The 126,474-nt window shown below is 42.0% G+C and overlaps 6 protein-coding genes across 6 annotated transcripts; all 6 read left to right on the forward strand.

The window, feature by feature from the left end:
- Nucleotides 1-33,189: 33,189 nt before the first annotated feature.
- LOC311097252 (olfactory receptor 8G17-like) lies at nt 33,190-34,137 on the forward strand (the record flags this gene model as incomplete). Its single annotated transcript, XM_084136806.1, has 1 exon — nt 33,190-34,137. Exon 1 carries the CDS (start codon nt 33,196-33,198, stop codon nt 34,135-34,137), a length of 942 nt encoding a protein of 313 aa, XP_083992932.1. The 5' UTR covers nt 33,190-33,195.
- Nucleotides 34,138-41,478: 7,341 nt separating this feature from the next.
- LOC311097677 (olfactory receptor 8G17-like) lies at nt 41,479-43,762 on the forward strand. The gene is made up of 2 exons (XM_084137519.1): nt 41,479-41,888; nt 43,188-43,762. Exons 1-2 carry the CDS (start codon nt 41,485-41,487, stop codon nt 43,744-43,746), a joined length of 963 nt encoding a protein of 320 aa, XP_083993645.1. The 5' UTR covers nt 41,479-41,484; the 3' UTR covers nt 43,747-43,762.
- Nucleotides 43,763-63,528: 19,766 nt separating this feature from the next.
- Nucleotides 63,529-64,470, forward strand: LOC311097676 (olfactory receptor 52D1-like; the record flags this gene model as incomplete). Its single annotated transcript, XM_084137518.1, has 1 exon — nt 63,529-64,470. One exon carries the CDS (start codon nt 63,529-63,531, stop codon nt 64,468-64,470), a length of 942 nt encoding a protein of 313 aa, XP_083993644.1.
- A 6,622-nt stretch (nt 64,471-71,092) lies between these two features.
- LOC311097678 (olfactory receptor 8G17-like) lies at nt 71,093-72,158 on the forward strand. The gene has a single exon (XM_084137520.1). The coding sequence runs from the start codon at nt 71,099-71,101 to the stop codon at nt 72,038-72,040; it is 942 nt and encodes a 313-aa protein (XP_083993646.1). The 5' UTR covers nt 71,093-71,098; the 3' UTR covers nt 72,041-72,158.
- A 9,830-nt stretch (nt 72,159-81,988) lies between these two features.
- LOC311097981 (olfactory receptor 8G17-like) lies at nt 81,989-82,927 on the forward strand (the record flags this gene model as incomplete). Its single annotated transcript, XM_084137986.1, has 1 exon — nt 81,989-82,927. One exon carries the CDS (start codon nt 81,989-81,991, stop codon nt 82,925-82,927), a length of 939 nt encoding a protein of 312 aa, XP_083994112.1.
- A 13,235-nt stretch (nt 82,928-96,162) lies between these two features.
- Nucleotides 96,163-97,206, forward strand: LOC311096989 (olfactory receptor 8G17-like; the record flags this gene model as incomplete). The annotated part of the gene is made up of 1 exon (XM_084136457.1): nt 96,163-97,206. The coding sequence occupies exon 1, from the start codon at nt 96,265-96,267 to the stop codon at nt 97,204-97,206; it is 942 nt and encodes a 313-aa protein (XP_083992583.1). The 5' UTR covers nt 96,163-96,264.
- Nucleotides 97,207-126,474: the final 29,268 nt, after the last annotated feature.

Here is a 126,474-nt window from a genome sequence, read left to right on the forward strand (position 1 = left end):
GAAATTTGGGCAAGGGAATAAAATGGGCCGCCTTCGAGAACCGGTCCACCACGGTCAAAACTACCGTGTTACCCCGAGAGGGTGGGAGGGCGGTGATAAAATCTAGCGAAATATGGGACCAGGGTCTCGAAGGGACAGGCAGCGGTTGGAGTAACCCATCTGGGGAACGATTGGAAGTCTTACCAGTGGCGCAAACTGAGCAAGCCAAAACAAAACTGTGAACATCACGAGCCATGAGTGGCCACCAGAATCGTTGCTTGACCAAAAACTTGGTACGATTAACTCCTGGATGACAAGCCACATTGGAACAATGCCCCCACTGAATAACGTCGGACCGTAATTCCTCCGGTACAAATAAGCGGTTCGGTGGGCAACCGGCCGGGGGCGTTACCCCTTCTAAGGCTCTCTTGACCTTCGATTCGACCTCCCATACGAGTGTGGAGACAAATAGATTCTCGGGTAAAATGCACTCGGGAGTAGACGGGCGTTCGGAACGATCAAAAATTCGCGATAAAGAATCGGGTTTGATGTTTTTGGAACCCGGGCGGTACGAGAGTGTAAAATCAAAACGTCCGAAAAAAAGTGCCCACCGAGCCTGCCTGGAGTTCAATCTTTTGGCAGTCTTAATGTATTCCAAATTCTTATGGTCTGTCCAGACGATAAAAGGTACCCCCGACCCTTCTAACCAGTGACGCCATTCTTCCAATGCTAACTTGACCGCCAACAATTCTCTGTTACCAATGTCATAATTGCATTCGGCAGGAGACAAACGATGGGACAAAAACGCGCATGGGTGCATTCTATCGTCTGAGGGAGAACGCTGAGAGATCACTGCACCTACCCCCACCTCTGACGCATCAACCTCCACCACGAACTGACGTGATGGATCAGGGGTAATCAAGATGGGAGCCGAAACAAAGCGACTCTTGAGTTTGGCAAACGCAGCCTTAGCTGCGTCTGACCACCTGAACGTAGTTCTGGGGGAGGTCAAGGCAGTCAGAGGCGAGGCTAGTTGGCTGAAGTTGCGAATGAACCGCCGGTAGAAATTGGCAAACCCCAGAAACCGCTGTAGGGCCTTACGGGAATCTGGAGTTGGCCATTCCACCACAGCCTTAACCTTCTCCGGATCCATCCGAATTCCCTCAGCCGACACAATGTACCCTAGAAAAGAAACAGACTGTGCATGAAAATCGCATTTCTCCGCCTTGACAAAAAGCCCATTCTCTAACAACCTCTGAAGCACTCGTCGAACGTGCTGCACGTGTTCCTGGAGAGAAGATGAAAAAATCAATATGTCATCCAGGTAGACATATAGAAACTGGTCGACCATATCTCGCAGCACGTCATTGACGAGTGCTTGGAAGACTGCTGGGGAGTTGGACAGCCCGAAGGGCATGACCAAGTATTCAAAGTGCCCCCTGGGGGTGTTAAAAGCAGTCTTCCACTCATCCCCCTTCCTGATGCGGACCAAATGATAAGCATTACGTAAGTCCAATTTAGTGAAGACGGACGCTCCCTGCAACCTCTCGAAGGCTGAAGACATCAACGGCAAAGGATAGGTATTCTTTACCGTGATGCTGTTCAGCCCTCGGTAATCAATGCAAGGTCGCAGAGAACCATCCTTCTTCCCCACAAAAAAGAACCCCGCCCCCGCTGGAGAAGAGGAAGGACGGATGAACCCCGTTGCTAGAGAATCAGAAATATATTTCTCCATGGCCCCCCTCTCTGGAACAGAAAGCGAATATAACTTGCCCTTAGGCGGAGATTTACCTGGCAGTAAGTCTATTGCACAGTCATAGGGACGGTGCGGAGGAAGAGAAGCAGCCCGAGACTTACTGAACACTTCCTTCAGGTCCAGGTACTCCGTGGGCACGTTAGATAAATCCCCTGCCTCCTCCTGAAACACAGAGACAGAAACAGACGGACAGGCAGAGACAAGACAGGACTCATGACACTTAGTACTCCATTCAAACACCGTGCACTGCTGCCAGTCTATTTTGGGGTTGTGTTCGATGAGCCAGGGATGTCCTAGGACTATGGGTGCGAGAGGGGAGTCCAGTATGTAAAATGACAGGGTCTCAGTGTGGTTGCCAGATGTGATGAGCGTGACGGGTCCGGTGGTGAGTGAAATGTTAGGTAGATCTTGGCCATTGAGTGCGCGGACTTCAATCTTGCGGGTGAGTGGTAAGAGAGGAATTTGAAATCTGTGTGCAAACGTGTAGTCCATAAAATTACCCTCGGCCCCGGAATCCACCAGTGCTTGTCCGTCGTGCTCGTGAGCTGACCATCTCAGTCTTACTGGGAGGAGCGTCGATGTTGATGAGGTCTTCTCGGCGGAGATCCCACCCGACAGTCGCCTCAGAATTACTGCCGGGCCTGCCCCTTTAACTGGACAGCCGAAAGCGAAGTGTCCTGATGCCCCGCAGTACAGGCAGAGTCCTTGGGATCTCCGCCTTTCCTTCTCCTCCCGAGTAAGCCGAGCCCGCCCAACCTGCATGGGCTCGTGATCGTAGACGGGGCTGACCGCATCCCCACCGCTGGACCGTTGAACCCCGGCTCTTTCCGCCATTCGACCAGGCAACCTCCGTCGTTCAACACGGGATAAACGAGCATCTACTCGAAGTGCCAGTTCAATAAGTCCATTAAGGGATGTGGGCAGGTCCAGGGGGTAGATTTCCTTCTGGATGCGGTCAGCCAGCCCATGCAGGAACATGTCCCACTGCGCCTCCTCGTTCCAATGACACTCTACCGCCAGGGTTCTGAACTCAATCGAATAGTCAGAGACTGACCTCTCTCCTTGCTTGAGCTCTGCTAGGATGCGGGCCGCCTCTCTCCCGGTGCTGGCGCGGTCGAAGACCCTCTTCATTTCGGCGGAGAGTGTCTGGAACGAGGTGCAGCATGGATCTTGATTCTCCCACACCGCCGTTCCCCAGAGTGCTGCCTTCCCAGTCAAGAGCGTGAGAGCGAAAGCCACCTTGGCCGATTCGCTGGAGAATGTTCTTGGCTGCAGGGAGAAATGCATCGAACAGCGAGTCAAAAACGCTCTGCAAAAACTAGGCTCACCTGCATAGGTCTCAGGTACGGGAAGGCGTGGCTCAGACTGGAAAGCATTCTCCGGTGGTGTGGGGGGAACGGACGGTGTGGGTGGCGCAGTGGGATTTCGCAGGAGTAGTAATTGCTGGGTGAGCTCGGACACCTGTGTCACCAGCGCTTGAACTGCTCGAGCTGTGTCGTTGATATTCCTCTCCTGATGATCCATACGTTGTATACTGGTGTTGACAAAAGTCTCGAATGAAGATGGTTTACCTGCTGCTTCCATAGCATGGTCAGATCGTTCTGTCATGGTGAACAAAAGACAGAAGCAAATATGCAGGTAACTCAGTTTATTCTTATACATGTAAGTGAAAGTCCGGTGATGAGTGAGTAGCTGGTGACACAGGGACTGGATGGTCAGCAAGATGTCCGTGGTGAAGTGCTGAAACCGTGAAACCCAGGTGAAGACGAAATCCGAAGAACGAGGAACAGGAACTGGAACATGAAACAGGAACGTCGACAAAACTGGGATAACACACGGGAGACATCAACCAACGATCTGACAATGAGAGAAAAGTGCGGTGAGGTTTTATAGGTGTTAGAATGAGCTGCAGCTGGAGTGTTGAATGAGATCAGCTGGATCGCTGATCATCCGGAATGAGTGCCACGCCCACTCACACACACACACACACACACACAGAACAACAGTTACACGAGACAAGAAGGAAACAATGAATTTATGAACCGTGACAAAACCTGGTTCAATGGCCATGGTATCACTGTGTAATTACTGTGTGATTTCATGTAATATTCTAATTTTTTGAAATCCTGTTTTCGTGGGTTTTATGAGCTGGAAGCCCAAATTATGTACAAATAAACAACTAAATACTTGAAATCGTTGTGGGCCCTGAATCTATAATCTATGGGAGTTTAACGTTTTGAATGGAATTATGGAAATAAATAAACTTTTCCATGATATTCTAATTTTTTGGAAAGGGTCTGTATATAGCCAACTGTAGACAAATGTCGCGGTTCAGCTTGTGGCGATAATCGGTGATTAGTGCAGTCTCATTCCATCCACTGTTAGCGGCCAGAGTATGGAACTTCAGGGCGTACTTTGTAAGAGAAGAATCTCCTTGCCGAAGGTGAAATAATTGATCGTGGACAGAGAGAGCGTTAGGTACTTGAGCAAACACTACACGAAAATGACCAAGGAAATTGTTGAGTGTTTGTGTTACAGTACCGTTAGCGTCCCAGAGCGCATGTGCCCAGAGCAGGGCGCGTCCGGTGAGCAGAGAAATGATGAAAGCAATTTTCGCCCTTTCAGTATTGTTTATTGTTTATTGTAAAAAGGATCCCCATTAGCTGTCACCAAAGTGAAACGAGCTAGTCTTCCTGGGGTCCACGACAAAAATTGAAATCACATAACAATGTTAACATAAAAACAGTATAGCACTATAACATTATATACATCAATACCACATCATCATAAATTAGTCTGAATAAATGATTACAGTATTACATTCATAAAATAAATATGTCCTTTCCTTTTTAAATATTTTAATAATTTAAATAGTGCATTCTCAGATGGTACCTAAAAGAGTCTTTGCCATTCATTTTACGTATATTCAATGGGCAATTATTCCAATGATTGATGGCACGATAAATAACAGTTTTCTTTAAAGCATTTGATTTTGGGCGTGGTAACATCATCAGGCCATCATCTGCAGACCTAGTCACATGAGAATGTACCTGATCACACCTAACAATTTGGTTATAGAAAAAAACTGGTTGAGAAGAATAGACAATGTTTCTAAAAAACTTAGTTGTATTAAAAACCAGCCTTTTCTCCACCGTTAACCATGAGAGCTGACAGTGCATACTAATAGTGTTTGTTTTAATGGGACAATGTAATACTAACATGGCAGCTCTGTTTTGGGTCATTTGTAATTTCTTTAGTTGACCTTTAGATATAGATGACCATACAGGGGCACAATAATCCAAATAACATAAAATTAAAGATTTAGCCACCTGCTCCACAATGTGTGTAGGGACATAAGAAAGACATTTCCTCACCATAGAGATACCACTACCCATCTACTTGGCTATGATATCAATATGTTCTACCCATGACAGCTTACTATCCACTATTGTGCCCAGTAATTTTACTTTATCTACCTGTTCTATAGGTTCCCCAGACAAGTTCAAACTCATCTTTGGTATTCAATTATCCCAAGATAATTGATTTGGTTTTTGAGATATTCAGCACCAACTTATTTTGTTTTATCTAATCAGAAACCATATTTAACTCAGCTGATAAAACATAATCCAGTTCACTGACGGTTTTTGCAGCATAATACAATGTGGAATCATCAGCATACATTTGTACAGTTGCTTTACACAAAACAGATGGTAAATCATTTGTGAAGATGGCGTATAAAAGTGGTCCCAGGCAGCTCCCCTACGGGACCCCACAGTCCAAGACCTTAGAGTGAGACCAGCTGCCAGTGTAATAAACCCGTTGTGTCCTACATGTGAGATAACTCTTCATAAAATCTATGGCAGTTGGACTAAATCCATAACATTCTAGTTTACCAATGAGTAGATTGTGATCTATGACATCAAATGCCGCACTAAAATCAAGTAATACAGCACCAGTCATCTTTAAATTATCCATTTCCTTAAGCCAGTCACCTGTCATTACTGTAAGGGCAGAACAAGTTGAATGGTTATGTCTATAAGCATGTTGGAAATCTGTGTTCAAACCATTCGATTCAAAGTATTCCTTTACTTGTGAGTGAACTATTCTCTCCATCAGCTTACTAAGAACTGGGAGAATAGTAATAGGTCTGCTGTTCTTCCCAGTAAGTGCTAGTCTGCCATCTTTAGGTAAGGGAATAATTTTACCTTCTTTCCAAATAGTGGGAAAAACATCTTTCATTAAGCATGCATTTAATATTTGACATAACGGACCACAAACATAGTCAACTGCCAGACTAAGTACTTTACTGTCCAGCATGTCAGTACCTACTGAGCTGTGTTCGGGCAGAGACTTCAACAACTTTCTTACTTCCGGCTCATCTACATTATTAAACTGGAAAGTGCAACTCTTATCTAACATCACATCTTTTTTTTTTAAGCTTTAGGTAATTAGAATCAGTATTGTCCATATTCTGCCTTAGTGTATGAACCTTATTTATGTAGAAATCATTAAAATAATTCGCTATATCAGATGGTTTGGTCAAAAACTTGCCTTCTGACTCCACAAAGGAATCCCCTCCAGATGTCCGCCTCCCCATTGTTTCATTAAGGGTTTTCCAGAGCTCTTTACCATCTTGCTTTACAGCATTTATTCTCTGCATGTAATATTCTTTTTTCATCGATCTATTCAGTTTAGTAACCTGATTTCTCAGTTGACAGTACATGAATCTGTCCTTGTCACGGTTCATGAATCGGCTGTCTCATTTCTGATGTGTGTGTGTGTGTGTGTCTGTATGTGGGTGTGGTTACTCATTGTAGTGATTAGTGTCGCCAGCTGTGATCAATCCCCGTTCCCTTTTTATGTGCAGTAATTCCCATCTCATGTTGTCAGATCGTTGTGGTTTTCCCCGGTGTCGTGTCCTGTTCCCGTGTGGCTCTCTGTTTCCCTGCTGTGGATTTCGTCGTGTGGATTCGTTGTGTTTTGTCACTTCGTCTGGATGTTCCACTGGTTCCTGGTTTTCCCGAGCACGCTGATCACTTCACCACCACCGGATGCCATCGAAGTCCCTGTGCCACAACCGTCATCTGAGTGTGTTTTCCCCGACCTGTGTTTGTGCGTTTCTGACCAACTAATAAACGCCTTTTTACTTGCAATTGTATCCGTTCTGATTTCCTCACAGTCCTTCACCAATCCAGTCTTTACTAATATAGATTTGGCTTTGTCTCTTTCCTTCATGAGGCTCTTTATACTCTCATTCAGTCATGGGGCTGGTCTCCCTTTTACAATACACTTTCTCATAGGGGCATGCCTATCAACAATCTTCATAAATCTTTCCATAAAGATATTTAAGGCGGCCTCAGACTCCTCAGCAGCATACACATCAGTCCAATCAATACCACCAACATCTGCCAAAAAACTCTACGGAATAAATTTCTTAAACATCCTTTTATGTACTATATTAACCTTACATTTTGGAATTTTAGTTTTTCTGGTAATTGCTATGATATTATGGTCACTAAAACACACAGATCGAGAAACTAGTTTAGTGCAGCATTCAGGTATATTTCAGTGTTATTCGGCGGACGTGAGAGGACGCTGGCGCTGTTTATCCGCCGCTTCTCTGTCTGCTATTCTTCATTGTGTTCCTATTTGTTTGTGTTCGCTGTACCCCTACCTCTGGACAGCCTTTCTCCCTCTGGACAGCCTTCAAGCTGGTTCCTGAAGCCGCTTGGGCACCTTCTCTGGACTGTATCCTCATAGATTAGCCGCTAGCTGGCTGCCCCCGTTCACCTAACTTCTGTCTGCTTCGCTGTGACTCCTGCTGCCGCGAGCCGTGACCGCGACTTTCATCTTCTCTGTCATGCCGTGGATCATTTTGGCTCTCACATCAGTCATCCATCTCTATGTCCCTATTTCATTGCTAACTGCAACCACGGAGCTCTCCGTCCCACCGCTCGGCATCATGTTCAAATACTCAACTCTGCAACTGGTCGAACTAATCAACTATTCCATTCCATCCTGCATCACAGTCATAAAACAGCTCGGACTTCTACGTCGATCCCGTTACATTCACAGAAGCTTTCGCCGCAAGTTTGTTTACTTCCACCACGGACTATCCATTCCATCCATCTGGTCACCTGCACGCTCCGTCGCACCTCTCCCACGTCATCGGAATGCTTCCCCCGCTGGATTACATAGTGCTGAGCGCACCGACAGGCTGCATAGAAAACCCGGACTGGAATACAGTGCTTTTCGCACAGATATTCTCCAATCATACGCAAATAAACTCAATGTCCATCCTCAACTGCATTACCATCACACACGCACTGTTAACTGGGACAACCTTAGATCTTTTCAGCCTGCACCCATCTCTCCACCCTCTCACTATGCCAACTTTGCCCTACTCAACACCCGATCGCTTAACAATAAAGCCCCTGCTCTACATGAATTAATCCTTGACAACACATTGGATTTCCTTCTGCTCACTGAAACCTGGCAACAACCCAATGACTACTTCTCCCTCAACCAAGCATCCCCCACTGGCTACAATTACATCTGCAAACCCCACCCCTCCCGCCGTGGAGGTGGTCTTGCTGTTATTTTCAATCAGAACTTCCGGATCACTGAACTCACTCTCCCCTCAGTATCATCATTTGAATATCTCGCCTTCAAAGCTCTTTCATCCATGACAGTTATCCTCATTTACCGGCCACCGAAACCAAATCCCTCCTTCCTCTCTGATTTTACTGAACTCCTCACACTAGCCTCATCTCTCTCTCCACGTCTGCTGCTACTCGGTGACTTAAACATCCACATAGACTCTCCCATCTGCAAGCTGTCATCGGAATTCAACATTTTACTGGACAACTTCACTCTCACTCAACATGTCACATTCCCCACCCATGAAAAAGGACACATCCTCGATCTGGTCTGCTCCACTAACCAACCAGTGCTCAACCTCCATCCTTGCCTCTTTCCCCTCTCTGATCATAAACTGATATGGTTCACCATTCCTTCTCCAACTCCACGCCCCCGCCTCCTCAGAGAAATCACCTTCCGTAACCTTAAATCTATTGATTCCCTTCATCTCTCTGACTTTATCTCCACCACTCTCCACCTGGACCCAACCCTCACCTCACCAGATTATCTCGCAAACCACCTCAACTCTGCTTTGTGTACCTCCCTTAACACTCTGGCCCCCCTCAAAACAAAAACCGTCACTTTTAACACTTCTTCACCCTGGTACACACCTGCACTCCGAAAAATGAAACAAACTGGTCGCCAACTCGAACGTTTGACAAAAAAATCAGCTCTTACAGATCACCATGAAGTCTATAAACTCCACCTCACTTCCTACAAAGACGCCCTCATTCTTGCCAAATCTGCCTACCTCTCCAGCATCCTCACCAACCCCTGTCAAAACCCTAGAACCCTCTTCTCCATATTGAACAACCTCATCAAGCCTCGGACCATCACCCTCCCTACCTCTGCTCCTGATCTGTGCAACTCATTCCTTCACTTTTTCGCTGAAAAAATCAACATAATTGATCAGTCTCTATCCTCTGCAAACGACCTCCCAGTAACTACTCCAGCATCGGACATGGCCGCCCTTCCCCACCTCCCTCCTGACTTTACTCACCCTCCTCCACACTGCCTCCTCTCCCAGTTTAACTTGGTCACCACTCCTGAAATCTACAAACTCATCAGATCCTCCAAACCTACTACATGCTCACTTGACTACCTCCCTACTCCACTCCTAAAGTCCTGCCTCCCCGTCCTTTGCCCTTACCTCACTAACCTCTTCAACTCCTCACTGTCCCTTGGATCCGTCCCCTCTGCTTTCAAAACTGCCGCTGTCACCCCAATCCTCAAGAAACCTGGTCTTGATCCCTCTTCACTCAACAACTACCGCCCAATATCCAACCTCCCCTTTCTGTCTAAAACCCTGGAACGCATAGTCGCCTCACAACTACAAACCCATCTTCATGCCAATAATCAATATGAACCCCTCCAATCTGGTTTTCGCCCCCTCCACAGTACAGAAACCGCTCTCCTCAAAGTCCTCAATGACCTCCTCACCTCTGCTGACACTGGTTCCCTCAACATTCTTATCCTTCTCGACCTGAGTGCAGCTTTCGATACCGTGTGCCATAACACTCTGCTCACCAGACTTAAAAACCTCGGTATCAAAGGCACTGCACTCAGCTGGCTACGTTCCTACCTCTGCAACAGATCCCACTTCATCTCTCTCCATAACCACACCTCTGCCACAGCCACAGTCACCCAAGGCGTTCCCCAAGGCTCTGTACTCGGCCCCCTCCTCTTCATCATCTACATCCTTCCCCTTGGTCAGATATTTCGCCATTTCAACCTGAATTATCACTGCTATGCCGATGACACCCAGATCTACCTCAGCACTAAGTCCCCCCACAATCCTCCCCTCTCCCACATCAACTCCTGTCTGTCAGCTACTAAAATCTGGATGCAACAGAACTTCCTCAAACTCAACAGCAATAAAACAGAATTCCTCATCATTGGCTCCAAATCCACACTCTGCAAAACCAATAACCCCACTCTCACCATTGTCTCCCCATCTCCCCAGGCACGCAACCTTGGCGTGATTTTTGATTCAACGCTCTCCCTTGAGCCCCACATCCGTCAGGTCATTAAAACATCCTTCTTTCACCTCCGCAATGTTGCTAAAATCAGACCCTCACTCACACCCCCTGCTGCTGAAAGACTCATCCACGCCTTCATCTCCTCACGACTGGACTACTGCAACTCACTACTCCTTGGTATAAGCTCAACTTACATAAAAAGACTACAACTGGTCCAAAACGCAGCCGCCCGACTCATCACCCGCTCCAAATCCTGGCACCACATCACTCCAGTTTTAAAACAACTGCACTGGCTTCCCATTTCCCACCGGATCAAATACAAAATTCTGGTTCTTACCTACAAAGCCATCCACCACCTGGCCCCATCATACCTCACTGACCTCCTCTCCCCCTACCAACCCTCACGGTCCCTCAGATCCACCTCAGCCGGTCTCCTATTCATCCCCAAGTCCAAACTCTGCAGTTTTGGGGACAGAGCTTTCTCGAGGGCAGCTCCAAGGCTCTGGAACTCCCTTCCCCTTGAGATCCGCACCTCTGAGTCCCTTACCATCTTTCAGTCCCGCCTCAAGACCCATCTCTTCACCTCTGCCTATCCATATTAGCACCAGCTTTAAGTGAGGAAGATGCACTTTAACCCATAACGATTCTAAACCATCTGAGATAAACTCAGAGCACAGTGTTGCCGGAAAGTTATCTCTGATATATAATGCTATGCCACCCCCTTGTTTATTCCTGTCCCTTCTAAAAATATTATAGCCATCAATGGAAGTCTCTGTGTCAAGAAAAGTAGCATCCAGATGGGTCTCCAATACTGCCAAAATATGAATGGTGTTTTCTGTAATCAGATAATTAAGTTCAAATACCTTATTTCTGATGCTGCAGACATTCAAATGAGCCATAACAAGACCCTTTGAAACAGAAAGGAGATGCTTATCATCAATAGGCCTACTATCCATAATTATTATTTTTCTTTAATATCAGTTCAGTCTATATGAGCTCAAGTTAAGGAAACCAGAGAACTAGTCTCTCACTCCAGCTCTTGGCTCCAACTCCTGGCTGTTGGTACCTTTCCTATCCTTATGCTTTCGGGCAGGGGGATGAACAATAAGCTTGTCAGGTCGGATGTAGGCTATGTCACCTCTTTCTCTGGCAGCTTTCATGGCTGGAATGAGTTCCTTACGCTTTTGCCTGACGGCTTCAGTGTAGTCCTCATTCACATAGATGTTGGTGCCTTTCAAATCCTTAGTCTTTCCTAGAACAGTCATTTTATCTTTGTATCTGAGGAATTTGACCATGATAGGCCTAGGTCTCTTTCCAGAATATCCAGATGGATTGCCAGTCCTATATGTGCACGTTCAATCACCATCTGACTACTGTCCAGGTGAAGTTTCTCGATTTATCACATACTTGACTTTGTCCTCAGTCTCCTTCCAGCTTTCATTCTGGGCCTCAGGAATGCCATCCACAACAAGGTTATTCCTTCTTGTTTGACCCTCCAAGTAATCCGCTTTCTCAGTCATCTCTGCCAATTTCCCCTGCATTATTTTGGTTTCAGCACAAGCAATTGTTCTTTCCGACTCAGTTTTATCATTTTTTTTTTATTAGATCATCAATAAAGTAGAGAACCGTGATGCATTCATCTCCATATAAAGCTCGCACTGAAGTAAAAATCCACTGCACTCCCCCTCCTCGCCGGAGAAGGTCGCTGGCCGGGCCATGGGACTTACAGAAGCAAACGAGGAAGCAGAGGTTCCAGGTGGTTGAAGTGCTTGGCGTATCTCGTGTAACACATCGTGAATGGGAACTGGTTGCACTGGCGGTGAAGCGGCATCTTCTGCCAGATCCAATGGCTCTTGCATGTTGGTCCGGTCTTCTGTCAGGGAAGCGCAGGACACAGACAGGTAATGCACAATAGACTTTATTAAGAGCACGTAGTGGATAAGGCAGATGATAAACTGGAAGTAGTAGTGTAGGATTCGTAAAGTTCACTGATGGTCTTATCTGTATTGCGTGGTGGATGATGAACCGGTGAGCCAGGAACCGGACAGACGAGACGAGACACAGGATGAGACCAGGACCAGACGGGAACAGGAACAAGGATCGTAGATAGCTGAGAAGTGAGTGTGGATCTTAAGAGTGCTGGAGATGACTGAGTACAGGTGATGAGGGCAGGTGATGACAATTAGAAATCCGAGGATAGTGAGCAAGTGGGTGGAGTGAATGTGTCTGGAACTGGTGCTGACGAGGGTGTGTCCGTGACAGTTGCAAGCTCGCAACTATTAAACAAATTACACCTTTGTTATGAGTCAGCAGTGAGCGGCCGCTTAGGGTAAAATAGTTGCACTGCATCCTCTGACTGTTTCAGAACTGGTTAGTTTGTGATCATTCGCGACGTGACGTCTCAAAGCGGCACTGGGTCCTTAACCCCCAGAGGTCGACGGTATCGCCGGCGATACCAGCTCGCTTTTTTTTTATCAGTGTAAATGATACTCATAAATACTCTGTTGACTTTGATTTTCCATAGGAGTTCCATACATCAATCGATTCTGTTAAATGTGTATTATTTTTGTGTATACTCACAATAAAAACATAGTGTTGTGCTTTTCGACAAATAAAGAAAAATAAACACGAAGCGAGTTCTGCCTTCTCTCTGTCCGTGTAGTCCATTCTGAAACGCGTCCGAAAATGAACCATAACTCAGTGAATACTTCTCACACATACACGTGATATATGTCTTTATGAAGCTTGAAATCTCTTCTTTTAAATGAAGTAATTTATATATAAAAAAAATATTCTCATCTTGTGAAATCTGTATTAAAAGAGAGCGATTCCAGTCGACCTCATTAGAGCTAATTCAAATGTAATGTGACTCCGCCCACGGAGAGCGCACGCTATTCAAACGCAAATGGCTGAGGTAATCCGCGCAATCCTGTGAACGCCCCCCGTATCAGCTCGAGAAAACCAAAACACAAGTTTATTCAGAACATTACTTGCTTACACCGTCTCGCAGCGCTGTGAGGAATAATGAGGAATACGAGGAATACGAGCTGAGGAATACTAGTAAGTTTTTCCTTCTCGGGTTTCTGTTTATGAATGAATGAACGGCATAGATGCGCGCTGTTTACCACAGCTGGCAAAAAACAATATTACGTGACAGTTCTCCATTATGGACAAGCTCTAAAAAAAAAAACACTAAAAGACTTTCAAACTTTCACAGAGACCTCAAAACAGAAAGTACAAATCCTTTCTTTAAAACGAATTTCGTTTTGTATCAATTGTATCTTAATTTTAATAATTTTTTCATTAACAAATTTCCTGGATTTAAAGTAAATAAGCCTATCGTCAACGAATGATGATGTTTTAGCAAACTGTATTGCTATACTGAGCTATTTGTATAAGCAACGTAAACTGCAAATTAACATTAATATGCCCTAATATTTCATGAAAACAACTTTACAGTCAGGCGAAATATGAAAGACAACATTTTGTTTAGTAGATTTGGGTACAGTTTTTACTGTAGAATATACTGCCTCGTCAAATAAGCTTTTGTTTAGCAATTTCTATATATAAAATAGCCTAATATTTTTGTCAAAAATAAAGTCATCAACTAAGATGTTAGCTGTTCCAATGTTGGCTATATTCAAAGTAATGAATACATAGATAAAATGTAGGCCTATAATCTTTTATTTTTTTTTTACAAAGAAAGAGTACACTTGAAATATTGTTGAAATTGTAATTATTGTTGTAACTGTAACCTTTTTAATAAAATAGCAAAACATATGTACAAGATAGATGTAAGCAAAATCTTAAATGGTCAATATAAGTCTTCTTCTAAATATCTTTTGTCCTTGCATTGTGGCTCAGCCAGTTTCACACCTGTGTGAATGGCTCATCATTATGCAGAGTGGGTGGTAATTCAGGTGTAAACCACTCCTCGTTCACGCCCCCTCGCATATTGGCTTTCCAAGCAAAACCTGTTTTACATCAATTTAAATCAATGTATGGTTTTATTTGAACGATAAAGCAAGACTATTTTCACATAATTTTGAAGAAAAAACTATAGGCGACGACATCCATTGGTCAAAAGTCTTATTGACACATATTTACTATGTGTTTTGTGGCCTTATTTCAGAAATTTTAGTTTTTAGTTTTTTCAATATCCACGCATAAACATTATTCTCTCAAAAATGAAAACATGTACATACACGTGGCTCACATATTATGGTAGCCCTGTTTGTGCTTTATAGAGTGAATTTACACCTTTGCCATTAATATGTTTATAAGCAACTGAAAAAAGCACAAATGTCAGGGCATGTCAGAACATCTCAAGGGCCCAGAAAACCGCTCAGACTCCAGAGGGTTAATGAACAAATATTTGATGAAGGATGAATACAACCCCAAGAACACCATCCCAACCGTGAAGCATGGAGGTGGAAACATCAGTCTTTGGGGATGCTTTTCTGCAAAGGGGACAGGACTACTGCACCGTATTGAGGAGAGGATGGATGTGGCCATGTATCGCGAGATCTTGGCCAACAACCTCCTTCCCTCAGTAAGAGCATTGAAGATGGGTCGTGGCTGGGTCTTCCAGCATGACAACGACCCGAAACACACAGCCAGGGCAACTAAGGAGTGGCTCCGGAAGAAGCATCTCAAGGTCCTGGAGTGGCCTAGCCAGTCTCCAGACCTGAACCCAATAGAAAATCTTTGGAGGGAGCTGAAAGTCCGTATTGCCCAGCGACAGCCCCGAAACCTGAAGGATCTGGAGAAGGTCTGTATGGAGGAGTGGGCCAAAATCCCTGCTGCAGTTTGTGCAAACCTGGTTAAGAACTACAAGAAACGCATGATCTCTGTAATTGCAAACAAAGGTTTCTGTACCAAATATTAAGTTCTGCTTTTCTGATGTATCAAATACTTAAGTCATGCAATAAAATGCAAATTAATTACTTAAAAATCATACAATGGGATTTTCTGGATTTTTGTTTTAGATTCCGTCACTTACAGTTGAAGAGTACCTATGATAAAAATTACAGACTTCTACATGCTTTGTAAGGGGGAAAACCTGCAAAATCGGCAGTGTATCAAATACTTGTTCTCCCCACTGTATATATATATATATATATATATATATATATATATATATATATATACATATACTATATGAAAAACTCCTGCCTAGTTAACACTAAAGACAGACAAAAACGCTTGACAATGATTCACACACAGAGCGCTTGCTGAAGGCACAGAAGCTAGCGCGGTTATGATTCGGGGTGCTTTATAGTTTCCTGGTCGATGACTTCACCCTCCTATGACGTTTCGTCTCGCCATTGGACTGATTCCATACGTGCTTTATGACGCACTCACGCAGGGGCATTCCCGCAGCGTTTCGACGCAGCTCGAGTTCCCTTGAAAGGGAACTACAGGGAGACAGACGCACACTGAGGCCGATCAGAATTACCACCAGCACTACTGCAGAACTCCAGGCTCCTGCTGACAGTTTAACCATCGTTTTTTTTGCTCATTATAGTTGGGTATCGCAATGGATTGCAAATGGCCACATATCTGTCAAAGGCCATAATCATTAGAATAGTGTGGGATGCGGTTCCATATACATGTCCAAAAAAAAGCTTGCATAGCACACTCCACATATGTGATATAGCGCTCAGAGGGGTCTGTTAAGATATGACTCATCAAGTGTGGCAAAAAAACAGTTGCTCCTAATACATCATTCAGTGGCAAGTTGCAGTAAAGAATGTGCATAGGCTGATGTAACCTTTTATCCACTAAGATCTGAATCAAAATCCCAATGTTAGGTACTATAATAAATAAGTAAGCAAGCAAAAAAAGGATGAATGCAAGATGACTGGACAGATGTGTAACTTGTCCCTCCATTAAGAGTTCAGATGCAAAAGCCTCTAAGTGCCATCTGAAATTTTCTTCTAGAATGATCATTTTTATAAAGCTTGTATATTTAAGTTAAGTAATTTCACTTAAATGACAATTAATAGGTCATTTGCATTGCCTTTTCAAGTGAAATTACTGAACTTAAATATACAAGCTTGATAAAAATGATCATTCTAGAAGAAAATTTCAGATGGCACTTAGAGGCTTTTGCATCTGAACTCTTCATATATATGTATATATATATATATATATATATATATATATATATATATATATATATATATATATATATATATATATATATATATATTTATTTATTTTTTCATGCCAGTCATTCTTGGAATGCAGGTATGAAATATTTGATAGCTGTTGATAACGAAAAATAAATTCACCACTGAATTGTTTACCCCACTCATATATGTATACTTACCAAGATGACTAATAGATAAAAAGTTGTCACTTCAGTTTAATATACTGCATAGTGGCACACTACTGTTACATTCCCTTTAACTTGGTAATCATGAGATTCAAAAGTAAAACCATCATGTGTTTCAGAATAGTTGGCTTGACCATTTTATATGTGTGTCACACAAAAACTGTATTGTTGTCTTTCCCCAATAGTGTAAATCAATTCTTTTTTTGCTGTGATTGGTGGCTACTAATCAGGTTTGCTCGTACTATATTGTGCTATTAAAAATGTTAAGGGATCCAAGCACCGAAGGAGCTGGAATCCTATTTTGCTTGTACTGATTAATATCTTCTTCTTTATTTCTCTATCTTAAAAGAGTATGGGCATCAGAGAACATAAATCGTTTAGATTCCAAACGTTGCAGGATGGTCCCAAATGTGCACAGCTACATAGGCACACAGCCGTTCAACACTAGGTGGCTCTGTAATGGTTTGAAACAAAATTCTTTATTCTCCTAAAGTCAAGTCATATAGTATGTATTTATTTCCATGTACATTTTTTATCTTAAAAACCTATTTTCCGAATTCCTCCTATTGGCCAAGGGTGTCCAATCCTGCTCCTGGAGGGCCACTGTCCTACAAAGTTCTCTTTCGAAAGGGAACTCGCACTGCTTCAATTGATGCTAAGGGGAACGCCTCAGGTGTGACAGGTGTCTGAAATCACAATCAAATCACGGTAATCCTACTGACCAGCGACAGCCCATGAATCATTAACGTGTAATCTGGAAGTATATAAGGGCACCTTGCAAACATGATAATCATCTTTTCATCTTCAGGGACTGTTCTGTCTGTAAAGCGCTTGAGAATTATGGTAAGAAAAAATGAAATGCACTGAGAAGAAGCAAAGCTTATTTTTAAGATGAAAAAATGCGGTTTTACAGATACTAGACACGTGACTTTCAAATGAAAGATTGGTATCAAAGAGCACACCCAGGTTCCAAACCGACAACGAGGACTTGACAGGCAGCCATCAAGTGTTAGACAGTATTCTAGGTTATTACGTGAGGATGTTTTTTGTCCAATAATTAGAATGTCGATTTAGATGATTTAACGAGTTTAGAAAATTCTTCCTCTAGACGGTTGCATAGTTATAATTTTCTCCCTGATATTATGCTAGGTCTCACTGTATGCCTGTCTCGCTGCAGATCTAAAATTGAAAACCCTTTCTGTGTCAATGCCTCACTTTATAAATTGTCCTGTGAAAATGTGTTATTAATAACATATTTGGAATTGTTTATCAGTGACATTAATGTTTATAACATGTCAGAATTGTTGCTGTATGTATAATCAGCAAAAACAAAGCACTCAATAGTAAAGCCATAAAAACATGTAGCAGTCACATAGCTGTTTATTTAATAATGTGTGTTTCTTGTGCCATCATGATATTCTCCATCATTTCCTGAATTCTCTGAAAACAGGAACCTAGCTAGAATAATGTTCACACATTGTACCACCAGGACTAAATCCCATTGTATATGGTTTACAGACCAAATAAATAAGACCAGCAATAAATATTTCTTACCTTATGAAACTATTTTGCATTAATAATATTTATGAATATATATTTTTAAATATATTACTATATTAACTATCTATCACTTTGATTTTCATTATTTTGTTCGTTACATGCATTTGGTTGCTTAATGAGAGAATTTGTTTTTACATAACCATCACCACATGGAATTCTGGAGATAAGTGTCTGAAGGAAAAAAAATCCACAAAAGTAAAAGTTGCTTGAATTCACAATTGACATGTTGTAGCATATGCTTGTCTATTTGAAACGTTCACAAGGTCAAGGGTCAGACAATCATTCGTACAGTTCCATAAAAACAATGCATTATGTTGCATTTCCTTTTAAAGATATTGACCATTGGCTGCTTTATTTACCTTTAAATGCAGAATAAATGACATGGATAAATGACAACAATACCAAGCTGTACCTTATTAATGTGTCAGAGGTATGTTGTATCTATTGCTTAATTTAAAGAAAAAACTGCTATTTATCCTCCTGACACCCAGAATTTATTTTGTTTTTTGAAAATATATATTTAATTCATGTTATGCTATGTCCACTGTAGTGGACACCAGGACTCAGTTCTTAAAAAAAAAAAAATCAATTACAATAAATGATATCTATAGGCAAAAACGTAATCGGTTACTAACGTAAACTTGGTTCCCTGAGATAACAGGAACGAGTACTGTGTTGCTAGACACACTGGGAAAACAAATTTATATTCACAGGACCAAGTTAGTTGCGCAGCACAGCTCTATGAAAACAGCAGGGTTGGAGGTGGGGCGGTACTGTCCAAGGCATTTTCTTATAGCCCTTTTCCTCACCGCCGTCAATAGTGGGGAGGGCTGGAGGCTGAAGTGCGAATGCGCGCCGAGTAGGGGCGAGTAGCCCCACCCTTTTCGGTGGGCTTTAGCTCCATAGGTTCCTGCAGCTCCGCTGCACATCCATTGGTTCGTGCAACTCAGAATTACTGGATAAACAGGGCTTGAATAGACAGAGTTAACAAGGGTAATGACATACAGGTGTAAGTAATGAGACCATAATGAGTCCAGGTAATGGGTTATATAAAGTGTAGTTCATGATGGGAAACCCAAGAAGATGGGAGGAGTGCCCGTCTAGTGGAAATCCAACGTGATCTCATGAGAATACGTTTGTATTTTTACGTAAAGTGTAGTTCTACCATACGTACATGTATTTACGTTTTATACACACAGAAACGTATAATACTGACGTATTTACAGCACTAAAACGTATAATATTTACGTATTGACAGCACAAAAACGTAATTTATTTACGTATAAACAACTTTACCGACGTACAAATTTGTACGTATTCCTTAACTTATGCATATTAAAATCGTGGCATTAATGTTTTCACTCTATTGCATTCAATTGTCTTATCAATAAAATTTTCAGTTTCGGAGGATTAGCCTACATGGTGTTAAACAAGAATACACTTTAAAACCTTAAAATACCTTCTTCAATCGTTTAAACATTTTGTAATATTTGGTTTATTTACCGTGAGACACAAAAGGCGTTTTCTCCTATAGACCCATAATACACTAAAACACAGCATAAATTCACAAAAGACATCCATTTTATTAGTTTGATGTAATCCAAATAGATAGAATCCATACGTTTGCAAGAAACAGATCCAAATCCAGTGATCTTCATCTCCATTTCTCAGCAGAGACCGCAAACGTCAAATCCCGCGGGACCCGCGCTCGTAGTGAATTCAAATTCAAAAATTGCGCCCGAAGCGTTACTACATGTTTTACGGCAGTGATATCAAACGCTCATTGGCTCTCGCATGCTTCGTCACAGATTGCAACATGCCGTGTTTAAGTTGGTGTGCTACATTTGAAACAGAGAAGCGCGCGCGCCTTCACAGAGCGAACAGCGAACTGAAACCGGATTAACATTTTCATGGATTAATAAATTAAATTCTGCTCTGTAACGTTACCTCATACAAAACTATTATATACTGCCAGAGAGGACTGCGACATATCGTCATGTGAACGACTTTTGGTACCGGTTTTGACATTTTCTCAATAAATAAATTATTGTGATTATACGTGTCTGTCTGTTGTTTTTCTTTATAATTGTAACATTAGCCTAACGTTACGTAGTTTTAAGAAATTGTTAGGTTTAGGGGTAGGGGTAGGATTAGTGGCTCAAACTATCTTTTAATGCTATATTGTTAATAAAATGGGTATGTTTAGGTGTGGGAGTAGGGTTGAGGGATCATCTTACATTTATAATCTATAAAATGGTAAAAGGGAAATTATACAGATATCTTTATGATATGAAATATTCGTAAATAGTTTACGTTTTTTAGCTGAAAAAAACGTAATAATGTTACGTTTAAACGTTGCAGATACGTCCATATTATACGTTTCAGCATATATCAAAACGTACAAATAAGTACGTTTTCTATCTTTGAAAATTACGTATTAATACCTACGTATTAACAATGAGACCAGGCTGGGAAATCAAGTGTCATGCTGAAGTAAGAAGAAGATTCAATTGTGAGTAAACAATGAAGTTTATTTAACTCAAAATAGAGAGCGAGAAGAAACAGGGGGGTATTCCAGAAAGCAGGTTATGTGACATACCCGGGTAAGTTTAAGGGTAAGTTAGTGGATAACCTCAACTTTCGGTTCCAAAAACGGAGGTAACTTTCTGGGTATGTATGTAACCATAGGAACTTACTCTCTGAAGATAACCTGCTCGGTAGCAGGTTATGTTCCAGGGTTAGTTAGTTTCAGAAGGTTCCCTATCAAGGCTACGGAACTTCGACATTACGGATGTCGTATATGGGAACTCCTCTCATCCTTCACTTCCGCTGAAATCTTATAGGCTAACGCCAGCAGAGCTGGCCAATTGACGCAAAATATGCAAATACTGAACCCCGTTGCAGTATAAAGCAAGTGCAGCGTCAATTCCATTCAGAATCTCTCTCTTCACGCTCAAATCGTGTGCTAGAAAGCTGATACTACAACTCTTGGATTATTCGCCGTCGTCGAAGGTGCGCCAGAGATACTACACTGTCTCCTGCATCTGATGGCGACTGTTTGCAACCTGTGCAGGGGCTCCATCGTGCCCCCGGATACGCACCTGTTTTGTGTTGCGTGCATGGGGCTGGCCCACGCTGAGTCAGCCCTCAGAGATGAAGGGTCCTGCGACCACTGCGCAGACATGTCCCTGCGAGCTCTCAAGGCCAGGCAGGACGAAGCTCGCGCAGCAGCGGGGATTGGGCCTACCGCCGCCTCTGAGCCGCTGGTAGCCCCCCCCAACCGCGGAGTCGAGGTTCGACCTCCGGTGAGCTTCCCCGACCCCTCCTTTCACCCCCCCCGTGAGGTCGCTGACTTCGTGTCCTTCGGGGCGAGTGAGGAAGAGGACTCCATGTCTCTGTCTGCCTCCGAGAACGACTGGGGTGCGGAGCAGGCCGCACCGCTGGCGGCCGCGGAGCAAGAGACCCCGGCGGACCTGCAGAACGAGCTCTTTCGCATCCTCTCTAAGGCCGCCGAGGAATTGGAGCTCTCGTGGAAGGCTCCCGATGAGCCGTCGAAGAGCAAACTCGATGCGTGGTTCCTCCAATCGAGGGTTCGGACCGCAGCCTGCCGTCACGAGCTTGCAGATTCACGGCCCACCAAGCTAACAAAGCCTACGGTGCGGCGGGGGAGGCGGTATCTGCGCTACACGCAATGGCTGTGCTACAAGTGCTGCAGGCTAAGCAGCTGAAATCCCTGGATGGCGCCGCCTCTATCGACGCTGACGCCATTCAGGATCTTCGTTCGGCCACGGACCTCGCGCTCCTGGCCACGAAGCGTTCGGCCCAGGCAATTGGCCGTTCGATGGGGTTCTTGGTGGTCCTCCACAGACACCTGTGGCTCACCCTGTCGGACGTGCAGGAGGCTGACAGGAAAACGCTGTTGAACGCACCTATCTCCCCTGCAGGCCTGTTCGGAGACGCCGTCGAGAAGGTCACCAGTGGCAGGGAGCGGGTAGCAAGAGGACGGCTCGGAGGAGCCCGCGCAGAAAACCCGCCACGTAAAACCTTTCCACCGGTGAAAATTTTGCCCATGGTGTTGTGCAAAATCAGGGAGGAGAAGGCGGCGGTGACTCTGGTAGCCCCGTACTGGCCGAATCAGCCTTGGTTTGCGGATTTAATAGAGTTACTGGCAGGGCAGCCTTGGGAGATTCCGCTCAGGAAGGACTTGCTGTCTCAGGCGAGCGGATCGATCTGGCATCCCAGCCCCGGGCTGTGGAGCTTACATGTGTGGCCGCTGCAGGGTCGCTGAGCGGGCTGGATGCGCTGCATTCGCGAGCTTTGAATACCATCGCGGAAGCGCGAGCCCCGTCCACTAGGTGCCTGTATGCTCTGGAATGGGGTGTTTTCTCAAAATGGTGTCAGGATGTCGATATAGACCCAGCGAGCTGCTCTGTGTCGGATATTCTACGCTTCCTTCAGTACAGGTTGGATGAAGGGAGCCTACCATCCACTCTGAAGGTATATGTGGCCGCTATTGCCGCGTTTCACACCCCTGGTGCCAGGTTTTACAAATTGGATTTGCCCTCTGTAGCGTCTTGAGTGCTTTCAGTGAGTTGATTGCAGCTTTGAGAGAGCTGCTCTGCGCTTTGCTCATGAGTTGTTCTATGTGCTATTTGTGTGTGTTTTTAGACTGTGTCACCGCAATGCGTTGACCTTCTCTTACTGTTGTTGCCCTGTTGCTCAAAACAGTGCTAACTTTCCCCGGTTATACTGCTCGGGATATGCAAATTCTGGCAGTGTGTTGTGAGCTTGTGATTGGTTCCTTTGGACCTATCGGAGGTTAGAGGTTTGCCATTGGTCAATCTCGGCCTATCAGATGCTCGCATGCTAGGGGGGCGGTCTTGGTATTGGGTTCTGTTGTCAGTGGTTTGTTATGCTGCCACGGCGGGATTCTATACAGTTCCCATATACGACATCCGTAATGTCGAAGTTCCGTAGCCTTGATAGGGAACGTCTCCGGTTACTTTCGTAACCTCGGTTCCCTGAAAGGCAGCCGCCGTGTTCGCTTGATTTTAAGCGTTTTTTGTTCGATTCTGAATGGAATTGATGCTGCACTTGCTTTATACTGCAACGGGGTTCAGTATTTGCATATTTTGCGTCAATTGGATGAGAGGAGTTCCCATATACGACATCTGTAATGTCTCGTTCCTTGCCTTTCAGGGAACCGAGGTTACGAAAGTAACCGGAGACGTTACTGAGCATGGTGTGCCCTTTTGATGACGATCCTGTGGACGTGGAGGCACAAATTATATGAGGTTTTTTTCGCCGGGAGAGAGTTATAAGACCGCGAATTGATGTATTTTCATTTCCTAATGATTATTTGAAAGAGCGTTATCGATTTTCAAAAGATTCGTTAATTTATTTAACACATCTCTTGAGATCACATATTGCAAATGTCACAAACCGCGGGTCTGCGCTTAGAACAGAGAACATTCTGTGCATATCACTTCGGTTTTTCGCGTCAGGGCATTTTTTGTACAATGTGGGCGATGCAGAGCATGTGGGAAAGGCAAAACGTTTTGCAACTGTAGAGCCGTTCGCACAGTATGTCTGGCACTTAAACGATTCTTACACACGTTTGTACAGTTCCCTGGCCATAAACCTCTGCGTGTTTGTGGCAGGTTTGTCCTTTGTAGTAAAATCTATGACGCATATTAAATATGTAGTCATACAATTTATATCTATACATGTATTCATCCTGCACACACACACACACACACACTTTAAACTTCATATGACTTTCTATTTCAGGATTTCCAAATGTAATTGGGTGCATTGATGGCACACACATTCCTATTAAAGCTCCTTCAGTAAATGAGGGAGACTATGTTAATAGGAAATCTATTCATAGTATCAATGTGCAGGTAACAATTTCATTTTGTGTTCCTAATTTTTTGTCTTGTTAAAATCATTAAACTCATTACTTTTTCCCACTAACTATAGGTAATATGTGAGGCAACCCACATCATTACTAATGTGGAGGCAAAATGGCCAGGATCTGTGCATGATGCCAGAATTTTCCGCAAGTCATCATTATGTCAGTCATTTCAGGAGGGTATGGTTTGCTGTATACAATTTTCTTTTTTTTTCTTTTTTTTACTATATTTGTATTGTACACTTGAATCATTACAGGACAGTACAATGGTTACTTGCTGGGGGACAGAGGATACCCTTGTCTGCCCTATTTAATGACACCCTACCCTGAACCTGATCCCGGACCACAGACCCGCTTTAACCTGGCTCACAGCCGAACACGGGCCAAGGTGGAGATGACCATAGGGATCCTGAAGTCTAGGTTTCAGTGTCTGCGTGGGCTCCGGGTCAGTCCAGAGAGGGCATGCGACATCATAGTGGCTTGTGTTGTGCTTCACAACATTGCCACTATAAGAGGAGAGAGCCACCCTCCTTGGATTGAGGAAGATGGCCCAGAGGAACCCCAACAGGGTTCCCTTTCAAGGGAACTCGCGTTGCGTCGAGTTTGACGCTATGGGAACGCTTTGCGTGATGACGTCTTGAAGCACATGTAAAATCAGTCCAATGGTGTGGCGGAACGTCAGAGGCGGGTGACGTCACGTACCAGGAAGCTATAAAAGCCGGCCCGAAACAGAAAACGAAAGCTTTCTGAGTCTTCAGTTGCGCTCTGTGTGAAATCTGTCTGTATATTTGGTGTTGTCTGTCTATATCATATATATATATATTCAGTATGGCAAGCGAGCAGCAGTTTAGAGTGTGTGTCCATCCCTGCCCGCGTTATTTAACGGGAGGTGACACACACACTCTTTGTGTTGTTTGTTTGGGAGAGGAGCATGCCCAGTCAGCACTCGAGGGTGGTGACTGTGTGCATTGCTGTGCGCTTCCATTGCGTACGCTCCGATCCCGCTTGGCTCGGTTCAATCCCGACCACGCTCCCCAGGGCTCGGGTCCCGCCGCTGCCGAGGCACGGCGTCGATCTCAGACCTGGGGTTCACAGATGGATTTATCAGTGGATGTTGAGACGGGCTCTGCCTTATCTCAGCATCCGTCTGATAGATCCAGTGCCTCTTATCAGGGTGTGGAAGCACGCGCTGCGGTTTCTTTCCCCCCGATAGAGGTACCAGTACTGCAACTATCCAGCTCTGAGGAGTTGGATGTTGTGAGTATTGTAGCTGAGTCTGAGGATTCGCCACCTCAGTCTCATGCGTTTGAGGAACTGCTCGATGTCATTACTAGAGCTGTTGACAGACTGTCTATTGAGTGGCCAGAAGATAGGCAGGACGTTCGTTCGAAAAGTAAGCTCGACGAACGCTTCCTGCCATCTCGTGCGCAGCCCCAGCGCAGGAGCCTGCCGTTTTTCCCCGATCTCCACACCGAGGTGTCGAGATCGTGGGCGAAACCAGTGTCATATCGAGTGTATACTGCACAAACATCACACTATTCATCCATTCACAATTATAAAGAGCATGGTTATGGGGAGATGCCGAAGGTGGAAGAGACGCTCGCGAGCTATCTCTCTCCAGCAACGGCATCTTCTCTGAAGGCTCCTGCACTTCCATCCAAGCCAGTAAAAGTTACTTCTTCCCTGGTTCATAAAGCTTATGCCGCCGCCGGTCAAGCTGCAGCGTGTTTACATACAATGTCCATAATGCAGGCTTACCAGGCTGAGTTATTGGGTGATTTTGAGGAGGGCGGGGGTATTAGTGCTGATACGGTGTCTGAACTGCGTAGAGCCACGGATTTGTCTCTCAGGGCCACCAAGGAGACGGCTAAATCCATCGGCCGCTCTATGGCAGCCCTGGTGGCCACTGAGAGGCATCTGTGGCTCAACTTAAGTGACATAAAGGACAAAGAAAAACATGTTCTTTTAGATGCACCAGTATCCACGCAAGGGTTATTTGGAGACGCAGTTAATAGTGCTGTAGCGAAGTCACAAGAAGCTTCAAAACAGGCAGCTGCACTTCAGAAACTTCTGCCCCGCCGTTCTTTCTATGAGGCTGCTTAGCGGGAGCAGCCTCACTCCTCTAAAAAGAGCGCTGAGCACCGCGCCACTCAGAAACAGAGCATTTCCTCCCGTGCTCCCCCACAAAAATCTCGGGGACACGGAGGGCGCTCTCAAACCCAGCAGTCTTCGAGGGGTAAAACGGATCTGCGGACCGTTATTACCGCCAAGAAGGCTGCTGGGAAAAAGTCCTGATGTCTGAGGGCTCAGGACAAATGAGGGTAGTCCCCCCGAAGCAGAGCGGTTAACACCTCTTTTCACGGTGCCCGTCTCTCTTCGGTGCCCTCAGGGGACCGTTCTGCCAACCCTGCCGCCTCCGGCGTTACAGGGCGCAGCGGTCTCCGGCGAGCACATATCTCAAGGTCCACCCGGAAACGTAGTGGCCTCGGGATGCCCGCCCCCTCTGAGGAGGGTGCTAGAGCAGTCTGTTTGGTCGTTCCCTGCCGGTGCGCCGTTACAGGGCGACGAACCGACTGCTCAACAGCAGGAGAAAAATACGGTGCCGTCTCTCTTCGGTGCCCTCAGGGGACCGTTCTGCCAACCCTGCCGCCTCCGGTGTTACAGGGCGCAGCGGTCTCCGGCGAGCACATATCTCAAGGTCCACCCGGAAACGTAGTGGCCTCGGGATGCCCGCCCCCTCTGAGGAGGGTGCTAGAGCAGTCTGTTTGGTCGTTCCCTGCCAGCAGTCTGTTTGGTCGTTCCCTACTCAACAGCAACAAAATCCAGAAACCAGTCTCGAGAGACTGGTACCTCTAGTAGAATCTTTGACAGCGTGGAAGCTACTGTCAAATGTTTCTCGTTGGGTCCTGCAGACCGTGGAAAAAGGGTATTAGATACAATTCTAGTAACGCCCACCGCGGTTTATGGGGGTCCTGCCCACAATGGTGGGCCCCGAGCAGGTTCTGGTTATGGAACAGGAAGTAAACACTCTGTTAGAGAAAGGGGCCATAGAATATGTACCTCCCTCCAACAGGGAAACCGGGTTTTACAGCCGGTACTTCATAGTTCCAAAGTAGGACGGGGGATTGCGTCCCATTTTAGGTCTTCGAGTTGTCATGCAGCTCAAGTTCAAAATGTTAACATTGAGACAATCGTGCCACAGATTAGTCCGAGGACTGGTTTGTCACGATAGACCTCAAGGACGCATATTTCCATCCGTCCGTGTCATTGGAAGTTCCTGAGGTTTGCTTTCGGGGGCAAAGCATACCAATATCGAGTTCTTCCATTCGGCCTGGCTTTATCACCCCGCACTTTCACCAAATGCGTGGATGCAGCTCTGGCGCCTCTGCGCCTCCGGGGTATTCGCATCACGAACTACATCGACGATTGGTTGATTTTAGCTCAGTCGCATTAGATGGCGGTTCAACATCGAGATGTTGTTCTCGCCCATATGAAAGAGTTGGGGTTACGGCTGAACGCCAAGAAGAGTGTGCTTCTCTATTTTAGAGGACCACTTTTTTAGGCGTGGTTTGGGATTCAGTGTCGATGCAGGCGCGCCTGTCATCGCCACGCTTCGATCCTGGCAGCTGTGAGAAGTGTAAAGCTAGGCCAGCTACTCACTGTCAAACAGTTCCAGAGACTGTTGGGTCTCATGGCAGCAGCTTCCAACGGGATACCTTTTGGACTGCTGCACATGAGGCCCCTGCAGTGGTGGCTCAGGACCAGAGGGTTTTTCCCCGAGGGGCAACCCATTTCGCACAATCAAGGTCACGCGGTGATGCCTACGTGCCTTGGTTATGTGGAAGAAACCTTGGTTCCTGTCCCAGGGCCCAGTGCTGGGAGCTCCTTGTCGTCGCAAACTGCTAACGACGGATGCTTCCCTCACGGGTTGGGGAGCGATCCTGAGGGTCGCTCATCTCAAGGTCTGTGGGAAGACCATCATCGTTCCTGGCATTCTATAGCCTAGAGATGTTAGCTGTCTTCCGGGCTCTGAGGAGCTTTATCACAGGTCTCAGGGGACACCATGTGTAGTACATACGGACAACACGTCGGTAGTCGCCTATATCAAGGGGGTCTGCGCTGGCACGCCATATCCTCTTGTGGTCCCAGGGGAAGTTGCTGTCACTCAAGGCAGCCTACATCCCCGGGGTCCAGAATATAGGAGCAGACACTCTGTCGAGACAGGGGCCGAGGCCCGGGGAATGGTGGCTCCACCCCCGAGGTGGTGGAGCTGATATGGAAATTTTAAGTGGATCTGTTTGCGTCTCGAGAGACGTCTCACTGTCCACTTTGGTTCTCCCTCACGCATCCAGCTCCTCTGGGACTGGATGCTATGGTACAGACGTGGCCGAGGCTACGTCTGTACGCCTTTCCCCCAGTTGCTCTGCTCCCGGGAGTTCTGGAACCGGGTTTGCCTGCTTCTTATAGCCCCGCGCTGGCCGGGCAGAGTATGGTTTCCCGATCTTGTGTCCCTCCTCGACGGGCCTCCTCTGGAGCTACCCGTCAGGAGGGACCTTCTGTCCCAAGCAGGGGGCTCGATTTTTCACCCCCGACCAGAACTGTGGAACCTGTGGGCTTGGCCTCTGAGGGGGCCCAGCTCATAGAGTCAGGTCTCTCAACTGAGGTTGTTGAGACCATTCTACAGTCCAGAGCTCCCTCCATGAGGAAACTTTATGCCCTGAACTGGAGAGTATTCACCTCTTTGTGTAGTGACCGTCGGTTGGATCCAGTCAACTGCCCAATTGGTACAGTTCTGGAGTTCCTGCAAGAGCGGTTCACTGCAGGTCTGACCCCGTCCACTTTAAAGGTTTATGTGGCGGCCGTAGGTGCTTACCACAGTCCTTTGGGTGGAATGTCTGTGGGGAAAGACCCCTTTGGTATCTCGTTTCCCTCGTGGCACTTGGAGGTCCTCCTCCCTTTCGAAATCGGACCAGGAGGCGAATAATTTGCTTTGCCCTGTTCGGGCGTTAGACGCGTATGTCCACAGAGCTGCCCTGTGGCGTAAAAGTGACATTTGCTCCCCTAACAAGGGAGGTCCAGTGTCTAAGCAAAGGATGAGCAGTGGGTGGTTGAGACTATCTCACTTGCTTATGAGGCGGCTGGACAGCCTTCTCCTTTGGCTGTCCGGTCGCACTCTACGAGGAGTATGGCGGCCTCTAAGGCCCTTATATCAGGAGTTTCGTTACAGGACGTTTGTGATGCGGCAGGCTGGTCCTCACCGCACACTTTCGTCAGGTTCTACTCTCTGGATCTAGACTCTGCTCCAGGGTCTCATGTTTTGTCTTCCTAGTGCTGCTCACCAGATTTCACACAGGACAGACATTTGTAGCTATGGAGGCGTTGGTATAGACGTTCCCATAGCGTCAAACTCGACGCAACGCGAGTTCCCTTGAAAGGGAACGCCTCGGTTACGACTGTAACCTCGATTCCCTGAAGAGGGAACGAGCGTTGCGTCACCTTGCCATATCTCCTTCATGCCTGTCAACACGACTTCAGACTTTACGAAGCTTTCGTTTTCTGTTTCGGGCCGGCTTTTATAGCTTCCTGGTACGTGACGTCACCCGCCTCTGACGTTCCGCCACACCATTGGACTGATTTTACATGTGCTTCAAGACGTCATCACGCAAAGCGTTCCCATAGCGTCAAACTCGACGCAACGCTCGTTCCCTCTTCAGGGAACCGAGGTTACAGTCGTAACCGAGGCGTTTTGCACACAACAGAGATGGAAGACTATTGAGAGACAGGATTTGTCAAAATTACTTTTATTAAAATGTTTGCACTGGTCTGCTCTGCAGTTCATTTCTTGATTTCCTGCAAAACAATGAAAGTAAAAATGAAATAAAATGTTTGTTTTTTTTGTTTTTTTGTTTTACAATGCTTTATATACACAACACTTTTAACATGCAACAGATTAATCAGAAGTTCTCACCTTAAGGCGATGCTCCAGTAATTCAATTTCAAGTTTTGCTTTTTTAATTTGAAGCTGTATAAGGTCCATCTCCATGTCACTTTTTCTTATTTGTTTTTGAAGATGGACCTTATACAGCTTCTTTGCTGGCAACTAGGAAGGCAAAAAAAGTTAAATAAATGAGATTCTGTCAGACAATAAAAGTAAAATATGGACAACTGCACTCAAATTCTTACTCCGGTTAGATTGTGCATTGAGGTTGAAGGACCTTCATCTGTGGGCAAATCCCCAGGTATGTACTGTGAAAGGACAATGACAGTTTGTTACTCTAATGTAAAAAGGGGGCATGCATTATAATGGTGTGCATCATACCTCAGTGGATCTACCAGCATTGTCCACTTCTGTCACAGCAGATGTGGTCTCTTCATCGTCATCTTCATCCTTCAGTGGAAATATGCAAGTATACATTATCTGGCAAAAATAAACATAAAAAAATATCTAAAAGCAACTAAAGGTACCTGACAACAAAACACTTACAGCTGTGACAGACTATGTTCTTTCTGTAGGGTCCAATAATACAATCCCTCTGTCAGTATCTATAAGAAAATACAACCCATACAATTCTCAATATTATCAAAGAGAAACCAATAATGCAGGAAAAAATATCAAAGCAATATAACTAAGACCACAGTAGCCTATACATCATATGTAGTTAAATAAAGTAAGCCTGCATAAAAACCTTAAGCATGTTCAAAAAGCCTTTATAAGTGACAGAGAGTAATTTATTAAGTCATAATGAGAACAAATCACAGTGGCAAACTTACATTTCACCATGTTACTTGTGGTGCATGGTGTGTGTGATGAAGTGCCCCCTGGAATGCCAGCAACCACTGGTCGCCCTTTATTAAGGGACAGAGCCAGCTCCTCAGATGGGGTGAGGGGAGGTGGTGGTGGGCCCCTGCCAGTTAGACGGGCTTCAGCCTTCTTTCTATTAGCTACATGACAGAAAGAATATACTAAATTGTGTTTAATAAATAGTTCAGTAATTGTGTAATCAAATATTACCTTTTTGCAGAATGTTTTTGTGTTTCATTTTGACTTGGCTCAAAGTTCTTCTGGCTCCAGAAGGATTACACCTTATTAAATAAGAAACCATATATTCCTAGTCAATATACACTGGTATTTTAATCTAAAGAAATGAATGGCAGGAAAAGTAAATGCTTTCGTAGTGATTTAACAGTCAAAAGGATGCGGAAGGGGTGTTTAATTATTGTGCACTATAATAAAAGGGGAGGCAATATCAAATTTGCAATTTAATACACTCACGCATTTACTCTGTCCGTTATTTTTTGCCAAGCCAACTCTCTTTCTTTAGCCCATGCAGCCGTATTGCTTTTTTTCATTATTATTGGCTTGAATTCTTCGTATGCGTGCATTAAAACCTCCAACTCCGCCTCAGTAAAGTATGCCGCTCTCTTTTTTCGTTGTCATTTTCCATTTTGACTCGTGAAATCGGCGATCCATTGAAAACGCATTTATGCACGCGCATTAACTCTGGGTAACCAGTAGGAGGTTGATTAAACTAACTCTTAGGTGTTTTGGAACCGACATACTCATGGTATGCGGGTTTGGGGTAAATCAACCCAGAGGTTATGATTTACCAAATGGTAAGTTAACCAAGCTTTCTGGAATACCCCTCAGGTCAGATGTAGAAGGTACAGGTATAAGTCTTTCTAGGTAGCGCAGGGACGTAGAATGGGCAACCCAATCCTCTGTGGAAGGTGAAGGAGCGATCAGATCCACACAAATCCAGGCATGAAACTAAGGAAGCTCCAATAATCCAAAACTGAAACACAGGTAACTCAGAATAGCCAGGAGACAAGACACGACACCGGAAAACATCCACAACGATCTGACAAACACAAGACGAATGGCAATGAATATAATTAGGCACGCCTGATCGGTTGCAGCTGGCACTGATGATCAAAATCAGTAGTGATTAGCGGCCACACCCACAGTGAATTCACTGGGGAATTAATAGATATGAAACTATGGGATATATAATCCATTATAACTTAAGTGGATAAAATTATGTTCATTGTGTGTTATAAATCATCATACTTTTAATAGTTACAACTATTAAACTATTACAAATAGATAAGTATTATTATTGTTGTTATGATTATTCATGAGATACAACATATTATAAGGTTGTTTATAAGGCATTATGCATGCATTTTAATGCATCAAGAATACCCTTATGATGCATTACAAATGCAGGCTTCATCTGGTTTTATAATGCATTGTACTCTTACCACAAATAGGTAAGTATTATAATGTATTGTAACTGTTGTTATGATTATTTATCAGATGTAAGGCATTATGTAAGGAATAATGCATGTATTATAATGCATTAAGAATACCCTTGCATTATAAATGCATGCTTCATTGAAAGTGTTGCCAAAAAACACGCCCCCTACAGGTAACTAGAGCAAGGGCCATTTCAACATAACAATATCATCACAGTTTCAGTGGCTGTGTTCATGGCAACCAGTTGGTCATGTCACTCTTGGATGATGACAGTGTCACATTGAACCACGTATATAAAGGCAAAGGCTCGTAAGTATTCTTCAGAAAAAAGTCATTATTCATGTAACCCTAAATACTGAACTGACTGCTAATTAATTAGTTAACTTGACAACTTGAAGCAATCTGTAAAAATAACCAACTATCTTAGTATTAATTTATAGTAACAACAGACTGCAGGTTCTTTGATTTTAAATTTACTAGTGATTGTGTTACTATGATTGATTGTGTGATTTTAAAGGGGTGCTATTTAATATAGACCATGAAAACTGATCAGACAGCAAGCAATGTGATTTGCTTTATATAGACTTACATATGGATAATATATAGACTTACATATGGAAATATGTTATAATTAGATTTTACTGTTTACAACAACATATTTTTTTGTATATTCATCATTGTATATAGCAGGGGACATTGTATGTAGCAATTGTATGCTATTAATGGTGATTACAAGTCTGTGTGATGCTGTTTGCAGGTTTTGAGCAGCCAATGGACAACCTGACATTCACAAACAGCATTCTCCTCATGGAGGGACTGAAAGTTACACCTCAGTCTTCCTATTCTATTTTCATCCTGATTCTCTTGGTTTATATATTCACAATGGGATGTAACATTACACTTATAATCCTGATCTCAACTGAGAAGAATCTACATCATCCTATGCATTTTCTGTTCTGTAACCTTCCAGTGAATGATATACTAGGGACCTCTGTCATGTTGCCACGCTTATTGCAGGACATTTTAAGGGAAGCCTCAGAGCGTTACATTACATATGTGGAGTGTGTTGTTCAAGCATATTTTGGGCACATATTTGCAGCAGCATGCCACTATGTGCTGATGATCATGGCCTTTGACAGATATGTGGCTATATGTAATCCATTGAAATACACAACTATAATGACCAATAAAATGGTTATTAAACTATCAGCATCAGCCTGGGGGCTGTCAGTTTTCATGGTGTCTATTATGTTAGGTCTCACTATACGCCTGTCTCGCTGCAAGTCTATCATTGAAAACCCTTTCTGTGACAATGCCTCACTGTTTAAACTGTCCTGTGAAAATGTGGTCATAAATAATGTGTTTGGAATAATTTATACTGTTATTGTCTTTACCTTCTCACTTGGGTCGGTGTTTATAACATATACCAAGATTGCTTCTGTATGCATAACCAGCAAAAACAAAGCACTCAACACCAAAGCCATAAAAACATGTAGTACTCATATAGCTGTTTATATCATCATGTTTGTTTCTTGTGCCACTGTGGTTTTTCTCCATCGTTTTCCAGAATACTCTGACAGCAGGAAATTAGCTAGTATAATGGTTCACATTGTACCACCAGGACTAAATCCTTTAGTATATGGTCTACAAACCAAAGAAATAAGACAAAAGTTCGTAAAGTTTTGGTACAGAAATAAAGTTAATCTAAAGTAAATTAATTATAAAGAAAAAAAAATCCATTATAAAATGCCATTTTCTCTGGATGAAAATGAGAATATCAATAATATTGTAAAAGTGCTACTGTGAAAATGATTTAGCCCATACTTTTTCTCCACAAAATAATTATGATTAATAATCACCCCCAAAACTCTTTTGATAACTTCTAATCAGTCTGGTATAAAAAGATGATCTGAGCCAAATTTGGTGAAGATATTACGAATGTTGCAGAAAGACACAGTATATGTGAACAATTTGTGTCGTTGATGAAACATGTTCTGTTAAAATGAGTTATTGTCTGCTTCATATCTGTAAAATCAGCTTGAGTAGTTTGAACTGATGATTGTTTTTGATAATGCAAAACAACAAATTGTGTGTTTGATATGGAATAGTTTTCATCAGCACTCAGCATAAAGGAGAGCAGAATGAAAATCACTCACAGCACTTGACCAAATAGCTTTTGTAGCATATTTAGTTCATACAATGAAGAGTATGCCGTTTTTTTTGTTTACTTGTTTGTGTAATCGTGTGTGTGTGTGTGTGTGTGTGTGTGTGTGTGTGTTTTCTGTGTCAGAAGGGAGGCTGTGACTTTGAAAACTAGAGAGAGTGCAATTCACTCCAAGCACAAAAGGATGGAACAGAACGCTGCACCTGTTTCTTTTAAAACAGGATTTTTTTATAGTGCTGAACTAGATTCAAGCCACTCATGATGAAAATATATGCATGCTTGTTATGATAATTATGGTAATTTGCAAACAGTGCAAAAAATATGGGCATTCTAAGGTGTTTTTTAAAGAGGCTCTGTAATGCAAAATTTATATTTTTATTTTATTTTATTTTTTTATGTAGTTACAGGGTAAGTACAATAAAAATACATACACACATCTCATTTCACTGACTCGGAAAACTTTATTTGAAAAACAACTTTTTTGTAAAACAGATTTACAACACTTCTTTTTCGTTTAAAACTGCTTTTTTAAATCAACAATTCATTTCAAATGTTGAAGTCTTGACAGAAAGTAGCATGTTTTGTCCCCCCTTTTTTCTCTTGCTTAGCTTCTTCCTTTTGTTCCTATTCTTTTTCTTTCTTTCCACTGATTAATCTGAAAAATAAATCATGTCTCTTGCTATTCTGTATTATGTATTAAAAGAAAATGCAGTACTCCCAGAAATACATCCTCACCATTTACTCATCTTTTACCCTCATGCAATCCAAGATGTATACGACTTTTATTCTTCAGATTAACACAAATTAAGGTTTTTAGAAAAATAAAAAATACATCTCTGGGAATACATATCATGCAAGCTCATGTGTTCCTAAAAGTTGGAGCATCAAACTATTTTTTTTTCTCCAACTTTCAAAAAGTTAGTAAGAAAAATGACAAAATTGTAAACTTTTTAGACTGTAAACTATTGCTTCAGACCAACTGTAATAAGATGCTTTTCAAATAAAGGTTTCCGAGTCAGTGATATTAGATTGTGTATATGTATTTTTTTATTGTACTTACCCTGTAACTATGGAACAAGAGGGTAACAAGCACCACTTTAATTTACAGCCCGCAATGTCACACTTACCCTGTAACTACATGGAACAAGAGTATATTTACCAGTATAAAAAAAAATGCAATAGTTATAGCTTTACTTGCCTATACAGTATGTATTGGTACACCATTATTACAAAAAGCTATGCAGTGTATGTTCTCACTAAATTGTTTCCAAATGTAAGATTGTTGTATCATAATAGTAGAATAAGTACCCCATAGTTCTATAATACTTACAGTATAAATAATGTTTTAATTCTCTTGGTTGTTACAAACTTTACATATTGTTCCCTTATACTTACATGTAAGTACTTTATAGGTACATTATAATTACCGAAAGTTACGCTGTAAATTCGTCCCTAATTACGCAGTACTTTCCGGGCTGTAATCTAAAGCGTTACCGACATATCTCATGTCTGTGTGGCAAGTATTCGCTGAGTTTCAGATTTAATTTTTGTGACGTGTTTCAGAAAGATATGAAAGCTTTAGCGTAAGTTCTGCCAGGAAGACTCAATTGTTACGTCACTTATTACCTTCACATCTAACCAATCGTGTTCTAATACTTGTAGTATAAAAGATTGGTAGTTAAACATGTCTGAGTTTGCAGATGCTGACTCCAACATTCACCTCCATCCTCCCCACCACCACCAGGATGGTCCCTGACCATACCTCCCAGGGGATCGGCTGCGTCCCTGCCTTCGTCTTCAGGCAGGAAATGCAGATTCCGTTACCCTTGGATTGCGCGCTACGGACGGGGCCTACGCCAAAGAACGTCTCGGTTACACGTGTAACCCTTGTTCCCTGAGTAGGGAACAGAGACGTTATGTCAGTGACGACGAATGGGGTTTCGCTTAGAAAGCCTCTCACCTTCAAAAAAATAAAACGAACCAATGCCAAAGAAATGCCATGGGTCTGCGGAATTTGCATATCGTAACTCCGCCCCACCTCGTGGTTACATAAGAAAGTATGCTGGCAACATGCAAATATGTTTCTTCGCTGAGGAGCCAAGACTGAACTTAGGCGTTCCAGCGGTACAGCGGAAGTGGCAGGGAGATGCAACAAGGGTTACATACGTAACCGAGACGTTCCATTTCGTGGTCACTACAAGTTACGTCATGATGACGAATGGGGTTCCCAGTCTAATCACGCCACCTCGGATGTCTTCCAGTGCCCTGCGTAAGTCTGAGATCCCTGTCGTGAGACTAGCACGGACGAAGGACTCTTACTTAACACATGAATCCCAAGGTACACTGGGAAGCATATCTCAGTGGAAATATGCAATCAGTGCCTGCCTGAAGGAGGGGCTTACAGAATACACATATGACCCGGCAGGGGGCTGCATATGGAAAAACACTGGGGTGTCCAGCCCACAGGGTGGAATGTTTCAACCCCAGGGGTGGCAAGGTTGCCTTCCCAAGGAAAGACACATGCTCGAGAGAGGCTTACAGTGGAAATACACATGTGGGGGTCGCCCAGAGGGGGAACCGTGCACATGGAGCCACCTGGCCAACGCGAAAGCTGCCGGTGGCATAACTCTGGAGTTGACGTCAACAGCGCTGGAGGAACTCAGGGCTTCTCGGGGAAGCTAACCTGAGGATAATATCGAATATCGTGTCCAGTCCGCGGAGTGGAATGGCGAACAAGCGAAGACACCTGAGAAGATCCTAGTACCCGCTGGTTGAAGCGAGTACATGAGGGGACACTGGCTCCACTCGGAGATTGTAAAATCTCGCGAACGTGTTGGATGTCACCCAGCCTGCAGCTCTGCAGATGTCTGTTAGTGAGGCGCGAGGCGCCATGCGCTAGAGCCCAAGAGGGACAACCTTTGCTTGGAGAGAGCCTTTCCCTTCAGCTTCCCATTATAACAGACAAAGAGCTGGTCTGAGGTCCTGAAACACTGCATTCTGTCTACGTAAGCACGGAGGGCGCGTACTGGACAGAGTAGTGCCAAGGCTGGGTCTGCCTCCTCCAAGGGCAGCGCTTGCAGGTTCACCACCTGATCTCGAAAGGGAGTGGTGGGAACCTTGGGCATGTATCCAGGCCGGGGTCTCAGGATCACATGAGAATAGGCCGGCCCGAATTCCAGGCACGCTTCGTCAACCGAAAATGCCTGCAGGTCCCCTACCCTCTTGATGGAGGCCAATGCAACCAGGAGCGCTGTCTTCATTGACAGGAACTTAAGCTCCACTATAAGTAGGCGTCCTTCAAGTCAATTGCTGCAAACCAATCCTGTGGCCAAGCCTGTGAAGTGATCAGCGGCCACACTCACACCCACACCCACACACAGACACACAGAGAGAGAAAGAGTCAGTGAATTCATGAACTGTGACATCAAGGGCACTCCAGTTGGTGGATGTAACAATGATACTGTGCAGATCATAAGTACACTCTAAAAACTGCTGGGTTAAAAAATAACCCAACCTTAACCACACCGCTGGGTCACTATTGGACAGAACACGCGCTGGGTTGGTTTGACCCAAGTGTTGGGTTTTACCATTTAACCCATATTTCTGGGTCATTCATTTGACCCAACCAGTGGGTGAAATTAACCCTCTTGCTGGGTTAAGTCTTACTCATGTGCTGGGTTATTTCTTGTCTCATTGCCTTAATAAAATTAGAAACAAATATTTGTTATATTATGAATGTAAAATAATTATTATCTCTGTAATACAATAAACCAGAGAGGCCACTGTATGATTTCAATCTCATTTTTTTTATTTTATACATTTCTTTAATACTTTTCTTTATCGAATACAAATGTTAATCAATGTCAAAGGTCTGACATGTCCCCCTCATTTCATCTTTTCATGTGCAGCAATTCACCAGTCATCTCATTTTGTAAATATTCAACCATGTTGGTTCTCACCTGTTGATTACACAAGTCAAGTCAAGTCATCTTTATTTATATAGCGCTTTTTACAATACAGATTGTATCAAAGCAGCTTCACAGTGATACTGTAACATGAATATAATACAACAAAGTTTGTTTCTAGAAGAAAAATGCGTCTTCGTCCACCTTAAGTAAGGCAAATCAATAATATTGTTGAATATTAAATGTCTGGTTGGAAGTCGGAGTCATCACACCAGTATGGAGACGTGTTTTTTGAGGATCAGTCGTGTCGATGAGGCCTTCACATGGCTGATGAGGCTGGCACTTCAGGGATGCGTCATGGATGGGTCCAGGCACAGGTCCACCTTCTGATCTGGATACGGCCTGGATACGGCTAACTTCAGTAGACTTTAGAATGAACAGAAAGACAAACATTAGCATAGATGCCATTCTTCTTATTAAATAATGAGTAAATCAGGTGTTATAGGAAAGTGTCCCCGGTTCCGGCTGACCTATGTTAAATGTTGACCTATGTCAAGTTAAGCTTTTTTTGTGGAAGTATCAATTTATTATTGAATATGCAATTAAAATTATTGCAAACATTACCAAATGACCAAATGTGAAAAACAAACAAAATGTGTATTCAGTATTTGCAAACTGAATTATAGTAGGCTAATAGTAATAAAAGAGTAATTTGGACAAATATTATCAACATTAAGACATTAAAATAAAACATTATTTTATTAAAAGTAAAATATTACTGTAATGTTGATTGTGTCTTTAACATTAAAACTCACAAACCCACAAAGCTGCTCGTTAATCTCCTGACTGGCAGCGCTGATGATCGCCTCGTTTAGATGTTAACTTGCACGCACTAAAATGAAAGAAGACATGCATGGTGGTATGGTAGGCTATCATGTAAGTTTACATTTTTTAAATTTTAAATATTGACGATCATTCGTTCAACTAAACGGGTATACTTTTCTTCTCAAAACTGGCGCCTGTCCATTTATTTATCCTTTCCTCAGTCGATGTTTATAAAGATTGCAAGTCATACATTTACTAAAAAAAAAACTAGGCTATATCAAGCTCTTGAAAGCCTTTTTTTTTTTTTTGGCAGAAACGATTGTTCGAGACATTACAGAAAACACACGCAGACTGTGCTGGAACTTACCTCAGTCATTTCTTCTGACGAGTAACGTTATTTCTAAAACTACGCCAGCAGAATTTTCACTCACAACTCACTAGCTAGCCTACATTAGAGACTCATTTCCCGTTGATTTTACGTACGAGCCCTGTGAGGGAAACTGCGCGTATGGATTTCATACAAAACGCTTTTCTCACTTTTAAATACAACGTCCACAATGAATAGGCCTACGATAATTACATGATGAATTTAGAATTTAAACTGCATATTTCAAAAAGGCTGCATATAGCTGGTTTAATTTCAACTAAGGATTTAACGATGCGGCATTTTGTCAAAAAATTCTAACCGGCTAGCTGTGGCTAATTAATGTTTCACAGAATAAATACGTTACCCCTCACACTTCCATATCAAAGACTGTATGTTGAACAGTGAAATTATCTTGCTGCTACCACCACAACTTAGTAAAAAATATAGGTAAACATTCATATTAACTTACCATAAAACACTGCCTGCTCCGAGTGGCGTGCTCCTCGAGTCAGAAGTGAAGAATCCAGAAAGTTCCGCAAAGAATGAAAAAAGTAACCAGTTGCTGGGTCAAAATAACCCAACCAGCGGTTTATTTGTGAATGACCCTCTTACAACTCATTTGACCCAGCATGAGCAACCCAATAATGTGTTTACAGTACCCCAAACAACCCAACTTTTTGACCCAGCACAATCAACCCAACAATTTGTTTACAGAAACAACCCAGCATTTTTTTGAGTGTAAAGTAAACAATGTCAAGATATGAGACTTGGGGAATTAACAGATATGAAACTATGGGATATATAATCCATTATAACTTAAGTGGATAAAATTATGTTCATTGTGTGTTATAAATCATCATACTCTTAATAGTTACAACCGCAAATAGATAAGTATTATTATTGTTGTTACGATTATTCATGAGATACAACACATTATAAGGTTGTTTAATTTTAATGCATCAAGAATACCCTTATGATGCATTACAAATGCAGGCTTCATCTGGTTTTATAATGCATTGTACTCTTAAAAGATATAACCACAAATAGGTAAGTATTATAATGTATTGTAACTGTTGTTATGTTTATTTATCAGATGTAAGGCATTATGTAAGGAATAATGCATGTATTATAATGCATTAAGAATACCCTTGCATTATAAATGAATGCTTCATTGAAAGTGTTGCCAAAAAACACGCCCCCTACAGGTAACTAGAGCAAGGGCCATTTCAACATAACAATAACATCACAGTTTCAGTGGCTGTGTTCATGGCAACCAGTTGGTCATGTCACTCTTGGATGATGACAGTGTCACATTGAACCGCATATTTAAAGGCAAAGGCTCGTAAGTATTCTTCAGAAAAAAGTAAGTCATTATTCATGTAACCCTAAATACTAAATTGACTGCTAATTAGTTAACTTGACAACTTTAAGCAATCTGTAAAAATAATCAACTATCTTGGTATTAATGTATAGCAACAACAGACTGCAGGTTCTTTGATTTTAAATTTACTAGTGATTGTGTTACTATGATTGATTGTGTGATTTTAAAGGGGTGCTATTTAATATAGACCATGAAAACTTATCAGACAGCAAGCAATGTGATTTACAAATAATATATAGACTTACATATGGAAATATGTTATAATTAGATTTTACTGTTTACAACAACATATTTTTTGTATATTCTTCATATTCTTCTTATTCTTTGTATATAGTAGGGAACATTGTATGTAGCAATTGTATGCTATTAATGGTGATTACAAGTCTGTGTGATGCTGTTTGCAGGTTTTGAGCAGCCAATGGACAACCTGACGTTCACAAACAGCATTCTCCTTGTAGAGGGACTGAAAGTTACACCTCAGTCTTCCTATCCTATTTTCATCCTGATTCTCTTGGTTTATATATTCACAATGGGATGTAACATTACACTTATAATCCTGATCTCAACTGAGAAAAATCTACATCATCCTATGCATTTTCTGTTCTGTAACCTTCCAGTGAATGATATACTAGGGACCTCTGTTATGTTGCCACGCTTATTGCAGGACATTTTAAGGGAAGCCTCAGAGCGTTACATTACATATGTGGAGTGTGTTGTTCAAGCATATTTTGGGCACATATTTGCAGCTGCATGCCACTATGTGCTGATGATCATGGCCTTTGACAGATATGTGGCTATATGTAATTGTAACGAAGTTCAGATGTTACGGGAAGAAGGAGGCGGGAACCGGCGAACATTCAATATATTTTAATGACAAAAATAAACCAAATACAAAATGAAAGTAAAAGCCAGCAGCCCCTCACGGACGACTGCTGGCCACACAAAACAGAAACAAAACACAACATAAAATCAGGCCTGTCCTCTCTCCCTCTTCACTGTCGTCGCTCCTCCTTTATGCTTCCGCTCCTCCGTGAGAGATTCGAGACCGGTGCGTCTCGCAGGTGTCGCTCATCAGAGTAATCACGCCACCGGCCTCATGCCGCTCTCTCACGGCCCTCGGCCTCGTCCCGCTCGCCACATACCCCCATCGCCCCTCGCAGGCCGGGGGGTACCCACGAGACTGCGCTCTACTCCCCCCCCCTCCCCCTCCTCCGGGGAGACCGAACACGGCGGCTGCGGTACCTGGGGGTATGAACAGACGAGGCGAGAGAAAAGGAGACGGAAGCATGAGGAGCGACAGAGACGAGAGAGGGGAGAGAGAAAAAAAAAAAAAATTATTAGTCCGGTTCCCACAACGCGCTGCCATCTGGCCCTGCACCAGCTGGGCGATCTTCTCCGCGGTGCCTGGCGGTGACGCTGGATAGCCCTCGGTGGACGGCACGAGACTCCTCCGCCGCCTGTTGGACGGCGACGGCTCCTTCGGATACGGGCAGACGGCAGGAATCCCCCGTTCCCTGCTCCTCCCCATCATGGCGGACGACAGCAGGCTCCGGCCCACGGCGAACGGCGGCGACTCCTCCTCTCCCTCACGGACGGCAGCCGTCCCTCCAGCACCCAGGCGGCCAGCAGCGAGCTCGACCGTCCCCCCGGCAACTCACTCCAGCGCACCGCCTCGAGCGTCCATGGCGACGGACTCTGCTCACCAAGCTCGATGGCACCGCGGATTCCCCACAGCGGCGAGGGCTCTTTGACAGCGCGTTCCTCCTTCTTCCCGGGTTTCGGCACCAATGTAACGAGGTTCAACAGTTATGGGAAGAAGGAGGCGGGAACCGGCGAACATTCAACATTTTAATGATAAAAATAAACCAAATACAAAATGAAAGTAAAGGCCAGCAGCCCCTCACGGACGACTGCTGGCCACACAAAACAGAAACAAAACACAACATAAAATCAGGCCTGTCCTCCCTCCCTCTTCACTGTCGTCGCTCCTCCTTTATGCTTCCGCTCCTCCGTGAGAGATTCGAGACCGGTGCGTCTCGCAGGTGTCGCTCATCAGAGTAATCACGCCACCGGCCTCATGCCGCTCTCTCACGGCCCTCGGCCTCGTCCCGCTCGCCACAGTAATCCATTGCAATACACGACTATAATGACCAATAAAATGGTTATTAAACTATCAGCATCAGCCTGGGGGCTGTCAGTTTTCATGGTGTCTATTATGTTAGGTCTCACTATACGCCTGTCTCGCTGCAGATTTAAAATTGAAAACCCTTTCTGTGACAATGCCTCACTGTTTAAACTGTCCTGTGAAAATGTGGTCATAAATAATGTGTTTGGAATAATTTATACTGTGATTATCTTTATCTTCTCACTTGGGTCGGTGTTTATAACATATACCAAGATTGCTTCTGTATGCATAACCAGCAAAAACAAAGCACTCAACAGCAAAGCCATAAAAACATGTAGTACTCATATAGCTGTTTATATCATCATGTTTGTTTCTTGTGCCACTGTGGTTTTTCTCCATCGTTTTCCAGAATACTCTGACAGCAGGAAATTAGCTAGTATAATGTTTCACATTGTACCACCAGGACTAAATCCTTTAGTATATGGTCTACAAACCAAAGAAATAAGACAAAAGTTTGTAAAGTTTTGGTACAGAAATAAAGTTAATCTAAAGTAAATTAATTATAAAGAAAAAAAAATCCATTATAAAATGTAATTTTCTCTGGATGAAAATGAGAATATCAATAATATTGTAAAAGTGCTACTGTGAAAATGATTTAGCCCATACTTTTTCTCCACAAAATAATCATGATCAATAATCATGAACACCCCCAAAACGCTTTTGATAACTTTTAATCAGCCTGGTATAAAAAGATGATCTGAGCCAAATTTGGTGAAGATATTGCAAATGTTGCAGAAAGTCAACAATTTTTGTCGTTGATGTAACATGTTATGTTAAAATGAATTATTGTCTGCTTCATATCTGTAAAATCAGCTTGAGTAGTTTGGACTGATGATTGTTTTTGATAATGCAAAACAACAAATTGTGTGTTTGATATGGAATAGTTTTCATCAGCACTCAGCATTAAGAAAAAAGGAGAGCAGAATGAGGATCACTCACAGCTCTTGACCAAATAGCTTTTGTAGCATATTTAGTTCATTCAATGAAGAGTATGCAGTTTTTTGTTTACTTGTTTGTGTAATCGTGTGTGTGTGTGTGTGTGTGTGTGTGTGTGTGTGTGTACTCGTCTACCTATCTAAGTGGGGACCTTGGTGTCGTTACACACTCACCAACAGGGGACCGCCGAGCCAAGTGGGGACATTTTTCAAGTGCCCTGTTGGTCATGCTTTAAAACATGTTAAATTCAGCTAAAAAACTCTCTGGTGAATTTTTTACATTTTTGACCAAGTCGGGACCTACGTGTGTGTGTTTAAGTCCTTATTCAGCAGCGCTCCTGTAGGCTGGAGCAGGAACTGCAATGGCCCATTAACACACGTCGTTCACACTTCTCTATTGTTTGAATGGCTTGCTGAGGCTCTGAGACTGTCGAGCTGCTGTTTAACTGGCTGCTTAGTTGAGGAACTTTCAGTAACACTTTATAATAACTCCACGCTATTAATCATTAGTTAAGCCTCAGTAAACAGTTAATTCATTTATAAAGCATTAATAGACATTAATAAGCAGTTTATAAATACAGCTTTAAATGCTTTATTCTTGTTTTAAAAGCATATCTATAATGTGTTTAATAATTGTATTTTCATACTTTATTAATGATCAATTTATCATTTCTAAATGAAATATAGCATTATTTACAAACCAGTTGTTTAAGAGTTGTCAGTGGTTCATAAGATCACTTAGAAAGTGTAAGTAAATGATTAATAAACTATTTCAATGTACCTTCATACATCTTATTATTCAGACATATAGTAATAGTTACTTAGTGTGTTAATAAATGGTTTATTAACATGTATTTCTACTGTAATTCATGATTAATTCAGGTAGTTATAAAGCATTTAGTAGTGGTCAGTTAACTATTTTTGTGAGCTCATCTAAAGTGAGGACTAGTTATGCCTTGTAAAGCATTTATAAATGAGATTTAAAGGTTAAATATCTGTATGTTCTGTATCACTGTGTTGTGTTTGTTTCCTTTTTCTGTTTAGAAGATCAGTGAGCCTTTAAATCTCCTTTATAAATGCTTTACAAGGCATAACTAGTCCTCACTTTAGATGAGCTCATAAAAATAGTTAACTGACCACTACTAAATGCTTTATAACTACCTGCATTTACTCCATTTACTTCCACTTAAGTGATCTTATGAATCACTGACAACACCTAAACAACTGCTTTGTAAATAATGCTATACTTCATTTAGAAATTATAAATTGATCATTAATAAAGTATTATTAAACACATTAAAGATATGCTTCTAAATAAAGAATAAATAAAGTATTTATACAAGAATAAAGCATTTATAGCTTTATCTATAAACTGCTTATTAATGTCAATGCTTTACAAATTATGAATTAACTGTTTATTAATGCTTAACTAATGATTAATAGCGTGCAGTTATTATTAAGTGTTACTGAAATTTCAAGTATTTTCAAACATGCCCAAACATATGTATGTGTATATATATATATATATATATACATATATATACAGTTCAAAAGCATATCTTTCATGAAAATCATTCATAATATTATTTTTTCTTATTTAACGCTCTCTCTTCATAGATACTTTCTATGCTTGGTTATGCAGTCCCTAACAATTTACTTGCCATTGTTATGTGCCATTGCACACACACACATACATGTATATATTACTAACAGAGCACTATCGCTCTACAATGGCCAAAAGGGGACTCTATGGCCGATGTCTACCTATCCAACAGGGGACTCCCATCAAGATTATTGTAGTCTGGCATTTTTAAATTAGTTTTTATTTTAATATCATTTTTAAATTTACAATAAATTTCAGTTAGTTTAATGTTTGCATTTTACAGTTAACTCTTGTGAAAACCTCTTAATAATACAAATAAAATAATAGTTTGAGGTTGAACAAAGAACCCAACATATGCAACTAAAAAGTACAAATTATTCATTCATACTCATTCATATTAAAAATTAAATATTGTTAAACATGGTTTATAAGAAAAGGGGTAAAAAATATGCATATTATTATTATGATTATTCTTTAAGGTTGTTTCTATGATTAATCCTTTCAAACATTATTCTTGTATTGATACATTTATGCCTTTTGTCTATTGCATCGTTTAAAATCATATACTCATAGTTATACTTATATTCAAATGTTCTATTCAGACCAGACATTTAGTATAGGCCTACTTCTACTCTGACAAATGTGCTCGATGGTGTTTTAAGCCCCCAATGGCTCCTTAGAGGCAGCTAACCCTACCCTCAACCTTAAACCTATCCATCCCCTCGCTGCCTGGAAGGCGCCGTTAAAACACCAAACACCAACAAATGTAGCCTACATCTATTTATGGGCTAGACATGCTATTTGTTTTTTCCGTTTTCTGCTCAGTGTGGTATCTAATCTAATATGTGTGGTTTAGTTTCACATGAGATGGTTATCTTACCTGGAATTAATGTACAGCTGTATTTGCATAAAGTCTAGTCATGATAGAAATATTTAATTGGCTATTTCTGCTTCTTAGGGCTGGTTCACACAGAAAGCGGTTTTGCTTGGAAAAACGGAAAAAAGACGCGGGCAGTGGAATGGGAAAAAAGTGCAACGTCTCGAGATTATTCCCCGTGGACTCATCACAACTCCTTCACATTGATACCTTTGGATTCTAGTGTTGAGCGCACTGATTCATCTGTAATGGATGAATTAGACGTTCCATTGGAAATTCACCAGGGGGATAGGATGCCGACCACTACATTTGAGGGTGAGCTGTATACTGTCAGGGACGATTCTCCCGTGCTGTCCCCCCTGGGTTGTACAGCATGGCCTGAGTCAGATCCACAGTCGTCAGCTATGCTGAAACGGGCTGCCGAGGCTGTCGGGCTCGAGTGGAATCCTCCGCCCGGGCCCGCTCAGTCTCGGCTGGATGATTGGTTTCTTGGAGTGGGTCGGGCTCTGTCCACCGCTCCAGTACCTTTCTTTCCTGAGATGCATGGGGAGCTAACCAGGTCATGGAAGGCCCCCTTAACTGCCTTAAGTGACCAGGATGGCTCCTCCCCCCTCGCTACCCTTGAGTGCGGCACGACGAGTGGTTATACGGCGATCCCTCCGGTGGAGCGGTCTGTTTTGGCACACCTGTGTCCGGCGGCCGCTACATCTGGCTCTGGAAAACCGTGTTTCCCCTCACAGGCTCTGGAGTCGTTGTCTGCTTTGTCAGACGCAGCTTATGGAGCCTGTGGGCAAGCCACCGCCTCTTTGCACGCCTTGGCCTTGTTACAGCTTTTTCAGGCTAAAACACTCCAGGGCATGCAAAAGGGTAGGCCAGACTGTCAGCTCATGGGTGAGCTCTGTAAGGCAACCGACTTGGCTCTCCGGATCACAAGTGTGGCAATCTGCGCGATCGGTCTGGCAATGTCCACTCTGGTGGTTCAGCAGCGCGATCATTGGCTTGGTCTGGTTGATATGGAGGATGCGGACAAGGTTCGGATCCTGGACTCCCCAATTTCCCAGACGGGGTTGTTCGGTGACGCTACAGAGGGTTTTGCCCAACAGCCTTCTGTAGCTCAGTCGCAGGTGGAGGAAGCCCGACACACCCTGCCGCGACGGCCTGCTGAGCCTCTCACCCCGTCGCCGCTAGCAGTCACTCCACCAGCACGTCGCCGAGGGCGTCCCCCTAAGGCAGCTCAGCCTGTTAGGCCCCCGCCACAGCTCGGGCCTCAACATAGAGCTAGCCGTAGGCAGGCTGTCCAGCCTGTGTCAGATCTTGCCAGTCCAGAAGGCAAGAGTAAGCGTCCCTGATACAGGCCACGAAAGTTTCTCTGGTGGTTGTTGTTCCACCATTGTCTCTCCGGAGTACAGTGGTTTCCGAATCGCCAAAGGGACAGAAATTCTCAACCCTGGGTTTCAAGAGGTTCAGATTATCAGACACCCCAGATCAGTCTGGCCTGCCTCAATCTCCTCTTGTGTCGCAGGCTGGCAGACGAGTACGGTTCAAAGACCCAGGTTTGCCTCCTCCCGTACTCAATGCCACCAAGTATGGGCAGGTTTGTGTGATACGTACACAGACCCCCCTCCGCACCGCCTTAGGGCCCTCCGGGTTGGGTCCCTGCCCTCTACTTCGCTGCCCTCCTCCTGGTACATCAGTGGTGCCACGAGCCCCCCTGGTACGGTTTCTGCAAGCCTGGAAAGACCTCTGCAGACCATCCAGCTGGCTCCTGAGCACCATTGCATGCGGCTACAAGATTCAGTTCCACCGACACCCACCCAGATTCGCTGGCGTTCGCTCCACGGTTGTGAAGAGCAGATCTGGCCCAATCTTGTGTGCAGAAATTGCTGTTCTACTGGCGAAGGATGCGATAGAACCGGTGTCTGTAGCCGACATGAAGCGAGGGTTTTACAGCCCTTACTTCATTGTGCCAAAGAAAGGAGGTGGATTAAGACCAATCTTGGACCTACGCATCTTGAATCGGGCCCTTTACAAGCTCCCGTTCAAGATGATAGTACTCAAGGACATATGAAGATGTGTCCGCCCAGGAGATTGGTTTGCAGCGGTAGACCTGAAGGACGCGTACTTTCACGTCTCCATCCTGCCGCGACACAGGCCCTTCCTGAGGTTCGCGTTCGAGGGTCGGGCGTATCAGTACAAAGTCCTACCCTTTGGACTGTCTCTGTCCCCCCACGTCTTTACGAAGCTCGCAGAGGCGGCAATTTCTCCCTTGAGAGAACAGGGCGTTCGTGTCCTCAACTAACTCGACGACTGGCTGATACTGGCTCAGTCGCGGGTACAGTTGTGCGAACACAGAGACTTGCTGCTCCAGCATATCAGTCTATTGGGTCTTCAGGTCAACTGGTAAAAGAGCACGCTCATCCCCGGGCAGAGAATCTCTTTTCTCGGTATGGAGTTGGACTCGGTCAAACAGACGGCACGTCTAACGGAGGATCGTGCCCAGTCGATGCTGAACTGCTTGGATACGTTCAAGAGCAGGATGGTGGTTCCACTGAAATATTTTTAGAGGCTCCAGGGGCATATGGCTTCCCCAGCGGCAGTCACGCCACTGGGGTTGTTACATATGAGACCACTTCAGCATTGGCTTCTTGGCCGGGTCCCATGGAGTGTGTGAAAAGACGGCAGGTTCCCGGTTGCGATTTCTCGAACTTGCCGGAAAACCTTCCAACCTTGGTCAGACACTATGTTTCTCCGGTCCGGTGTGTCCATGATACAAGTCCTCAGCTGCATTGGCATATCAATTGCCTTGAGTTGTTAGCGGTACTACTTGCTTTGAGACGCCTCAAAGCGCTGCTTCTTGGCAAGCATGTACTGGTCAGATCGGACAATACCACAACCGTGTCGTACATCAACAAGCAAGGTGGTGCACGTTCACGTCATCTGACACAACTCGCCCGTCTCCTCCTTTGGTGGAGTCAGAAGCATCTGAGGTCGCTTCGTGCCATTCATATTCCAGGTCTGCTCAATCGTGCCACCGACAGGCTCTCACGACAGCAAATAAAGCCTACGGAATGGCGACTCCACCCCCAGTCGGTTCAGCTGAACTGAGATCGTTTCGGGGGCCGCACAGGTAGACAGGGACGTGCATGGGGGGTTGCTCAGGTTGCCCGGGCAACTGCCCATATGCCCTTCTCGACTCATGTTGCCCTTCCGAAAAAAAAGAAAAGAAAAAAAAATCGTACAATGGATGCAGAATTTCACGTAGGCCTAGATAAAAAAAAATCGCAAAGCCTCATTCACTTCCATTCGGGGACCGAAAGTGAAAGTCAGTAGGGGAAGGGCAACTCTGTTTACATGGCTGCAGCGCTGCACGCGACCAGTGTAGCAGTTGATTCTGTTCCCTACCGGAATTCCTGTTCCCTTTACGCAATCATACTACAAATCATGCGTAGTTGCCCAGTTACCATACGTACCATCAGAACTGAATACGAGCAAGAAGCACAACTGAATGTACGGGAAGCCAAAAGGTTAAAAAAGGATTGTATTTTTTCCCGAATTTTTTATTTTTTTATTTTTTTATTAGAAGCAATCCCCATCTGTCAATTCAATCCAGATTATTTCTTTTCAAATTTAAAACAATAATAATAATAAAAAAAACAATAAACAATAATATTTAACATATTGTGACATTTAACATATTGTTAATACATTTTGTATACTGTTTACAAAGTTGTATATCATAAACCTGTCATCTCTGACATTTTGCAATCTTTATAAATAATAATAAGACCATAATATGAGGCATTGAGTTTGGACATAAACACGGTCAGATAAGGCCATTTGTATGGGCAAAATTCAACTGAATATATTCAGACATAATACAAAAACTATGAACAAGTGCAAGATTAATTCATTTCACAGAAATATTACTTTGCTTTGCATGTTTAGTATGTAAATTTGGAGAAACCTATCAGTGACTTGATAGGATATTGATAGGGATATTGATGTAGGGATTTTCATGACTCAAGTCATTTTTTTCTGTGTTATTATTAGTAGTAGTTAAGGTGATTGAGTGCTGTATATCAGTGTTTTACTTCTTTGTGTATATATATTTTAATAAAGACCCTGTTATTCTCAGTCCTTCATATAGCCCGTGAGTTGTTGTTTTGTTTTGGTTTTTTTTTTGGGGGGGGGTCAGGTCAGAGCAACTGCCCCTCAAAATTCCTGTACACGTCCCTGCAGGTAGACCTGTTTGCCTCTCCAGAAACGACCCACTGCCAGTTGTTTTATTCACTAACCAAGGACTCTCTCGGTGTGGATGCACTGGCACACAGCTGGCCGACGGGTCTACGCATGTATGCGTTTCCCCTGGTGAGCCTAATTCCACAGTTGCTGTGCAGAGTCAGGGAGGAAGAGGAGCAAGTCTTGCTAGTTGCCCCTTATTGGCCCAACCGGACCTGGTTCTCCTCTCTTCAGCCCCTCCCTGGCCCATCACCCTGAGGGAGGACATTCTCTCTCAGGAGCAGGGCACCATTTGGCACCCACGTCCAGACCTGTGGAGACTACAGGTCTGGTCCCTGGACAGGAAGTGGAGGTTCTGAGGGGTCTACCACAAGCTGTCGTAGACAGTATCACCTCTGCTAGAGCCCCCTCCACGAGACTGGCTTATGCATCAAGGTGGAACCTGTTCGTCGATTGGTGTTATTCTCATGGAGAAAACCCCAGAGTTTATTTGGTCGGATCGGTGCTTTCTTTCCTGCAAGAGGGGTTGGAGCGAGGGCTGTCTCCCTCCACCCTCAAAGTGTATGTTGCCTCTATTGCCGCACATCATGATGCAGTTGATGAGAAATCCTTGGGGAAGCACGATCTGATCGTCAGGTTCCTTAAGGGAGCAAGGAGGTTGAAACCCTCCTCTCATCTCTTCCATACCCTCTCGGGACCTATCTCTGGTGTTAACAGCACTTCAGAGACCTCCCTTTGAACCCCTGCGGACAGTGGAGTTAAAAATTCTGTCTCTCAAGACAGTTGTCTTGCTTGCACTGGCTTCTATCAAGAGGGTAGGGGACCTGCACGCTTTCTCGGTAGACGAATCGTGCCTGGAATTCGGGCCGGCTGACTCTCAGGTGATTCTGAGACCTCGGCCCGGATATGTGCCGAAAGTTCCCACTAGTCACTTTCGAGATCAAGTGGCGAACTTGCAAGCACTGCCCGTGGAGGAGGCAGACTCAACCCTAGCTTTTCTCTGTCCAGTCCGCACCTTACGGACTTATCTGGACAGAACGCAAAAGCTTTAGAACCTCAGATCAGCTCTTCATCTATTTCGGAGGCCTGCAGAAAGGGAAGGCAGTCTCTAAGCAAAGGCTGGCCCACTGGATAGTGGATGCCATCATCTTGGCGTACGATAGCCAAGGTGTACCTTGTCCCCCAGGGTTGCATGCCCACTCCACCCGGAGTGTTGCTGCTTCCTGGGCGCTGGCAGATGTTTGTAGAGCTGCGGGTTGGGCGACACCTAATACGTTTGTTAGGTTTTATAGCTTACGTGTTGAGCCAGTAGCTTCTCAGGTGCTCTCTTCAAATAGAGGGCACCCTTGAGTCAAGCACGCTCATGTCGGCTTGCTTGCCCCCCCCCCCCCCCCCCTCGTGAGTCACAGGCTCGTGTTTTCCCTTGGCAACAGCAGTTGCCACTCATGGTTCCCCCATTAGCCAGAACTATTCTTGTCCATATGTTGTCCTGCCCGTATTCGCCCAGGCCATATGTGTATTCTCACAATAGAAATCTCACAATAGAGGTTGTGAGTTCCGTAGCTTCCCTCCTTCCTTCATAGAGGACACTTTCCCAGTGTTATCCAAAGGTTACTAGCAGGGGTGTAACAGCAGTAACTTCCCGGGTTTTAGCCCTATCTTCTTCGCCCCAGAACTGCTGCGAAACGATTAGGAGGCTTTTGATTAGGAGGCACTGGAAGGTGTGCGTCGACACATAAAGGACCTGCTGGCAGCGGGCATAATAAAAGAGTCTCGAAGTCCTTACGCATCACCCATTGTGATTGCTAGAAAGAAAAATGGAAGTGTGAGGATGTGCATTGACTACAGAACACTCAACAGTCGAACTATTCCTGACCAATACACAACCCCAAGAATAGATGAAGTGTTGGATTGCTTGTCAGGTAGCAGATGGTTTACAGTATTAGACTTGCAAAGTGGTTACTATCAGGTCGAGATGGCAGAGGAGAGCAAGGACAAAACTGCATTCATATGCCCGTTGGGGTTTTATCAGTTTGAGCGCATGCCACAGGGAGTTACTGGAGCTCCTGCTACGTTCCAGTGGCTCATGGAGAAGGTAGTGGGAGACATGCATTTACTGCAGGTTATTGTTTACCTGGATGATTTGATTGTGTTTGGTCGTACTCTGGAAGAACATGAGGAGAGACTCTTCAAAGTGCTTGACCGTCTTGAGGAGTTTGGGCTAAAAGTGTCCATCGACAAATGCCAATTCTGCCAAGAGAAAGTCAAGTATGTGGGACATATTGTTTCTGCTTCTGGAATTGCCCCGGACCCAGAGAAGGTGGAAGCAGTCACCCGCTGGAAAATGCCGACTGATCTCAAGTCCTTGCGGTCTTTCTTAGGATTTTGCGGGTTTTACCGGCGCTTTATTAAGGATTATTCCGCAATTGTGAGACCACTGACAGACCTCACCAAAGGTTATCCACCAGTGAAAGGGAAAAGAGACACTACTTCAACAGGAAAGTATTTCAAGGAGACTGAACCCTTCGGTGAACGCTGGTATCAAGCATGTACAGAGGCCTTCTGGAAGACTGTTCACTGCCTTACTAATGCCCCAGTCTTGGCTTTTGCCGATTCCACTAAGCCCTATGTGCTTCATGTTGACGCCAGTTTGAATGGCTTAGGTGCAGTCCTAAATCAAGAATACCCGGAGGGGTTGCGTCCAGTGGCTTATGCAAGCCGAAAGTTGATTTCTATTAAGCAGCGATATCCGACACATCAACTGGAGTACTTGGCTCTCAAGTGGGCAGTAGTGGATAAGTTTCACGACTACCTGTATGGCGTCAAGTTTGTTGTGAAAACTGATAATAATCCACTCACCTACATCCTGACGAGTGCCAAGTTGAATGCCACTGGACATCGATGGCTTGCCGCATTAGCCACTTATGATTTTAGCTTACAATACAAGCCAGGAAAACAAAATATGGATGCGGACGTACTTTCTCGATATCCTTCCAGCATGGGGTCTGATGAGTGGGCAGAAATACCACAAACAGCGGTGAAGGCTGTTTGTCAACTAACCAGCTCGTCCCTAGTTGGTGAGTCTCCTTCAAGGTTGATCGACCAACTCTGTGTCTCTCCTCAAAATATATTAACAATGTATGCTTGTCCTGCCCAACTAGAAACTGGTCAAATGGAGTGGTGGACAAACGAAAATCTGAGGTCAGCTCAGGACCAAGACCCCATCATTGCTCCAGTAAAAAAAGAAGTGGCTTCAAACAAAGTGCTTACCATGCCCAAAAGCTCAAATCCAGATGTGGCACTGTTACAACGACAAAGCCAAAAATTAACCATCAGGGACAATCTTCTCCATAGAGTAACCACTGACCAAGATGGAAAAGAAAGATGGCAAATGGTTTTACCTGACAAGTTCCATCTTCAGGTAATGAAATCCTTGCATGATGATGCGGGTCACTTGGGGGTGGAGCGGACTGTTGAACTGCTAAGAGATAGGTTCTACTGGCCTAAAATGAACCAGGACATTGAGCAGTATGTAAAGACTTGTGGAAGGTGTGTGGCCAGGAAAACTTTACCACAGAAGGCATCCCCGCTGAATCGCATCACTAGCAGTGGGCCTTTAGACCTTGTTTGTATGGATTTCCTCTCCATAGAACCTGATTCAAAAGGGATTGCAAATGCCCTGGTCATAACGGATCATTTTACACATTATGCTCAAGCCTTCCCAACTAAGGACCAAAGAGCTGTGACCGTGGCCAAGGTTTTGTACGAGAAATTTTTTGTGCAATATGGGTTGCCCGCACGAATACATTCTGATGAAGGCCGAGACTTTGAGAGCCGTCTCATTAAAGAGCTTCTGGGGATGTTGGGGATCCGAAAATCCCATACCTCACCTTACCATCCACAGGGTGACCCTCAACCTGAGCGATTCAATCGCACTCTTCTTTCAATGTTGGGTACCCTTGATCCTGCAAAGAAAGCAAAATGGAGCCAACACATTAGCCAGCTGGTACATGCTTATAATTGTACCAAGAACGAAGTGACTGGTTACTCACCGTACTATCTCTTGTTTGGACGGGAGGCTCGCTTACCTGTGGATCTTTGCTTTGGTACTTCACCTGATGGAGATAATGAAGTTACATATCAGCAGTATGTGGAAAGAATGAGACATGAACTTCAAGAAGCTTACCAATTAGCAGAGGAGACTTCTTTGAAGAATCATCAAAGGAATAAACAACATTATGACAAGAGAGTGAAACCTCAAATGCTGGAAAAAGGAGATCGTGTTTTCATTCGAAACCTGGCTCAAACAGGGAAGCATAAATTGGAGGACAGGTGGAATTCCATGCCTTACATTGTAGTGGAAAGGTTAAGGAACTTACCTGTATATAAGCTAAGACCGGAGACAGGAACTGGACGAGTGAGGACTCTCCACAGAGATCATCTGTTGCCGATTGGAGACAGTGTGAGAATTCCTGCTCTGAGTGGGGAAGAAGACATAAGACCTCCAGTAACTAGAGCCCAAAGTGTGAAGAGAAAACAATTAAGAGAAAAAGTAACTACTACAAATGAGCACAACAGAGTGGAAACGTCTTCTAAGAGAGATGATGATATTTGCTACCATGTACCAGCCCGAGGTGGAATGCAGACCAAGCCACTGCACACATTATTGCCTGAACTTGTTGGTGAAGAAGTTGTGCACAGTGCTGATGGAAGTAGAACTCTGAACGACAATGTGTCTGAGAAAAGTCTGGAAGAGAATATGAGAGAGAATTCCTATTCAAACCCTGAAATGGAAGTGGAGGAGTTACCAAAAGAGAAAGTTCAGGTCAGCAACCTTCCAACAGTGGAGAGATCCTCTCCGGATAGACGTTCAAAGAGAACCGTGAAACCGGTCATGAAGCTCAGCTACGATAATCTCGGCAAGCCTTCAGACATACCTTTATCTATTGTGTACAAGGGTATGGTCATACATCTTGGAAACTCTAGGGAGAGGAGAAACATGTGTGGTACCTTCTGGTGTCATCCACTGGCTCAGTGTGCTAAGTGTAACAAAGTAAACTCTAATTCAGCTTTAATGGCCACAATACAGATTTGAGTTTGATTTCCCCTGTAATCTCATGGGGACTTGAGAATTTTAGAGGGAGGAGAGTGTAACCCTGGGATTTCTCCTCAAAGTTAAACAAAAGTATTTAGGACCCTTAATAATAATGTTTCTGGGGTACTGAATTCATAGTTCTTTACAATGTGTATATGGGTATCTACCCCTTTAAGAGCATCGTTTGTGTTACAGTTTGGTTGTAATTTACATGTGCAAAACGTGGGTTTTACCAACAAGTTAGTGTTTGTCCGTTATTCATTGGTGAATAATTGAATAAGCCCGCCTGATATCTACGTAATGTGAAGTTTGATTGGTTATTGAGAGTGGAGAGGGCAGAAAGAGGGGAGGCGAATGGTGCAGGTGTGTGTCGAAGCGCGCCGTTGTATGTGTGAGAGAATCGCGATTAATCCGAATAGGATTGGTTGATTTTATTTCTTTGAGCAACGAAAAGTATTGAAATAGTTTATTTAGCAGTATTTGTTTTGTTTTGCAGGGTTCGCTGGCTGTAAGCTGAGTTAACTTTCTGTTTGTCAGAACACTTGTGTTAGTTCCAGACGAGTTAGTGCTTACTACAAACGAAATAGTGACTGAGTAGCTAAATACTAAAGTGGACTTTAAATATCAGCGTGAATAACGGTGATAAGGAGAAGCTGCACGATCAAACATCCAGGTAACGCCCTGAATCACCGAAAGGTTCAGGGTTCCCCTGGCAACGGGGGATCGCGAGGATCGCCAGGACGCGCATATCGGTGAGAACTGAGTGATTAAAGTTACCTAACAAGCAGGGTGGGAATTATACCGCGGCCACGCAACCATGGCCGCCGTTGCCCTACACTTTGGCCTTCATGCCCCGTGAAAAAAAAATCATTGTACGGCCACAGTGGCCTGTGTGCCCTGGCCCTGTCCAAGTTCCACCCAAGTAGTCTCTGAACTTCAATTAGTTTGTGGATTCGCGCAGGTGCAGTGTCATAATCACATCGATGATCTCACGCATCAAAACAGCAGTGCAAGAAGCATGTAACGTCAGCACCAACAGAAGAACGACACTCTGTTGTCGACACTGGTGCATAGATATATACACTAGATTTCGCCTTGGCTACGGCATTCGTTCATGAACTGCCGTAGCCAAGGCGAAATCTATATGTCTATCTATGCTCCAGTCTGCGCACACGTCACACAGCAGGAAGCGCGGGCGCCCTCAGATCACTTGGACGTCGCTGTGTTACAAGAGGTAAAAACGATATAAATACTGTTCGTTTTCTCACACAAACCGCTCGTTTCGTGTCTTAGGCCATCAATGTGTACTTACGATGGGGAATTGTTTTAATTTGGACTCTGTGGATGCTCTTTGAGACCGTGACCATAGACCTGCATTATATGACTGACAGACAAGAACGGTTTGACCTAAAAATATCAAAATCTATTTGCTAGTAGATAAGTGCCCTTTTCAGAAAAGGGCCCTATGCAAGGTTCCAGAGGTAACGTTAACGGCGTCGGCGCACTGAAGCGTTTTTTTTTTAATAGTTCAAAGTTACTATAAGATCTAAGTTATTACCTTGACAAACTATAACTTACATCATTAAAAAGATATAAGACTCACGTTTCAGTATTTGACCACTATTGTATTCTGAGAAATTTATATTGACAGTTATGTCTTAATTTGTGTCAGGAGTTATGAAATGCAAAAATGAGTCGATACCTTTAATATGAATTATGAGCGTCAGACGCTCCCATTCATAAAAAACTCTTGTGCTGTCGTCATGAAAGCGATTCACAAAACAACGTCCCTCACGGCTTTTAGCTCAAAAGTGTGCAGATTTGGAGAAATATTGATATATTCTCAGTTTACATCAGATTTCTATTGACAGGAATAATATTTTATTGAATTTATAGCCAAATGCGTCGATGTAATCATTATGAGCGCTGTATACTGATGTGCTGTGTTTTCAGTTCATACCAGCAGCCTGAGGGCGCTCTACTGAACATTATAGTCCATATTTGAAACACATGAAGAAGAGCGTTCGACAATGCAGGAAATTAGTAATTTATTGCCATTTGTGTTGTTTCTGAATGCTTTTATTGGCATTTGTGTTGTTTCTATTGTTGTGTGAGGGTGTATACCTTCTGGATGTAATGGCGCTCTCTCTCTCTCTCATTAAAACATGTTTTTTTTTATTAAAAAAGTCATAATCCATGTCTTATTCCAAATTAGGATGTTATGCTATCAATCTGAATGGGAAAACCATCGAATTGTATGATGGCCTTTGTGCCCTGTCATATGGCCTTGGTGCCCCTAAAAAAAAAAAAAAGGTGGAGGCCAAATGGCCTTGCCCCTAAAATTACATAATTCCCACCCTGCTAACAAGGGAGGACTCTTCACTAGGGTTAAGGTAGCCCATTTAATATTTATTTGGCTCTTCGGAGTGAAGCGGCCAATTATCTTTTTGTTTTTGCGGCCACAATGCACGCGAGCAACGGTTACAGGCCTGCAACGAGGGGTGAGCGTGATTGTGTGTGTGTGTGGGCCCACGTGAGTTAATGTGTTTATCCGTCAAATTATAACTGCCATTGTATTTCCTAAGAGGGGTTTGATTTTTTATTATTATTCCCTTTCTGTTAAAGGGAAGTTTCATATAGCCTACATGTGAATAGATGGGCATTTAAAAAAGTGTAAAAACCATATTGAGAGACATTTGATTTATCATTGGGTAAAGAGTCGTACTTAACTGCCAAATTCATATTCATCTGTAGATTGACATACAATTCTAAAAGTACATTAATCCGAGATTGTGTATCATTTTAATATCTGCCCAGTTGTGATCATTTTAAAATAGGCAGTTAATTGTAGTTTACTGTTTATCTATTCTCCTTTTTGTTTCATATTTTCTATTTTTCATTTAAATTCATATTTGTTTTAATAAACATTGTAATTGTTTACTTGAAGTGATTTCATCAAGTCTTAACTGATTGGTTTGGTTGAAAGTTAAATTGAATATTTCTATTGGGTTAATTCATTCTCATAAAATGCATGGTTATAGCTAAACAGAGGACATAGGGTGTTGTGCTAAAGGGTGTTAAGAGAGTTCCCTTATAATTAGTCGAAAGACTGCAAAGTTTGAACCCGAGTACCCGCCCTAAGAGCTCAAGTACGTCATTACTTAGAGGGAAGAGGGTTCTACATATATATATATATATATATATATATATATATATATATATATATATATATATATACAGTGGTTAAATTGGGCCGGGGCTCTCCGGGGCTCAGCTCCGGCACATAAGCCTGCTCGGTTGCAGTCAGTTGCCTACTGGAAATTATGTCACATAAAATTTGATGAAAGTGATGCTTTTGAAAACATATTTCTGATTATAAATGAAAGATTTTGAAATGGCATGTCTATTTTGTCTCGGCGGAGCTGAGATGAGAACAATCGGGACACGGCCGTATTCTTGTTCAGCTGCTTAATCTCGTTGTCAGTCGACCATGATCGCGCACCGCTCGCGCATGCCATGCGCATCTAGGTAGGCTAGTACTCAGAACTCCGACACGGATAAATGTACGCAGCAATAATGAATGTTCCTGGGAGATCCGTAGTTGCGCGGGATGTGGAAGCGCGCAAAAGTTCCAGAACCTTCGATCTACTGCCTTGAAAAAAAGAAAAAAAAAAAACGTGCTGCTGGCCGCCGCTGCAGCAACAGATCAATTTTGTCAAGTTCAGCACAACGTTGGTTGTACAAAAAGTGCCCTGGCCTTGAATGACAAGGTAAGGAAAAAATGCTTGGCACATTGTATGGGTCACTATCATAACAAGGTAATACAATGTGTAATCAAGCGTTTTATATTTAATATGAGGGAAATAGGCTACACATGCCGTGGACGTGACACAAAAAATCTTTAACTTTTAGGTGGCAAAATATTTTTTTGTAATTCTACAAAGTAATACTACCCACCGGATGAAGAAGGGTTGGCTCTCCACAAAACATAACATATTCATTTTATTTTATTTTTCATGTTCGCATTTATGAATAAAAAACAATGTTACGGACGTGAGCGCTCTGAAAGCGGCACTAAAAGACTGTTTAAAACTTTCACTGAGACCTCAAACAGTAAGCACAAAGCCTTTCTTTAAAATGAATTTCGTTTTGTATTAATTGTATCTTAATTTTAATCAATGTTTCATCAACCAATTGCCTGGATGGATTTAATGAATAAGAAGTAAATATAGTATAGTAGACAATAGATAATCACGACACGGACGCGCCGGCGAGTGAACTGGACTCTCGTCTCATAAATGAACCGAAACTCAGCGTATAAGGAAGCCTACTTGCCTGACAGACCTGATAAATATATCTATAGAAAGCTTGGAAGGTCTTCTTTTAAACAGAACAATTCAAAACGAAAGAAAACAGACCGCTGCTTGTGTAGCCTAATCCGTATGAAATGTGCATTTCTCTCTGGCGCGTTCACTACTGCGAAGATTGCGAGGATAGCATCGTCAACTTCATCTATGCAGGGCACTGACACAGAAAACACTTGTTTATTAATAAACAATTAAAATGTCTCCTTGCTATATTTTACATATTCATAATCATTACTTTTGCCGTTTTTTTGTGACAGCTTTTAGCTTATTGGCAGCGCCACCCTTAAATGTTACATGAACGCGTCACCACCGCATCAGCACCGAAAACAGGACATTTTTTTTCAATCCCTGTTTTCGCAGGGGAAAAACTGATCAGAAAATGTAACGAAACGTTGTAGAAATCTAGTGGAGTAGAAAGTATAATAATTGCTGCAAAATGTAACGAAGTAAAAGTCAAAAGTATGCACTATTGATTCTACTTAAGTAAAGTAGGCCTACAGAAACTAAGTATTTGTACTTCGTTACATTCCACCACTGCTGATTAATGTCTCTTCCCCAGCCACTGAGCGGGAGAAAAGACAATTTTTTGAGGGCACCCGGTTGGTCAGATTTCGCGGGACCCGTGGAGGCCGCAGTGGAGGAGGTGGTCGAGAGGAATCCCGACACCATTCTCCACTCTGGCCCCTCTTCGACCTTGGGCTGGTGATGTCCAGCCCAGAGCTCCATCCGCCGCTGATTCCACCCAGCCCAGAGCTCTGTTTACCGCGGTTTCCGTCCAGCCCAGAGCCTGCACATCGCCACCCGAAACGGAGGAGGAGAAGGAAGACTCCCTCCGTGACTGTTTCGGTGGACCTTGTTCCGGTGGTCCCAGTTCCGGTGGTCCCAGTTCCGGTGGTCCCGGTGGTCCCTGTTCCGGTGGTCCCTGTTCCGGTGGTCCCGAGTCTGGTGGTCCCAGTTCCGGTGGTCCCGCTCAGGCGCCTTGCTCTGCCCGCGCCGCCCTGCTCTGCCCGCGCCGCCCAGGCGCCCTGCTCTGCCCGCGCCGCCCAGGCGCCCTGCTCTGCCGGCCCCACCCGAACTGCTCGCCCTGCCAGCACCACCCCAGCGACCTGGCACGTCTGCTGATCCAGAGACTGTTCAGGTCACGTCTGCCGATCCAGAGACTGTTCAGGTCACGTCTGCCGAGCCTGTGTCTCCGGACAAGATGGCCGCCGCCGAGCCTGTGTCTCCGGAAAAGATGGCCGCCGCCGAGCCTGTGTCTCAGGACAAGATGGCCGCCGCCGAGCCGGTGTCTCTTCCTGAGCCGGTGTCAGCTCCTGTTCCTGAGCCATGGCCACCTGAGCCTATTCCTGTGCCATGGCCTCCTGAAGGGTCGTCTCCTCCCTGGCCTCCTGAAGGGTCGTCTCCGCCCTGGCCGCCCGAGGGAAAGTCTCCGCCCTGGCCGCCCGAGGGAAAGTCTCCGCCGTGGCCGCCCGAGGGAAAGTCTCCGCCGTGGCCGCCCGATGGAAAGTCTCCGCCGTGGCCGCCCGAGGGAAAGTCTCCGCCGTGGCCGCCCGAGGGAAAGTCTCCGCCGTGGCCGCCCGAGGGAAAGTCTCCGCCGTGGCCGCCCGAGGGAAAGTCTCCGCCGTGGCCGCCAGAGGGAAAGTCTCCGCCGTGGCCGCCCGAGAGGAAGTCTCCGCCGTGGCCGCCCGATGGACTGTCTGCTCCGCCCTGGCCGCCCAATGGACTGTCTGTTTCACTCTGGTCGTCGGCTAAGCCGTCACTCACTGTTCCTGTTCCCCTTCATGGACCTGGCTCCACATCCCTCCCCCTGATCCTCCACCATTCCACCTCCCGCCTAGACTTTTGTTTTGTCTTTTTCGTTTTGGAGCGTCTGGTAGCCGCTCCGTAGAGGGGGGGTTATGTCACAGTGTCTGGTTTGTGTATTCCTGTTGTCCACTAGAGGTCCTCTTCCCCACGGTGTCATCCACATTATGAACTGCATTCCCCACAATCCTTGTCTGTACCAATCACTGTTCATTGTTCCCAGCTGTTCCCTGTTTCATTGTTAGTTCTGTGTGTGTATATATACCCTGGTTGTTTCAGTGTTTGTCATGGAGTCCTTGTCTATTATCACACCACTTCCGAGTTCTGCGTTGTTGCCTGTTTTGTATTGTTTTATGTTTTGGATTGCTTCTTTGGTTTTGACCCCTGCCTGGACTGTTTGTGAGTACGGATTTTCCCAAATAAATACTGCATTATTGGATCTACCTGTCTCCTTGAGTGTGGATCGTGACAGATATGCAGAGATGGTCTAATCTCAAAATGTCTCTCCATGGTAGAATTTCAATATTATAAATGAATGTTCATGGTAGGTTGAATTCTCTTTTTTCTATGATTCATTTCCCTCCACCTGTTCTCTGATGCCCATACTTTTTAGGATAGAGAAATAAAGAAGAAGAATTTAATCAGTACACACATAATATAATTCCAGCTCCTTCTGTTCTTGCATCCCTAAACATCTTTACAGCACATTACAGTACAAGCTAACCTGATCAGTAGCCACCAATCACAGCAAAAAAATAATTATTTTACACTCTTGGGGAATGACGACAAAACAAGTATGTGTGACACATACAGTATAAAATGGTCAAGTCAACTCTTCTGAAACACATTAAGTCTTCCTATTGAATCGAATTATTACCAAGTTAAAGGGAATGCAACAACAGTGTGCTACTATATATTAAACTGAAGTGACTATTATATTATATTAAACCGAATAGTGAACTATTTATCTATCAGTCATCTACCTTGGTAAGTTTACATATTTGAGTGGGGTAAACAATTCAAGGGTGAATTTATTTTTCATTATCAGCAACTATCAAATATTTCATACCTGCTGCTGGGGATAAAAGTTTATAAGAATTACTGGCATGGGCAAATATTGTTCTTTTTTTACCACAATGTGAATATTACAATGTGAAGAAGTTTTCTACTTCTGTTCTTGTTTAGTACTTTGATATTACCTGTATGTGCTGCATTAAATCATGTTCTGACTGAATCTGGGCTGTGTTTCACAAAAGCATAATACACCTAAGTTGATTGTAGAAACCACAATCTACTGTCAATCTACTGTCTCTAAAATGCAGCCCTGTACTGTACTGTATGTTTTGTTTAGGTCACAGATGGACAACCTGACATTCAGATACAGCATACTCTTAATGGAGGGACTACAAGTTACAACTCTGTCCAATCATTTTGTATTCATCCTTTTGTTGCTTGCTTACATATTTATTATAGTATCTAACATTGGGATTTTGATTCAGATCTCAGTGGAAAAAAGGTTACATCAGCCTATGCACATACTTTTCTGCAATTTGCCACTGAATGATGTATTAGGGACAACTGCTTTTTTGCCACGCTTGATGAGTCATATCTTAACAGACCCCTCTGAGCGCTTCATCACATATGTGGAGTGTGCTTTGCAAGCTTTTTTTGGACATGTATACGGAACCGCATCCCACACAATTCTAATGATCATGGCCTTTGACAGATATGTGGCCATATGCAATCCATTGCGATACCCTACAATAATGAGCAATAAAATGATAGTTAGACTGTCAGCAGGAGCCTGGGGTGCTGCAGTAGTGCTGGTGGGAATTCTGATCAGCCTCAGTGTGCGTCTGTCTCACTGCAGATCTGTGATTCAAAATCTGTTTTGTGATAATGCTTCACTATTTAAACTGTCCTGTGAAAATATAGTTATTAATAATGTATATGGATTAACTTTTACTGTGGTTTTACTAACGTCCTCATTGGGGAGTGTGGTATTTACATATCTCAGAATAGTGATGGTATGCTTCAAAGGCAAAAACAAAGCAACCAACAGCAAAGCAATAAAAACCTGCAGTGCTCACCTGGCTGTTTATATAATCATGATGGTTTCTGGATTCACCACCATTTTTCTTCATCGTTTCCCTGCATTATATGAAAGTAGAAATTTATCTAGTTTAATGTTCCATGTTATTCCACCATGCTTGAATCCCATAATATATGGTTTGCAAGCAAAAGAAATAAGACATAGACTGTTTAAACTAATTTATAAATGTAAAGTTAACTCAATGTGAATATTATATTACAATTTTCTTTGAGCGCTAATGATAAAGTTTGAATGGTAAAATATGATTGGTCTACATTTCTGTTTCATTCCAAAACTGTACTTGTGTGAATAGTCTATATAACATCCTTGTGATAAATGTGGACAGTGGAACTATAAAATATGTACTGATAATAACAGGCTTTTTATGTCCCAGGTAAACATGAAAATTAATCACATTATGAAATAAATGCTTTTCTCCAAAACACGTCGGCCATAATTGTATGCACCCTTTTATTAAAAACTTTTTGCAGTCTTCTTTTGCCAAGATAACAGCTCTGAGTTTTCTCCTACAATGCCTGATGAGTTTGGAGACCTCCTGACAAGAGATCAGATACTATTCCTCCATACAGAATTTCGGTAACCCTTCCTTTTACAGTCCCCTAATTACTAGGTATTTACCAGGTAAATATATGGTAAGTTATAGTTGGTTATTGGTAATTACCACAGGTAACAAGTATGTAAATGCAGAGAAACTACAATCTAATTACTAAGTAGTTACCTGGTAAGCATATGGTAAATTATAGTATTTTAGTGTGTAATTACTTAAGGTGATTAGTATGCTATTACAGAGAAACTACCAGGGAAAAAAAAAACATCACTGTTAAATATCAACTCAACAAAGTACTGTGTACTTGTTACCTGTTTAGGTTGGTAATAACTCAGATTTAATTGTGTACTTCCTCAGAATGTAGGCAGCCAATTTTTAGAAACACCTCCAGTATTACCCATCAATTCAAGTTAGATGTGTAGTTATCCTAGGGTTATGTTGGTAACAGTCCATGTTTATTTATTACTATCTTGAAATTAAGACAGTAGTTTCCAATAAATTACCTTGTCTTACATAGTTGTTGTTCATTGCTACACCCATTTATAGAGGGTTTATCAAATAATTTACCTTACACTTACCTGGTAACTACCCCGCAGGAACAGTTTTCCCTAATGTTATGGCACATCTTAACAGTAGGCTAATGTAAATGCTAAATGTCCTAATACCTGTTGATACTACAACAATGCAAATATGCTCTTAACCTTGCAGTTTTTCACATATCATGTAAGACTCAATTTCTCCATTTCTTTGCACAAAACTCTCCAGAAAATGCCATTTAATAGTTTCTTTTTCAAAAAAAATTACCGGGGGGGCATACCCCCAGACCCCCCTAGGGAGAGCCCCCCCCCCCACATAATACATCCCAATTTAACCCCTGTATATATATATATATATATATATATATATATATATATATATATATATATATATATATATATATATATATATATATATATATTATGGTGTATATTATGGTGTATAAGAAAAGGGGAAATAAATATGTGTATGATTATTATGATTATTCTTTAAGGTTGTTTCTATGATTAATCCTTTCAAACATTATCCTTGTATTGACACATTTATGCTTTTTGTATATTGCATTGTTTAAAATCATATTCTCATAGTTATACTCATATCCAAATGTTCTATTCAGACCAGACATTTAGTATAGGCCTACTTCTACTTCTACTGACAAATGTAGCCTACATCTATTTCTGGGCTAGACATGCTATTTGTTTTTTCCGTTTTCTGCTCAGTGTGGTATCTAATCTAATATGTGTGGTTTAGTTTCACATGAGATGGTTATCTTACCTGGAATTAATGTACAGCTGTATTTGCATAAGTCTAGTCATGATAGAAATATTTAATTGGCTATTTCTGCTTCTTAGGGCTGGTTCACACAGAAAGCGGTTTTGCTTGGAAAAACAGAAAAAAGACGCGGGCAGTGGAATGGGAAAAAATGTGCAAGGTCTCGAGACATCTGTCGTTAGTTTTGTTTAGTTTTAGTTTTTCATTTTTGTTGAAATTTCAAATTTAATTTCAGTTTACGCAAATTTTGACCAATAGTTTTTAGTCTTAGGTTCATTTTTCGTTTACGAATAAAACATTGACTCCCATAGCCTGCAATGGTACTGTGTGTGTGTGTGTGTATATTTAAGTTCAGTAATTTCACTTAAATGCAATGAAAATTACCTATTAATTGTCATTTAAGTGAAATTACTGAACTTAAATATACAAGCTTGATAAAAATGACCATTCTAGAAGAAATTTTCAGATGGCACTTTTTTCAAGAGGCTTTTGCATCTGAACTATATATATATATAAGTTACAAAATGAAGACAGACTTCACTGCAAGTTCACTTCACTGTTCACACACACACAGTTCCATTGCAGGCTATGGGAGTCCCCTGTTCAATAGGTAGAGATCGGTCAGAGTTGCAGGTCCCCACTTGGCATGTTTTTTAAAAATAAAAATAAAAATGCATTTTTAAAGTTATATTATGAAAAAAAGACCTTAAAAGAAAATTTTGTATGTCATTTTTGTTTCTTCAAAATGACCAGTTTTCTGTGTCAGAAGGGAGGCTGTGACTTTGAAAACTAGAGAGAGTGCAATCCACTCCAAGTACAAAAGGATGCAACAGACCGCTGCACTTGTTTCTTTTAAAACAGGATTTTTTTATAGTGCTGAACTAGATTCAAGCCGCTCATGGTGAAAATATATGCATGCTTGTTATGATAATTATGGTAATTTGCAAACAGTGCAAAAAATATTGGCATTCTAAGGTGTTTTTTAAAGAGGCCCTTTAATGCAAGATTCCTTTTTATATATTTTTTTTGTTTCAGGTAGTGGTGCTTGTTACCATCTTGTTCCATGTAGTTACAGGGTAAGTTTTTCAGTGCGGGCTGTAAATTAAAGTGGTTCTTGTTACCCTCTTGTTCCATGCAGTTACAGGGTAAGTACAATAAAAATACATACACACAATCTCATTTCACTGACTCAGAAATCTTTATTTGAAAAACAACTTTTTTGTAAAACAGATTTACAACACTTCTTTTTCGTTTAAAACTGCTTTTTTAAATCAACAATTCATTTCAAATGCTTAAGTCTTGACAGAAAGTAGCATGTTTTGTCCCCCCTTTTTTCTTTTGCTTGGCTTCTTCCTTTTGTTCCTCTTCTTTTTCTTTCTTTCCACTGATTAACCTGAAAAATAAATCATGTCTCTTGCTAGTTGGAGCATCAAAAATGTTTTTTTCTCCAACTTTCAAAAAGTTAGTAAGAAAAATTACAATATTTTAAACTTTTTAGACTGTAAACTATTGCTTCAGACCAACTGTAATAAGTTGCTTTTCAAATAAAGGTTTCTGAGTCAGTGATATTAGATTGTGTATATGTATTTTTATTGTACTTACCCTGTAACTATGGAACAAGAGGGTAACAAGCACCACTTTAATTTACAGCCTGCAATGTCACACTTACCCTGTAACTACATGGAACAAGAGTATATTTACCAGTATTAATAAAAAATGCAATATAGCTTTACTTGCCTATACAGTATGTATTGGTACACCATTATTACAAAATGCCACGCAGTGTATGTTCTCACTAAATTGTTTCCAAATGTAAGATTGTTGTATCATAATAGTAGAATAAGTACCCCATAGTTCTATAATACTTACAGTATAAATAATGTTTTAATTCTCCTGGTTGTTACAAACTTTACATATTGTTCCCTTATACTTACATGTAAGTACTTTATAGGTACACTATAATTACCGAAAGTTATGCTGTAAATTCGTCCCTAATTACGCAGTACTTTCCGGGCTGTAATCTAAAGCGTTACCGACATATCTCATTTGGTGTGGCAAGTATTCGCTGAGTTTCAGATAAAAATTTTGTGACGTGTTTCAGAAATATATGAAAGCTTTAGCGTAAGTTCTGCCAGGAAGACTCAATTGTTACGTCACTTATTACCTTCACATCTAACCAATCGTGTTCTAATACTTGTAGTATAAAAGATTGGTAGTTAAACATGTCTGAGTTTGCAGATGCTGACTCCAACATTCACCTCCATCCTCCCCACCACCACCAGGATGGTCCCTGACCATACCTCCCAGGGGATCGGCTGCGCCCCTGCCTTCGTCTTCAGGCAGGAAATGCAGATTCCATTACCAATGGATTGCGAGCTACGGACGGGGCCTACGCCAAAGAACGTCTCGGTTACACATGTAACCCTCGTTCCCTGAGTAGGGAACGGAGACGTTACGTCGTGACGACGAATGGGGTTTCACTTAGAAAGCCTCTCACCTTCAAGAAATAAAACGCGCCAATGCCAAAGAAATGCCATGGGTCTGCGGAATTTGCATAGCGTAACTCCGCCCCATATAAGAAAGTACACTGGCAACATGCAAATATGTTTCTTCACTAAGGAGCCGAGACTGAACTTAGGCGTTCCAGCGGTACAGCGGAAGTGGCAGGGAGACGCAACAAGGGTTACATATGTAACCGAGACGTTCCCTTTCGTGGTCACTACGAGTTACGTCGTGATGATGAATGGGATTCCCAGTCTAATACCCCAGATATGACCCAGATAGACTATATGATAGTCTAATACACATTAGGGAGGGGGCTGCATATAAGACACATGCTCGAGAGAGGCTTACAGTGGAAATACACATGTGGGGGTCGCCCAGAGGGGGAACCATGCACATGGAGGCACCTGGCCAACGCGAAAGCTGCCGGTGGCATAACTCTGGCGTTGACGTCAACAGCGCTGGAGGAACTCAGGGCTTCTCGGGGAAGCTAACCTGAGGAGAATATCGCACGTGTCCAGTCCGCGGAGTGGAATGGCGAACAAGCGAAGACACCTGAGAAGATCCTAGTACCGGCTGGTTGAAGCGAGTACATGAGAGGACACTGGCTCCACTCAGAGATTGTAAAATCTCGCGAACGTGTTCGGTGTCGCCCAGCCTGCAGCTCTGCAGATTTCTGTGAGCGAGGCGCGAGGCGCCATGCACTAGAGCCCAAGAGGATTCACACCAAGGGGGCACGGTCAACCTTGCTGCTGGTATGCCAAAGCAATGGCGTCCACTATTCAATGGGACAACCTTTGCTTGGAGAGAGCCTTTCCCTTCAGATTCCCATTATAACAGACAAAGAGCTGGTCTGAGGTCCTGAAACACTGCATTCTGTCAACGTAAGCACGGAGGGCGCATACTGGACAGAGCAGTGCCAAGGCTGGGTCTGCCTCCTCCAAGGGCAGCGCTTGCAGGTTCACCACCTGATCTCGAAAGGGAGTGGTGGGAACCTTGGGCATGTAACCAAGCCGGGGTCTTAGGATCACATGAGAATAGGCCGGCCCGAATTCCAGGCACGCTTCGTCAACCGAAAATGCCTGCAGGTCCCCTACCCTCTTGATGGAGGCCAATGCAACCAGGAGCACTGTCTTCATTGACAGGAACTTAAGCTCCACTGAAAGTAGGCGTCCTTCAAGTCGATCGCTGCAAACCAATCCTGTGGTCGCACACATTCGAGAATACGTTTGGCAGTGAGAATCTTGAACGGAAGCCTGTGAAGTGATCAGCGGCCACACCCACATCCACACACAAACACACGGAGAGAGAAAGAGTCAGTGAATTCATGAACTGTGACATCAAGGGCACTCCAGTTGGTGGATGTAACAATGATATTGTGCAGATCTTAAGTAAAGTAAACAATGTCAAGATATGAGACTTGGGGAATTAATAGATATGAAACTATGGGATATATAATCCATTATAACTTAAGTGGATAAAATTGTGTTCATTGTGTGTTATAAATCATCATACTTTTAATAGTTACAACCGCAAATAGAAAAGTATTATTATTGTTGTTACGATTATTCATGAGATACAACACATTATAAGGTTGTTTATAAGGCATTATGCATGCATCATAATGTATCAAGAATACCCTTATGATGCATTACAAATGCAGGCTTCATCTGGTGTTATAATGCATTGTACTCTTAAAAGAAATAACCACAAATAGGTAAGTATTATAATGTATTGTAACTATTGTTATGATTATTTATCAGATGTAAGGCATTATGTAAGGCATAATGCATGTATTATAATGCATTAATAATATCCATGCATTATAAATGCATGCTTCATTACATGTGTTCATGTGTTGCCAAAAAAACACGCCCCCTACAGGTAACTAGAACAAGGGCCATTTCAACATAACAATATCATCACAGTTTCAGTGGCTGTGTTCATGGCAACCAGTTGGTCATGTCACTCTTGGATGATGACAGTGTCACACTGAACCACATATATAAAGTCAAAGGCTCGTAAGTATCCTTCAGAAAAAAGTAAGTCATTATTCATGTAACCCTAAATACTGAACTGACTGCTAATTAATTAGTTAACTTGACAACTTGAAGCAATCTGTAAAATAATCAACTATCTTGGTATTACTTATATAGTAACAACAGACTGCAGGTTCTTTGATTTTAAATTTACTATGTAGTGATTGTGTTACTATGACTGATTGTGTGATTTTAAAGGGGTGCCATTTAATAAAGACCATGAAAACTGATGAGACAGCAAGTAATGTGATTTACAAATAATATATATACTTACATATGGAAATATGTTATAATTAGATTTTACTGTTTACAACAACATCTTTTTTTTTGTATATTCATCATTGTACAGTGTAGCAATTTTATGCCATTAATGACGATGACAGGTCTGTGTGATGCTGTTTGCAGGTTTTGAGCAGCCAATGGACAACCTGACATTCACAAGCCGCATTCTCCTTGTAGAGGGACTGAAAGTTACACCTCAGTCTTCCTATCCTATTTTCATCCTGATTCTCTTGGTTTATATATTCGCAATGGGATGTAACATTGGACTTATAATCCTGATCTCAACTGAGAAGAATCTACATCATCCTATGCATTTTCTGTTCTGTAACCTTCCAGTGAATGATATACTAGGGACCTCTGTCATGTTGCCACGCTTATTGCAGGACATTTTAAGGGAAGCCTCAGAGCGTTACATTACATATGTGGGGTGTGTTGTTCAAGCATATTTTGTGCATATATTTGCAGCAGCAAGCCACTATGTGCTGATGATCATGGCCTTTGACAGATATGTGGCTATATGTAATCCATTGCGATACACGACTATAATGACCAATAAAATGGTTATTAAACTATCAGCATCAGCCTGGGGGCTGTCAGTATTCATGGTGTCTATTATGTTGGGTCTCACTATACGCCTTTCTCGCTGCAGGTCTAACATTGAAAACCCTTTCTGTGACAATGCTTCACTGTTTAAACTGTCCTGTGAAAATGTGGTCATAAATAATGTTTTTGGAATAATTTATACTGTTATTGTCTTTACCTTCTCACTTGGGTCGGTGTTTATAACATATACCAAGATTGCTTCTGTATGCATAACCAGCAAAAACAAAGCACTCAACAGCAAAGCCATAAAAACATGTAGTACTCATATAGCTGTTTATATCATCATGTTTGTTTCTTGTGCCACTATGGTTTTTCTCCATCGTTTTCCAGAATACTCTGACAGCAGGAAATTAGCTAGTATAATGTTTCACATTGTACCACCAGGACTAAATCCTTTAGTATATGGTCTACAAACCAAAGAAATAAGACAAAAGTTTGTAAAGTTTTGGTACAGAAATAAAGTTAATCTAAAGTAAATTAATTATAAAAAAATAAAAAAAAGATCCATTATAAAATGCCATTTTCTCTGGATGAAAATAAGAATATCAATAATATTGTAAAAGTGCTACTGTGAAAATGATTTAGCCCATACTTTTACTCCACAAAATAATCATGATTAATAATCACCCCCAAAACTCTTTTGATAACTTCTAATCAGTCTGGTATAAAAAGATTATCTGAGCCAAATTTGGTGAAGATATTGCGAATGTTGCAGAAAGACACAGTATATGTGAACAATTTGTGTCGTTGATGAAACATGTTCTGTTAAAATGAGTTATTGTCTGCTTCAAATCTGTAAAATCAGCTTGAGTAGTTTGAGAACTGATGATTGTTTTTGATAATGCAAAACAACAAATTGTGTGTTTGATATGGAATAGTTTTCATCAGCACTCAGCATAAAGGAGAGCAGAATGAAAATCACTCACAGCTATTGACCAAATAGCTTTTGTAGCATATTTAGTTCATACAATGAAGAGTATGCAGTTTTTTGTTTTGAATTTGATAACTTTATTCTGTTTATTATTTCTTACTTGTATAGGCTACACATATCTGAACAAAATTAAAGCACTATTTAATTTGCTTCTTTGTTCTATTGTGTTTACTTGTCTGAAAGCCTGTAATTTGCATGTTTCTTAATTTATTGCTTATTGTTTACACAATCTCATATCACTGACTCTGAAACCTTTATTTGAAAAACAACTTAATTCAAAACAGATTTACAACACTTCTTTTTCATTTAAAACTATTTTTTTTTTAAATCAACAATTAATTTCTTGACAGAAAAGTCTTGACAGAAAGTAGCATGTTTTGTCCCCCCCTTTTTTCTCTTGCTTGGCTTCTTCCTTTTGTTCCTATTCTTCTTTTTCTTTCTTTACACTGATTAATCTGAAAAAAAAAATCATGTCTCTTGCTATTCTGTATTATGTATTAAAAGAAAATGCAGTACACCCAGAATTACGTCCTCACCATTTACTCATCTTTTACTGTACCCTCATGCCATCCAAGATGTATATGACTTTTCTTCTTCAGATTAACACAAATTAAGGTTTTTAGAAAAATAAAAAAAAATACATCTCTGGGAATACATATCATGCAAGCTCGTGTTAAAAGTTGGAGCATCAAACAGCACATACTGCAATAACTGCAGCAATCCATACAATTATAATGGATGGATCAATGTCTTCTGAAGTGATTCGTCTTAATTATGCAGTACTTTCCGGGCTGTAATCTAAAGCGTTACCGACACATCTCGTGTCTGTGTGGCAAGTATTCGCTGAGTTTCAGATTTAATTTTTGTGATGCGTTTCAGAAAGATATGAAAGCTTTAGCATAAGTTCTTGCCAGGAAGACTCAATTGTTACATCACTTATTACCTTCACATCTAACCAATCATGTTCTAATACTTGTAGTATAAAAGATTGGTACTTACACATACTGAGTTTGCAGATGCTGATGCCTATATTCACCTAAATCCTCCCCACCACCACCAGGATGGTCCCTGACCATACCTGCCAGGGGGTCGGCTGCGCCCTTGCCTTCGTCTTCAGGCAGGAAATGCAGATTCCGTTACCCCTGGGTTGCGCTCTACGGACGGGGCCTACGCTAAAGAACGTCTCTGTTACGTATGTAACCCTCGTTCCCTGAGTAGGGAACAGAGACGTTAAGTCAGTGACGACGAATGGGGTTTCGCTTAGAAAGCCTCTCACCTTCGAGTATACAAAACGAGCCAATGTCAAGAAAATGCCATGAGTCTGCGGAATTTGCATAGCATAAGTCCGCCCCACGTTGTGGGTATATAAGGAAGTATGCTGGCAACATGCAGATATGTTTTTTCGCTGAGGAGCCGAGACTGAACTCCGGTGTTCCAGCGGTACAGCGGAAGTGGCAGGGAGACGTAACGTCTCAGTTCCCTACTCAGGGAACAAGGGTTACATACGTAACCGAGACGTTCACTTTCGTGGTCACTACGAGTTACGTCAGTGACGACGAATGGGGTTCCCAGTCTAACGTTCACCACTCCACCTCGGCTGTCTTCCAGTGCCCTACGTAAGTCTGAGATCCCTGTCGTGAGGCTAGCACGGACGAAGGACTCCTACTTAACACAGGAATACCAAGGTACACCATGGAAGCATATCTCAGCGTAAATATGCAAGGCTTAAGAATACACATATGACCCGGAGGGGCTGCATATGGAGTATCACTGGGGTGTCCAGCCGCAGGTGGAATATTTCAACCCCAGGGGTGGCAAGGTGGCTTGCCAAGGGAAAGACACATGCTCAGAGAGGCTTACAGTGGAAATACACATGTGAGGGTCGCCCAGAGGGGGAACCATGCACATGGAGGCACCTAGCCAAGCGCGAAAGCTGCCAGTGGAATAACTCTGGCTTTGACGTCGACAGTGCTGGAGGAACTCAGGACCTGCGGGGAGGCTCACCTGAGGAGAATATCGCACGTATCCCGTCCGTGGAGAGGAATGGCGAGCAAGCGAAGACACCTGAGCAGAATCTAGTACCGGCTGGTTGAAGCGAGTACATGAGAAGAAACTGGCTCCACTCGGAGATTGTAGAATCTCACGAATGTGTTAGGTGTCACCCAGCCTGCAGCTCTGCAGATGTCTGTTAGCGAGGCACCATGCGCTAGAGCCCAAGAGGAGGCCACACTCTGACTGGAGTGGGCCGTCACACCAAGGGGGCACGGTCGACCTTGCTGCTGGTAGCCAAAGCAATGGTGTCCACTATAAAGTGAGACAACCTTTGCTTGGAGAGAGCCTTTCCCTTCAGCTTCCCACCATAACAGACAAGAGCTGGTCTGAGGTCCTGAACACTGCGTTCTGTCTACGTAAGCATGGAGGGCGCGTACTGGACAGAGCAGTGCCAAGGCTGGGTCTGCCTCCTCCGAGGGCAGCGCTTGCAGGTTCACCACCTGGTCTCGAAAGGGTGTGGTGGGAACCTTGGGCACGTATCTAGGCCGGGCCGGCCCGAATTCCAGGCACGCTTCGTCAACTGAAAATGCCTGCAGGTCCCCTACCCTCTTAATGGAGGCCAATGCAACCAGGAGCGCTGTCTTAATTGACAGGAACTTAAGCTCCACTGATTGCAGAGGCTCAAATGGAGCAATCTGCAGGGCAGTTAAAACCACTGAGAGGTCCCAAGAGGGAACGAGAGGAGGGCGAGGAGGATTCAGTCTCCTCGCTCCTCTCAGGAACCTGATGATCAGGTTGTGCTTTCCCAGAGACTTACCTTCAACTGCATCGTGATGTGCGGCAATAGCGGCAACATACACTTTCAGTGTGGAGGGAGACAGCCTTCGCTCCAACCCTTCCTGTAGGAAGTAAAGCACGACACTGATCTGGCATTTCGTGGGGTCTTCACGACAGGAAGAACACCAGTTGACGAAGAGGTTCCACTTCAATGCATAGGCATGTCTCGTGGACGATGCTCTAGTCTAGCAGAAGTGATGGTAGCCACCACCGCTGTTGGTAGGGTACTCAAACCTGCCTCGTCCCGTCCAGGAGCCACATGTGGAGGTTCCAAAGATCGGGACAAGGGTGCCATAGGGTGCCCCGTCCCTGAGAAAGGAGGTGCTCCCTCAGAGGGATTGGCCAGGGAGGTGCTGTCGCGAGGAGTACTAGTTCGGGGAACCAGGTCTGGTTGTGCCAATACGGGGCAACCAAAATGACCTGCTCCTCGTCCTCCCTGATCTTGCGCAAGGTCTGCGCAAGAAGGCTCACTGGGGGAAACGTATACTTGCGGAGGCCCCACGGCCAGCTGTGCGCCAGTGTATCCATGCCGAGCGTGCCCTCGGTCAGGGAATAAAACAGGTCGCAGTGGGACGAGCCGTGAGAGGCAAACAGATCTACCTGTGCGTCCCCGAACTGATCCCAAATCAGCTGAACCAACTGGGAGTGGACGGGATATAAATGGTCTCGTCAGGTCTCCCAGGATATAAATGGCTCGAAGTGACCTCAGATGCTTCTGACTCCATATGAGGAGGTGGCGGGCGAGTTGCGACATACGGCGGGAGCGCAGACCACCTTGTCGGTTGATGTACGCTACTGACGCGGTATTGTCTGATCGGACTAGTACGTGCTGACCCCTGAGCAACGCACGGAAGCGGTGCAGGGCGAGACGTACAGCCAGCAACTCGAGGCAATTGACATGCCAAAGGCGCTGGGGTCCTGTCCAGGAGCCCGCGGCAGCATGTCCATTGCACATGGCACCCCAGTCCGTGGTGGAGGCATCTGTTGATACAACAACATGCCGAGAAACTCGTTCTAAGGGCACCCCGGCCCTTAGAAAACTGAGGTTTGTCCACGGGGTCCACTGCCGAGCAAGCCGCCCGTCTCAAGAGTGGTGCCTAGCCAAGCATTAGGCGGTGCCGTCCTCCTGCAACCCTCTCCTGCTCGGGGACAGGGAGGCGGCCTCGGCGGGAAGCAGACTAAGGAGACCGCACGGACGGATGACCATTAGTGCAGAAGGCCTCAGTCTGCTTCTGGGTGGTCGAAGGCTGTAGGTTACAGTCCTCAACCACACCGCCGAGGAGCCTAGCCTGGGACATGGGGGAGCTGAGAAAATGCAGCCAAAGTATCCCCTCTCGAGGAAAAGATAGATTGTGGTGTGGCAGAGGGGACTCTCACACGGAGATCATTGAGTCTCGATCTATAAACATCACGATGGTCATGTTCCCGCAATGAAAACATGACTCAGCGCTCGTGACCGTTAGGCAGATGAATCAAATGCCCACATCCAGTAAATACACGGGCGAGCCGTCTTGAAAAAGACGTGCCGCGTGCAGCTCTTTTAGAGAGAGGAAAAAGCTCAGCAGAGTGCTGAAGCGCCCAGGGAGAAACACACACACTGTCGGCAGATCACTGCACAGATCAGCAGCAGGCAAAGCGATCTCGCTGGAACGCGCCATCACACCAACACACTGAAGAGCCGCTCATCTCGAAGAGTGAAGATGATTCAGAATGGCTTGTAGGAGTGAAGAGAACTCTTGGCTCCAAAGCGAAAACATATCTGCATGTTGCCAGCGTACTTCCTTATATACCCACGACGTGGGGCGGACTTACGCTATGCAAATTCCGCAGACCCATGGCATTTTCTTGCCATTGGCTCGTTTTGTATACTCAAAGGTGAGAGGCTTTCTAAGCGAAACCCCATTTGTTGTCACTGGCGTAACTCGTAGTGACCACGAAAGGGAACTTTATAACACAATACTTGCTTGCTGGGCTGTTAATAAATTAATGTTTTTTTACGTCATTTTGCCTTCCGAGTCTTTTTGGTAGAAGTTCACGGAGACGTCTGAAAGCGCACCCTGTTTATTTTCTTTCTTTTACAAAAGCATAAAGTTTTGTTTTTATTGTGAGTGTACACAAATAAAAACAGTGTCAAATAATGTCCTGTATGAGCAAAATTTATAATTTCACATTTTTAAGTTGTTTCTGCAGTTATGAGGAAAAAATCCAGCAGAACTCATCTTGCAACCTATTCTTGTCAGTATTACACACAGATATCTAATTGCTTACTAATTGTGCACACAAATATTTGAGAAATATGTTGTAATTCCCCTGAGAAAGACAAATCTCACTTTCCCTATTTCTGTCACAGACTCAATGTTGTGTTGATGTAGTGACACTAGGGGTCACACTTGGGAGCCCCAAACACCTCTGATACTTCAGAAAATGCCAAATTGGCAAGTGGAATTTGTATGCTACTCCCCCGAACATATGGGTATAAAAGGAGATGGCTTGCTTTACTTATTCAGATTTGTTCTTCGGAGCCGAGAAGACGTGTCTGTGATTCTCTCTCCATTCACCTTTGCCTAGAAGCTTTGTTGGATTCCTGTACGGCACATTTCAGCAGTTCTCTCCACCACATGCACAATTAAGTGCAAGAGAGCTCCCTTGGGTGTTTCAATGAACAACAAGAAACAGAAATTTCAAAAAGAAAATATTCTTTAACAAGAGAATTTCTCCATAAAAGAAGATTCCCCTCTAAAAGAGCAAACACTGACAAAAACGTCTTTTTAAAGATGCCTTTTCACCCATGTATTACTAGACGTGGTCAATACCTGTCTCCATCAGACAGCCACGTTCGCTTCATTAGTTGTTTGGGCCGTGACCATGCTGTAACCACCTTTGTGGATGGAACATGCACTCATTACGAGAGCATGGCCATGGAATTGTTGCGGTTCACAAAGCAGAAAGTCACCATAGTTGACGTCCCGGTCCTACTGCTGGTGTGCACAAGGCCACGTTGGCAAGAGCTGAGGGCGATCTTGGGGTACCAATGGAAGTATTGCTGCTGGCGAATACCCATGGGCCTCCCATTTCCCAGTATGCTCTTTTTTTCAGGTCGAGTTCTCGGATGAGTTTGTGTAAGTTCAGTTCCTCTGTGTAAGCTTAATTTCTCATTCAGAGCTCGAGATGAGGATGATTTGGGCCCCAATCATCAGGTGTGGTTGCGCAGACTGAGCCTGACGCTGAGATGGCTGCTGTGCTTGCCAGGGCGGCCGTGAACATTGGGCTTGAGTGGAACCCTCCACTCTGCACCGGGTGTTTGTGGTTAGATGATTGGTTTCTGGACTTGGAACGCCACTCACAGTCGCAGTCTGCCCCAGTACCTTTCATCCCGGAGGTGTATGAGGAGCTCACATAGTCATGGAAGGCATATTTTACTGCCAGAACCCGCTCTGCAGGTTCTTCTGCCCTCACTACCCTCATTGGTGGGATGACCAGGGGCTATTTTGAAGTTCCCCAGGATGATCAGGTGATTGTGATGCACAGATGCCCGCAAATTGCTAATTGCGAGGGCCGAGGCAGCTGTCCTCTCTCAAGCGTTTGAAAGCATATCTATGCAGTTTGCGCGCTGTCACGGAAGCGTCAGTGGAAGGGTTCAGCTCTTGTGTTCAGCCTCCTCATGTGAAGACCGACTCGGGTAAAGACCATCGACTCTACCTGTGCGACTCCACCGAGCAAGGACACCAGTAAGGCACTTAATTATCTTCTTCTCCCTTTCCTTTCACACTTTTATCTTATTTACCCTTACTCAACATGTGCTTTCAATACATTCCTGTTGTCTCTTGACAATGCTGTTTCATCACTCACAGAAGGCAGCGCAATACTGCTTATCTGCGTCCCATTCTGTCATCCTCACACACACCTCTCTCTCTTCATGTGGGTCTGTGGAATTGTCAGTCAGCAGTCAATAAAGCTGACTTTATTCCAGCCTTTGCATCTCATTCTACTCTTAGTATCTTGGGCTTGACTGAGACCTGAATTCATCCAGAAGACTCAGCAACCCCTGCTGCTTTCTGTAACAACTTCTCTTTCTCTCACACCCCTCGCCAGTCTCCTTCCCACAGTGGTGGACTCCGAGCAGGCTCTGGTTATGGAGCAGGAAGTACTGACGCTTCTACAAAAAGGGGCTATAGAAAGGGTTTCTCCTCCCAGCAGAGAGTCAGGGTTTTACAGCTGTTACTTCATTGTTCCAAAGAAGGATCTGCGTCAATTAAACAGCAGAGTTCAGAAACTCAAGTTCAGAATGCTTACACTCAAACAGATTGCATACCAGTATCGGGTTCTTCCCTTTGGCCTAGGTTTATTACCCCGCACCTTTACAAAATGCGTGGATGCAGCTCTGGCTCCTCTGAGACTCCAGGGCATTTGCGTATTAAATTATATCGACGATTGGTTGATTCTAGCTCAGTCCGAGCAGATGGCAGTTCGGCATTGAGATGTCGTTCTGTCTCACATAAAGAGGTTGGGGTTGCGGCTCAACAACAAAAAGAGTGTGCTCCTCCCACTAAAAACGTGCACTTTAAATCCTGTTTTCAAAAGTTCAACCGGAGTAGCAGAGCGAGCTGAGTGACGCTTTTAAGAACGCGCTGTACCATTTGCATGTAGGAGTCGCACATGGCAAGTACAAACTTTGCGTACTTGATATTGAGAAAAGCCTAATGTCGGCGCTTGTCTTCTTGTGACAAACATGTCGAGGAGCAAGAACAAGATCTGCTGTATGTCATCCATTGTAGTTTACTATGTTCTTCTTCGCGCGAAAATGACGTCGATCGAAACACCACACCTATCAAGTAAGGGTACTGTTGGCAGTGGAAACGCTAGCCAGATCATGGTTAACAGACCCGAACCGTACCGTACCGTACCGTACCGTACTGCTCAGTGGAAACGAGCCATAAAAACTTTATTTCTTCTCGCTATTTCTTCTATCAAGAGAATTGGAGATTTGCAAGCCTTGTCAGTTGCTCCTTCATGTTTGGAATTTGCACCTGGTATGGTGAAGGCATTTCTTCACCCAAGACCGGGTTACATCCCTAAGGTCCCTACTAATGTTGCGGCCCCAATAGTGCTGCAGGCCTTTTATCCTCCATCATTTAATACCCCAGATCAGGAAAAACTTAATCTGTTATGTCCCGTTCTGGCTTTGGAGACTTATGTTCACAGAGCTGGCCTGTGGCGTAAATCAGAGCAATTATTTGTCTGCTTCGGGTCACCTAAGAAAGGTTGCCCTGCATCTAAATTCTCTTCAGGATATTTGTAATGCAGCGGGCTGGTCCTCACCACATTCATTCGTCCGATTTTATGATCTAGACCTCTCCACTCCTGGGGCTAGGTTGCTTGCTTCTTAGTGTGCGCAAGGACTTCACACAGAACGACCTTAGTTAAATTTAAGTAGCTTTTATAAACATAATTTAAAAGCTTTTATAGCTTTTTTATAAAACATTACTGGTGTGCATCTTAAGACATTTTACAAGACACATTTTAAAATATTCCAGTGCAAGTTGCTTTCAGTGAAGACAGCTCAAACATGCATTTTATTATGGGACTAGGTTTAAGCCTTGTCTGTAAAACCAGGCATATATTAGCCAGTGTATCAGTTTCATTGTCCAACCCTTGTAGTAATTGAATTTCACATTTCACTGTCCTGCAAGTCTGTTTTATTTTATCTATATTAAAAAAACAAAACAAAAACTTAAGTTAACTCTTGTTTGGTTAGCTTAGGTTTTCCCCATCTTTGGGAATAAAAAAAAAAGTACCACCTAGTCAGACAATTCTCTTTTAATATAATTTAAAACAAAAACTGCTCATTACTCGTAACATTACATCCTATTGTCATTCCAAACCTGTTTGACTTTCTTTCCTCTGTTGAACAAAAAAAAAAATACATTTTGAACAATGCTGTGAACCAAATAGAATTGAAGCCCACTGATGTCCACTAAACATTTCTCAAAATATTATTTTATATTCCACAGAATAAAGTCATACAGTTTTGGAATGATACGAAAGTGAGAAAAATTTTGGGGTGAACAGAACATTAAAATGTATCATAATATTTGCAGATACATTATCACGCATACAACATACAGTGTAATATGTATTACAGTGACTTTGATCATGACAACAAGGGCTATAAATAAGTTTCCCCCTGTGGGATGATGACATCACATAAACACTGTTAAACAAAATAAAAGCTAAGGGCATGTAAACAGTTTTTCACTTAACATCTAGAAACTTGACTGTCTTTCCTGATAATAACAGGGTGTTGAGTAAGTATTGTTTTATTAGACAACTCAATTATGCAATGCATAACTTTGTAGCAAAAACAGCTTCCAGGTTCTTTGATTTTTCAATTTACTATGTGGTGATACAAGAGTTGTTCATGCTGATGATGTGCTGCACTATAAAAATGTTCAGATGACAAGATGTGCATTTGTGAACCATTTGGGATATATGCATTTAATATACTATTAAATGATCATACATTTCTTGAAACAGTATATAATGCAGAGTGGAACGCAGCAGTATCTGACGAAATGTTATAAATGACAATGACAAGTTTTAAAAAAAAATTGTTTTATTCTATTGGTAAGGTACTCTATAGGTATAGGATTGTGCAGGGCAGCCAATGGACAACCTGACGTTCACAAACAGCATTCTCCTCGTGGAGGGACTAAAAGTTACAACTCAATCTTCTTATCCTGTTTTCATCTTGCTTCTTTTGGTTTATGTCTTTATAATGGTCTCCAATATTGGACTTATAATTCTGATCTCAACAGAGAAGAATCTACATCATCCTATGCATTTTCTGTTCTGTAACTTGCCGCTAAATGATATACTAGGTACAACTGTCATTTTGCCACGCTTGCTGCAGGACATGTTAAGGGAAACATCACAGCGCTATATCACATACGTGGAGTGTGTTATTCAAGCTTATTTTGTGCATATATTTGCAGTAGCATGCCATTATGTGCTGATGATCATGGCCTTTGACAGATATGTAGCTATATGTAATCCACTCCGATACACAGCTATAATGACCAATAAAATGGTGGTTAAACTATCAGCATCAGCCTGGGGGCTGTCAGTATTCATGGTGTCAATTCTGTTGGGTCTCACTGTACGCCTTTCTCGCTGCAGGTCTAACATTGAAAACCCTTTCTGTGACAATGCCTCACTGTTTAAACTGTCCTGTGAAAATGTGGTCATTAATAATGTCTTTGGAATAGTTTATACTGTGATTGTCTTTACTTTCTCACTTGGGTCTGTAATTATAACATATGGTAAGATTGCTACTGTATGCATAACCAGCAAAAACAAATCACTCAACAGCAAAGCCATAAAAACCTGTAGCACTCATATAGCTGTTTATATAATCATGTTTGTTTCTTGTGCTAGTTTTATTTTTCTCCATCGGTTTCCTGAATACTCTGACAGCAGGAAACTAGCTAGTATAATGTTCCATATTGTACCACCAGGACTAAATCCTTTAGTATACGGTCTACAAACCAAAGAGATAAGACAAAAGTTTGTAAAATTTTGGTGTAGAAAAAAGGTGAATCCTTAGTTTAATGTTTTTTGTTTGTTTGTTTTACAATAACTAATAATATAACTCTAAACCTTGCTGTATTGTATTATTTATTTATTTATTTATTTTAAATGCACATGTATCTTTTTCACAGAGGCATTTTGTGCATGCTATTCTTACCCTTGATTGTCAGGGAGAATAATGGGGGGGAAATTGTAGCACTTTATCTTATATTACATTTTTTTTAAAGTATTTCTCACCCTTTATCATGCGTCTATTTGAAAATAAGCAATTTTATTTGAACTAGAGAGCTATTTTAAATGTAGTGAATTGGGTAGATATAAATGTAACCACAAGACAGTATCTATTTTGACTAAACGTTTCCATTTCAAGGTTTATCTTTTTATTATATGAAGTTTTTAAATTCCCCTCCAGAATATTCATAAATATTTGTGTACTTTTATTCTCTAGGATCTGTTAAAAAATGATTCTATTAGAATTTGAAATATAAAGCAAATTTACTGCATTGATCTACTGATAAAAATGTAATTAAGTTAATTTACTGTTGTATAGACTGTCAGACTTTTACAGACCTTTTACATTAAAAAATTGTAATACATAAAAAAATGCATTTCCGGAGGAACTGCAAAGTGTGCTTGCTCGGGTGCAGTGCACTAACGTTAGCAGGTAGTGGATAGATGCGAGAAAAAAGATGTCAAACTGTCTTTTATTTTCTAATTTAATTCCTCAATCAGCGCTGGACCGGCATTTTCTGTCTTCCGCTGAGTCCTGGCCGTAGACAGATCATATGTTTTACGCTGTCAATGCAGTGGTCTGCGTTGCGCTGATCTTATTCACACTATCGAGTGTAGGTGCAGCATTCTAACATTGAGTCATAATGAGCTGTTTGTGAAGAAATTATCCGCTTCCAAATTATGTCATTTTAATCACGAAATTGAAACATTAAAAAACAATTTGCTCTTTATGGTGTGCGAGTGATAGAGCGCGGCAGCAACGAACCATCAGCTTGCAGCGTAACAACATTGAATGCTCGGCCGAACAGCTGATCATAGCTGTACAGGGCGCCTTATTATTTTTCATCTCCATAAATATATCTAGTAGTAAAGCTAATGCAAGGGCTAGAAATCTATTAATCTTTTGCTGATACTTCCTTAGCTGTGTCTGAAACCGCTCACTCATTCACTAATCCCTACATAGTGAATGGCAGTTGAGTGCACTACATCAGCAAAGAATTCGGACGCTGACATAATTATCACGCGCCAGAGAGCTCGGACAATTTGTCATAAACATTACCTACCCATCTTTAATATTTCCTTTTTTTGGCTGTATGAATTATATGTAACAATTTTATGTATGTATTTTTCACGTTTATTGCGTTATTTGATTAAAAAAAAAGATAATAAAACACTTGCTTGTCATATTTATTTACTTTTTACATTTATATGTGAAAATAAAAGAGAACAAAACACTACACAACACATTTGTTTATTCAAATATAGATATAACGGTATATATAAATAAATAACCAGGCGTCTGGTCTTATAAATGATTGTTTTCTAACTCGCGTGCACCGTTGCCATGGTGACATTTTTGTTTATTTTTCATTCGCGCTCTATCACCTTATCGTGTTGGATTGTGGGAAATAGTGTCTCAGCAAGTGTACATCGTATGTACACTCGAATTCAGAGAGGATTGTGGGTAAAAGTAGTGAAGAATGTAGGGAATGATGTCGTTCACTCAGAATTCGGACACCACTACAAAATGGCCGACACCCTAAATAGTGCACTATATAGTGGATAGGGAGCGATTTCAGACACAGCTCTTGTCATCATGGAGAGCGCAGTTCACGGTTGCATAGCAACGACAGACGCCACAGGAGAACAAGCGCTTGTGGAAAGGAGACAGCGGCGCGCTCGCGCTTTCCACTTGTTTTTACACATCTAATGTGCGTTCCATTCGACAGGGTCCATACGCAGTGTTCACTGCTCCCCTACTCCCTGAGCACGGTATATCAGTTGAAGTGGACTTCACTGACAATAACCGCTCATTTGAAACGCCCTGCAAATGTCATCAAAGAAAGTCAACGACGGAGTCGCGCAGATTATGATATAACATAAATATATATAGGACTACATTCATATTTTAATTTTTATTATTATATTATATATTTACAATTATATTGCACTATTTTACAACTACCTAAAATAAAATCACTTTACTTCACAAACTAGTTAAGCTGGCTGCATTCACTGAGGTAAATTATAATCATCAAAAATAGTATATGTAATATTCACAACAATAACCGTTAAAATACTGTCATTTGTATAACAATGGCGAAATGTATGAATACTTACACACATACGTAAACTCCTCCATCGTTAGTTATGACCGTTCTGACTGGTGATGACGTGGTGCGCGAAATGACAGTTGAGTGATCATCGCTCTCCACTTCCTGTGAAGTGATGTATCGATGTTCCCTTATTCCCTATGCCGTGCGCAGTGCCCTTCGAACTGAACATGTTTGCTCCCTTCGGATTAGAATCTAACTTAAGATGGCGGAAAACCCTGTGAAGTCCACTTCGCAGTCCACTTACGGTCAAATGGAACGCACTGTTTGAGCATGTGACTGCGCGTTTCTCCTTGTTTTCTATTGTTATGCGCAGCATATTTCCCGTGTGCACAAACACAGCCACAGACAATGAATTGTTTGTTCGGTTAGCGAAGAAGAGCATGATGTATTTTGTATAAAGTGTTTGTTTTTTGTTTGTTATTAACTGCTTTGAGAACTGGAAATGCACAATTCATGCATACAAATCTGTATATATTAATAAATGAAGATAATTAAATTAGACCAATGCAAAAAACGAAATTCATGCCTGCATTTATTAAGACAAACCTAGAAAAAATGAATGCAGTATATACACTGACTTGGCAGCTCTGTGAAATGTAATACAACAGTGCCACCTACTGTCTAAATGCATTAACATTAAAAGTGTGAGGTGAAACTCTTGCATAGACATAGGTAAATGGGTTTGTCTATTAGCCAGAAATATAAAAAAAAATAAAAATAAAAACAGATCTTGTGCTTCCTCACATTGGAGTCCCGAGTTCATGTACAAAGTTTGGTTTTGATACGTGACATAGTTCCTGAGATATGGACGACTTCCTGTTTGGCGACTACGCCGATGATTTTGTTTGGCTGTGACGGGCAAACGCTTCCGAAAATCAAAAATCCTTCTAGTAACTTTTGTGAGGCTTAGTCCAAGGATCTTGGACGTCTAGTTTCGTGAAGTTCGGACCAAATTTGTGACCTGTGAAACTTTAGATTCGCTTTCTGTTCAATCCAATATGGCGAACAAACGACATGGACTCGTGATGTCATCTTCGCGAGCAACTTACACCGGTACTGACCGGACGTTTTAAAGTTGGAACGGTGTCTCTGTCTCAAAGGGCCTAGGCGCAGGAGCTGGCCAAATAGCTGGGGGGGGGGGGTTGCCAAATAATGAAAAATTTTGTAAGGTTTTTTTTTTTTTTTTATCTTGTACATCCTCACATTGGAGTCTCGAGTTAATGTACAAAGTTTGGTTTCGATACGTGACAGCGTTCCTGAAATATGAACTACTTCCTGTTTTGGCGACTACGCCGCTGATTTCGTTTGGCTGTGACGGGCAAACGCTTCCGAAAATCAAAAATCCTTCTAGTAACTTTTGTGAGGCTTGGTCCAAGGATCATGGACGTCTAGTTTCGTGAAGTTCGGACCAAATTTGTGACCTGTGAAACTTTAGTTTCGCTTTCTGTTCAATCCACTATGGCGGACAAACGACATGGACTCGTGATGTCATCTTCGCGAGCAACTTACTGACCGTACGTTTTAAAGTTGGAACGGTGTCTCTGTCTCAAAGGGCCTAGGCGCAGGAGCTGGCCAAAATTTTTCTCCCGGGAATAATAATAATAAGAAGAAGAAGAAGAAGAAAACTTAAGAAGAACAATAAGTGTGCTGCTTTCAGCAAGCACACTTAATAATAATAATAAGAAAACTTAAGAAGAACAATAAGTGTGCTGCTTTCAGCAAGCACACTTAATAATAATAAGAAAACTTAAGAAGAACAATAAGTGTGCTGCTTTCAGCAAGCACACTTAATTACCGGCAAGGTACCAGTTGCAAGTACCATAGTAAAAGGCAAGTGAAGTGCTTTGATTAATACTTTTCACTCATGTCTGAAACCTGACAGTTGCTTAATTTTTATAACTTTATTTCTTTGTCTGAAACATGAAATACATGCTGTAAGTATAAGTAACATCTGAACTATACAAATATATTATAGTCCTTTTAATAGCTTTTGAGCAATATTTAAACAGTAAACTCTTGACTCTTGTCTTAATGCCGGTGTGGTTTTCTTGTCTTTACTTGTTAAACAAGCATTGCACTAGTAACTGCAGTAGGCAATTACATGTCAAATCATCCAATTTCCCCAGCTTAATTTATTGATTTTGTTCACACACACACAAAAAAAAAGTTTTTGCACAAGACATCAGTGTTCAAAACTGTCTCCCTACCTTACACCGATTCGGAACAGTAGGCTTAAAAAATATATATTTATAATTTGAGCTGTCAGGTCCAATTTTGTGGTAACATTTTTTTTGTATTATTGTATTTTAAGAAACATTTTTAGATTAGATTATTTCAAAGGCAGTCTAAAAAAGCGGATGAACCAAAAACCAGAAAGACACTGAACAAGCAAATAAATATAACAAATTACAGGGAATGATATGCTGCATCGAGAATGATGCTGTGGGAACACTCTGTGTGATTGCATTTAGACGTACGTGTAAAATCAGTCCAATTGTGTGACGGGATGTCAGAGGCAGGTGACGTCATGACCAGGAAACTATAAAGCATGCCCAAACCAAGCAGCTCTAGCTTCTGATAGGATGAAGTAAGTCGCTGACAGGCATGCAGGAAGTGTGGCAGGGTGACACAGCGATAAGATAGCCTCAACAATCCACTTGCTCATCCTCTGCTTCGATGCTGGGGACCCCTTGCTGGGTGACCGAAAACAGATGCCAACATCTCTGTCAACATAAACATCTAAAGCCTGAACTGGACACAGCAGATATTTCTTTCCTGGTCTGGATCCTGAAAGGGGGGGAGGACAGAGGGCCTGCAGCACAATAGATCTAGCAACATTCATGGGGACCTTAGGAATATAAGAGTGAAGAGTGAAGAATAGAGTGAAGAAATGCCTTCACCATACCAGGTTCAAACTCCAAACAAGAAGGGGCAACTGACAGGGCTTGCAAATCTCCTACTTTTTTAAGAGACGCGATAGCAAGGAGGAACAACGCTTTAAGAGTCAGGAACTTGACTAGAACCTCCTAAATAGGCTCAAATGGAGCCAGGGACACACTAGTGTGAACTCTAGGCCTCAGCCTCAAGGTACCATGGAGGAAACAGGTTACCAATGGGTCTCTCCCCAAAGACATATCACCCTAAGGAATGTGGTAAGCAGCAATGGCCACCACATAAACCATTAAAGTGGACGGGAATAACCCTGCACCTAATCGTTCTAGCAGGAACCCAAGCACTGTACCAATGGGGCAGTTAACTGGGTCCAGCTGATGACCACTGCACCATAAAGTGAACACTCTCCACTTCAGGGAATATAGTTTCCTCAGGGAGGGAGCTCTGGAGTGAAGTATGGTCTCAACAACCTCAGTTGAGAAACTAGAATCTATGAGCTGGGCCCCCTCAGAGGCAAATCCCACAGCTTCCACAACTCTGGACAGGGGTGATGAATTGCACCCACTGTCTGGGACAGAAGGTCCCTCCTAACCGGAATCTCCCAAGGAGAGCCGTTGAGGAGAGACACAAAATCCAAGAACTATACTCGGCCCAGACACAGCAGGGCTATTAAGAAAAGACAGACCTTGTCATGGCGAACTCTTTCCAGAACTCCCAGGAGCAGAACGATCGAGGAAAAAGCTTACGGACGTAGCCTCGGCCATATCTGCACCATAGCATGCGTGAGGGAAAACCATAACGCACAGTGTGTGGTCTCTTGAGACTTATACAGATCCACTTCTGCCTGGCCAAACACCCTCCATATCTGCTCCACCACCTCGGGGCAGTGCTGTAGTACTAAAGTCCGGTTTTGAGACATTTTTCTATTGTCTATGACTTGTCTTGGACTCGTTGGTATTTGCACTCGGACTTGTCTTGGACTTGGTCATTGGTCTCACCAAATGTTCTAGTTGGTCTCAACCGAGTACAGCAATTTTTGCTTTTTTATCCTTCAAAACAAAACCATTGATGGAGAGTGCTTGTTCAGAAAACGGGTAACGTTATTGGTTTAATTCACAATCCCTCTAGAACAGGTATTGACATTGGTTGCCTGGTATGGCTGCATCATATGCCTGGCTTTGTGTGTGCACGCTGCGCGGAGGCATCAATAATTTTCATTTCAGCCACAGACACAATGTCAGCAAACAGCGGCATTTTGGTTTTACAAACCACAGAGAATTTGTCGACAGTGCACTGAAGAGGAGGAAACACAAGGCCACCTGCAAATTTTGCAACAAAACCATTTCAGAAACCTGACAACACAAAAAGGGGTAAGTTAAGCCAGGAGCTAGCTAACTGCAGGCATGTTCCATCCCAAACTTAAGAGTTAACCTTTGCATGTGAGTATTTTTATGAGGTTAGAAAGTAGGGCTGAAATATGAATCGTATTTTCATTGTCATTCTGATATGAACGAACATGTTATTTAGCGACGGGCACCGAAACGTGTTAAACGGTCGCTCATGTGTCAGCTCCTCTAACGAACACACACGAGCGCAGGCACACACACAGCAGTCGCGGTGACAGCTAACGTTACATTTGTTACTGTAAGTATGTGCAATAAAAGTGCTAATAATATGCAAACTTAATTATTTGTTTATTTATCGCAAGTCATTGTCCTTGCAAAAAAAAAACACTGTTATCACACATTGCAGAATTTCCTCACATTGTGCAGCCCTATTAGAAAGGCAGTCTGTGTTGCAATTCAGTGGACAGGTCTGCTATAATGATTTAAAAATAAAGTTAATTGTTGTCCTGTTATTCAATTACAGCACTAATAGAGGATACTGCATTTCTTCTCTCCAGGCTGCAGGGTTATCGGGCAGGCCAGCAACGGGGGGATTCACAGCCGACCATTGATACATTCCAGCGCAAACATTGCAAGTTCAAGTGTTCAGTGCTTCTTCATCGGGGCAACTTGCCATGAACCAAGTCATCATCCATTACCTTATTATTGGCTGCTGCCTCTCCCTATCAATAGTGGAAAATCAACATTTCCGACATTTTCTACACACCATTGATGAAAGGTACATCCCAATCGTCAGATCAACCATAATCTTAAAACAGATACCTCAACTAGTGACCAGAGTCAAAGAGTGTATTAAGTCCAGTCTGGCAGATCGGAAATCCGTCTCTGTAACAGCTGACGTATGTGTCAGATCGCACATTGAGGTCTTATCTGGGAGTAACAGCTTATGTTTGTAACTCCACAGCTAATAAATACACTCTGAAGTCCTTCCTCCTTGACTGCAGAAGATTTAAAGGGCTTCAGAGTGCTGAAAACTTTGTAGCTGCATTTGATGAAATATTGGAAGAATACAATATAAGTGATAAGGTAGAATTTATTATCACAGATAATGCATCTAACATGAAAAAAGCTTTTAAAGTTGTGATGACAGAAGACCACTCAGATGATAGTGAGGATGAGGAGGACATGGTTGGTGAACCATTGGATAGGAACTTTCCCCTAGGTTCCTGGCAACAGCTGTTCTGTTTTGCTCACAATTTTCAGCTAGTAGTGGGCGATGGATTAAAAGAGGTGAAGTGCCTTTCTCAAGCAATCTCCAAAGTAAAAAGGCAGAGATGTGGATCTGGGATGTTGTTCATAGCGCTGTTGTTTGAAACTGTTGTGGTTGTTTATAGGAAAGAGAATTAACTCCATGTAGTGACTTTTATTAATACTATGTTATTTATTGTGGTATCTCACCTTACCCACCTTGTCTTTTTTTTTCTCTTTTCTTTTGTAAAGTTTTTCTGTAGATGGTTATTTTCTCTTAACGTGGCTGAGTGTTTCACCGTTACTATAATTACTGTAAATATCACTGCACTTCAGCACGGAAGCCGTGGGGGTTGGGTGCCATTTTCTTTGTTGTAAACATTATGTTTTCTCTTTTTTTTGGTTAGTAAGGGAGGCAGTTTAGTATCTGTATTTTGTATAAACTTTTTCTTTGATAGGACAATAAGTTTTCTTTGGGAAAAGGGTAGATTCAGTTTTATTTGTTATTTTGGCCTTGACCCAACCCTGATGTTAATTTGCTTCCTTTTTGATGTCTTGTACCAGTATGAACAACTTGTTTTAAAATAATAAAAAGAAAGAAAACAATAAGTCAGGTGTAACGACTTTATTTATGTTATTCTCCTGTATCCTAGACCTGGGACGTAACATACACTATGTTTTTTAATAAATTTGTATCGGACATTACAATATATATTTTTATATGTACTCCTGACCGTAAAACATTTTTTAGAATAGATTTCAGACTTAGCATGAAAATTTGACCTAACCAGAATTTAGTTTATAAATTATTTTTCAAAATGATTAAAACAAACAGTTAATGATTTACAACACTTTCTGCACCCTCTAGTTGCTACATGCAAAAAAAACAAAAAAACATAATTTATTAAACATGTATGAAACGCATATTCATGTTTTGTAAATGATTAGTTAATCATTAACTAATCAATTGTAAATGACTTATAACTGAATCTACAAAACATACATAACATAATGAACACATCACTTATTAATCATTTATGAAAGCATAGTCATGTTTCAGAAATTATTAGTTAATCATTTACTAATCACTTGTAAATGACTTGTAACGAAATTTACAAAACATACATAAAATGTTAGCATATCACTTGCATATTAGTTCATCATTAACCACTTATAAATGACTTACAACTGAACGTTATTATAAAGTGTTACCAACATTTTCACCCACCGGCTGACATTGTGTTTCTTTCTGGAGCATCAGTGAATGTTTGAATCTTTTTTAAGTTGTGTTTGAGTCCATCAATTCCCCTCAGTGTGAAGAGATGGACCTCAAAATCATACAGTCACTGCTGGAAAGGGTTCAAATATACAAAAGATGCTGCAAAACATACAAAAGATGCTGGAAAACTGAAGAATTTGCAGGACCTGAAGGATTTTTCTGAAGAACATTGGGCAGTTTAACTGCTCAGGACAAACAAGGGACTCAAGATCAACCATCACAAAACAACTGTCATGGATCATCCAGGTAACGACACACAGAGTTAAGAATCAAGGGTAAGTACATTTTTGAACAGGGTCATTTTTGTAAATTCTATTATTTTTTGTCTTGTGGACTATATGTAATCATCTTTTATGTAAAATATCTTATTCAGGACAGTACTAAATGAAAAATAACATGCAATTTTTATGATCCCTCTTATTTTGTTACAATAATTGACATTTTGCAGATTCTGCAAGGTATATGTAAACTTTTGAGCACAACTGTATTTATAACGGCCTGTGATAAAGGAGCTATCACAACAAGCAAGAGTGCTGGTTTTCTAAACACCTGCAAATATGACATTGATTTTAGTTATTAACTTTCCTTGACACAACATATTTGATTTTGGTTACTGAATAGCTTTCATAGACAAAACATATTCTGTTGTTGCTCCATCAAAGAAAATAGAACAATCAGCAGAACTGCTGCATCTCCGAGCAACACGTTTTGTTCCTCAAAGAATCAGCATATTTGAACAAATCAGATGAGTAAATAATTAAATTAGTTAAGTTAAATTAACTTTCTAGAATTAGCATTTTAAACAAATCAGTTAAATGAAGGATTCAGCTCACTCATTAAGACAGTGACTTGCCGCCACCTACTAGTGATTTTAGTTTCATATTTAGAAAGTAGCCTTTTTTTTCAATCATGCAATTTATATAAATATAATTGCTCTGTAAACCCATTCATGCCACGTCTGAGCTGCATTAAACATTATGTGTAAATCTAAATGAATTTGTTGATGATTTAATTACTGTCACGTATCTTAAAGACTCTCTCAACGAAGGAGTATAGAATCCAGGGAAAACAAAATAAGAGTTAAACCACGATCAAGGAATACCAGACCAAAGATCTAACTAAAACTGAGGGCTTATAAACACAGCAAACAAATGAGTTAACGAGCAATTAACGAGACACACCAGAACAGAATACTCAAATCAATCAGTAACAATGGAAACCAACAGGCAGGGAACTGAGGATGACAGAACTAATTAAACTACAAGATTAACAATGAAACTCAGACCTGAACAGAACAGAAAAACAGGTCAAAAACAAACTCAAAATGTGGCCATACATCCCCCTCACGGAAGGTGCGTCCTCGCAGCATAATAAGTCCAGGGGGGTGGGGGGCCTGGTGCAGGGAGCCAGGAAGGCGCTGGTAGCTCAGGGAGCCAGGGAGGCGCCATGTGCAGCCCACACACACACAATAGCCGTAGCCATAATGGTCAGCGCTGCACTCACTGGGCTGAGCTCTGGGACTGGAGCGGACTCTGGGCTGAGCTCAGGGGCTGGAGCCGACACTGGACCAAGGATCTAACTAAAAGTTACGTATGTAACCCTCGTTCCCTGAAGGAGGGAACAGTGACGTAGTCGGACGTAGCGCACGTGTTTGGTGTCGCCCAGCCCGCAGCTCTACAAATATCTGTCAGCGAGGCACCCTGGGGAATGGGGACTTTCACAAATGAAAGCGAGTCCAGATCTAAACACCGAGATAAGTTATGTTCCTGCAATGGGAACATGAACTATCCACAAAAGCTGTTTCAGCATGCTGTAAGCCCAAACACGTGATGAAACTATTATGACCATCAGCTCGGGACAGGGAACGACTGCATCCAGAAACGCACGGGTGGAATGGCATCTTGAAAAAGACGCAGACACACCCATATTGCTCTTTCAGGAAATAGCGCTCTCAACCAGTGCCGGAGCACATGACCGCGGCAACACTGACAGGAGATTGTGCAGCCTGTACCAGTGAAGCACTCACCCTTTTCGCCCTCTAACCACCGTCAGAACAAACACACAGAAAGAATGCTGTTAAAACAGTAGTTGAGAGCTCAGAGGGCTCGCGATCACCGCTGCACTCACGCTGTAACACACCAGCACCGGGAGAGCCTTCCAGAAGAAGCACCAACACACTCGCTCGTTGTTAGAAAACACTCCAACACTCTTCAGAGACATCAATCCGATCGGCTCCGAAGCGAAAGACAAGTGGTGCGTGCATCCGCTTCCGTGTTTATACCCGCGCTGCGGGGCGGAACGCGAGATGCAAATCTCACACGCCAATATGCATTGGCTCGTTTTTTCAAAACTCGAAGATGACAGGCTCCCTAAGCGTGATCCCAATCAGTACGGTACGTACTGCTTACATACACAGCAAACAAAGAAGCCAATGATTCATCAAATGTCTGTAGAGGAGCGCTTCCAGGACTCAAAATGTTAGCTTGAGGTGCTCTTTGGATGGGATAATCATAATATAGAACAAATTAGGAAACTCCAAGGCACTCTCTTTAAGAAAAATTAAAAAGCCTTTATTTTATGGCTTGGTCATCATAAACCTTTAAAAACTCCGACGCGTTTCGGCATACAAGCCTTCGTCAGGGAGTCAACAACTCCCTGACTAAGGCTTGTATGCCGAAACGCGTCAGAGTTTTTTTCGCTTCGGAGCCGAAACGCGTCAGAGTTTTTAAAGGTTTATGATGACCAAGCCATAAAATAAAGGCTTTTTAATTTTTCTTAAAGAGAGTGCCTTGGAATTTCCTAATTTGTTCTATAAAGAAGCCAATGAGTTAATTAACAAAACACACCTGAACAAAATACTAAAATCAATCAATAAATATGGAAACTAACAGGCAGGGAACTGAGGATGACAGAACTAATTAGCCAACTAGAAGATTAAGGGGCCGTTCACACAGAATGCGTTTTTCCATTCCAATGCGCAACTTTTCCATTGTTTTTCTATGTATACGCGCTAGACAGACATGTATGACCGTTGCGCTCGCATCTTATGTCTTTTGCAGTGTCTTGCACATGACACAGCGTTCTAAAAATGCTGCGCTCAAGTAAAACTCAGTTCAACTTTTAAAAAAGCACTTTGAGACCTGGTGGTTTTCCCCCATTCCACTGCCCGCGTTCTGTGTGAACGAACGAGCCCTAACAATGAATCTCAGACATGAACAGAACAGAACAGAAAAAGAGGTCAAAAACAAACTCAAAACGTGACACATACAGTGTATTTTTATTCTGACTAACTTTTTGTTTCTTAGTGTTTCTGACTATTATTAACTTTAACTAGGCTAGATATTGTCATGTTTGTTTTTGTTTTTGTTTCAAGTCCTTGTTTCAAGTCAAGTCTTTGTTTATTTTGTATTATGTTTATTCGAATAAACTGCACTTGGGTTCTTCAACTGTACCCTTTAGTGGACTTTATTACAGGTATTCTGCATATTGTTCTAGGAACCTCGAAGCATATTAGAATTTTTGTGTATTTTGTGCTACTGCATAATGATGTTCCAGTTGAGGTTATTTGTTGCAAAGGTGGGGTCCAAACATAAACTTAAGCCCAGGGGCCCACAGCCCCTTAAGTCCTGCGCTAATGACATTGTTCCAAGTGGGTGAATTCTCATTGGGATGATAACAGCATCATAGAAACACCTTTGAACAACATATGTAAAGGTGAATGCAAATATTTTTTTTTCTTTAGTGAAGTATGTTACACATTTTGACTACTTAATGCTTATAATATATTACAGAGTTGCCTTCTATTCTGTTCCATGCAATGATTGTAGCAATAAATAAATTGGACAATTGGTAAGTATATTGGGTTACACTTTATTTTAAGGTGTTTTTGTTACACTGTAATTATACATGTAAATACTGAGTAAAATTAAGTGACTACATGTATTTACTATAGGGTTAGGATTAGGGTTTGGTTTGTTTCAGGGTTAGTTGCATGTAATTATGGATAATTTATAGTTATTTCTATAGTAACTACATGTTACATGTATGTATGTGTCACCGTATAGTTTTATTTGTCATCTACCAGTTGTTACTGACTTTACATTTTGTAAGATATTTGTGTGTTTTTTTTTGTTTTGTTTACTATGATGCATTTATTTATTTGTTTTATAAGCACTTCAAGTTGAAATGCTCTTAATGAAATGCTAGGTTTCTTTCTCCTTAGATTTGAGAAGAGCTGCAAATGGACAACCTGACATTCAGACACAGCGTTCTCCTCATGGAGGGACTGAAAGTTACACCTCAGTCCTCCTATCCAGTTTTCATCCTGCTCTTCTTGGCTTATGTTTTTACAATGGTATCTAACTTTGGACTTATAGTTTTGATCTCAACAGAAAAGAATCTTCATAATCCTATGCATTTTCTTTTTTGTAACTTGCCACTGAACGATATGCTAGGGACCACTGTCATTTTGCCTCGCTTAATGCAGGACATTTTACAGGAAACCTCAGCGCGCTATATCACATATATGCAGTGTGTTACTCAAGCATATTTTGTGCATGTATTTATAGCAGCGTGCCACTATGTGCTGATAATCATGGCCTTTGACAGATATGTGGCTATATGTAATCCACTTAGATATTCAGCTATAATGACCAATAAGATGGTAATTAAACTATCGGCATTTGCTTGGGGCCTGGCCATTCTTTTGGTGACAATTATGTTAGGTCTCACTGTACGACTATCTCACTGCAGATCTAAAATTGAAAACCCTTTCTGTGACAATGCCTCACTGTTTAAACTGTCTTGTGAAAGTGTGGTCATAAATAATATTTACGGAATTGTTTATACTGTGGCTGTACTCTGCTTTTCAGCAGTATCTATATTTATAACATATGTTAAGATTGCTGTTGTGTGCAAAAGTAGCAAAAACAAAGCACTCAATAGCAAAGCCATAAAAACCTGCAGCACTCATTTAGCTGTTTATTTAGTCATGTTTTTTTCTGGAGCTATAATGACATTTCTCCACCGTTTTCCTGAATATTCTGACAGCAGGAAACTAACTAGTATAATGTTCCACATTTTACCACCAGGATTAAATCCCTTAGTATATGGTTTACAAACTAAAGAAATAAGGCAAAAGGTAGCTAAACTTTGGTGGAGAAAAAAAGTTATTTCTTTGTAAAAAAAAAAAAAAAAAAAAGATAGCTTTTTTTTTACTAGAATAATGGGGGGCTATTTTCTTCACAATTTATTGTTTCTTTTTCTCATAAAGAAAATACAGTATATGGTCAATAACATTGGTTTAGACATTTCTCCATCAGACTATTCTGCAAATATTCTGAAATTATTGTCATACAAATTTAATACAATGACTGATGTAAACCATTTTTATTTTAAAAGATTTTAACTTTCAAGTACAGAAATTATTAGCAGACATTACATTTATTTGCAGACATTACATTTATGTAAGCAAATCAATTATTTGCTTATATATATTTGGATGGCATGACATGCAATTATACCTGTCCATGATGTCATATACTAATAAAAATGGGTATTTCTTAAAAATATATACCTTTATGTTGTTCCTCTGACAAGATATTATTACAGCATACCATAGCTGTAGTCAATAATAATAATAATACATTTTATTTATATTGCGCTTTTCTTATTTTTTCTTTTTCACCCAAAGTTGGTGTATAAAGACCACTACTTCAAATTTTTTATTTAAACATCAAAATTGTCATATGGTGTGACTGTCCGGGCTATATGTGACCTTACTAATATGACAATATATCTCAGCAAAGTATAAATAATTAAAAGATTTACAGTTTAAGTAACAGAATTAGGCATTTTTAATGGACACAGAAGGTTTTGATGTCTGTGCATGATTTTAAAGCAAGTTCTGGCCAAATACATTTTGTCTGTAAAATGGGCGTCATTTGGTGTGACACTGCAATCTATATTTTGAACTGATGAAGAGGTCCACACTCAACCAGAAAGTTGCAGAGTCATCTCTGGAGTGGTTTGGAAGGTCAAGAGGTGAGTTCTGACTTTTTAATTTTTGATTGAAAAGCTCTGTATCTGATATGCTCACTAGTGGTCAATGTTTTGTGTCTTATGGTGTGACATTATTTACATAAAATTATTTTTTAAAAATTAAACAAATTTTACTTAATTAATTCTTAGAAATCATTGCTGTCACGTGGCAATTTACATGCTAAGTATAAGCTAGATGGTTTTAGTTAACCAAGAGATTAGCTTCACTGAACAAAACGTCATATGGTGTGACCGTTTTTCCAAGTCACACTATATGATATATTTGTCACACAATATTACATACATATTTTTTAATGATAAATAAATAAATATTCAAAACATATTGAATGAATTGAATGGTGGACATTAAATTACCCATACAACATGTATTCCTTTTCGATTTTATACTTAATATAACCATGTTTCACCATGTTTGCCATGCTTTGCATATTAATGAAATCCGCGTTTTGAACGAATCATTTTAACGATTCAATGAACAATCACTTGTTTTTTTGAATGAATCAGCCGTTTGAACGAATCGGTTGAATAAATGACTCCAACAACTCGCTTATTAAGACAGTGACTTGCCGCCACCTACTGGTGGGTTTAGTTTCATATTTGAAGTATCTTTTAAAAGATGCAATTTTGTGTCTGTGTCAGGCAGAAATGTCAAGTAAAGAGAGGACACAAAAATACATGGAAAGACCCAATGCTGACCATGCAAGGAGAGAGGAGGTCCTGAAGGAAAGGAGGAAAAGAGATCATGCCAGTTCGCACAGAACAGACACCTTCTATTGGGATTGGAATCTGATCTAAATGATTAACTGTCCATACTGAGTATCGCAACTGTTCATATCCAGATTTCTGTCAGATTTCTGTCCGATTGGAGCAAGGATCTTTTACAGTGAAGGTTGGTAATTGTTTTTCTTATCCAGCACCCATCACCAGTGGGGTTCCACAAGGGTCCATTTTGGGCCTTTTCTTGTTTTCATGCTTCCCTTGGGAATGATTTTTATTTTATTTTTTAAATATGGTATTTCTTACCATCTATTTGCCTTTAAGACCTAATTGTAATGTTTCTTGTGCAACACTCCCTAGGTTTCTGTTTTTTTGTTGGTTGTTTTTGTTTGTTTTTATTATTTTTATTATTGCTTTATGTACTTGGGATGTAGTGCACTTTGGAGTTACTGTGTAGCCTGTAAAGTGCTCTATAAATAAATAAATACAATAGAAGGTTTGACCCGTGTCGTCTTCTATAATATCTGGATTGGTTTCTATGGGAATAAGCCAAAAACAACAACAGCAACATGGAGGGGTTTGGAATAGAGATGTTTATTTTTTGTTTTGTTTTTTTACTTGAAAGTAGCTGTGTTTCCTTTACCCTTCAAAATGAGCTAACTGAAAATACGCCCAATGGAAACACATCAATTTTGCAAAAACTCCTATTGCAAAAAATAACTGTATTCATAGCCATAATACATTTCAGAAGGTCAAAAACACTTGTTCACACTGTCAGTCCAAATCTGATCACCTCATCCACATGTTGAAACATGGGGGCAGGGGCGCAGCTGACCCCCAAAAGGAGGTGGAGTATAAATCCACCGGGATGGGGCCCGCTCACCCCCAAAGAATGGTAACGGAAGTATACCCACCGGTCGTGAATCCTGTAGTTCCTGAAAAATAAAAAAAAGGGAGTTACCATAAAATAGCATGATGAACGTTGGATGTGGATACCTCATAGGCCTATAGCTTAATTAGACAAGAAAGCCACTTTAGTCTTAGTAAAAACGTTAACCTGGAAAGGTACTACGTGGAGCCATGGAATTATTATTTTTTTGTTTTTCTTCTCTCTGTTTATTCATGCATTTAGCAGGGGCTTTTATCTAAACGACTTACATATAATTCAATGTACTTTTTACTTTATTACCAGTTCCACTCCTAAGGACACACAGAGACAAGGCCTCATTGGACCACACAGAGCAGTGCCACATTGGGCCATACATAGACAGGCCTCATTGGAGGGTACATTCAAGCACACAAAATAATGTATTCAGTACGGTGCAAATACATTTCGGCAGTCATTCCTTTTTCAAACGCTCTAATAAAAAATGATGAGCCAGTAAAGGTCTTAATGATTTTTTTTTTTCATTTATTTATACTGTGCATAAAGGACACAATGCACTTCTTTCTGAATTCCACCTTTTAAGTTCCATAATCATGTCGTCGCTTATAAACAGTAAATTATTGTTAATTGTTTGGGGGTGGAATTGCATCTGTGATCGTTGTGAAGAATTCTCCGGTTGCTCTTCTCGTTGACGATTGATGGGTGGGAATATCTAGGCACCTCACGATTCGATTCGATTACGATTCAGAGGGTAACGATTATCGATTATTAACGATTTTTATTTTTACTACTTGGTACTTTTAAAGCAAAGTATTTATGATGACCCATAACGAACTTACTTCCAATACTTCCTATATTCATTTTATTAATAAAACAAATGGAAGTGATTTGGCAAGTCAACTGTAAGGTTACATTTGCCAGCATATGTCCCAACATTTCAAAGAACCAACAGGAAAATAAATGTGTGCCTGTACTAGCAGCATACTTGTAGTAAATTAATACAAACTTCAGCATATTCTGAATCTCTAGCATTTAATAATAGACTTCTAACCAACATCCTTTTGTTATTTCCAATGATCAATATAATCCTTCAGACAAAAAAAACATTTTGCTGTAGCAAATTCACAAACAGTTTTCATTCAAAAATATAGAATTATGTACCAACAGCTCTCATACAAACATAATGCTTGTGGACTTACGCATATTCTGAATAATTAGTAAAATACAAAGCCGCTCTTATTCACAACTAAATAATAAAGAGTTATGACTTGAAATGTTTGCTGTATGACACAATCAAAAACAGCTTATACAAAAAAAAGTGAATGAACATCTGCTGAGAGCAGTCAAAATGTAACTTTTTGTGACTGGCATTGCACATATTGCAAGGCAGTAACGTACGTATAACAGATCGGTTTACAGCATATTGATGTGAAAACTAAACAATACAGAAAGTAGCTCTCATACAAAAAATACTAAATAGATAACAATGAAATTGCCAATTTTCCATACGTTAGCTTTTAACGAAGAGGGTGCCATTCGAATTTGGCGCTCAGCCATCATGCGTCTCTGTTATGTGCACGTCTCTGTTGTGCACACCACAGACTGTCCGCGCACTGCACGTCCGCTTTAGAGTTCCGCCTTTTGCGTTCCGTCAATATTACGTTATTAGGAAAAAATATATATATTTTTTTTAGAAAATCGATTTTTGACATTTGTGAATCGATTCAGAATCGTCCACGTCCGCATCGCGATGCATCTAAGAATCGATTTTTTCGATCAGGGGCCAATCAGATTTCAGCAGGGGCCAGGGCCCCTGTGGCCCCACCTCTAGAACCGCCCCTGCACAGAGACAAGGCCTCGAAGGGCCAAAATGGCCGCTAATGCCACATAGAAGACAAGGTAGGACTAGATGAGCACATTAAATGAAGGCCACCCAGGCCTTTTTTTTATTTTTTATTTTTTATTAAGCAATGAATGCTACAAGGCCTTGGTAGACCACACAGAACCTATGCCCCGGAGGGCCACTGGCCAACCATAGACATATCTTAAAGTACAAGACCAAGCCGCTAAGGCCACACATGGACAAACCACACAGAGAAAACGGCTACTAAGCCACACTGAACCTATGCCCCGAAGGGCCACGCAGCAGACCATAGTCATCTTTTTAAAGGACAAGGCAACGATATGCCACTAGGCCTAGAAGACTCACACAGACACAAAGCCCGCTGGGCCACAAGGCCGCTAATGCCACACAGAGACAAAAGCCGCTAGGCCACATAGAATCAATGCCATAACTGGCCACAAGACAAGGCCACATTAGGCTACACGGTCACAGTAGACCACACAGAACATAGAATGAGGCCGCGAAGGCCACAATACCATAAGCCCACACTGAGACAAGGTTGCACAGAGACAACGGCCACTAGGCCACACAGAATATATATATATATACCACGGGCTGTTTAAATACTCGATTCTGATTGGCTGGAAGGTCTGCAGTAAAACCGTTTAATGCACAGGTAGTTCCAGTCAGTTTGATTACAGTTCGAAATTAATCCGCTACTATAACATTGGTAACCATATGTTACACTTGCAAACAGAGTGAGAGACACATATGAAAACGATTATTTAGGTAGGCTAAATGGATGATTTTTGCATATCGTTTAATTTGTATGGTGAATATGGCAATTTTGAGAAATGGGCCCAGGCACAAGACGAAATAGAAGACTTGGAGAAGACGTTGAATGACAAAAAGCGGCACAAAGAATTAACACCGGCAGAGCTAGATAAGATCGAAGACGACAAAAATGAGGTCAATACGAAAAAGACAACTAAATGGGCAGTTAACACTTTCAGTGACTTTTTGCGCCAAAGACAGAACAATTGTGATTTCGAGACCTACTCTGCTTCTCTTTTAAAATGAGACATTGCGGGAGTTTTATGCCTCTGTTCAGTCTACCGCTGGACGCGAATACAGTGTTGCAAGTTTGATGTGTCTCAGAGCAGGTATAAACCGTCACATTACAAGTGATAAAGACTTCAAGTCAAGCAATGCCGTCTTTAAATCAGTTTTAAAGCGCTACAGGAAAAATGCAAAAGACACCAGCGTTCATCATCCGCGTATTACTGAGTCTGAGTTGGAGAAAATTAGAAATGCACCTGCACTCTCCCCTTTCACACCCACAGGACTTGTAAGAAAAGTTTGGTTTGACATACAGCTGTGTTTTGCACGGAGGGGAAGAGAAGGAAACCGTAACCGATCAAAAGAGTCTTTCGTTCTCCGGCAAGACGAGAATGGGAAAGAGTACCTGACCCTGGCGCATAACCCAGATGACCCTGGCGACCCACTTTGTCCCATGGACAGCTTTAAAAAATATCTGTCAAAGTGTCCATAAAATGCCGGAGCGTTCTATTTGCATCCAAGACGCATCCCTCTGTGCAAACACCAGGGAGCCGATGGGGCTCAACTACCTTGGCAATATGCTAAAAAGTATTTGTGAAGAGGTTGGTAATAGATATTTCGTTTTTGCCCATGAATTTAAACTGTGTTTATTAGGGGTGTGACGAGACACTTACTCCACGAGACGAGACGAGACACGAGATTGGGTTCACGAGAACGAGACAAGACGAGATTTTTACACAATTTTTAAGAAATCCTCAATGATGAAATATATGAATGGAAAATAGTCTTTTATTCAACTGAAAATCACAAAATGCAAAACAATTTATGTGCATTTTGAAATCAACTTGTGAACTTTGAAAGCAACTTAATGAATGTTATTTTACTTCTATTTTAATGAATTCTATGCAGTAAAGGACATGCAAACACTGCAAAATGTTTTGCTAAAAACTCTACTTCTCCCTGTACGATTTCACATGAGAAATCTAACTCCTTTCCACAAATCGAACATAAAAAAAAAACAGTATAAATAAAATAAATATAAATAACTGAAATAACACTTTAAATGCAAACAGTAAGTGTGTATCCATAATCAAAGTACTGCTCTCTCAAAACTACAAGTTCAAATAGAAACAATTTTTTTTCTTCAAGCATGAAAAAGAGATAAATTAACTAAGATAAGCCTAAGATATGGTCATGTTCTTTTTCAAGAATATAAGCATGTCGACGATTTCTGGCAGCAGTTGAGACCTTTGGGCAGGGCTGCACGATATGAGGAAAAGCTGCGATGTGCGATAACATTGTTTAATATTGCGATGTCGATATGATATGTGAATGTTAGCTATACTGTTCCCATGTCTTAGTGCTTTAATAGGTTCTTTGCGTGATAGGTCAAATGTTTATTACCTGCCTGGTTCAGATTACACTATTTTAGCGCGATTTTGGCACGATCCGTTTCGTGGAGACTCGTAAAGTACAACGGGCGTCGGGACGCAAGATTCGATCGTTTCATTTCGTATAGTGTGTCATAGTGGGCGACAACGCGTCTGTGATGCTTCACGACAGAAAGACTAGCATGTTTAATTTTAACGGTCCTCCACGACGGGTTGAGTGTGAGCGAGAGTGAGTGAGTGCGGTTACAGTGAGTGTGCGTGTGTGCACGCGCGAGTGAGCGTGTGTGTGTGCGCGCGAGTGAGCGAGGGACAGTGAGTGTGTGTGTGTGCGGAGTGTGTGTGTGATTGGCCCGGCACACAAATGATTTAAAAGTGGCAGGGGCATCTTCAATACAAATTTCACCCTCACGCTCCATCACGCTGACATCACAACAACTCACGAGACAAAGTTTTTTTTTTTTTTTTTTTTTTTAACTCGCGAGACAAAATTTCACCTCGACGAGAAATCTCGTCGCGTTTTAATCTCGCGAGATCTCGTAACACGAGATCTCGTCACACCCCTAGTGTTTATATTATTTTCCAAATCTAAATTGTATACTTTAAATTCTTGTTGTTCAGGTGGAAGGTATCTCACAAATGTACACAAACCATAGTTTGCGGAGCACTGCCGTTGGACGACTCTCTGATGCAGGACTAGAAAGTCGCCAGATCATGTCAGTGAGGCCACCGATGCGAGGCGAGTTTGCGGTCATATTGGGCCCCATCTTTGTCAGAGAGGAGGGCATGGAGTGACATACTGACATCTAGAACCTCAACAAGCAAAGCAAAACATAATTTCACCTCCAAGCCTAAACCTGAAATAACCCTACCCTTTTCCATGTCTAACTTCACGATAAATGGAAATGTGGAGTTTAACATCAATTAGTATAATGATGAGTAAAACAATCCCCTATCGAAATTTCCAACTGTTTGATTTTTTTGTTTTCATTTAATTTAATGCATTTCAATAAATGTAATGTGTCTTTATATAGTAATCGTGGTTAGAGACGCCGGTTTTATTTCACACTCTACATAATTCATTTAAATAAATGACATGATTAGTTCAAATAAAGATTGCCTTGTCATTCATAAATAATTTTAATAAATCCATTAAAGAATCATTAAGTTAGCTATATGCTTAAGCAACGAGGGGACTGTAGACTTTAAAGAAGAGACGCACACAGGTAACTCGCGCACGCATCTCTCTCTCTCTCTCTCTCTCTCTCTGTTCCTTCTCTTTCAGTTCTCTGTCTCTCTCTCTTAATAATGAATTTAAATAAATGTGATAATTCATTCAAATAAAAGCAATCCGATGGCTCTACTTTATTTAAAGCGGACGGAGTGCTAGAACTAACGAGCCGTAACTTAAGAAAATAACCGTCATTTTTACTCGTCTGTTAAAAAATTACACTGTAAACATCAGTTACGGCTTTAACTTGTTTTTAACTTGGCAAATAACCAAGGTATAAGCGGGATAATCCACGGCTAGCCATGCATTAAAGGATTTTAATGAACGATGTAGAGGCAACCGATGTAGAGGTTCTTCGCCTCTACGTCGTGCATTAAAATCCCTTAATGCATGGCTAGCCGTGGATTATCCCTTACATACATATATATATATATATATATATATATATATATATATATATATATATATATATATACACACACACACTCACCTAAAGGATTATTAGGAACACCTGTTCAATTTCTCATTAATGCAATTATCTAATCAACCAATCACATGGCAGTTGCTTCAATGCATTTAGGGGTGTGGTCCTGGTCAAGACAATCTCCTGAACTCCAAACTGAATGTCAGAATGGTAAAGAAATGTGATTTAAGCAATTTTGAGCGTGGCATGGTTGTTGGTGCCAGACGGGCCGGTCTGAGTATTTCACAATCTGCTCAGTTACTGGGATTTTCACGCACAACCATTTCTAGGGTTTACAAAGAATGGTGTGAAAAGGGAAAAACATCCAGTATGCGGCAGTCCTGTGGGCGAAAATGCCTTGTTGATGCTAGAGGTCAGAGGAGAATGGGCTGATTCAAGCTGATAGAAGAGCAACTTTGACTGAAATAACCACTCGTTACAACCGAGGTATGCAGTAAAGCATTTGTGAAGCCACAACACGCACAACCTTGAGGCGGATGGGCTACAACAGCAGAAGACCCCACCGGGTACCACTCATCTCCACTACAAATAGGAAAAAGAGGCTACAATTTGCACGAGCTCACCAAAATTGGACAGTTGAAGACTGGAAAAATGTTGCCTGGTCTGATGAGTCTCGATTTCTGTTGAGACATTCAGATGGTAGAGTCAGAATTTGGCGTAAACAGAATGAGAACATGAATCCATCATGCCTTGTTACCACTGTGCAGGCTGGTGGTGGTGATGTAATGGTGTGGGGGATGTTTTCTTGGCACACTTTAGGCCCCTTAGTGCCAATTGGGCATCGTTTAAATGCCACGGCCTACCTGAGCATTGTTTCTGACCATGTCCATCCCTTTATGACCACCATGTACCCATCCTCTGATGGCTACTTTCAGCAGGATAATGCACCATGTCACAAAGCTCGAATCATTTCTAATTGGTTTCTTGAACATGACAATGAGTTCACTGTACTAAAATGGCCCCCACAGTCACCAGATCTCAACCCAATAGAGCATCTTTGGGATGTGGTGGAACGGGAGCTTTGTGCCCTGGATGTGCATCCCACAAATCTCCATCAACTGCAAGATGCTATCCTATCAATATGGGCCAACATTTCTAAAGAATGCTTTCAGCACCTTGTTGAATCAATGCCACGTAGAATTAAGGCAGTTCTGAAGGCGAAAGGGGGTCAAACACAGTATTAGTATGGTGTTCCTAATAATCCTTTAGGTGAGTGTATATACATATATATATATATATATATATATATATATATATATATATATATAATTCAAATGCAGAGGAAGACCATTTGCCCATGATCTTAATAGCTGACGTAGAGATTCCTAGTTCAGCTGCTGTAGTAACTGCCCCAATTCTGAAGGAATGGCCAATATAGAGACAGGGGGGTAGACTGCAGCTTTGATAATAGAAGTTAAATGAGTCCTGAACCAGGCCTTAGAAAGAGGTGCTCCGTTAGGTAATATGAATAGAGGGGCGAGATTTGAAGTTCTAGGGCGGATTTTAAGAATTTAATCATAGATGTGAAGGGACAAAAATTGTTATTGATTTTTGAAAGTGTTAGGGTGACACCGGAGCCTTGAGCGTTATTCTTGGAGTGCTTCAGAAAGAGTGAAGAAATTATGTGAAAACGTAGATCAGAAAAAGGAAATACCACGGGTAGAATCAAATTTATTAGTTTCTGAGGTGAATTCCCTTGGACGCCTGAAACCGTAAAATGCAGATAAGAACATTGCTTCTGGTAAAATGTTAATATAAGTGGAAAAGAGGCCGCTGCGGATGGAAATGATTAATCTTTACAAAAGAGGCAAGGTAATAGGCAGGCATTTATCTGGAGTTGCTAGAGGATTTAGCTATGCCTTTGAGTAATAAGCAAACTAAAGTTTGCAGTGAAAAGACTTGGAAAATTGGGATTGATAACTTTGCGTAAAATTGAATACCTGCGAGCAATCTACAAATGAAAGAAATATTTAATTATGATTCCGTAACTGTAGACGAGGAAGGAACCATGATCAGTCGAGGCCATGATCAGGATGGGAAATAGAGGAATCTGGAAAGAAAAGCAAACGTTATAACCGGAGACCAAGCAGAAGTATGAGCTTTTAAGGTGGAGCCGCCAACGTGAAGTACAGTCTAGCTGGATTAAGCAGATCATCTAATTTAACATTTCTCTGTTAGGGGAAGGCAGGGTGATGGACCTGGATTGTCTAAAGGGCAGAGTTGTCTGAAGCCTGAAAACTAAAGCGTGTAGCTATGGCATTGCAGTGGCCTGGAATGTGCGCAACCTTAATTATAAATTTATCGACTACTCATTGCCAGATAAATACTCTGAAATGGCATAATCGTCTGACAAGAAGATCTGCCTTAATGATGGCAACCTTGCTTCGTTAGCACAAGCAACATAATATGTTTAGCGACCATGTCAGGCTCCAAAGGCAGTGGTGATTGCTATTGGAACATTTTCGTGAAGCGCAGATGAAACAAAGCCTGAGCGAGCTTGGTAAATTCATCTAGCCTTTGCTGATCCAAGTATCCAAATCTGAGATTGGACATGCACCCTTAGTCTAGCTGGATCGGGTCACTTAAATTATGCACGGAGTGGGCAAGCATTAACAGGCGAGAGATAAATGCGGATAAAATAGAGGAATGATACTCATAGCGAAATTTAGGTGAACGAACAGAGAAGCATATTAAGGGTTAATAAGGTTTTTTTGTGATGAGACTGAATTACACACACACATTAAATATATATAAATAAAGTGGATCAACCAGCCAGTTAGTTCATTTTGGATCACTCAAAAAAAAAAAAAAAAAATTATATGTTGGCTTTAATCAACTTTTTATGTCAACAGGTTCCACAAAAATGGGTTACGTTAAACAAACATAATTTGTTCATGTAACTTCAACATCATGGAATGAAGTCATTTTAAGCAACCCATTTAAGTAGTCTCAAAGTGAATTTTTAAAGGCTCGCTGACATGATTCAGGTATTCATATTTTTATATTCATTCATTCATTAAGATTTAATTTATTTTAGTGACACACAATTTAACTGATAGACTATAGTCAGCAATAGCACATCTTAAATACTAAGATGTGCATGCTCCTTCCGCCAAAGCAGCTGTAAATAACTGAATCAGTCCACAGCCTGACAAAATGCTCCACAATGGTAACCCACTGTAATTTAAATGGTTCTAACAATTCCAACACTATCAAGTCTTTCCCTTTTCTCATTTTCTCAAAAAAAACAAAAAACATAAAATAAAATAACACAAATTTTAACATTTATTCTCTCTTAATTCAACCATATGGAAAGCATGCTGAGAACTAACAAGCACCGCCCAGTTTCAGTTAATGCAACACAAATCATTCATGTAATCCAACACAAACGGATTAATAAACTTAAATTTTACATATATTTAAGCAGATTGAACACAATCAAATTAAGTTAGGCCAAAATGTACAGCAATTGTGTTGCTTAAGCTCATTTTAACTAAGCAATTTGAACAAGCAGCAAAAATCTTCTTTTTTTTCAGTGTGTTTGAGTTTTTTGTTTTTTAAGTTCTAAAACATGTCATGGAAATTCTTAATAGGAATATAACCAACAAAATCTGTCTTCTTAATGCAGTACTTACCTGAAGTAAGGTGACGGCGTCTTGTCAAGAAGCTACTATCACTACCCACACCCGTCGCTATGGGCGGCCATAGGGGGCCGGGCCCGCCCCCAAAAATTATTGTGCCCCCCAACTTGAGGCACATATCTCTTAAAAAAACTATGCATTAATGCAAAAATGTTGCATTAATGTTGCATTCTTTATCATTAAAACATTAAAAATATACAGAAACAATGGTGTGATTTTGTTTGATTGATGGGAATCTGCACTGTCACTACCTCAATGACACTTTGATGATCTGTTGTCTTTTGAGTGTAGAATCCATTTCTCAGCTGCGCAGCATATACCTGACATGGCTCCCAAGTTGCTCTTTGTAGAAATAGTTTTATTCATGGCCGGGAGATCACTGGCCACAATAACCAATTGAGTCTCTTGAATAGAAATATACATGAACATTTAAATCATACGGTTGAGTAAAAACAATGTCACTCGAGTCTTCTTCACTGTGATTAGTTCCGGTGACTGGTCTGTTATGATAATAACTAATCATATGACTCACTGGTAGTTCTACTGTGTTAAACAATATTTTTGTCCTTTGACCGGAGCATCCTTAGTCTGCATTTCTCTGTATATTTAATGTGGAAATACCCATCACATAAAATATTTCTATCACACATATCAGTGGATTAAAGTAGTCACCAGGAAAGGTGTGTTACAGCGATTGTACACATTTTCTAATATTGTAGATCTAAATTTTAAGTATTAAAGGACCTTAATAATATGAATTTTAAGTAAATCTGGTGTAAAATAGTTGTTTGTGAAATTTCAACACTTGTAGATATATCTACTACAGCATATGCATAACAGCCAATGACCAACTTGCTCTCTTTTAGCTCAGTTTCTTTCCTTTTTCAGATATGGTCATATTTTTATATGTTAATTATTATTATTATTATTATTATTGTGATTATGATTTAAACGATCGTAGTCATAAAAGAATACCCCGTGTCTGGTTAAAGTCTGCAATAATGCTAGATATAAATCGAGATCTTCCCAGCGATCCCACACAAGTGATTGGTAAATAACGTATCTGTAAATGCCGAAGCAATAATGAATTCATAAAAGGGCATGTAACAAGTTGAATTAGTTACTGCTCCTTTAAAGGTGGAACGCCCTCTCTCAGTGGTGAGGGAGCAGACGTAAGGAGCGCGACCGTGAATATGGCATATATAAAGCCAGTTTAATATTTATTTTACTCTTAAGCTCGTTTTATTTCTATTCAGTCACGCAGTTGTTTAGTGAGTATTTTGCAAACTGCCAATGTGAGCGTGGGATCGGTGATGCTGATAGGCTATTGCTAAATTACCACTGCACTGGAATATCAGTAACGCGAATCGTTGCATGCACTTTGTTGCAAACATTAACACGAGGTATTCGGCCCTGCTGTTTAAAGCATAACAGTGTTATGTCTGTAATACGACTCGTACTTGAGCTTACTTCACTTCTTTATTGTTTCTGCTTTTTCGTTTTACATCACCGAACTGTGTGCAAAAAACATTCAAGCCTTTACGTCACTTCTGTTCCCAACCCTTAAAGTAACAAGCATTCGTTCTATCTTAGTAATGTAAAAAACATATTACTTTAACTAAACATCAGGGCCCGTATTCATAAAGATTCTAAGAATCCTCTCAGAAAACTCTTAATTTAGCTTAAAAACTTTTACGTAGGAGTCTTAGCTTAAGAGCGATTCGGGACCGATCTGAGAGCAACTCTGAGTAAGGAAAAGACAAAAACTTTCATCTTAGTGAGGAGGCGGGGTTGACCCCGTTGCTATGTATGACACAATCTTTTGAAGACTGTGATTGGTTGGTTGTCCAAGAAGGAAAAAAAAAAGTGATTTTAAGTATAGGGTCTATTCTAAGCCTCCACTTTGAACTTACATGCATAATTTTTCCTATTTGATCGTTCTGTCACACACACACACACACATTATATATGTGTATATAAATCCTTTTTTTTTATTTACCATGCTGTTGATTTCCTATAAGGTATTTGCTTGGCTTAGAATGATAAAAATTGTTCCACTCTTTCCAATTACACTGATTACTGGCATGTCTATTTAAGTGGTGGTTTGAATGTTGGTTTTAATGTATCAAACATGGAATTTTCCCAGTTGCCAAATATCGTAATGTAGCGATTACTTTCATTTCTGGCGCTATGGCATTTCTGCGCTGTATTGGAGATATTAGCGTGTCTCTAATAAGATCTGTCACAAACATGATCCCTGCACGATCTAATATATAGCTTCTTATTAACTCACTGTCATCCATTGTCTGCAACACATTTCTTCTCCTTCTTCGTCTTTCTGTCATTTTCTCCTCTGCTAAAGAAACTCTTAAGCCTCTTAAATGTCCTCGTCCGTGCTCCTAACAATTTTGAACTTAAGACCTCTTTTAAGGGTTAAGATGCTTTCTGAATTACTTTTTTCTTTACTAGGATTTTTTCTTCAATTTTAAGAGTAAACGCCCACATTTCTAAGAATTTTCTTAGAATTTTGTCACTAGGAGCTACTCTTTGCATTAAGATTCTTTATGAATACGGGCCCAGATTATTATATTAACTAAGCATGCAACAAACAGTAGGCTATGTTGCATTGCAGTCTGCAGCAGTTATTAAGAACACGCCAAGTCGCCGTAGTCAGCCAATTAACTATGCCGCTGGTGTAGGAGTACTGGAGTAGCAAAGTATATACTTACCTGAATGAAGTTTGATCATGGTAGAGGGGACATATTAACAGTGGCTGGTGGAAGCGCCTACCAAAACTTAGAAACCGACTTGAAAGCCTTGGAAGTGGAACTTGAACAGTTCTTGAAAACCAGTGTGAGAAAATCGCCTTTTTGTGTTGTTATGGTTGCGATTGAAACGCGGGTGAGTGAACACCGGCATCTGTTTACTGTGAATTGTTGCGTCAGTATCTGCGAACTCAAACATGTGTTAAGTAGGCTACCGATCTTTCATACAGCAAGTATTAGGACATGATTGGATAGATGTGAAGGTAATAAGTGACGTAGTAAAGTCTTCCTGGCAGAACTTATGCTTAAAAAGTTTTAACGTTTTAAAACGATGTTAGTATGTTTAATGTTTTTTGTTCTTATTAATGTTAACTGAATTGAAGTAATTGAATGTTGAATGCATATAAAATACACTTTTTTGCATTGACAAATTATGGTGTGCTGCGGTTCATCATATAGTGTGACACGTATCATTTGGTGTGACATTCAGAATTGTGACAATAAAAATAATTTTTTGTTATGAAAAAAGTCAATGGAACACAAGAGAAACAGCCAGAGTCACAAGCATTTTGATAGATTTATAACGGGGTTTAACATAATTAATATAAAATATCTGGAAAGGCTGAGGAGAGACGTCATAGGCCTACTTTGCATGATGATTTAGAAAAATGATACAAAATCTAACGAATCTGCACAATTTTTAATAAAAATCTTACGATAGTAATGATAAAGATGTTTGGTGAAGTTAGTTACTTAAGGGAGAGTATATCCCATTCCCTTTATACGGTCACTACAAGTTACGTCAGTGACTGACGAAATTGGGGGTTTCGCTTAGAAGCCTATCACCTTTGAGTTCTACAAAACGAGCCAATGGCATGGGAAATGGCAGTGGCGTAACTTCGTAATGATGGGCCCCAGTGCAGGCTATTATGACGGGCCCCACAGTTATGAAGCACACACACACACACACACACACACCGTGCTCGTGTCTAGAAGGGAATTTGTGTGCCTTACCTACATAATTTATACCAGCTAAAATTAGCATCTTAGTAGTTTCTTAAACAGTGCTCTTTGCGTGCGTTTCTCGTATTTTTCCAAATACATTTTCGTGACGTGATCGCTGGGGGCGGAAACGTGTGACGTAGCCATGCGCACTTGGTAGACTGTCTCATTCTAGCAATTAATGCTGAGGAGGACACTACAAGCCTCAGAAGGACTGGACTAAGAAGGAACCTTCCGTTTGAGAAACACCCATCATAAACACAGAAACTCAAAGGACTTCACAGCAACCCATCAAGTAAAGTTTGTTATAACTTGACAGAAAAATATAACTTGTACAGTAGAATTTAGATACTTAATGTAATAATACTAACAATAAAAAATTTATTAAGGAATAATCAAAAAATGTCTTCATGTTTTAATTTGAACATTAAGCTTGTTTGTTTGACAAAAGAAAATATAATTTCATATGATTAAAATATAAATTAATGTTTTATGTGGTGGGGTGAGGGGGGGGATTTCATACAAATGACTTAAATATATATATATATGTATATATATATATATATATATATATCTCACATTTGCGAGATTCTATAATCTCCGAGAGGAGCCAGTGCCTCCCATGTACTCGCCCCCAGTGGCCGGTATTAGGATCCGCTCGGTGTCATCACTTGCTGCACCATTCCACTCCACGGACTGGATGCGTGCGCTATTCACTCAGATGAGTTCTTCCTTCCCAGACCCTGGCTGCGTTCCACATAGATATCATATAAAGGCTAGATGTCTCGTGCGCGCTGCTGGCCAATGGAGGTCGACGTCCGCACGTGGCGGCCATCTTGCCACAGTGTTCTCGCTCACTTGTTTAATGGTGCATGTACTTTTAAATAACCATAACTTGCTCAATTTTCTACCGATTTTCAAACGGTTTGGTTTGTTATAAACGTCAGAGATGTAGTTATGACACTGCATACATATACTGCATACATATGAAAAATTATAACATACATGTTCAAACATTCTGAATTATAGCCACGTTAATAACGTTTGTAAGAAACCAAACCGTTTGTAAATCCGTCAAGATTTCAGCGAGATAAGAGGATTTGTGTGCATGCTGATCATTCACCTTAATGCACAGCTTCACTGAGACAAGATGGCCGAACGGTGATGCCGGAAGTTACTGCGCCATAAGACATCTAGCGTTTATATGATATCTATGGCGTTCCAGTCCAAAATTGTCATGCCCTTCACTCGCTAACTTCCCTCCGTCTCGTTCACTTGGATGTACGTGATTGCTTACGATGCACGAGTGCCCACTACTGGCGGAAACTGCAATGGGCTGAATTGGAACGTCCTAAGCCCTTGATCACTTGGAATCAGCTATAGAGTTGATTTATTATTTACATTTTTTTCCCTTTAATAATTTGATTAATGCAGCATCCAAATGTATATAGGTGTGTGTGGGTTGTTTTAAATTAAAAAATATATATAATTAATATATCATAGAGTTGTTTGTTGTGGTGGTGATTAGACGAGATTTGTGGTGAAGTCACAATCGTACTGCATTGTGGGACATATAGGTCCCTGAAGTGTACATATGAAGTAGACTCCGTTCCCTACGTCCCTCTGCCACAACCACTGTACCGCTGAAATGGCTGAAAAGTTCAGTCTCAGCTCCTCAGCGAGGAAACATAAACATAAAAGTCAGCGTGTTCCTTTAATAAAAATATTCATCTTTATATTTGCAATGTGTAGCAGCTGCAGTAAAAGCACAACAATGGAGTTTAACAAACAAACAGTCTTATTCCAAAATGGAACACTCAGGAGATCACAATGATAAATTCAGTATAGTAAAACCACAAACCAAAACAAGAACGAACACTAAACAAAGGGAACTAAGGGCTTATACTGTATACACAGAACTAGATAATCAAACCTAGAAACAGATGCGTAGAGCCTTGTTTATACTTTCGCCTGGCTCCGCGCGAGTCTCTGCTGCTTGCACGCACTTCCCCAAACGAACGCTGGGAGACAGGAGACAAAGAACAGCATAACAACAATCCAACAAGGAATGAACAAACACAGACCCAATATATATATAGCATGGCTTCTGAGCTGCAGCTGAAGCCAATTGCTTATCAGTGATCATGGGTTGCCCAGCAAAACAAGTGACAGCACACACAAACAATCACAACAGACAAGGAACAATCCACAGACCTGCAACCGTGATAGTGCCTGCGTTCCAGTTCAAAATTGTCATGCCCTTCACTCGCTGACTTCCCTCCGTCTTGTTCACTCGGATACGTCATTGCTTACGTTGCACGAGTGCCCACTACAGGCGGAAACTGCAATGGGTTGAATTGGAATGTCCTAAGCCCTTGATCACTTGGAATCAGCTATGGAGTTTATTTATTATTTAAAAAAATGTTCCCTTTAAGAATTTGTTTAATGCAGCATCCAAATGTATATAGGTGTGTTTGGGTTGTTTTAAATGAAAAGTAAAAAAAAAACAAAGTAGAGTTGTTTGTTGTGGTGGTGAATTAGATGAGATCTGTGGTGACGTCACAATCGTACTGCATTGTGGGACATATAGGTGCCTGAAGTGTACATATTAAGTAGACTCGCTCCCTCTGTCAAAATCAAGGGAACGAGGGTCTGTCCATATAAACTTCCCTTGTCCACTTCACAAAGTGGAACGCACTTCAAAATGGCGGCAGGGATTCCCCCGAGGGGAAGTGCTTAGGAAAGTTCGCAAGTGCATGTCTAAAAGTGGACTAGAACGCAGCCAGTTTAAAACCTTGAGATTATTACCATTAGAACAAAATATATGGACTAAATTAACAATCTCTCAAATATTTTCTAATTTCACTGAACATTTTCAATAGTTTCGTGAACATTTTTATTAAACATGGACCTTTATGTTCATTAAAAAGACTTATTATGCTATTGTATGCTCATTTTGTAAATATAAGCAACTAATTAAGACACACAAACTGGGTGCCGGTGTGATGAGATGTACATGCTCGGCTAGATTCGCCTCAAAGTCGCCCATCTTTGGAAGCAGAGCTGCGCGGAAAGTTACAAAAAATGTTGTGCACACCGCCAAACGAAATGGGGTCTCACGCACTCAATGCGCACTACCGCCCACTCCCCGCAATGACGTAATTTTTGCGCCCTGGGGGTACTTCACTCATTTTTAACAAGCCCAGCAGGACCACAGACAGCGACAAAGCCATCATGGCCATAAGGCAGAGATAGGTCCTGAACGATACCAAGTTCCCCCTGCGAAACAGGGCCAGGCACTTGCCATTACCCTCCTCTCCAAGAGCATAGCGTGGTACACCACATAATCTATTCGTAAACCCAGATACTCTATCTCCTGAGATGGAATCAGCTGGCTTTTGGCGCAGTTGATTCTGAATCCCAGATTCGCAAGATGAGATGTGAGTATCTCTGTGTCCCGTTCCGCGCTCTCTCACGAATCAGCGCATATCAGATAATCGCCCAGATAAGCAGATATTCTGAGACCCTTTTAAAGCTGCCTCTATGCATCTGCTGAACACGCATGGAGCTAGGCTGAGCCCGATTGGAAGAGAAACAAATTTGTACACCACTCTGAAAGGAAAACCTGAGATATTTCCTGTGTGCAGAATAGATGCTTATATGAAAGTAAGCATGCTTGAGATTGACCGTGGCCAACCAATTGCCCCGGCATATATTATTGCGCGAACCAGAGCCGCAACTGTGATTATCTTGAATTTGTACTTCCTTAAGTGCTTGTTTAGAGCACATAAGTCCATTATCGGATTCGGGCGCAAACCCCTTTCTTTCTTTGGAATTAGAAAATAAGACCCTTCTGAGTCTCCCACACCAGAACTCATCTTATAGCCCTGTTCTCTAAGAGGGAGGATATTTCTGCTTCCAACACCCAAGCTGAATCCCCAATTGCTACAGATGCTATGACCCCGTCGAAAGGAGGGGGTTTTACAGCTAACTGAAGCCTATAACCCTTGGTAACAATTGTGAGGACCCACGGAATGCGAAAAATCACTCTCTCCAAACCTCCTAATAAAGAGCCAGAGGGTTCTGTTGAACCGATTCTTTAGATGGAGTGCTGGTGCCATCTAGTGGACAGAGAGAAAAACTGAGTGTGACTCAGAGACTGATTTATCTCTTGGTTCATTGTTATTATTCTGTTTTTGTCTCCCTGTGCCCTCGGCATTGAGTCTGGATGCGACAGGATTTTTTATTTGCTGTGAACCCAGGGGCCGAAGTGCTTTGTGACAATACACTTGAAAACGTGTGCTTGTAACCATCAGACAAAGTATCAGGCTGAATATTCTGCACTCAAACTTGTGGAATTGCTGTCAGCAATCCACGGAACCTTGTGTGTTGAGAAGGAGCTGAACTGCCCTGAACACAACTTAGAACCATTCTTTCACCCAAACTCCACATCCTCCGCTTTTTTTGCAGTTGGGAGAACAGACGTGGTGGACTCATGAGAGGACATCACAGAAAACCCTAGGTGCTGTCCGTCCCTCCCATGCAGATATTGCGTCCTAGGTATCCCTCTCCTTTTTGTTGGAAGGGTTAGCAGACCTAGACTTTGCAGTTGCCGCGAATGACTGCTTACCCCACAGCTTAGTGTTTGAAGCAGTGGTGGGGCAAGCCACCTGCTCTGTGCTCTGGGGTTTTGCAGTCCTGGACGCATTCAAAATCCTCCATCCTTCTGCGTCAGAGGAACAGGACACAGGGGAACAGGAGGATGCGGTGCTCCTTCCTTCTTCTGAAGGTCGCACCTCTGTCTCATCGCCGCAACAGCCAGGCCGAACAATCCACTCAAATACACAGAAGCCTTAGCTGAAGGAGGGACAGAAGAGAGACACAGATTGTCTTTAGAAGATGCAGCCACCCAACGCCTTCTTTCCTGGCTGGTATTACACAACAGTGTGCTCAACTTTCCACAAGTGCGGCCTGAACATGCTTGATGCCCATGCATGCAATACACATCGGATGCAGAAATAGTGAAAATGCGAAATAGAGAAGCTCAGTAACGAGCTGAGAATCCACAAGAAATTTTAACTGCACTGCGTTTTGCATCGTCAACCTTGACAGTTGACCTTGACAGCTTGTGAACTGAAGCAGTGCAGCCTAGGTACTAGGGGTAGGGGAAAAAATCGATTCTTAGATGAATCGCGATGCGGGACGTGGACGATTCTGAATCGATTCACAAATGTCAAAAATCGATTTTCTAAAAAAAAAAAAAATTATAATAACGTAACATTGACGGAACGCAAAAGGCGGAATTCTGAAGCGGACGTGCAGTGCGCGGACAGTCTGTGGCGTGCACATAACAGAGACGCGCACATAACAGACGCATGATGGCTGAGCGCCAAATCCGAACGGCACCCTCTTCGTTAAAAGCTAACGTATGGAAAATTGGCAATTTCATTGTGATCTATTTAGTATTTTTTTGTATGAGAGCTAATTTCTGTATTGTTTAGTTTTCACATCAATATGCTGTAAACCGATCTGTATACAATATGTGCAATCAATGCCAGTCACAAAAAGTTACATTTTGACTGTAAGTTACTCTCTGCAGATGTTCATTCACTTTCTTTGTATAAGCTGTTTTTGATTGTGGTATACAGCAAACATTTCAAGTCATAACTCTTTATTATTTAGTTGTGTATAAGAGCGACTTTGTATGTGACTAATTATTCATAATATGCATAAGTCCACAAGCATTATATGATAGCTTAAGTTCTGGTACATAATTCTATATTTTTGAACGAAAACTGTTTGTGAAATTGCTACAGCAAAATGTTTTTTGTCTGAAGGATTATATTGCTCATTGGAAATAACAAGAGGATGTTGGTTAGAAGTCTATTATTAAATGCTAGAGATTCAGAATATGCTGAAGTTTGTATTAATTTACTACAAGTATGCTGCTAGTACAGGCACACATTTATTTTCCTGTTGGTTCTCAGCAATGTTCGGACATATGCTGGCAAATGTAACCTTACAGTTGACTTGCCAAATCACTTCCATTTGTTTTATTAATAAAATTAATATAGGAAGTATTGGAAGTAAGTTCGTTATGGGTCATCATAAATACTTTGCTTTAAAAGTACCAAATAGTATTTTTTTTTTAATAATCGTTAATAATCGATAATCGTTACCCTCTGAATAATAATCGAATCGAATCGTGAGGTGCCTAGATATTCCCACCCCTAATTTTCAACCATTTTGTATTATGAAGAAGCACTTTATTTTTGTTCCAACTTATTTTATAGCTAGCTACTAATGAGTAGCAATTGAGAACCAGACAATGTTTTTGATAAAAGGCACTTCCCTGAGAATTGAACTTAATAAATGTGAAAGACACTTTAATGTCTCCGTTTGTCATTCTGTATAGCAAAGCAGATGAGAGTAGATCATGATCAGAAACCTGATTAGAAATCATTATGAATAAAATCGAATTGTTTTGAATCGAAAATCTTTTTGAATCGAAAATCGATTTTGAATCGAATCGTGGCCTCAAGAATCGGAATCGAATTGAATCGTGAGATGGTAAAAGATTCCCACCCCTACTAGGTACTGAAGGAAAGTGTTCACGAGGAAGCGAACAAGAATGCCGTTTCAGGGATCACAGCTGTATACTGTATATAGGGAGGGGTGGGCTCCTTCTCATGAGCTGTGATTGGTCTGTCCTTCGGACAGACGTGGTGTAATTGGTGCTTCCATAGTCTATTGCCCATATTAATAGGCAGTTTGCAGTTCCACCATTTCTAGGTGTGTTCCCCGAACCATACCTTAGGAAGGTGCTTAAGATATACCTTCTTACGTGTGACGTTAGCCGGTGCGATGGTGCTGAATTGGTTGATATCGATGGCTCGAGAATCAATTATTCTCTCGTGCAGGGGCTGCTTTACTGCATTATGTGAGAAAGCTGTGTTCTTTATAAAAGAAGCACTTCAGAAATAGTTGAAATTGCATTTATTAGGACTCATGGGATATTATAAAAAATAATCCAAACTATAATAGCCTAGCCTACATTTTTTAAAAATTGTATCATATATTGCTGCCATAATAACCATTTCAAATTTTTACATGTTTTTTACATACATTTCACCTTTTTTTTTACTCTGAAGAAGACGCATGAGCGTCGAAACGTTAGTCGCTATTTATTAATAAATTATTAAAAACGCTGTGTGCTCCGGTTCTGTTTCCGTGGTCCTAGCTAGACCTTGGGTTTCCTCTCTTGAACATTGTGTCCTGTTCCATGAGCACCAACCAGGCTGAAGCGCAAGTGACTCCCTTCTATTAAATTTTTACATGTATTTATTTCTTCTCTTTCCCATTTTTGTTCATTGAGGTGGAGCTGCGATGAAATATTGTTCTTGTAAATACTTTCCAGCATTTCAGTAATAAAAGTGTACATCTTGCGTACGGTGCTCGGCAGTGATCAAAAAGGATTTAAACAGTGGATATTGAATCTCTTCTTGTAAACTCAGAGATGTGGATTCAGACGGCAATTAAATTACCACACGACCTGTTTGTCAAAAAACAGTAAGTACTAATTTGGCCAGAGAAAAAACACTGATATTATGGATTCGGACTGCACTAAAATCACAGACTTTCCCCTTTAAATGTTTAAAATACCGTACGAGCCCATGAGAAACAATTAGCGTCCGAATAGGCCTAGGACTTAACTGACAACAGTCTATGCTTTCACTGGCCTTTAAAAGCGCTCTTTAATTAAATTAATAATATAATATATATAATAATATAACAACAATCAGTGTAATGACAATTTTATTCTTTGCATGAAAACACTTGAATTCGCTTAATTGAACACTGTCTGTGTGTATTAAAACTTCAGAATTATATTCGTATAGACCTGCAACAGTGATAAGGTAAAGCTAAGAGTGGTCCAGACCAACCTTCCGAACATATGACTTACAGAAGGTATACTTAACTAAGATCGTTTCGGGAAACACGTATTAACGATAAGGTATAGCTTAAGGTGTAACTTATGAACAACGTAGCGTTAAGAAGGTTTCGGGAAACGCAGCCCATATCAAGCATTTAAAAGTGAAATGCCCAGCAGACAAGAGATACCTGTATGCATATGTATTTATCGGTTAAAACTCTTGATCACACAAATAATGTCATATGAATCAGACTTAATAGTTTTCGATAGTAAAAGTTGCTTACAGCATCAAAAATAAATGCAAAGATATATCTTTCAGAATTGCAAGATTCTTTATTTGCATTATCCACTCACAAAACGCGCAAGTGCATGTCGTACTTTAGAAGAATGGGCATCCGTTTACTGTCGTGCTGCACCATGTCGCGTCCAGTGTAGACAGTATCACTGATTATATAATATATAATGGGTGCTATTTGCTTTAGAGCGCTGGCACGCTGCTTGCGTCCGGTGTAGAGAGGGTTTTAATGATCATGATGCTCAGGATCTGTGAATGATCATAATTTGTATATAATCCTGATTTTATCCTGATTCACTGATTCTGATGGAAATATAAAGAAGCCCTAAACTCCAATAATCTTTTGGAAACAGGGTGTTTTAACCACACAAACAGTACTTCAGCTCAGTTTGAACGAAGCACCCATTGTCACATGCCTGTCCTGTCTCGTGTAGCACATGTGGTGTTTGTGTTCCTGTCATTGTTTTGACCCCACCCTCCTTGTTATCTATTATTGGTTTCATTTGCCCCACCTGTTGTTCCTCATTACCTGCCTGATTTGTCCCTTTTATAAGTTCCTTTGTGTTTGCAGTCTGTGTCGGATCGTTGTCTTGTACACGTCTCCTGTTCTCCCGTGACCCCTTTTTGGTATGTTCGTTTTTGAAGTTGTTGTTTTGTATTAAGTTATGTTTTCCCCCTCGTGGGTGTTTGTTTTACGTTGTTCTTTTGTTTATTAAAAACCCTTTTCCTCTGCACTTGAGTTTTCCTTGTTTTCTTAGTTTTCCGTGACAGAACGATCCGACCATGTCAAAAACTCAGCAGAGGAAGTCCCAGCATCCACTTGTTCCCCCGGTCTCATGCCAACAGTATGAACGCATTCTGCGTGTTCAATCATTGATTGCGCTCCGCCAGCAGGGAACTGATCTAAGGAAGTTCGCGGTCAAATTCCTTAGTGCAGCAGAGGGACTGGGTCTTAATGAGGAGCCCCTCAAGGACCTTTTCTTTTATGCCCTTGACGAGCCCATGGATTGGGTACTGAGAAGGGCGTATGACCGCAGCACTTTTGAGGGTATGGTGGAGGGTCTCGCTCGCCTGCAGGAGCGAGAGGCCATGAAGAGGGTCCCAGTTCCGGTGACCTCAGTACCGGTGGTCCCGAGTCCAGTGTTCCCAGTTCCGATGGTCCCGAGTCCAGTGGTCCCAGTTCCAGTGGCTCCAGTTCCAGTGGTCTCGAAACGGAGGAAGAGGAAGAAGACTCCTTCCGTGACTGTTCCGGTGACCTCAGTTCCGGTGGTCCCTGTTCCGGTGGTCCCTGTTCCGGTGGTCCCTGTTCCGGTGGTCCCTGTTCCAGTGATCCTGCTCGCACTGCCTGCACCACCTCAGCGATGCGTCACGTCTGCCCAGCCAGAGACTGTTCACGTCACGTCTGCCCAGCCAGAGACTGTTCACGTCACGTCTGCCCAGCCAGAGACTGTTCACGTCACGTCTGCCCAGCCAGAGACTGTTCACGTCACGTCTGCCCAGCCGGAGCCTGTTCACGTCACGCCTGCCGAGCCTGTGTCTTCGGACAAGCTGGCCGCCGCCGAGAGTGTTCCCGTCACGTCTGCCGAGCCTGTGTCTTCGGACAAGATGGCCGCCGCCGAGAGTGTTCCCGTCACGTCTGCCGAGCCTGTGTCTTCGGACAAGATGGCCGCCGCCGAACCTGTTCACGTCACGCCTGCCGAGCCTGTGTCTTCGGACAAGATGGCCGCCGTCGAGCCTGTGTCTGTTCCTGAGCTTGAGCCGGAGCCGGTGTCTGTTCCTGAGCCGGAGCCGGTGTCTGTTCCTGAGCCGGAGCCGGTGTCTGTTCCTGAGCCGGAGCCGGTGTCTGTTCCTGAGCCGGAGCCGGTGTCTGTTCCTGAGCCGGAGCCGGTGTCTGTTCCTGAGCCGGAGCCGGTGTCTGTTCCTGAGCCGGAGCCGGTGTCTGTTCCTGAGCCGGAGCCAGTGTCTGTTCCTGAGCCTGTTTCTGTACCTATGTCTGTTCCTGAGCCTGTTTCTGTACCTATGTCTGTTCCTGAGCCGGTGATGTCAGTTCCAGTGCCTGAGCCGGTGGCGCCAGTTCCAGTGCCTGAGCCGGTGGCGCCAGTTCCAGTGCCTGAGCCGGTGGCGCCAGTTCCAGTGCCTGAGCCGGTGGCGCCAGGTCCAGTGCCTGAGCCGGTGGCGCCAGGTCCAGTGCCTGAGCCGGTGGCGCCAGTTCCAGTGCCTGAGCCGGTGGCGCCAGTTCCAGTGCCTGAGCCGGTGGCGCCAGTTCCAGTGCCTGAGCCGGTGGCGCCAGTTCCAGTGCCTGAGCCGGTGGCGCCAGTTCCAGTGCCTGAGCCGGTGGCGCCAGTTCCAGTGCCTGAGCCGGTGGCGCCAGTTCCAGTGCCTGAGCCGGTGGCGCCAGTTCCAGTGCCTGAGCCGGTGGCGCCAGTTCCTGTGCCTGAGCCCTGGCCGCCCGAGGGGTCGTCTCCGCCGTGGCCGCCCGAGGGGTCGTCTCCGCCGTGGCCGGCCGAGGGGTCGTCTCCGCCCTGGCCGCCCGAGGGGTCGTCTCCGCCCTGGCCGCCCGAGGGAAAGCCTCCGCCCTGGCCGCCCGAGGGAAAGCCTCCGCCCTGGCCGCCCGAGGGGTCTTCTCCGCCCTGGCCGCCCGAGGGAGAGTCTCCGCCCTGGCCGCCCGAGGGAAAGCCTCCGCCCTGGCCGCCCGAGGGGTCTTCTCCGCCCTGGCCGCCCGAGGGGTCTTCTCCGCCCTGGCCGTCCGATGGACTCTCGGCTCCGCCCTGGCCTCCAGAACTGTCCATTTTCCCTGCCCCACCCTGGTCTGTCTCTCTTGTTCCCCCTGTCCCACCCTGGTCTGTCTTTTCTGTTTCCCCTGTCCCACCCTGGTCTGTCTTGTACACGTCTCCTGTTCTCCCGTGACCCCTTTTTGGTATGTTCGTTTTTGAAGTTGTTGTTTTGTATTAAGTTATGTTTTCCCCCTCGTGGGTGTTTGTTTTACGTTGTTCTTTTGTTTATTAAAAACCCTTTTCCTCTGCACTTGAGTTTTCCTTGTTTTCTTAGTTTTCCGTGACACCCATAGAATACAGTTCCTTTCAGGGGTGCAAAATTAATCTGTTCCCACCTGAGTGTAAAGCCAAACGTGATAGGTTGTAACGATAACGTGCTACAATAATTGGTCTGTGCAATGTGGTTCTTATCTGATTGGCTTAAGTAGATGGTGGGTGGAGTCCACTAACTGCGGATTTGTCTGCAAGTCTTGACGCTAGATGTGTTTCAAAATCCACAAATGCTTGCGGGGATCTACAAAAACCACGAAGCTGTTCACAAATGCATACAGCCTGAACACCACATCAGCATATTAATGAAATCTGAAGGATGGCTGTTGAAACAATTCAGCTTTGCCATTACAAAAATATATATATATTAAACAGAAAACAGTTACTTTAAAATGTAATAATATTTTACATTATTACTGTTTACAATATTTTTGATTAAATAAATGCAGCCTTGGTAAACATAAGAGACTTTTAAAAAACATTAAATAATCTTACTGACCTCAAACCTCTGAACGGTAGTGTGTATATCATATGACATTCCAGGAATTAACTTCTCATGTAGAATATTTATGTAATAGTTATGCAGCTATATGTTTTCAAGCTTTAATTCTAATTTAAATGCTATAGGCTGTCACGGTTTTGTCTTTGTTCAAGTCATGTTTCCTTCTTCTTCTTCAGTGAATTTTATTGGCAGCTTGCAATCTTTGTGCATTACCGCCATCTACTGGATTGAGGTGTGATCACAGCATAGACAGTATATAAACCATAGACAGTATATAAACTGGACACAGCGACCCCATTGGATTCAACGGAGACAAGTGAAGTCAATTAGAAGCATTAACTTCCTGATGGTCGAGCGTACTGCGCAGACTCAAACTGAGCTTGACGACGTAGATGTGACGTGAGCAACCCGTCTGTCTTCTAGTAGCTGTGCCAAGAGAAATCTGAATCATTCCCTTCCGAAACTTGCAGAGACGGAGAGTGTGAGTAGGAGATCTCCATGAGATAGGAGCAGGAGCAACTTTTGCTAAGTATTCTGATTAATTACTTTGTCATTTTGCCTCCACGTCCCCCCGATTGCCCGCGAGCTTCTCCTCCTGTCCATACGGTAATTCTCTACTGTGCGACAGAGAGACGCGTGGTTATGACGCAATTGTTAGCCTATTTTTACAAAAACTGCATCTACGGGGCCATAACGTAAGATACAAGGTAATGGAGCCTTTTATACATTTCCGTGTTTCTTTAGAAATAAATAATGGACAAATGGAGTCTTTAAACGCCTCAGATGTAAAGTTATTCGCTGTCAAAGTGACGCCAAAATGAATGGGAGTCAATGGGATGCTAACAGCAGGTGATGATCTGCTAGCCAATGGCGGCGCCCGGGGAAACTTCAAAATAATATGAAACGCTGCCCCCCTGATATAAACGGATCACATTGGGAAGTCATGTTTCCTTGTCTGTCATGTGATCCCTTGTAAGTCATTTGATCCTGCCATGTGTTCCCTTGTCTGATGTGTCATGTTGTCATTGGTTCATTGTTTCATTGTTCACAGGTGTCCCTTGTCTAGTCATTAGTCTTGTGTGTATTTAAGCCCTCATGTTTGCCATGTGTCTTTATCAAGTATTGTTTCCTGTAATCTGCTGTCGTGCAAGTTCATGTTCATGCTTTGGTTTCATGCCACGCCATGTTTTTGTTTCATGTTTGGTTTTGTTTATAATAAACTGCACTTGGGTTCTCATTTACAACTTGCCTTGAGTGGATCTATTACATAGATTAAAAGAGTTTCCTCATCACATATGTGTTTGTGACATAAAACACATTTGATTTTTTTTTTTTTTTTTTTTTTTGCAAATCTCTTTTTTTTTTCGCAGCCATTTGTGACAATAGAAAATATTAACAAATAAATAATAATTAAAATAAATAAATTAAAATAAAATAAAAAAGATTTATTAGAATTTTAGAAATTATAATCTTAATGTGGTCTGGCAATCCAAAATTTGGTTAAAAATTTCTGTAAAAAACTGTTTCAACTAAAGTGTTGTTTGTTGTTTAGCTATCAACTCACTTATAACATTCTTTTTCTTGTCACTGTCCACAGTTA

The sequence above is a fragment of the Abramis brama genome (genome assembly GCF_963993115.1).
Source record: "Abramis brama genome assembly, chromosome: 15".
Lineage (NCBI taxonomy): Eukaryota > Metazoa > Chordata > Actinopteri > Cypriniformes > Leuciscidae > Abramis > Abramis brama.

Coding starts and splice junctions, on each gene's coding strand:
- LOC311097677 (XM_084137519.1), top strand. CDS start 41,485: ATGGACAACCTGACGTTCACAAACAGCATTCTCCTTGTAGAGGGACTG. Junction 41,889..43,187: donor AATTGTAACGAAGTTCAGAT/GTTACGGGAAGA, acceptor CGCTCGCCACAG/TAATCCATTGCAATACACGA.
- LOC311097678 (XM_084137520.1), top strand. CDS start 71,099: ATGGACAACCTGACATTCACAAGCCGCATTCTCCTTGTAGAGGGACTG.